Here is a 144,179-nt window from a genome sequence, read left to right as displayed (position 1 = left end):
AGGCTGTCAGTATTGCACGCTTTGAAAACATTTGCGCAAGCTCCACGTAAAGCATGCTCACCGAAAGCCCGCATGGAAGCCCAAGTTTTCTATTCAAACTGTTTACTTCTCCTTGCTCACCTAATAAGTGACCGATACTTCGGCTAAACAAAGAAGAGTGTAGAAGCAAAATCAGGTCTGTTAACATCTGCCATTCAAAGCATAGATGCATTTTTGCATTAATTTTTTGCATGCACGCGCTCTCTGAGTATAATTAGACCTTTAGTATAGCGCATGGACGCTTTCGTAAGATAAACGCCAGCAAATTATGGGACGCTACACCGTGTGTTGCATCGGCGCTTTTAGTTGGCCGTACGAAAGCGCGAACGCAAACTACGGTGACATCTAGATTTAAAATAAAAACACACACATTCAGGCTTTTTTTTTTACTCCTAAGCCAAAACTAGCCAAGTCGCACCGGAATTTTAGCCAGTTTCTTTGCTGCGGCAGTTTCATTGTACTCCCCAACGTTGGTATTCCCGTGTTGAATATTTTTACCTTGTATTGCCGTCATGGTGAGTACCAGCCTCCTTTCAGCCCCGTACTGCCAAGCGTATTTTTACGGATACACGCGTGTAAGCAGTCAAGCTAAGGAGGTCCACTTCATGGCGTTGCCATGCCAACAAAGCAACGCTACTCGTCAGGCTTAGGGACTGCGCTGCCGCCATTCAAAATAAGAAACAAAGCAAATTATTCACTAATTATTTGAGCTGAATTCTAAACGTGGCAAAATGAAGACCCCGTATGCCATTTATAGGCAGCAGCACGCCCTGTAACACAGTAACGAAGACAAATTCACTCTGAAGCGGGCAGCCTGGACGCCGCCATCTTATCAACGCTAATCTCCCATCGTACGTGAGGGCCAGGCACGATAAACTTAAGTTTCGGCATACGCTGGCCAATCGTACGAAAGAGCTCGGTCTCGGGTATCGTATAGCGCATGCGCAGTGCGCGTCACAATATTTTTGGCTATTCCTCTGTGTGTGTTCGTGTACGCTATACTAAGTCTCTATTATCTTGTCCAGGGATGAAATATTGTCATCAAGAAGGCATGTATATGCGCAGAATGCCCCATGTAATGGAAACCAGCAGGTGTATTTTTCACATTGCGTTAATTCATTTAGTGAAAAATTTATAAGGAATTTGTGTACTCTCAATGCACAAGACGGGAAAAAGTGATGCACTGATCTGATATTGTTAAATATTTCTATGCGGTCATTACATCATAGGCCTAGCAAAAGTACAAGCAGTTCATGGCTTTACTCAAGTTCCTCATATGAATGTACACTCCACCCATGGCATCTTGCTTGTGACCCGACCGTCAGGAATTTTCCCCTGAATTGATTGAACTGAAATTAGGCAAGAAGTCTCAATTTCCATTGGGGGAGGGGGGCAGAGGGAGCATAGAGGGCAAACAGTAGTCAATTTCAGTAGTCATGAGTGTAAAAAAAAAAAAAATCAGCATGAATTAAAGCCATGCCTTCAAAAAGTAAGGTGGAGGTTATATGCCACCTTAGGGGGTGTGCAGAGAAATCACTGCTAACCAGATTGTACTGGCCACACAACTGCTGCAATGTCACCAGCATGTCAATGTAACAATAAAATAAAGAAAAAAGAAACAGAGGTACAGCTGTTAATCGAGTCAAACTGAAATTCCTTGTTTCTTTCTTAGAAGTTGAAACATTATCATTTTAATACTTCGCTATCATTTAGGTTAGCACGAAGTCTACTCCAGCTAGCTCTAAGTGACTACCCCGACATATAGCATCAGTTTCAAACTCATGTTTTCAAGTGCTTCACTTATGAGATACCCGGCCCAAAGAAAGCAGACTGACAACTGTGGACAAAACAAAGTCAGCATGCTAGTAGTATGTCTGACTCTAGTAGCACTGCTCTGCTTTTCACGTTATTGGATTAGGCTTGGTAAACTTTCATGACTGCGCCACACGGACATGAGCGAGTTCCCCTGAAATCAAATTTCACTAGGTAGCCAGCATTACGTACGTGCCCCGCAATATTTACACCTTGTTTACCACTGTTCCATCGTTCTTTAGCATGCATCAGACAGCAGAAGGGGCATTACAGCATTTCTTTACAAATGGTGATGGCTATGCCACAGCATGTGCAACAAGAACTGCACAAATTGGCGCCCATGAATGAAAGCTTGTAAACTAAAAAAAAAAAAAAAAAAAAAAAAAAAAAAAAAAAAAAAACAACTCATGACACAAACTCGTTAACCACTGCCATCAGCTTGGGTTTCACATAGCCTCCAGCTCAAATCAAAGTTTTCCAATGATCCGACAATGCAAAGCCAAATGAAACAGCTTACCCGCACATACATAAACACACGTTCTCAGTCTATGGTTGCCTGTTTAAAAGGACACTGAGGACAAAATGAAGCTGGCCTGTATCAACAGATTGCAGCACTCTAAACACAAAGGGGCTACTTAAAATCTATGAAAGGTAACAAAAAAAAAAAAAACACCCTGTGGTGACACCATGAGAGTTCTTTGGGCGCCAATCATGAGCCTAGGTTGCTTCAACATTCACTTTAATATACTGATCACAGAGCCTTTCTAGGTCTTGTCCTCATGAGTCTGAGATGAGTGGCAGAAAAAAAAATCTACTTGGCATTTAAATAGAATACACTCAGCAATAAATGCACCTTTTTTGGAAAAAAAAAAAAAGTCTATTTGACTTTTAAATAGAATACACTCAACAATAAATGCATATTTTGCAGCGAAACAAACGTCAACACATCCACAAAGAGCCACAGACCTTATTTCTTGAGGAGATCGAAAACTGGATCAAGTTGTCCGTAGTGCACTGTTAATGGAACAAATCTTTGTGCTGAATAATTGCAGTATAGTTTCCTTGTAGCTGTCCTGCATAGCACACAGTTGACCTGCCCAATAGCACACAGCATGCGATTCTGTTTCAAGCACAACTCTTTGACCATGCCAGTTGGGAAATCCAAATTCAGAAAGTCACTAAGTCCCAGGGGTCATTTTTGAGGACGCTTACAGATGGCAGCAGTATCTGGAAGTAGTCGATAAAAGCTGTTGCCATTCTGTCATCATTATTTTCTCAAGAGCATATTTTTACTTGCTTTAAATTTTTATTTACCTCTCAGGCATAATGTTATGTCTATGCATTTTATTACTGAACCTGTTCACTGATTTTGCTTCCAGACAACAGTGCACTTATTAGCAATTTGAAAGCTTGATTTGGATGCTATTTACGTTAATGACCAAGGCATCATGGCAATCCGTAAGCACCTCAATCCTGGCCCAATCCGGCCGATGGACCCATGGAAACCTTTGCAACTGGTAAGATCAAAGAGCTGAAAAAGATCAGAGCTACATTCAGTCAACAATTTGGATGACAGTGAAACGAGTGACGATCTCGTCACTGCAGGGGGCATCGGCAGAAGTTTGTAACTAGTGGAAGCCAATGCAGGGCATCCGAATATATAATGAGTATCTTTACAAGTGCTGTCGACTAAACACTTCAAACCTCTAGAGTATAGGAATGGAGAGCGCCTCTCTCTCTCTCTCTCTTACAATGTGTTTTTTTTTTTTTTATTATTATGGTTTGCTCCGCTTTTTTTGCGGCATGAAAGCTCATTCTTTAACAGTGTGTAGAAACTTAAAATTCAACATATTTGCAGTACTCGAAAAAAACTGAAAAGCAGTCAGCATGTGCCCAGATCACCTACATCTACACAACGATGCAGGGCACATCAGACTTGCTGCTGACCCGAGTGGTGACACCGGCAATGCTGGTTTTCTTTCTTTTTTTTTTTTTGCATTAATTAAAATATCAAGTGTCCTAACACAGGAGTTGAAACAAATACCAACAGTGTCACTATATCCCACCTGACATACTCAATGTTCAATCCATGTGCGATCGGTTTGTATTACAGGACCCCTTCTAATTTACCCTCCAAGCCCTCACAGACACGGATACAATGACGCTTCCACCTGCAGCAAAACAAAAAAAAAAACGCTGACCAACTCAACAGACCCCTTGGCATCCTTACAAAGCACAGCTGATTTTCTCCAAGCAAAATGGGACCTCACAAAAAATAGGAGGGTCTTCACACTACCCAGCTTGCAGTCATATATTAACAAAGTAGGGATGAAAAACTAAAGCAACAATTGACTTGGCATGCCATCAAGAGAGCAATAAAGATTTCAAGTGGCAGCTTCTAATCCCCCACCTCACATATCGACCCGAGAACACACAAAAAATTCTTACCCTCAATTTTAAGTCTCCCTGCATCATTCATAATAACGGAATGAATTGCCACACAGCTAATCTACTCATAGGTGAATTAATGTATATATTTTCACAGCACTACTCGCAGAACAAGAGCACTCCACTGGAGCCTGTCTGCCAATAATCGATGCTGGATGCCCGTGAAAATATTTCAGAGTTTCCTTTCCCACAAGGTCCCAGGTATGGGAAGCAGGAGCACGAATTACATGGACCAGCTGTTCCCCATGCCTCAGTGCGATGACGATCATTGGACAGACTGAAATTACAGTCGATCCTGGATATATAGAACATGAAGAGCGAAACAGTTTGATATACTCCGACTCGTAAAATAAGGTAGATTTGATTAACCGCGGAGCATGGTGCTATGAATGCATAAAAGAAGACGCATCTTACCGCTCCAGTCAAAAGCCCAAACAGGCTGTGCCAGTTGTGCCAGCAACAAAAACTGGCCACCTCCAGCAAGACTTGAGCAGGCTCAGTGAGCTGTTCTGCTGAATCGAAGTTCAATATACACGTGAACAACAGTTCTATACATTAGCATGCGATCTTCGCGGGAATGCTTTCAACGCTAGGTGTAGACTGTAATTTGGTACATCTGCGTTACATATCCGGACTTGACTGCAATGAAAAAACAAAATAGAACTGACACATTACAGAGGAGGCATGCTTCCTTCCAACCTTCCCAACATTAAGAATATCATTTTTACTTGTGATACGCTACCACCGCCTTCTTTACAAAACAGCAGCTAACCCCTGGCACAAGACCTTGAGAGCGAGGTTTGGGATCGGGGAGGAAGACACTTCCCTATTGTGACTAGCACCAAAGGACCGGCCACAGCGCAATGAACACAATGCTGGCTGCCCTGTCCTGCCAGTTTTCATAACTTTTGCGTGCGCAGAGCTACCCTGTGCGCACACACAGCTTAGTGACACCAAACGCCTCGCGACTCGCAGCCTTCTCGTGAAGTTCTGACTGGGGCACTTGTGCCGTATTGCTGTGACAAGAAGACTCTGCTGTCAACACCCTCAAAGTCTTGCTGTTCTATTTCCCAACAGGAACCTGCTAGATTTATGCATACCTTGCAGGTGCTGCTTAATGTGAGCCCATGTGCAGCGCGACTCGCGAGTTGCCAGCAGTGACTTTGGATTCACAAGAGCTGGCCGCAGCACGCGCACAGCATGTCACAGTGCTTTGCCCCTGCACTTGACGGCATGTAACAGCTTGCCATGCAGACTACATTCCTGCCCCGGTCACCTCACAAAAAAAATTGGTTGTAGAGATCCTTCACGTTAACCTTTCATAAACATGTGAGACCATAGGAGCTGCTGATAATGCAGTGTAGGCTTCAAACACAGGGCCGTTTCCCATTCAGTCCCACAATAGATTCATCATGCAGGACCCACCATGGGCTCGCACCTGTCACTTATATGGAGGTCACACCCGTGCCCAAATTGTATGCAGTGCCTCATGAGTTGCTTCATGTGCCTTCCTTAAAATACCGGCAGTTTCCTTGCAATGCAAGGAATTTCCCTTACACTACCTGCCATGTCAAATAATGGCTTCTCTCTTTAACGAGTTGCATTAAAATAACCCACATCTGGCTCACTCTTGTGGTAGCTAACAGGAAAAACAATTTGGGCCCTGATTTATTACTTTCAGTAATTTCTGCTAGCCAATGTAGACAAAAAGAAATTATACTCTGAAAGGGAGGAGTTTGCATTAGCTACCTATATATGCCCACTCAGTTTCTCCTATGTCCCTTCTTTTTTTTTTTCCCGTATTAAAGACAAAGCCTCTCCACAAAGCTTCTACTTACCATTGTTTTAGAGAACAGTGTGTTTTCTCAGAATTACACTACTGTGACCGTAATGAAACATAGTCAACCCAGCAAAAACATATACCTGAGGAACCCTTCGCACTCCACTCACTTGTTTGTAGCTGCAATAAGTTCGAGGCACATGTATGTGGAGCACAGAGAGGAATAAACAGGAGTGCCAGCTCAGACACGCTGCAATGTATTAGACACAAGTAATACCAAGCAGGTGTGTCATGTTTTCGGTGTTTCCCTCTGCTCTGCCTTCACCCACCGACATGCCTTTGCGCATGGCTTCTCCCTTTCCCTACTCTTCTCGCAGATGCAATTCTGTCAGCGCACCATGCGACATTCTGCTGAAACAAAATGGAGCAAAGAAAGAGGGAGCCAGGGAGGCGGCAGAGTTCCACCAGGACCCCCGATTACCTAGTAACTCCTTCTATTGAGTGCTCCACCCTGATAAAGCACTAGCTGCACATTTTTATCATCACAGTTGACTCTCCTGTATAATTTCCTCCACAATGTGCACCCTCTACTGCCGAAGCTCATATTCATTACTATTATGTAAAACAACGCGAGTTAGCCAAAGGCAGCTGCTCTTTCATTTTCCCTGCCCTCAGCCCACACGCTGAACTTTATGCGAGCTCCCGCGTCTGCGTTGCAACCTGCACGTACTGCAACTGGGCCCGTCACCTCAGAGGCCGTCACATCCGTCTGCACGTGGTGGCCCCCACTCTTCATCTTCAGGCAAGGGACCCTGATCACCCAAGCGACGTACAAGCTGCGCGATGTCGTCATGCGCTTCGCCCGAGGCTCCGAAGCTGAGCGACCGTGCATTGCGTTCATCAGCTGCCTCGAGCCGGTCCAGTCGATGGCGCAGTGCTGCGTTGCTGTGCAGCAGTGCGTCACGCTCGTCTTCCAGCTGCCGGATGCGGCCTTCCAGGTGTTGCACCGTGCCTTGGTAGGAACTCACTGTGGCCTCGAGCCGGCTCACATTGTTGTTGGCCACCTGGAGACAAAATAATGCGCATGGTCATAATGAGGTCTCGCAATACTGTGGCAGTAGTATCCAGTCCCTGGAGGCCAGTGGAGCTGCTCTGTCCTCAGCACTTGACCACGTCCTGCAACCTCTGACAACTTGTCTGCAGTTCATTCCAGCGCCATAGGCAGTGTGCCAAAGACATGGGAACCACAGAAGTGGCCCATTTTTCATAGTTGAGTCGATGAACCAATTGGTTCATCTCTTTGTGCCGTAAGGCAACGCTGCGCAGAACGTCACAAATTTTAACAGAAGGTGCTACAGCATGGCTTTCCGCACTGTCCACCATTGCTTTTTTTTATAAAGAACACTCTCAAGTGTTCAATGTGTTTCTCGAGCATTACGTGAGTAATGCTTGTTCTGAGGCCACTTGAAATTTATCCCTCATGGATGATGATAATGATACATGTATACTACTCGTCTCACAAGCTATGCTGTTATAAGGGAGCAATTGGGGAGCTACTTCACAGCCGACTGTGAACAATGGGCCGTGATGATGAAACATCACTGACTTGCATTCTGCATCTACCTCTGGCCTCATTCAGGATAGAAAAAAATGCATGGGGAGTACTTTTAGTCATCTGCGTTAACCCACACCCAGTGTTGCCACATTGGTCAGTTGGGTTTTCCCAGGTGTCAACACAAAATTTCCTTTTTTTTTTTTTCTCACGAAATATTTTTTCGTCAAAGAATAATTTCAGAGCCAGCACCTCCAATCAAACTTATTAGAAAAGTAGCACAATTATCAATAAGATAAAATATAAATCCCACACGTAATGTTTATCAAGGATGCAGTTCTTCATGGTGCCGTCTTGAAGCTATCTGTGCAGGCTGACACTAGCCACAGAGTTTCCAAATAGTATATGCTGTTTAGAAACACTATGATGCTAGCAGCCTGCGCTAACTCTTCCCCCTAGCAATCCCGCACCTGTTCTCATACTTAATTACCCCCTTCTACCCTCCACAGCCCTGTACCGAGGCCTGATCGTGTCCGCGGCATAAGGACAAAAATCCACTCCTTCCTGGCCTTGGCTGCAGAGCCAATTAAAGTTGTTCGGAATATATCTGAATACATTCTGGGAATCATTGTGTACGTGTAAAGATATCACACACTTGACTGTGAGAAAATGAAGCTGTCCCCTTCCGTACTTTTTAAAAAGTGAATCCGGAATGTCACACTCTGGGCGCTTGTGCGGTGTGCAACGCGCGAAATTCATTGGCTCTGCAGCCGAGGCTAGGCAGGAAAGTGAAGACGGGCCAAAATTCTGCTCCCCAAAAAAGGTCACCTCGGCATTTTCACTGTGTCTTTACACATTTCCGCGAAGAAACATATATGTAACACCAGTTGCCAGCAACAACAGAAATTTCCCACATTTTCAATGTGATAAAAATAAACTTCCCTTTTGCCTTAGTAGCTTGTATTTCCTACAAAATGGGAACTTTTCCATGATTTGGCAACGCCGCCTAAACCCTGTCTGCTTGTAACGATGGAATGACACAAAAAAGTCAAGGTGACAGCTTCCTGTGCAAGCAGCTAACACCACTGAACACGTTTCACTTGTGTGAGTAGTGCACATCTTACGGAATTTTATGGTTTCCTTTTTCCTTGTGAGGGTTTGCTCTTCATCCTTTTTTCTTTCTTTTACATCTAAGGCCCCTAGTTTCAGCAAATCCATGAAAAACTACATATTTTATAATTTTTCACGAAAATGTGCACAAGCAGTCCGAGTATCTTTCAATTTCATGAAAAATACTCAAATCTGTAATATTGCTAGAGCACCATCATGTCAGAAAATACTTTCAGGTTTACGGTCGCTCAAGCTGCGCTGCCACATAGCCAGTCTATCTCTCTCCCTCTGGCACACTGCTGTGCATGACCTTGAATGTGTACTGCCTGAATACACGCTACTGTTAAGAAGGAAGTGGATATATCATCCACCGTAAGCTTAAGAAGAAGACTGCATTCTTAGCTAGCCACGTCACCATCTCTCAGGGCGGGAGCCTGGTTGGTCTGGCTGAGCACAGGCTATTTTTGGCTCACTGCTCCTTTTGAACTGAACGCTGCCATGTAAACTTAAACCTCATGTTACATTTGGTGGAGGTGCTGAGTGATGATCTCAGTACCACTCGTTACATTGATCTTGATATTGATGGGACAGAGCATTGAAATTTAGGCATGAAACTTTTTTTCGGAAAAATGAAAAGATTCTTATCTAAATTGTTCTAATCCATAGTGGTTTCCATAAAAAAGCTAGACAACAATTTGTACCAACAATTTTTCTACTAGTGCATGCACCCGCTTTTATGTAGTAGCCCGATGCTTTCCACGGAAACCATGAGCAGCGACTGCGATGACAACTGGTAGTCGACAAAAGAGACACATCGAATGCAAATTTGAATTTCATTAGCCAGACAGTAATTAGGCATTTTTAGCACGCAGTAGCGTCTATTTCAGTTTCCACACTCAAGGCTGTTACGTCACAGGAATGTACTCGTGCGCCTTGTCGAGAGAAAAGATTTAGTGGGCCTTAATCCCCGCTTCATCCAAGGAATTCAAAACACTGTTGCGCCATCTAGTGACAAAAGCTGAAAGCCTGCCATTAGCGATGCGAAAAGAGGGGTGGTTTTTACCATGGAGTTAATACATGTTTTTACTGAAGGGACCACTGAAGAGAGAGCAAAATATAATAAACGTAACAAGCACTCCTGAAGAAAAACAGTGTGCACTTCTGGAAATCAGTGACATTTCCCTCAGATGTGGTCACGTAGTAGTGATGCAAAACTATCAATAGTACTACTGATACTATCAACATTTTGGCCACTATCAAACTATCGATGGTAAAAAAAATCTATTGATAGTACTACTGAAAGCCATTTTATAGTGCTATCGACAGTATAAAATCAACCGTGCGAACTCGTTGCAGCATTATAATTGGTTCCTAGCGTGCATGGTGGCGGTAACTATGACAGGACTCTCCATTATCGCAATCATTTTGAAAAAGATTAGTAGTAGTGATGTATTTCCGGAGTTGCCGACAACAATACTTGGCGCAGCGGTTACGAATTCACTGATAAAATAAGTGGCAATCCTATTCGAAAAGCATAACACCGCACCAGTTGCCTGGTGAAATTTTCGCCATTCTGGTGACGTCATTGTGTTCATCTTTTTTCAACACAACTGCACCCTAGGTAGAGTTGCTTGGTAAAGTGTTAAATGTTGCAAATGTCCTATTTGTGCTGGCAACAGCGACCCAAGCCGCACCGTTTGGTGTGCCTACTTCTGAGCCAAAATCAGCTGGAATTAACACATCAGCGGGTATGCTTTACTAGATCGGTGTTTTCTGTAGACAAGCTGTTGCTTTCAAAACAGTAGCAATGGCCGGTTGTGCCAGCCAAGCCTGTGCAGAACGTTCAGCATAAGAAAGCTGACGATGTAGGTTACGGTAGTTTAATAATTGCCAACACTTCAGGATTTCAGCAGCAATGTTCAAAACGAGTTTTAGTTTCTGAGCTGACATTTTAGCCTGTTTTGCTCTGGGGCGTTTCAACCTAACGAGATTTCTCAAAAAAGAAAAAAAGAAAAGTAATCAATATTCTGAATGCAGTTTTGAGTAATTTTTTTCACTGGATATGGCTGGCGGCAAGCTAATGCATGTTACTTCGACTTGGGAGAAGTGAAAAAAAAAAACCTAAATATATGTATATTGATAGAAAAATGTTGCTACAATACAGTAGTGGTGCGTGATAGGCTGCTTCTCTCCTTATTTATTCTTGGAGCCCCAGTGCACTGTAAAGGCATTATTATGTCCATCGATACATGGGTGGTGCGGATGAGAATTCTCTTTCTCATTCTACTTTGCCTATGCGTAAAAAACATCATAAGAAGCATATGCAGATTAAAAGTCACACCGCGGTCACCTTCCAAGAGCTTGATTACTGGTACAATCAAGAATTTCATTGTGGAATTAAAAAGTTAATATCATTCACCAACAAACTGTTCATAAATTACACGAACTGAGCATTGCTGACAGTAGGTTATCGCAAATGTTTTGGCACTATCCCTGGTCAAAAACTGCTTAATTATTCATAGCACTATCAGTAGTAATACTACTGATTATACCATCAATTGCACTATCGATAGTACTATCGATAGGTTGATAGTAGTGCTATTGATAGTTTTTTACATTATCAATAGTTTAAAGAAACTATCGATACTGTCGATAGGCAATTCACCTATATTTTGCATCACTATCATGTGGGGTACTACTACAGTAGTATAGTAACAGCGTTAATATTTAAATGGTAAAGCCTCATTTCTTTGATATTGTAGTGTTCAATCTGTACAATGTGAGAAAAGATTTTTTTTCATTTCCACCATAATTTTATGGCATATTTTAGCCAGTTTTGTGTCGTTAAGTAAATGATGTTAAGAAAGCATCTTTTAATGGGCATTTGCTATTAACAGACTCACCACTCCGGCTTTGGTATGGTTTGGTGTTTAACTTCCCAAAGTTAATCAGGCTATGAGACACCGTAGTGGAGGATCGACTCCATAAATTTCAACCACCTGGGGTTCTTTAACATGCACTGACATCGCACAGCACGAGGGAGCCTTGCTTTATGCATTCAAAGCAGTCATTGCGGGTAGGATTCGATCCCGCATCCTTGGGTACAGCATTTGCGCAACCTAATCACTGCGCCGCCGTGGCGAGGCTACTAGCTTTTACCATTCAATATGGCCCATTTTCTGACTGGGAATGCAACATTTTCATGCAAGCAGATACGCTCCATTTTGTGTGGTGCACCACTTGTTGTATGTGCCTTCCATGCCATGCAAACCTATGGCTCTGCTTTCTCTGAACCCACCAAGGTGGCAGCATGTGGGAAATGCAGGAAAGTAAAAAGAAAAATGGTGGGGAGTTCGGCATGGCTAGGCCAAATGTAAATCAGGTTTACTAGCATTTCGGTATTCACTTTGGGTTTATTTTCCAGCCGTGCACACTCATTAGCATAAAGTCGAAATCTACTACATCCTGTGAAAGATGATCTAACATAGATATGACGCCCCATTTTAACCAACCTGTACGGACGTGTCAGCATGGCCTAGGTGCAGGGTGTATGATTCGAGATCTAAGGGTCCCGGTGGGTACGATTTTTATCTCACAAGTGCTACCCAAGTTGGCAGCTCCCTACCAATTTGACTATGGCATGTGGTCTCATGACGTCACACAAACTGCTGACACACACACGAGCTCTTATGAGTGTCACCGCTGCACCTAGAGGCTTCTCAGAGGCACCTAGAGAGAGGTGCTCAAGATTAGATTCAGAGGTCACACAACGGTTAAATGGCAGAGTGAACAACATAGCGCTAACGCACTTAAAAATTCTGGACTACAGACACCTTCTCTGAAAAGCATACAGCAACAACAAACACAGCAAAATATACCTGAAGCTGCTCAAGAAGTTCCATGTTCTGACGTCGCAGTGTGCGGTTTTCTTCGAGGTCAGCAGAAGATACACCCGGCCGCTTGGGTGTGTAGACCATCTCCTCTTGCAGAAGGTGGTACTCAACCTGGTAAGCTACCAGCTCTTGGCCCAGATCCAGGGAGAAAATTCCAGACACCACATGCTCCATAGCAGTTACATCCAGGGCAGGCAAGGAACTCTTAAAACACTCCATGATGGACTCAAAGCTGCTGCAGGCCAGCAACGTCTCGCTGAAGTGCGACAGCAGAGAGAGGGCAGCCTTGAACACTGCCTCGAGACCCTGCAGAAACACCGCATCTGCCCAACCCCAACAGGTGAGAACATTGACCCACTGGAAAAAATGCAGGTGATGCTGACAATGGTTTGCTTCGGTTTATGGGGCTTAACGTCCCAAAACAACAAAGCTATGATAGACGTTGTAGTAGAGGGCTCCAGAAATTTCAACCCCCTGGGGTCCTTTAACATGAACTGACACCGTGCAGCACACGGGCGCCTTGCTTTTCGCCTTCATCAAAAATCGGCCACCACGGCCGGGATTCGATCCCGCATCCTTGGGCAGAGCAGTCGAGCGCTCTAACCACTGCACCACCACGCCGCGGGCGATGTTGACAATGCTTTAGGCAAAACACCACAAACGCGAAGAAGCAATGGCGCCCCCAGTGGTGGAAGGGCTAGGCGCAAGGAAGAGCGAGAGCCCACAGCGAGTGCTCGCTAAGCACTGCGCCAGGTGTGAGCATTTACTTTTAACCACTTCTGCTGGGGGTGGGGGTAGCCATGAACAGTGAGAGCACACTATGCAAGTGGGATAACATTAGAAAGATTTAGCTTACCGTGATCCGCTACCGCGCGTTCCACTGCGCATGCCCAGATCCCCTTGACGCCGATAGATGGCGCCACATACTGGATGTCGGCACATAGACCTGCCGTGTCGGTACCAATCAACTTATGCGCACCGCCCACGCGCGGTTGAGGGTCATGATGGTGGATCGCGGTTCACGGTAAGCTAAATCTCCCTATTGCGGCAATAGTTTTCTGTTTTTAATTGAGGCGTCACGACAGGTCTTTATGTGAACAAAATCAACCGTAAGATTTTAACGTGACCCACACATCAGTGAGGCAATAAGTCTGGATAATAATTTGCTGCAACACTGCGGGGAACAAACTAGAGCCACCCGAGTGATGCCCAACGTACCACGTTCATATATTTAAAGCATGAGCAAAAGTGAGGAGGCCATGTGCTAAGATACTTAACATTACTCACGTGCGAAAATGCGAAAGCATTACATTACCTGACATTGCGTTACTTTGTAAAGGGCTGTCACGGTGCGTTGAATGATGATTAGAAGTCGTGAGCATGACTGTGAGTCATGACTATGCATAATGTATGTACAAACTCTACACCTTACATTATGCTACTTTGCAAAGTAATGAGTGATGCTACAGCCAATTAATCCGTACCTGGCCACATCATCTGCTAACTCCTACATGCCAGAGGCAGGCTTGTGAGTAGAACCATGATGTATGCAGCCCAAGTTGGCAGCAGCGACAGATATAAAACCCTGCCTTAACCAAGCCATACGAATGAGCCTTGCATGGCCTGGATGGAGGTCAGCTATCAGTACCCACCAAAGAGACGAGAGACGAAGCCCAAGGGAAACTGGGAGGCGAAGAGCGTGAGGAACCAAGGTGCAGCGTACAGTGCGGGAGCAATGTCGAACCGGTCCAAGTGTTCGTACAGCCTCGGCTGCCGACTGTACAACAGGCGGCACAGCTGGTACAGCTGCACCTGCAGCAGAACACCACACGAGGGAGCTAAAGAAGGGGGCCAGTCAGCAGGCAAGCGATAGAGATTTGATTTGCAATTGGGTGGTTGGTTTGCACTGAAAACTTTCAAGTGGCACAATGTCCAGCCAGGTATAATGATAAATTTATACAACGTGCTCCGGAAACCATTGCGGTACTCCCCTCCTGTTTTCGGTGCACGGCATGCGATTCTGCGCAGGTTTCAGCAGATAGCCATGGCATAGTTTGAGAGCAGACCAGACTCTTGTTGTTCAGAAAAAAAGCAACAGAAAAGATGCAGCCACTCACCTGCAGTGCACCCATGTCTTGCTTGTACTGTCTCCTCAGTCCCAAGTGGAATAGCAAGTGCCTCATCAGGCCAAAGGCTTGCTCCTCACTCATCTGAAACATGGATATGGACACAATGCACGCACACATCCAGAGGCAGCAACACCACTGTCTTCCACAATTCAATTCAATCTCGACCTTGCTTAGACGAGGTAAATAAAGTGCAGCAGCATAGGTTTGACTTGAAACTCGTCCATCAGGGAAAAGTGCTGCAAAGACTGCAAGCCAAGCATGCCTTCAAAGGCTATGAAAATGGAGAAATTCGAGATTTTACACAATTACTGAAAACAGCCAAAGCAGGAGACAATTGAGCACACCGTGTGGAAAGAAAGGCTGTGATCACGCTAGACCAAAGAACTCTTTCAAGCTGACAAGCCTTTTGCAATGTACAGTGACAAAGGTAAAGCGAGAGCGGAGGAATATGCAGACAGAGGACAATAGTTAAAAGGGTAATGACAGCTAAAATTTAAACATAAACTGATTATTGCATTCCCTCCACATACGTGAAATTATAATTCCTTAAAATTTGAGCTCATTCGGTGCAGTAGATACTTTTGAAATAAATTTTCTCGATTATTTCGAAACCAGCTTGCTGCTGTGGCAACCACTGATCGCTGACGACACAGCAGTCTGCTATTTGCTGTTGCATTGGGGTGCTTGCATGCACGCCATGGACGGTGGCCGCTAAGAAAATTGTTTTCTTTAGCAAAAGTAACTCTTTCATTTAGAAGCATTCCCCATAATATGCAAGCTTAGTGACTCTTGGAAAACTGCGCTTGTTCCAGGCTTCCGCTTAGAGATTGTCGAGGAGGCTGAAATCAATGGGCTCGTGCTGTATTATTTAAGCGTACAATCAGGAGTAAATTTTTCGTACGTTATGAGGGTTGCCGTGTTTTAGCAACCGAGCGCTGCCGCACATGAAAGCGACACGTCCAATGTTTGCTTGTTGTTGCCTGGTGCTCTTTCAGTCCAAAAACTAAGAAGAAATTCCAAATAAGCATAAGCTGTCGCGAGAGCCCACCTTGTGACATTAGCGGAGCGTGGAAAACCTCTGAATGAAGCGGTTTACACGCTTATACTTGAGATGCTGTTATGTGTGAGCGCAAGTGTTAGTCAAGCATGAATATTTTCGGCAGGTAAGGCCTTTTCGCAAAGCTATATTCTGTCTGGCTATGGCCAACACACGAAAGCATGCGTGGCCGCTGCTCCAGTCCAGTCATCGCAAAACCCAAAATGCGATTCGAATGCTTCGCTGCCCGCACCGACCGACAATCGCCGTCATCTCCGTCTCGCCGCCGCCGCAGCCGCGCGCACGGACTGCAACCGGTTTTTGAGCCTACACTAGCTTTTTTCTGGTGATCGTTAGAAAATGACTCGAGTACGCACTTATTAAACATACACCAACACTTAGTAAACATACACCATTTAGTATATAATGTGTGAGGTCGAAGCTCCCTCAAAAATGCCCGGATTTGCAGACAACGACTGCTCAGTGTGTTTGTTTACATAGCTTTTACATAAATGGCTGTATGCTGCTCATTCGCATGGCGTAAAATGCAAGTTGAGCTAGCATTATCAAAAATATTCTCTTCTCTTTCACACCAGTTGCAGCTTTATTTGTTTACAAACTACAACAGTGCTGCAAGAAGCACCAAGGATGTACATCTCGTGCCTGCGCAGGGTAACATAAGCGGCGCCGACCGCTGCCAGCTGCCTTCACCATTGCTCGCCATAACATTGCCACTTCCCGCTCAATGTGCATGCGTTCCGCGATGTATGCAGTCATCAGTTTGTGAGTACTATTGCGGAAGAAAACATACCTTACTCTTTATCAGTTTTGTGCAGTAACACGTTCATCAAGCGCTGTTGTATGAGGGACAACCACTACTTCAATCGTCCATGAAAGAAAAGAGACATGTCTTTTTATATTGCAGCCTGCATTGCAGATGACGCTCTACCGTCTATGCTCTTGTGACATCACACGAGCATTTCAAAATGGCGGTTGCTCAAGGTGGGAGGAGTTTCCAGATTCCGATTTGTATCGCATTTTTTTTTTTTTCTTTTAATATGCGCTGTGCACCGGCCACTACAGCTTTGCGAGTAGGATCACAGACTTGTATATTATTCACAGAATTAGACAACTGCGAGACATAGAGCGACCCTGTAATCACCCCTTTAAGTCCGTCACATTTCACAGAAACAATTATTATCATTACAGTAGTAGCAGAAGACTGCAGACTATAACTACACATATGTGCATGCTGCTCTGGAACTCTCCACCCCATACCATTGTGAAATGAAAATTCCTCAACGGTTATCGCTGGTTCTTGAGCTACACACTATTAACTGTCCTGTGAGCTTTATCGCTTGCTGGTTCAGTACCGAATGTGGACAGCTGAAAGTTTCCGTACTCACATGCAGCAGCAGCACGCCAGATACGAAGCTGAGTCCCTGGCAGTAGCCCACTTGTGGGTCGAGCAGCGAGTAGGCCTTCAGCAGGTTGTACAGTGAGAGCTGGCCAGCCCCAAGGCTATCTCGGTAGAAAGGGTGGCTGGGGAATGTTCTCCCTGGGCACACACAGACCACAGGCATCAGTTCTATTCCGCAGATCACGCTTTGCAGCCTGTTTTTTTAGAACACCGAACAGGCAAGGACACTAGCAATGGTTTTCAGCAGAGATGAGATTCCTTCGTAAACTTCACGCCCATCCCATGCATTACGGCCAATTGTGTCTACCAACACCACCATTTTCGGGTAAATAGTATAGACCTTTTCAAAATTGGCCAAAGGGCGCTGCCATATTGGAGACTGGGCTATGCTCATAGCACAGGAAAAAGCTGCGAATTCTCCCCCCAAGCCTGCTTCACAGCCCAGTCAAACCGGTTTCTCCCAGGGTCATGAAAAGATCTATAAGCAGCCATAAGACCAACTCTCTCTGTTACAGTGGCTTTTCCAGTTTATGGCACTGTTTCTCAAATCGGGGTCTGCGTCCGCGAACAGATTTCTGGGGTCCGCAAAACCCATGTGCGCAAAAAAAGGAAGGCCGCGCGATAGCTCCGGCCTGGCTAGACACAGTTTTGCAAGCTTACAAAACTGACTTTATTTTCTCAAAGCGAAACAAACGTGAGACTACTGAAGCGCAGAAATAGAGAGCGCATGCGAAATAAAGAAAAAGAGGGTCTACGACGTTTTTTGATGCCGAAATAGGTTGAATTCGAGATCTGGCTGCACTGCTGGATGAGGCTGTATTGCAAAGTGTCGCGGGGGTCGGACGAGCAAGCAGCGCAGCATTGGGAGGTGTCAAGTTCACTCAATCAAACTGCACAATAATGTCTTTTATGGTCCTGTACGTTAAGGTACACGCAGAACAAACTGAAGTTGGCCCATACACAGATCGCCAACATCTACCAATTTCACTACTACCTTACAAAGCTTTTATAAACTAGAAAACACTGACAAATAGAACACAAGTAGTATACAAAAAATATTTGGGCCTTTAAAAATCAATTGTTGGTCCATTTAATTTCTCTAGCCTGTGCGTACAAAGATGTGGTGGCTCTAAATGGTCATTGATGGATGTATCTCCTTCATGCGAGGTGTAGCTGTAACCGTATCAAGCATATGTTTTTTGTCACATGCTTTCAGTCAACTGAAAGAGGAAAGTAGACATTCATTTATACAAGCGTAATTTTATTGCGAGTATATCAAACTACCAAGCCTAATTCAGAAATTTCTCAAGTTTACCACGATCTCAATGCAGCAGGAAAATCTGCAATTTTCACCAGCAAGAATAGCTCAAAAATCCATAATATTAAAGGAGCTGTTCAAGTATTTCAGACAGCAAAAGCAGAGAGATTTGAACTGAGGATCTAATAATATTTGCAAACTATTACAAATTTCAAGCACTCATGCACCTCTAGCAGCACTTGAGGTAGAGTGACAGGATACAAAAATAAAGCGTAGCACAGTATAGCATTCGCTGGCTGGGTCAAAATCTACCAATGCAGGGAATTACCAAGATCGATGAGAATGGCATGTTGGTGGGTCGTCAGCTGGTTCAAAAGTTGCTCGTACGTCACTGACGAATCCACCTCCGCAGTGGGCGTCGACCGCAGCTGGTACTGTTCAGCCAGAAGGAGCCAGACTTCACCGCGTCGATGCCTTGGGACACCTGCAAGGCAGAGAGTGCCACTCTTGCCACTCCAAAGCTTCAAACAATGGCACCAGCCTAACGCTGGCGGTAGCCACTGACAGCGAGCAGATAAGTAGACCCCTGAAATCAGCCAGCTGTTTATTGCATGCTCGAGATTTGTACATGCTTCCAGCATCGGGTCGTATGCTTCTGAATTAATGCATAAATACAGCGAAACCTCGTTCAAGCATACCTTGCCAGGACTAAGGCTACACACCTTGAATAAAGACAGCACATCTATACCTGAGATAATTCACGATGGGAGGTGCAAGCACGTTTTAGTCGCATAGGACCACAAAAATTCATTATTTATGTTACTAGTGCTGCCTTGAAGTTAACAGGTCCCAACTGCACTAATTAGGCCTCGTATTTTAGTGAAGAGGCAAAGCACCTGGATAGTCTCAGCTTCCTCATCAGCTTTACTTGCATTGGACGATATTTTGCCAGTGACAGAAGCAACATGCTGCCATCAGACCACACTGAGAACTCTCAAATGCATCATCAATGTCTGGTTTGGTTTGGTTTACGGGGTTTGACGTCCCAAAGCGACCCAGGCTATGAGTGATGCCACAGTGGAGGGCTCCGGAAATTTCAACCACCTGGGGTTCTTTAACGTGCACTCGTATACTGGATTGCATGTCCCTTTGCCAAGCATAAAGTCAGCTTGCAGCCATTTTTTTTCTAGACCAGAACTTAGGAAAAATTTCCTCACCCTTGTAGCTTTGTGCGACATGAAAAAATTTTCAACGATTTTCTTTGAGCAATCGCAGCAGCTTCATCGCTCAAGCAGTCTGCATCGGTTTTTGGAGCCACTTATGTGAGTAACACGAAGCTTGGATAGATGCAAGTACATTAGTGCTGAGCAGTTACTGTATAGGTTCCCAGAGTTGCACATGTCTTGCTTTAGATACAAGCTATGGGGAAAAGGCTTGAATTCAGGAAGCATGCTTAGTGCAGTGGTTAATAGTGGGAGCTGGCTCAATTGACATTTGGCAGCCAAACTTGCTTTAGTGTGACCAAGATTGTGTCGCAGTGAAAGCTAGTTAGTAGCATGCTAGCTGCACCGAGGCCAGTACCAATGAGTGACAAACAAGATCACTAAGCCTGTTTATGGCTGGCGCCACCTGTTGTGAAAGCCACAAGTCACAATCACTTTCCTTTTAAAAACTGGAGAAAAGTTGCCTTAAGAATAAGCGTTTATGGTACATAAATGCCATTTCACTGAAACGCAAGTACTGAGAGAAAATACATGCTGCGAAGTCAAAAAGAGTAGGTGAATTTTCAGCAGCAGTACATTGTGAAACGATGCGGAGGTGTCGGTGTCTCCACAATTCGTGGTTGCTTTTGAAACCTTGTGAACCTATGAACGTGTGAACCTATGAGTCATGTGAACAGTTCACATGCATGTGCACATGAACAATGCGACATTTGAGAACCGATCACTTGGGCGACAAAATTGCCGCCATCTTTCCCGACGGCTCTTCCCCGCCTAAGCTCAGCGGGCTCTAATCTTTTGACGCAGGCTGCAGCTTGAGAAAGGTTGGCGCATGAAAAATATCCTGGATGTCCTAGTATGAGGCCAGGTAAGACGACCGACCTGACTGGACCAGGTCGTGCAGAGTGTCTGGGTTGATGCGGCCCCCTGGGGGTCGTGCCAGGAGCTCGTCCCAGCGCTCAGCTGCAACAGCATCGCATGAGCCAGCCTCCTCATAGTCAAGCCGCAAGCGTTTGCTGCTCGCCTCATCCTGGCTCGCTGCAAGGCAAAGTGAGCACGGCGGAAGTTCGCTTACATAACAACCCAATAACAACGACAGTCAGTGGCAAATCATAGTGAACCAACACCACCGTCCACCACAAAGAACTTCGAGCCTTCTGAAAAGCTCATTTTCTGTTGATTTTTCCGCTAAATAATTGGTGTCCCAAGTTGTGTGATGCCAGAAGCCCGCGAGGCATGACCAAGTTGGCAGTGCCCGTCAACTTGCCTTCCCCTCTAGACGGGAGGGTGAAATCGCAATCCAGCCCTCCAGGACGTTTGGGTCCAAAGTTAAACGTGCTCCCCAAGGCCACGCGGGCATGTTCATCCAGCTTTGTGAATGCTGAACTTTATCTATGTTGGGTGGTCTTTCATGTAATGTTGCAGCTTACGACCGTATGCTAATGAGTACGTTTGATGCTAATGAATATGTTTGGTGCTAATGAGTACGTTTGGGATAATAGAGGCACAAATTAAAAGATAGTTGTTAGAAGAGCAGCAAAAGGCTCGTATGCAAAAGATGATACGCCAGGCAAACCAGCAAATACCAGCTTTTACTGCTCGCATCATATCCTTAAAGGCGCAGCTCAAGTGTCCCCCAAACCTTTCAAATTGTTTTACTAGGTCCTTGTTTGACAGTTCAACCATACAAACAGACCTCCATCAAGTTTCACAGCAATGTACCCTTAAATGACATATTTCTCTAAGGGCTTAGAGAATTCAATGCGCTAGATGTCAATCACACCGTCATTGTTTTAATTTAACCCTTAATAATAATAAATAATAATTGGTTCACTGGAAGGGAAAGGCGCAGTAACTGTCACACTTGCTCTGTGGACACCCGAACCGCGCCTTAGAATCCAAGTTCCAGCTGGTGTGTAAAGTTGTCATCAGTGTGCATGGACTTGTACAAAACGTGTGGACAAGGTTTCTCAAGTTGCAGCTTGTCACAGACTTCAAGGGAGAGGTAGAAAAATTATGGACAATGGAATGCCTCAAGGCTTCATTTCACAGGCTTCAGTCTGTCACAGACTTCCAGGAACAGGTACAAAACTTGTGGACAAAGGAATGTCTCAAGGTGTCTCAAGCTGCAGTTCGTCACAAACTTCCAGGGAGAGGCAGAGGTAGTCACCTAGCACTCCTGTTACTATTGAATTAGGCCTGACGGCACCCACGAGGCATTCTGCCCCTAGAAGTGGTAAAAATATTTTTGATGACTCCATGTGTTACTTTGCTCATAATCGCACAGTACAGTGGCCTGAACAAACATTCTTTTAGCGACATCAACACATCCCCTTTGTGTGGCGTTCACAAGGAGAGCCCGGCGTGGAGCAATATGCCCAATATCGTCGATTACTATAACCATATGAATTAACGACTAAAGCCAGAAGTGCCATTGTGGGCACCCCACTAAGCCCTCACTAGAAATGCGAAGAGAGCGCTCTTCCTCACAACCCCCCTCGAAGCTTTGTCAAGAGTTCTCACCTTGCAGCTGCCTGTTCTGCTTCTCCATGCGAATGAGCAGCACCTGCTCCTGGATGGCCTTGCGCCACAGGCACCGCAGCTCCTCTCGCGTGCGGCGAACAGGTGTCGGCTCCTCTTCCTCCTCCGCTGCTGAGAAGAAGGAGGAGTACACTTGCCACATGCCGGTTGTGAACGACCCCCCCGAGGGCGAGCAGACTTGAGCAAGAATGAGAAACCCGCACTCACCGGCCTTGCCTGGCGAGTGCACCCGCTGGAAGATGGCCTGCCTGCAGGAGGTCTCCTCAGTGGCTGCCTCACTTGCTTCTTCATCGCTTGACGAGTGGCGCCGTGGGTGGCCCACCTTCATGAATCTGCATGTGCAGGGTATGAGAGCATGAAACTAAAACTGAGTCCCTCGCGCTTTTATGCAGGAGTACTTTGCCCCACTGAAGCAAAAAAAAAAAAAAGAAGCACCTTTGAGCGGAACTGTGTTGTAGGCGCCTAGCTCATGAATTCTTTGAGAGAAGAAAAGGCTGTGGGAATCGCACCAACATTTTCAATGTCCTGCCTTGCGTTCCACGTCACTGACACAGCCTTGCCATGTTTCAAACAAAGGAATCCTTGCCTTCCTGCCTATTGCCTAATGAACAACTTACACCCTACTAGTCGTAACTCTGATGAGAAGAGAGGAGTCGCTGGAGAAAGATTTGATGTTGGGAAAGGTTGAGGGTCGCCGGAGAAGGGGTAGGCAGCGAACGCGATGGTTAGATGGCATCCTCGAGGCGCTGCAGATGAAGTTATGTGATGTTAGGAAGATAGTGAGAGACCGGAAAGCGTGGCGTGACACGGTCCATAGGGTCACGAAGAGTCGGACACGACTGAACGACTGAACTGAACTGAACTGAGTAGTACCAACAAACTGAGCCAGTCGAACTGCGACCAAAACTCATTTCAGCGTTGCTACACACAGCTGCACCCTGACTTACAGAACGATGCACGCAACAGACAACAGTGACCTCTAGTCAACCACTGCAATGAATGTGTACAAATTGGCTAATTCCTGCGCAGCCATATGTGAAACAGGGCCAGTGGCATTCCGCCTTCATCACTTGGCCAGAACAGCATCAGAGTCATGAGGGCTGGCTCTACAGTTGCCTTCCACAACTAGTGCTGGAGGTTGCCGAAATGGGTGAGAAGAAGGCACTATGGCGAGAGTATGAAGCAGGTGTGTGGCTCACATGTTCACCAGTGGACTGCGCTTGGGTGTCTCTGGAGTGCCCACGGTGCTGCTGCGTGGCCGCTGTGGTGACGAACTCCTTAAGGGGGTGACTGAGTCACAGCTGCCTTCCCGGGAGCCCGTGGGCGACGCATCACTCAGGGTAAGCTGCACAGGCCCACCACCACAGCCTCTTCTTAGGTGAATGCCACAGTGTCTCTCTTATTGCACATGTCATCATTTCAAAACATGAAGTGGATCACAGAAGCAAAAATAAAGCAGCCCGAGTAATGCGTCTCAGCTGCACGCAATAATTCTGTACTTAGTGCACATGCCAGAAAAGAGAATGGGCAGACATCCGCACACGAGGTAGCAAAGGCTGAAGGGCACAGGAGTAGCTGAAGGGCATCAAAGTGCTCCTTTTTGATGAATTAAGATGGCTCACATACATCATGGCACCAGAAGCGCTGGCCCCTCGCTTCACAGACACACTGAGGACCAATCAAATGACAAGAGGGGATGACGCTCTATTGCAAAAAGAACATTTACAAGGAAGAAAGAATGAAATGTAGGCACTGCCATCAATACTGGCCATTTTATAAATAAGACTGCAGTGCATGTAACGGGATGCTGTTTGCACATCCGTAGGGATAGGAGCCACTTTTGGCCCTGACGTCACAAGTCTTAACTGAATGGTAGGTAAAAAAAAAATTATCCTATTTGTTGAAACCCGCTTTTCCCAGCAACAGATGCACATTTTATGCCAAACAAACATATACGAAGCCAGAAAAAGCCATACAATCGGAGAATGATCAATGGTTGGGGTTATCTGCAGTGTCTCTTGATGGCTGTCAGTTTTCTTTTAAACTTTCTCGCTTTCTACTTATACTTAGCACAAGGAGCATGGGCGGACGTCGAGACTTAAGATACAAAACGCTCGTGCAAACGCAAGAAAGAATCTTCAAACTCAGAGAAAACAAAATCATCACAGGTGCAATAAACAAGCTTTGCCACATAGCCAGCATGCTGCAAGGACTTAGCACTGGACAAAATATGAAATGGCAAGGGAGAAAAGCCTTGTGCTGCTGCTGCTGCTGCTTGGTGGCCTGCACTGCACACAGAGGTACACAAGCGAGAGGCGGGCAGCCCACACGAACTGCGCGCACAAACACACTCACAACTGCCAACTCCCCGAATAAACTGCGTCCCAATCCCCTCAGTCGCATGCATGCCTGCTTACTTAGGGCCCACTGGTTTTGTCCTGCGGGGAAGAAAAAAAATGCAGGCTTCAATGGCAACGAACGATTCCCGACCAATAACGCCCATCCCTGCCAAGTGCGCAATACCTAGGCAAAGCTCAAAGGTGGGATGGCAAACCTCGAAGTCACCTGTACTCCCTTCTACGAGCCACGAAAAAAAAAAGAAAAAAAAAAGAAGCCTTCTTTCTCTTACTTTAAAGGCTTCTTCAGACGGAAGCGTGGCCGATCTTCCACGCCCCTCTCTGCCTTTTCTCTGAAAGCATGTAGGTGAAACAATGCCATCATAAGAGTGCTACCCTCCTGCCGAGAAATGGTGAGCCTGCACAGAGAGAAACAAAAGCACCTTCCCACCACCGGCAATGGTCACTGCGGAGAACCTGCCAACAAGCGCGCGGTGGTGCACCACCAATTTGGCAGTGCTAGAGATGGGAAAGAAAAAGTAAATTCTTGACTGCACAGGCTTCATTAAAAAAAAAAAAGAAAAAGAACATTACAAACCTGCACGCAGCTGGTTATTCTGCACCAAGGTGAACAACTTTCCCTGCCACAGTCCCTGTGTTTAGACTCAGTAGCAAAGAATGCAGACTTAAAGAAAGGGCAAGGCTCAGTTTCTTTAGAGTAAAAAAGAAGTCTCGGTAAGACAATACGTGGAAGCTACATACTTCCCCTGACACGAACTAATTGTTTAATAAGCCGCTGGCAATTTCATGGTGGCATTTCCATTCAGGGTGATGATGACAACTGTGTTTCCAAAGAAAATTAAATGGGAGGGGAAGATTTAAATTTCTAGAAGGGCAGGAGGTTGTTGAGGGTAGAGAAGCAGTAGCCATTTTCAGTATTCAGTGAAATAGAATATGAAGGAACTCCAGCTCCTAAATGGGCTATGCTACCCTTCCATGTAGCCAGTGGGTTGAGGGAAAGAGAGCAAGAGCAGAACTTCTTTCCCTCTCTACATAACACACTGCTCACAATGGAGGGGAGATCACAACACATCCATGAACAGTGAACGCCACTTTTTCTCGAAACACTGCTTTAACATCTAAGCTGTAAGAATGCGACATATTGCTGGAATAACACTGAGATAGCAATGCTGGTAGCAGCCGATAGCCTTTTGTTATTTCTCCTTCGCACCAATTATCTGCATAGCGTAATGAAGATGGGAAAGCCACTCAATTCAAAATTTCTAAAGACGATTGCAATATATTATATATTGATAAAAATTAAAAGCCGTTATAAGATGCTCATTTACTCCAAGCAGGCCTTAGCTGCGTAGCTCTCTGGTACACGATTTGGAAAGTGGCCCTAAACACATCCAAATGCAACTGAATGTGCTTTTGTCGTGGCATTTCACTACGAGCCCCCCCCCCCCCCCCCATACAGAACCAAAACACTTCATCAGTGTCACTCGCATGGTACAAATAGCCTGGCATTTTTCCAATATCAAACTCATTTGGAGCAAGCACAGTAACTAGGTATTAGTCGAAATAGTAACTGCATGCTCGGCCACATTGAAGTGAACTCCCCTGGGGCAACCACATCATTCGGTATTTTTGCAAACCAGCAGGTTCACTGAAAACTATGCAGGAACTGCATTTATAGGAAACCCTCAAACAGGACTACTCATACCTATTTCAGAAATTTTTTAAGCTCCCTTTATTAGCACTGGAGATATGGGTGATCGAAAATGATGCACCTCTTCTCCCCTCTCAACTCGGCCCACTCCGGAGCGCAAGAAGAAAAGTAAGCAAGTCGTGACGTAGCCCCATCACACCCTGTCCTGCCCGCGTAACGTGGGAGCGTCCGATGAGCATAGGTGCTCAAGAAGCCCGCGTGGCGTCGCATACGAGGTTTGCACGTGGTGTGCGCGGGGATGTGTCGCCCCAAGTGGTTGCTAGCAGTCACCAGGAACACTTTAGCTAAGAGGCATAAGAATGCCTTTTGCTTCATACTATAAACCAAAGTACTGATACTGATATAACAAGACTTTAGTTTAACTGATCCTCAGGATAGCTATAGCGAGCTTCACCATCAGACTCGACAAAAATGAGCAGAAGCCACCTTTTCAGTGACCTTGGGGCTGCACTGCATGCATGGGCAAAGGAGAAGTTGGTTAAAAATGTAGAGAATAATGTCGGCATGAATTGTTAAGAAACAGTTGGCTCTCGAAGTGTTGAATGAAGTTGGGGAAAAAAAAGGAAAGTGAATGTGCCCGTGAAATATCGTACTAGTACAGTAAAAGCTCGTTAATTCGAACTTCACGGGACCGGGAAAAAAGTTTGAATTATCCAATGTTCGAATTATCGAATGGCCTCGAAAAAACTGACAAGAACTATCTGTATTACAATAAATGTACTGCATTTAGTCGTGTAACGAACTAGCTCGCATAATGAACCCACCCAACCCACCCAGCCCCGATTTGTGCCTACGAATCTGAAAAAATAAAACAAAATAAAGGCGTCAGTCGTTAGCGCGTCCCTCCATTTCACAACAAATTTCTTGGCAGTGCGCCAAGATGCTAAAAGAGATAAACAGCGATAACCGCGTGTTTATTTTTTTGAATTTAGCTCCAGCAGAAGAGGGGGGGGGGGGGGGGGAAGCGAACTTGGCAACGTGCCAGCGCTTGTCTGGTCGTGCAAGCCTCCTTTTCAGTACGTTTGCTTTATCATGCTATGAGCGACTGGGGCAGGCGCCCTCTACTGCCACTCCAAAAAAGCCGGCGTCATGATCGCAACTGACTCGCTCGCTTCCGTTGATGACTAATGGATGGAAGGATGGATGGCTATCGCAAAAAAAAAAAAAAAAATAGTTTAACCCATAGTGCCCGTCCCAGATCATAGCCTTTCATGGGCGTTGGCTGGGACCGCGCCGACAGTACTTATCCCTGTTTCCAAATTAACAGGGTTGGAATTAACGAGTATTTAGTTGCGAGCTACGGAGGTTGCACAGGAGAGAGCAGGCAGCCGCTGCCGCGGCCATGCTGGCCATGCACTGATCTTGCCGCGGCTGCCGTCCTCTCCCTCCAATGCCGCCGGCCGCCGCGCCGGTCATGGCGCCTTTGAGTTTTACCAAGTTTTATCAAAGTTGCCATCGTAGATGTGCACCAGCCCTAGGGAACCTTCCTGCCTCACCACTTTTTCATCTCTCTCTCTCTCTCTCTCTCTCTGTCTCTCTCACAGCCCTGGAGCAGGACACTGCAGTGTGGATAGCACATGTACAGTGTTGCAGCAAGATGCTAGGACAGTGCCTCAGGCCAATGCTCTCACTTCTAAACCATACCTTCAGAACTTACCTTCAGATTATGCCAAGCCAAAGATAACAAGTGTTGCAAGAAGCTAAAAATAATAATTAAGTAAGAACACTTGCAAGTACAAGACCTCCATCGGTTCTTGTATGGCACCTTGAACTCCGTGCTTTGAAAATTTTGATTTTCCTGCGGGAACATTTTCTGGCAGAAATCTGCTCATGGTGCAAGAATCAGGTGAGACTAGGTTTTACCCAAAAATGATCGATGGATGCTGCATGCGAACCATTCGAGGAGCTGCTGTGGCAACGTGTATTAGTGCCAATTTCGTAGGCTAGGCTGGCACAGGAACTGTGCCAGTGCTGATAAAAGCTACACCGCTAAAAGGCCACTCACATTCGGCTCTCAGGTCTGCTTCCTCATGATAGTACCTTCAAGACATTCCTGCATCAGCATAAAGACCACGAATGGCCATAACCTGTCAATTTGGTGATGAGTTGCTCTGGAGAGGGAGGGGGCGCTTTCATGGAATGATGTGGGAATGTGAAATTAACAGTGAAGTTAGGGGAGGCGCCTGCTTGGAATTTTATGGTAGTCACCAAAACATACTGTCCTTCTTGCCGAGAACACTAGCTAAAAGCACAGAGCTGACAAGGTCGGCACTCAATGGCGAAAGACAATTTGCAAGGAAGCAAATGGTTTAAATAAGCTCTATGCTCTCCAGTCAGTACAGGTCTTCCACGTTTGACACTTTACAAACGCAGTAAGCCAGATAGACAAGACTCTCTCCTGTGAGTCTGAAACACAAAAGAGGCACCCTGATTACTAAAAGGTAACCGAAAAGCAGAACAGCATGGAGACCTAATGAGAAGAAAAAAAGGCAACAGGAGGTCACTCAGATGAACTCCCGCCACCTGTAATTTCGTGCAAAGCAGCAGTTAACTGCAGCAACCCTTCCTATGAACATGGCTCATACTACGCACCCATGCCAATGTCCCACCAGCAGGACTCTGACAGGAACCATACCACCACCAGTGCATGCAACCTCTTGCACCACAGAATCCCAAGTACCCGCTCCCATCGCTTAGAATGACAACCTTCTCAGCAATCACAGCATTGTTTTGTACACTATCAAACTAGTGGCGCTGTCATTTTGCACTTGTTAGGTGCCGGCAATTTTTCTCGCAGTTTTTTTCTGAAAGAGACCTGCCGGTAAAATTTTGGACAGCGTGAATACTCCATAACCATTCCAGACTTGACCAAGTGCAAAGCCATGCTTAAAGCCTTGCGTGCAGCTGTGCATCATGACTCTCGGGTTACTGCTGTCACTCTTGGGTTATGCATTAACTATCTCAAGGTGTGCACGTGTGTCAAAAAGAAACATGGCTCTTAGACCAGGCTAAAAGGTGAGTTCGAGAAAGCGTCACTAAAGGCTGCACAAATACAGGATGGGACTTGAAAATGACCATAACTTGTGAAGTGCATGGCAAACCGCAGGATCCAATTCCCAATACACGATTTCAAAGGCAACGTCACATGGGAATCTAGCATGGTTGGCCAATGCAAACAGCCAGCGGTCTATTCATGGGCTATGGTCACACTGAGTAGCCGCTGAATGCAGACCACTGTCGTCAAACACCTTGTCTAACTGCCATAGAAACTTGCATTTTTTTTTTCGCTCCCCCAATGACCAAGCAGCAACAGCAGTTTGTTGCTGCACCTTGTACGGTGTGTGCATTTTCCTTGGCGGGCATAAGGAAAACGCCTTACACATGTAGAGCACTTGAAAGGGCTTTGCTTGGGGCCCCAGAACCCTGAACTACGACCACCCCACCCCACCCTGCCCAGAACGAAAAAAGCAACAGCACTATGAAAAATCAGATCACCACAAAAAAGAAAGAGCTGCTGGAAAATATGCAGAAACATGCAGAGCATGCAGGGCCAGTCAGAAGCTGTTTCAGTGTAAGCAGTACAAAGAAACAATGACAAGTTGACTTCTGCGCAGAAAAGACAAAAACATCACCGTTTTTGTCGTGCAATGCTCACAATGAACGTACCACATGCGCCATTAACACTGACACACAGCCAACCAAGCTCTAACAGCAGGGCCAGCATGCAGCCCACCTTCAGGATGGTGTCAAATGAGCTGGAGAAGGACTTCTTGGCTTTTTCTTTGATGCTGTCAAACACGACAGAAGGTGCCTTCAAGTCCAGGAGCCCCTGCAAAGCAAGCGAAAGGTTACAAAAAGCTCACGCCAAGTTTTGACATGAGCTTGCGGGGACTGTGCTCCCGGAGCGACACAAACATGCGACCACTGCTGCTGCTTTGCTATCTAGAGACCCCCTGAGGGGTCACAGTGAGAGGGAGGGGACAGCAGTCATACTACTGACCCCCTCCGAAGGGAGCTTCTCTCAGAACTACTGTCATTCACATCTCCCTTCTGTTCTTCCCGCGTAGGCCTGGCGTCCCCATTCGACCAACCCCCCAGTGATGGGTTGGGGTGTTGCGACGTGAGGCACGTGCGGGAAGTGAACAAAGAGACTGCCATTGATTCGGGCAGCTGCAGATGTGTATGTTTTCCCCTCCGAGTTCCCTGGCCTAGACCGGGGGACCGCGAGTTCTGAATGTGCGTGCACCAAGTATGCTACCTTGAGTCCAGACCCGAAAGAAGCCCAGCGCTCATCTTTTTGCCGCCAACACTTCTGAGTCGGTAGGGCCTGATATGACACGGTTTTTCGTCACCGCCAGCCAGTGGCAGTGGCGGCATGCGTCGATGGCTCAATGTGAGACCCAAGTCGTCGAGATGAGCTCCGCTTATCCCTCCCCTCCTTCACGATGTGTCGCATGCTTTAATCCTTTGGTTGGCCGTGCGGTCTGCGAGCACCTCTAGCTCCGCCATGAACGCATGAGTATCTTTTGCATCAGGCACGCAGTGCCGCAGCCCCGCTTTCAGGTGCTGTGGATAGGCTATGGGTTGTAATGAGGTCTGGAGTTAGTGCAGTTTGTAATGCAGCGTTCTGTATAAGCTCCATGCACCGTTATAGGGGCACCACTGAAAGCCGCCTAGTGGTTGTTTTCAAAAGTGCTTCTGAGATATGAGTTGCCGCTGCTCATGTGTCGCTGCGAGAACTGCCTACGTTCACGGCGGGGATTTTTGTTCGTTTTTTCAGCTCCTACAGATTTTTTTCTGTAGTGGCCTGAAGCATAAAATTAAGGTACCCCTTTGTATAAAGCGAAAACATTAATGATGATGCCGCCATCTGGAATAAACTAGCGCGTACACGCGCCAGGTGCCTCCTATAAGGAAGCGCTAAATCACTAGCTGCAATGTTGAGCCCCGATTTATTATGCATATATGCTGAATCAACTCATCAATTACTAGAACAGAATATTCGCCGTTTTTTTTTTTTTCTCATTTACCCTGCCTTGGCTTAGCAAGCTCTTTTCATAAGTGCTCACAGTAACGCGCCTCGACCCACTGTATAAGACATCCTGCGCCTCCCGCCATTACAAACACCACTCTCTTATAAGTATATCCCTTCGTCAACCAAATTCACAAGACTTTAACGCGATGTCGCTAAGGGTCCTGTGTTGCAGAAAATTCGGCGTCATCGTCACTGTCGCTGGCCATGAACGACAAATCCAGGTGGAAAATTCCGTAGCAGTTTGAAGTCTTCAGATTGTTGCTAAATTTCTGAAGAAAGTTCCTTAACGAAAAGAAAATAATAAGGCAAAAATGAAAACTGAGTCAAGAAAGTCGAGCCCAGGACTTTCGTGTTGCGAGACAGATGCATGCTCATAGGTCGTGAAGGCTTGCTGGTTCAAACTGAATAAAGGTGGACCTATTGAATTGACTATACTAACGGGGTCCAACAACGCAATCGTGTTCTGATCTTAATGGGCGATGCTTAATTAAACGCCCCATGTTTAAAGCATTCCCCATGGGATTAGCCAGGATGATAGACCTGATCGTGGCGATGACACATTTCATAGCTTGTACAGCTGGAAATGGGTGAAACATGGTAGAACGAGCACTTACAACCTTTGATAAATTCCATGCTTTGTAAATCTTATGCGCTTAGGTAAAATAATAAAATATTTAGACATGTGGCTTTTAACAAGCGACTTTTATAGGCCATTAAATGCATGTACAGTCGTGCCTCGCTAATATGGACACTTTGGTTTCCGACCAAAACTGTCCATAAAGCGAGTCATCCATAATAACGAGTCATGAATAAAAACAAAAAGAATTTTATTGAAAAAAAAGAATTGTAATTGACTGCTTTTGTACATAACAGTGTGCACTGGACTCAAAATTTCACAGAACACCGGCAATTTTGAGTGCATTATCCTTGTCATTGTTGTCTTCGAAAAATTGTAGTGCAGTCTGAAGCGACTCGCTTACCATGACACCCGTGATGTTGGGCTTTGTGTAGGTCGAACTTTTGAGCACGAACTTCTCACTCGCCGATGAATCAGCGTCTGATTCTCTACTTACCGCCACTTCCAAAATGGCCTCTTCACTGAGCGAAGTAGCCGCTAAGTAGCTGCTTGAGATTCTCCTGAGGCGAGGAAACAGCTGAGCTGTCGATACTAGTCCCTCGCAGCCTGGATTGACTGAGATAGCTTTTGCCGCTCGTATTCACAGATTTCTTCGCGCCTACGTTCAGCTCTGTTCTTTTGCGTTTAACTCCCGCCATGCCAAAAGCCAGACTCAAGTTGAGGGTTACAGGCTCTTGATGCTTTGCACTTTTTTGCCTAGTTAACCTTTCTGCCTTTCCGTTCTTCTGATTCTTTCTTTTTTTGCCTTGTACTGTTTCTGTAAGGAAGCAAGGGAGTCAAGTTGGCAAGCTGCTATGCAGAGGGCTATCGAACATCCCATCTTCTTGGCGCCGTTTTTATGTGTTCCCATAAAACAAACACTGCAAGCTGAAGTACAGTTTAGAATGACGGCTAGCCGACTCGAAGAGCTCGAACCTTGTCAAGGCCACATCGTTGACTCAAAGCGAAGCAGACATGCGGACCGCCTAGTGTGCAAAGTTTGGCAGTTTTGGCAGCGCAACAGGGACGAAAACCAGGAGTATGAGAGGGAAGCGCGTCCAGGACGGGACGCCCGGTCCCGGTTGCGTGTTTGTACGTTGCCTTTCTTTTGTCGCTCTACTTTGTGAGTGTGTCTTAACTCTCACCGAAAAGCGTTAACGGCTTCATGGAACACACATTGCGCTTTGGGAAAGAAAACTTCAGTTCCCACTGCTACTGTAGGCACTTGTCTCTCTTCCTGTCATTTCTTTCTTATGCTTTCACCGGCCTCTCTGTTCACGTTCAGCAGAATGTATTGCAACCACATGTTGCTGTTTTCCCGACTGCGGCGGCACTTCCGCTGCACCCAGAAATCTCCTGGTTCCCCCTTTCGGGGTCTATCTTATGGTGACCCTTGGTTTGCTGTGTACGTTCCTCTCCACTCTTGTGCTCCCCCCCCCTAGAACGGCGACACGCCCGCTTTGGATCTTTTCAACCCCACAGGACTCGTTCAGGCATCCCGCCGTATTGGCTGTCGCGTAGGTTCGCGGGTGGCGCGCCGTTCTTTTTTAACTTGTGTTCGGACTCCTCTGCTTTTTTTCAAGCACTGTCCATATTAACGAGACAAAAATACATGGGCCCAAGTGGGGCGCGTGCATTCTTCCCCTGTCCATTGTCCGGACAGCGAGTTTCCATATTAACGAGGCATAAATACATTGAAAAGGTTTCGTCCCCAGAAAAACTGTCCATAATTCGGGTCGTCCATATTAACGGGGGTCATATTAATGGGGCACGACTGTAGTACCATGCGCTTGCAGCAGTTTTTGATTCATTAAATCCTGAACCTGAAGCTCATCATATCCACCATTACTCTGCACACAGGACCTATGGAATCACTTGAAAGATTAAGCATCACAAAAAAATGCAGCACTGCACTAAATAGTTGAACTATTACAGGTTTACGCAGTAATTAACATATTTTGTTTCCTGTACTCAAAAGCGAATGGTAGAGCTCATCATAAAATTAACAATAACTCACTGATATTATTTCAAGTGCTTTCATATCGAAATATGAGACAGGAATGACAAGCGGCTTGTTAACGCGAAGTGAACTCAAACAGTGCAGTACGCTCTCGATCGTATTGCTTGCTGAGCTGGGATGAGCAAATAGAATGCCCAGCACGTTTCTTACAGCTTTCGAACATTTACTTAAAGAAAAACTAATGCTGGATGGATGCCCGTAGTTTGTGTCACAGTGCATTGACAGCGGATGCTGTTCATGCAACGACGCAAACACCGTGAAAAAACGAATTCATGATGCGACAACTGTATAGAAACATACGGCTAGCAAATGAGGCAGTCGGCTCCGCCGCCTGATTTACTTATCAACTCTGCCACCAGCAGCGTCACTGTCGCTTTGCACTGGGAGCGTAATAAATATGTGTGCTTAAAATTATGCCCTTGCTCCCTTCGGCGCGGAAGTGCCGGAGCTCAGTGCATTCTGGCTGTGTCCTAGGCTTGCTCTGGCCCGAATCCCAGTATAAGGGTGAGGTGACACCGTTAACAAAGCACACCTGGCAAAAGTAATCCCAGATCTACAAAACCATCTAACTGCTTGCCTGCATTAGGACGATAGAAGAGGCACCAAGTGACAGTAGAAGCATCTAGCAGAAGGATGAAATTTAACTATGGCCATATTTATTGATGCCCTTTTAGAATGCCTGGTTTGATTTACAGGGTTTAACATACAAAAACGATCCAGGCTATGACGCACACCGTGCTGGAGGGTTCCAGAAATATCGACCGCATGACTGACGTCACACAATACATGGGCGCCTTGATTTTTCTCTCCATTGAAAACCAGCTGACCGGGGCTGGCTTCAAGCCCAGCCTGCCTGTGCATTTCAGGAGGCTACCGACTGTGACACTGATGTGACACACAATGGCGTCACAGTCACCTGAGCCACAATGCACACACAAAACAAGCGGCATCCAAAAGCTGCACCATGTGAGGCCAAGTTTGAGGGACACTTAAGCTTTGCCTTTAAGGACATGATGCAAAAGCGTTAACGGCTTTTGTCTGTGGCTCCTCTTGCACACCCTTGTTTGCGCACAAATGTTTTGCTACTCTCTCAACCACTAATCCCATAATTGGTGCTTCGTTATCTCACACACCTTCTCAGCGTACAGACATAAGCTACCACATTGTGTAAAAGGCCGCCTCACGTAGATGTGAAGCCCCGCTTCAACCAAGCTGGGCAAACAGGCTTCCGTGATCTAAAAGCAGCATGTCTGTTTCGAGCTTAAAGGCCCATTAACCAATTAGTGCCCGGCCATGTCGCCTGAAAACTACTACCTGCCAGAGCTATGTTTGCGATTTTTTGCTCACAACACTGACAACTGCAGATTTTCTGGAGGATATGGGGGCTTTTATGCCACCAAATTAAAGAGAAGTAACATAAACCGCAACACGTCACTGTCAAGATGAAGGTGGCCATGGCAATGATCAATCCAAAGCACCACGCAACATACAAACACACATGCACACACACACCAGACTCTATGCTATGCATTCACCTACCTCCGATTTTTGCACGTGGCAATGCCTCGCCTGCTTCTGCTCGTACAGGTTCCGCAGCAACATCATGTAAAGCTCATTCTTGTCCTGCACCGTCTTGCAGTCGCCCAGCTGCACACGCAATGACACCACCCATCTCAGAATGATAATGTTTCCTTTCTCTCAGCTCCCTTTCAATGATGTAGTGTCGGGACAAAAGTTTTCGGGATGCGAGAAAAGAAACTTTTGCATACAAGTGCCACATTCCTTGGCTCTCACTTCCTTAGCTCCAACTTTCACCCCCAACAAGCCTGATGTTTAGACACCAGCTGATGGTAGAGCCATGGGCTTCGATTCTTAATGACGCATCCTGGACACTTTTGGCCTCGACAGTACTGCGGGTTCAGTGCTACAGGTGTCGTCAGACTGGTCATCAACTGCATGCGTATCAAACCACCCACCTGGTACCTGGCTGCAATTATCTGCTTGTCCGAGTCGGACAGGCCCTGGATGTACCTCTGGATAGTGGTACAGCAGTCCTCGGGTGTCAACCCTGGCAAAGGCAATAGGTGAGAGCTATGAATGAGACACCGAAAGTGTCAGCACTAAGTAACAAATTTGCACTGACTGATTATAGGCCTTCGTTTTCCAAGAATCACGGCAAACTCACCAACGTCTATGGCAATACAACTACTCATGCTTATTCAGCCAGACAAAGAGCCATCTGGCATCACCTCGTATGAACTGAAATACATGATGTGTGCCAAGGCCACAAGGCCCAAGAGACGGATTTACCATGAATACAATACTAAAGCATAATTACTTCGTGCCAAATTAGAGACGACGTGCTCAAGCATACCGAAATGGTGCAGAAACTATGACAATACCACATTTCTCTTGCAAAACAACTTGCTAAACCACAACAGGTACTTGCACCAAAAAGGCCACTTTCAGAGATCAACACAGAATTTTAAATCGTAAAAAGCATTCATAGGCACAGGAATTAATGGTAGTGTAAAGAAGAACATGACACTGCTCTGACAGAAACGACAATGAAGGCTTCCAAGTTCTTCACCGATCGACTGTCGCGTGCACTCGAAGCTCGAGCTGCCTTGGTTGTACCAGATATTGTGCTTCGCAACACGGTTGCCTTGCGCCCCTGGTCGCTGTCTCTAGTCCTCTAGACAACCCAATAAACCTCTCTTCAGCAGTGCTATCAAATGCCCCAGTTTAGTGCTCTCATGCCTGTTTAGCAGTCCAATTCAGTATGATCCTCTAAAAAAAAAAGGAAGAAAGCCGCAAGAAGCTGTAGCCTACCCCAATTTTCAAATCTGCCTACTTCAGCCTTCTGTGAGAGCTAGTTAACTGCAGAATTTTGAGCTGAAGGTATAGAGGCTGTTCCAACAGTTTCATCACGTCATTTTTCTTTCTACCTCGCTGACATGCAAGCAGCATTACGAGAATGCCAGGATGAGCCAGCTGTACTAAGACAGCAATGAGAACCACCAGCCATTTGCAAGCTGCCTTTTTTATTGCCCTCCTCACATTTAGTCAAACAAGGTAGCACTAAGCGCAGCCTGTACCTTAAAAAGCCACTTGAGAGTGCTTCCAGGGGCCTTTGTGCCTTGTCTATAAACTCCCCATTGGTGGTGCGATCTCATTCACTTAACTGTCCATAGTGCAGCGCCAAATTACACAAGCTGCCAGGGCATCATGCTGAGGTTCCCACACAGCTGGTCCTTATTTGCACTCATGGGTACATGCTACACAGATAACTGTTTATGGGTTCTAGTGGCGGTATCAATAACCATTACTTGTGTACGCCACAGCTAGCCACCATTTCTTCTACTTTCTGAATTCCAAGCAGCATTCCGAGATAAAAAAAGCCAGCTGGCAACAATAAACTAAACAATTGATATATACAGTCGAACCCGGATATATCGAATTCGAAGGATCGCGAAATAGTTCGATATATCGATAATTCGATATACAGAAATCGGCTTGTGACGGCACTTACGATGTGAAAAAACGATACCATATTTGTCGCGTAATCAACCCACTCGCATAATGAACCCACCCTCCACTTTGGCACCCGAGAATTTGAAAAAAAAAAAAAAATGCGTTAAGGTTAGCTCGCTCACATGCAAGCGACTGAGTGATCTCGGAGACGAGCGGCAGCGACAGAGCGAAAATTTTCAAACTTGTTGGAACTGCGTCCCTCTCGCCGCTCGAGCCACCGCGGCAGCTCAAAACAAGGTTTCTGTGTCGCCGCGGATTTTCGCTTGCATGTCGATGGCGCGTGTCAGTCCGTTTCGGTTGTCTCATCCACAGCTCATTGGCAGCGTGCCAAGATGCTGCGCAGCGATAACGTCGGGGTGCGTTTATCTTTTTATAACTCCTGCGGTGGCGGGGAGCGAACTTGGCAGAGTGCCCGTGATGGCTTGATTGCACAAGCCTGGTTCGATTTATCACGCGTCATGATCGCAGCAGCTGACCGCGTGCTTTCGCTGATTCATACATGCAAGGACAAATGATAAAAAAAAATAAATAAAATAAACATCCGCGCAAAAAGAAAAAAAAATCCCTGACGCTTCGTAACGTCCGCAGCGCCATATCTTATGCTACGTCGAGCGTACAGCCCAACAATAAGAAAGAATGACTCTCGCAAAAAAAAAATAGAGCGAGCCTTTTTAACATCCGCAGGCGCCATAGCCACGTCCGCCGCCGCGCCGCCGCACGCAGAGGGTTTGCAACACACGCTGGAGAAAGCCTCCGACGTCGGTCTGAAAACGGGCTGAGCTGGCTTGGCGCATGCGTTGTTGCACATGCTGAAGGAGAGAGATAGCTCAGCAAAAGAATGGGCACACCCATGCACATGGCTTGCAAACGTCATGTGTTGGCGCGCGGGAAACAACAACTGCAGATGCGCGCGCCTTTGGGAAATGGGCGCGACGCTGCCCAGACCAGCCGTCGCCGAACTGTCCCCTCTCATTCCTTCCGCGCGTGGCTTGAAAACGTCACGCGGCAAACGGCCGAGGGTGATGCGATCGTCTTTGGGGAAGGCACACTTTCCAGTGCGTGGCGCGGAGTTCGATATATCGAACGACCGGTGAAATTGAGTTCAATATATGACGCGGCTTTCCTATACTTTTACATGGGATTTTCAAGGGGATATTTCGTGAGTTCGATATAACCAAAATTCGATATATCCGAGTTCGATATAACCGGGTTCGACTGTAGTACCAAGCCTTTAATATGGAAGCATAACCACAGCACTGGTGCACTTATATTTTGCTGAAGTGCTTAGCTCTTGTGTGCCCATAATTCCCAGATTGCCAGCATCATAACAATATTGGCGATGATTATGGACAAAGGCTATCGCTGTTACTGTGACACAGCAGAAGGAACACAACGGAACAGTGACAGCATCTGCCGTGGATAAGGCATTGCCACCAACATTGCTATCTGTAGAGGAACTAGACTGCACTGAATGGGAGTAGGGGGAGGACTGTTACAAGTTTCCTTCCTCTCTTTCCCTTTGTTCTGCTGACTTTTCAAATAATTAACAGCATGTTTCCTTCAGTGATCAGTGTTTCCATAAATTTACAGTCGACCCTGGCATTAACCTAGGTTCTGTTCTCAAACCACTTTCTTTTTCTCACTGAAACTGTGAGTAATGTTCATGTAATGATTGAGTTATATGCCAAGGTCAAGCGTTATTTAATCCCAAGGTAATAATCGACACTAGTAATCAGCTGCTATCACTTGAGGCCTTTCAAAATGTTCTCTTTTATTTATTTTTTTTATTTTTATACAATACTGCAGACCAAAATGTTTGGCCCAAGCAGGTGAGAAAGTAAATGATACATACAAATCTCACCATATAAGTTCATTGTTAGAGAAATGGAGGGTATGTTTCACATGACAAGAGCAAGGCTGACAGAAAGATTCATGATTTGCACCAATAAAATGGTGGTAGATATAAAAAAAAACTGCATCTGTCAAACTTACAAAAGAATACCCTTCATTTTGAGTACTCGGATGCTTCGCTCAATTCTTTCAGGGCTACCCCAAAGGCCATCATTTAGGTATATATGAACTATGGTTTTCGATATGCCGCCAAATGAAAATTTCCCAGTGTTGGAACATGTAGTCCTACATATCTAGACAGATGGTAGCAAAGCTGTAGTTAAGGTTTCCATGTGGTTAACTTTTTTGGTAGGCAACACAGACGAAGAAAAAATAATAAGAAGAATTATTCAGAGCAGGGTGGTCTCAAATATCAACGAAAACAACGTCGAGCTCACGTCAGGGCATGCTATGAATTCAGTGCCATTCCTGTGATTCCTCAGCTTCTAATGCAGACCTTTTATGACAGCAACAGTGAAGTCTGAAGGCTATTTCGCGAGCTCCGACTTCAGTTCGAATGACGAATGAGTCAAATATCAGCCTGGAACTTCAACTAGTGGCCAATGGAAAGCATATTTTCAGATGCAGCTCGCTCTTGCGCAGTTACATATGCTCACTGTGTGCTCTCAGCATTTATCTGCATTCATTAGGGTTTATGTAACAAGGAAGGCTCTGCAAAATGACATGGCTCCTACAGAATAAAAAACAACTCCGAAGCACTTTCAGCCACACCGACTGGATTTTGAGCACTTATATTTTAGAAAGCAGCTCGTAAAGCGAATTTTGAATTTTCATGGCAAACTAGAGCAGACTCCACCATCCTCTGCAAAATATGCCGCAAAAAATGCCTCATGCACACAAAAAAAAAGTTCATAAAACTTTTAAAGGGGGCATGAAAAGCTATTTATTAAAACTAGTCAACATGCACAAGCAATAGATATTTCATCACTCTCTTCCGCAACACAAAATTTTTTAAGCTAGCTTCACTTACACCGAACTTCACCTATTGGCAATTGAAAACGACGCTCCTCCACTCCCCCCTCAACTCAAAAGCTGAAACCGAAAAGATGAAACCATCTTCATTTTGCTCTTTTAACATTAAGCCAACAACCTAATGTTAGCAGAATCAACAGTCGTACATTTAACTACAGTAATTTGTGATGCCAGTTTTTTCGAGCCAGCCAATTGGCCCTCTTCAAATTTCCTGAAAATTAAAAAAAAAAATTTCTTTTAGGCTCAATTTTCTGTAGCAGCGTTATCGCCATCATCAGCATTGGCTGCCTAAATGTCATGTTTCGTATAATTTATAGGAAGTAAGCCTCCACCTCCCTACAGAATGAAAGTGGTATGAACGGAACATCACTATTATTTAGATCCTTTTCAAGCCCCATCAAGTGCAGTAAATCAGTCCTAATGCATTTTTGCACATCTTTGCTTTTTGGGATTATAAAACTGTCTGCGCCCTGCCGATCCTTCCTTTGCTACTGCAAAGGCAAATGGAGAGATTCCCCTAGTGATACAAAACTACCCGTAAATTGGCTATCAACAGTATCAATGTTTTTTGTTATACTATCAACAGTGCAAAACGACTACCAAGAGTACTTCTATCAAAATGCAATCAACATTATTACTATTGGTACTGCCGCTGATAGCATTACTACCGATGCTGTGAATGTGCAGTTGCTGGCCAGCGATACTTGTACAAAATTTGCAATAACTGACTATAAGCAACACTCATTTCACACAGTTTATGAGCGATTTCGGGTGTGAATGAAATAAATTATTTAAGTTGGCAGTTAACGACTCCAAATATATCTAGCGATACATTCATACCCAAAAGCAATTAGCTGCACCCTACCAATAAATTTACCACAGCCCCGACGCACCTTCCAGGTCGACACACAGTTTGTGGAAGCGATGCATGGGACAGGAATCGCACAGTGACTGCACTGCGGAGCCACCTTCTTTCTGCACCTGGCTTTGGTGAGCACTGCGGAAGGCTTGCTTCAGCGTCTGCATGATCTCGTTCGCCTGCGGCCAGAGGGGACACACATCGACAAGCTGGGCTACAAGACCAACACAGAGAACCTCAAACTGAATACATGCAAAACCTTACCGCAGCAGTGTGTCAGGGAAGCTTTGAGAAATGTGTTTCCTCACGAAGTGCACAAATAAGGTAAAAATCCCAGCAAACGGTGAAAAATTAGACTGTTTGCTGACAAATGTATTCTGCATTTGTCAGCAAATGCTGACAAATGCAGAATTTGCTGACCCCTGGCTGATATGTGCCCAGGAACCAATACATATACAGGTGCGTCGATTGTAGTAAATGACGGTAGAACAGAAGCTCCTAGCCCGACACGCAGAGAGCTCAATGTGCATCATGAGTACATACCAGACTACCCGGACCGCCGCTTGTGATAAAATTTTATGTATTCCGCGATGCTATGTTGCACATAAATAAAACAAAGTCTATATATAACAAAAGCCCATATTTATACAGACTCCCAAGCTACAATAAAGCAATTCAAAAGAGTGACAAACACACTAAGTGCAACTCAGGAGATCATGCACTCAATAAGAAAACAAAGATATGCATCCAGATATACTGCACACAAGAAAATGCTCGGAACACTGAACAAAGAAAAGCAGACAACATTACACACCAAGTTCCAACAACCCCCGGTTCCCTTTTGATACCTGCTCCGCTCTCTCCATCTTAGTAGCCTCTTTAAAAGAAAAATCCTCATGCCCTCATTCCCCCATGAACTCTCCTCTTCCCTCATAACTTAATAAGATTGGAGGAGGTATTCTTTAAAAAGAATAAGGGCTGGAGTGGCCCTTACCCCATTCGTCACATGCCAATGAGGCTGTCAAGAGGACAGGGGACCCATCACTTGCCCGAAGTGTTCCACACCGGCTGCAGGGGTGCACGTTCGACAACTGCTGAGGACTTGTGAAGGGACAAGGTCATCAAGGACACTGATTTTACAGGAAGTGGGACTAACAGTGACAAGGAAGAAATATTTCTCCAAATGGCTGATCGAGAATAAGAAGAGCAAGAACCTTCTCAAGTTCCTGCATGAAAGTTCCTTACATGATTCCTTATAATATACAGCAAACAGAAATTACGCCTTGTGGCAAATCTGTAAAATAAAAATTCCAGGTGCGCACTTAAGTCTGCTTAAATGGAGTAATGCGAAAGCATTTCTCTCAATGATGCCAAGTCAGGGACTCAAACCCATGACTATCTTTGGGAAACGAACCCACGACCTTGACTGGCAATCAAAAACCGTTGACAACATTTGAACCCATGACTTTGGGACTCGAGCGCACGACCTTGACTGAACTCAAACTTTTTATCATTCTTGAAACGCATGACCCCTTTTGGAACTCAAACTTTTGACCTTCCTTGGGACTCGAGCTTACGACCTTCTTTAGGACTTGAACGTACGACCTTTAATGAAACTCTAACCCTTGACCATAGTTGAATCCGCATCTTTCTTGGGGGGCAAGAACCTACGGCCTTCATTGGTCGTGCAAACAGTCTCATCACAAGCTCTGGTCACACACTCTGCCGACACCCCACTCTGGTGATGCCACTCATAAAATAAGAAATGCTTTTGCATTCAAGGAAAAAAAAAGAAAGAAAACAGCAACGTTCTTAATCATCAGTGGCTCAGCTAGCATTGGCGGGGCTTGAAAGAGTTCAGCTCTTCAAAATGGCCATCACCATGTAGTATATGCAAGTGGGACTCCTTGTCGACTGCGTTGCAGTGCCAGAAAGCGGTTCAATATGAACGGTCACAAGCGCCTGATTGGGTGCTTCGGGGATGGAAGCGGGTGCATTGAAATAAAATTTTTGCAACCTCTCAAGAGCGGTAAATCTTGCCCTGCTATCTTAAGTCCCTGTATGCTGGATTTAGCAGAATACGGAAGCACCAAGGACAAGAAACCTGGAGGAAGTCTGCAGCAACCTACATCAGTGGTATCTAAACAAGTGCGATCGAAACATAATTTTTCCTACACAGCTAGCGCTCATCATCTGGATTATCATGCATGTATAATCGTCTTTATTTATTTTTTTTTTTTGCCTGGTAATAGAGGCCTTCCAACTGTCATCATGCAAGCTGTTATATGCACACCAGAGGTGCATGGGCTACAAAGCACCATGCAATAGGAGGAATTTTTATGCAATCTCGTGCCTTGCCAGAGAGAACTGTGACTCAGCCTCCTTCAGGAGCCTCGTGCGAAATTACGAAAGTAGGCTTCCTCATATATCTATTGTAGCTGACCAAAATGACATATTATGCTGAGGCATGCAAAAGGAAAGAAAAATAAAGAGCCTCTGCCCGTGCCACAAAATGATCAAAATGACAATGATAAATCTAGAAGATTTGTACCAAGGTGAGTGTCATGGACAATAATGAGATAGGCAGTAGTGAACAGCAGTCCAGACGTTCCGCCAGTGACAAAGGACGAAGTTAAGAAAGCTTTAGAAACTAAGAAAAGGGGTTAAACAGTCTCTGTGTGGTCACATCAAACTTCATATATAGTACTAACATTTGTTGCTCATGGAACGAAAAATGGTAGGGGTAACACAAAAAGATAGGTAGCGTGCAGAGTGGGTCAGAGAAATAATTCAAGTTAATGACATTCTAGTGAAAATCAAGAAGAAATGGGCATGGGCAGGACATGTAGAGCATAGAAAGGACAACCGATGGTCGCTTAGGGTAACAAATTGGATTCCAAGGGAAGGAAAGCATAGCAGGTCATGGACATGTGCATTAAGCAGGCAAAATATTATGAATCAACCAAAAGCCACCCGCATTTGTGATTGTTTGAAGCAGGCGGTCAGCCATGTTGTTTCCATGATTCGTGATATACAGGAAAGCCCACTTACGATTGACCCATACGATTAAAAATGGATCCAATAGCGTAGAAGACACCCTTTCACTACTTTTTTTTGGTAGTTTTAATTCACTCTTTGAATAGTTTACCTAGGTGCAGCAGTTTCACCAAGTCTGTGAAGTATTCAATCAACGCCACATATGAGGAAATTTCAGGCATTAGAAAATTCTCGCATAAAAGCTGGACTAAAACATGTGAATAAATATTACAATATTTCATTTTTAAAACTTTGCGATAACACAGCTGAAGAACACATATTTAATGGTTCGCAGATTTTTTTGCAGCAATAATATTGCGTGTTTCGTCATCCCAGTGTAAATCGACAATCGTTCGGTCTACTTTCTCGACAAAGGCTTCTCGATAAAATCAAGGGTCCAGCAACTGTCATCGTCAAATTAAAATGCGACCATGTAAACAGACCATTAGCAACAAACTTAGCGTTTTCCTCTTGTGCGATACAAGAGCCTGGAGTGCTATGAATCTCACGCCCATGAAGGCAGCTGAATTAGCCTCTAGCTAGCATACGCACTGGCATAACAACTCACATTTCAAAGATCGTGCATATGCCTACTTCGGCGCTCGCAAAGAGCCCGACTTGCTCAGCGTGATCCGCGCACTGTCTGCCATGTTTGTACAGCAAAGTAGCCTGCATCGATGTCGACTTTGGCGAAGCTGTCTTCTGAGATGGCTTCGTGAGAACTGGAACGCGTCCCAAAATGGCTGCTGTCCGGCTAGTTGTCTAAGTAGGCATCTCCTAGGGAGTATTCAAATGTACCCCGAGTCAGTTTTATTAGTATACTCTCTCTTTATGTGTAGAGCTAGCTTCTGAGCCTGCAATATGACAAGTACAGTTCTTTCACTGCTTTATTCAGTGTGGTAAATGTGGCACACTTATTCAGCACAGAGTGTTCCTTATTACACGTGCTCTTTTCATTTTCCTCATTTGTTTCCTTTAGCGTACTGTCCACTCCCACCAAACCCTGTTTTTGGAGAAATGCAGTATTGATATATAAACACATAACCGAATTCATTTAATCCTCACATTAACTATGCCTCATGGTGCACGAACACCATGCATGTCACTTTCAGGTAACCCCATGGGCTCCAATCTCATTGAAGGCTGACTCCTGGGAAAGCGGACTCACCACTTGAACAGAGGAGCACTTGAAGATGTATGCAATGTACTTGTCAGTGGCAGACAGCGATGCGTCGCGGCAGTTGAAGCCAAAGTGGTCCGCATACTTGATGCCCTGATAGCAGCGCGAGATGTCGGTGAAGGGCCTGCTGACCAGAATCTGCTTGCGGTCGGTGCTGAGCAGCCGCAGCTCCCGCTGCAGCACCAGCAGCAGCATGGTGCGGTTGCTGCGCCGCTCTGGCTGCAGCAGCCGCCGCAAGTCCACGGCTCCCCCGCTGCTCACGCGTGGCCGGAACGTAGGCAGTGATGCCTGCTTTGTAGGCCGCGGCTGGTCCCCGCTGACTGAGCGCACGCGGGCCGTGGATCCCCCTGTGGCACGACCACTTCCTCCCGCTGTGGCTGCTGGGTAGACAGCGCGAGCTTTTTACTACCCAGGAGACTGCATAAGCATGCACAGCCGACCAAGCCTGTACATCATTCATTGTTGCAGCAAACGTGCAGCAGGCCCATAGTGAAAAAAAAAAATATGGCCGATTTGAATAGTTAATCGAATACGAAGTAGGTGTGTAGCACCACTTATCCCCGCTATACCTTTCATGCATACACTTCAGCGATTTACACTCTCTCCAAAATCTTCCCTCAGCTCACGCAAGAGGTGGCCAGCAGTCACAAAGACAAACAGCGGAGGCGGTTGCGCTTCCAAAACACACAACACACAAACCTAAGGCCCAAACATTGTTGTGCTTCAGCACGTCGAGCCCGGCGAACCTGCGCCACAATGCCAGATGGACCAGCTTCGTCCATTGCGACGCGAAGCAAACGCACATACGCTTGTGCAACGCTGCCCTGGGACGGCCGCCACGTCCGCAACTGACACGCCCCTCTCTCACTGTCTTACTCTCTAACTGGGTGCATCATGCTGTCGCTCCGCCCCCTCAGTGTTAGATCGTGGGATGTAAGCGTTGCCACTTTCCCTTCCTCTTCTCACGTTCACGGAGAGATGGATGGACAGAGAAAGAGAGAAGCTTCTACTACAGCTCCACGGCTGCTCCACCTCCTCAATGCTGAGACGCGCGTAGCCACCTTCTCTTTCTCCGCTTCAAGTTCACGAAGAGAGAGAGTGAGCGGCTTCAGATAGATGCCGGCGAAATCCGTGATTGCGGCTAGTAGTGCTATGCACTAAAAAAAGTAAGAAGGGGAACAAACACACATCTGCACCTGCAAGCTCAGCACAGTCCATTGTCATGCAAAAGGCTCTATGTGTTACACATGAAGGACCACATGTCAATATTCAATAAAATGAGCACAACAGTTCTATGAGAATAGCGACTGTCTGAACATGAAGCCCCATGCGTATGTGAATCACTGTTCTGTCACTGCATGGTGCCATTAAACAATGTGGATGAATTGATCCACAAAATATTTGTAAAAGAGATGCCACTCACATCTCTTTTAGAAGCAAAGATTATGTTAATGAGTGTGCTTTCGAACTTAACCTTGGTACAACATGACAGATGATGCACGACCTTCACAAAGGCACCAGAAGAAAAGAAGAAGAAAATAACAGGGTAATCCTTATAGTATGCGATGAAATGTATCTGCTTCAGCAGTTATTAGTCGTACATCTTACACAGATCACCTTCGCAATGCGTCTTTGAATTTGATTTCGCTGTAGACTTCTGGTGGGAGGAGGCTTCTAGAGGATGCAGGTGCGTGAGTAGGTGAGTGAATGGAGCTCTTCTTGAAGGTGGAGGTTGCAAGCTCACAAATGGGAGAGACATTTTAAGCATGAAATGCTTTTAGATCTTGTTGCTGGCTACCTTGAATTGATGTTGAGCCAAAACCGAGAGCTATCATTTGGGCACCGATCGAGGTTGAAAAAACCTTAATGAGACGAGTTCTCTACCCTCGTACGAGACCGGAATACAAACCCTAGGTGTTGCTCAAATGAATTACAAAAATCATTTTTAATTTCTTCTCAATGTATGTAGAGATATAACTCAAGCTGTGCATTTAAAATAGACCGAGTTCTAATTTTTTAATTTGCCATTTCTAGAAACGCTGTGCAGGTACATGCAACCACACCCTTCATTATCCTCCGTTGGCTGTCAGGGACTCTTGGGAGAGGGCCGCACCATGGGACGGCTCTCTCGCGCTGTCCCCAAGAATGGCAACACGGTCGCATGTCCGTAACCATTTCACGCTTACACCTACTCTTGATTACGGGAGAGGCAGTCATTTTTTCCACTAAGGGCATGCATATAAAGCCGGACATCAAACCAGGCTTGTTGGTGCACTATCCCAGGATGCTCAGTAGGAGGCACCTTCAAAGCCAAGATGGTAAGCCAGTTTGCTCTGATCCGCTAGCAGCGCTGGGGGTGATCCCTCCCTGACACACACAGATTATGGGTTTCTTGGCAAAAGAAAACTATACACCAATAACAGAGTAGAAGACCAGAAACACAATGTTTCTGTAACCATTTCATTACGTAATATACTGAAAGCTACAATATTACATAATAAAGTGATATTTATGGAGGTGACCAGTTTCTACCTGTGAGAGCACAACCGAATGCTGGCTGATGTGTGCGGTATGTGAACCTGAATAAAATACATCCATCATCTATCTAGCATGCTTGGCAAAGAGAAGGCAGAAGAATGAGATTCTTGACAGCACAAGATAAAATTGAATATGGGTTTGGGAAAGGAGAGGGGAAAAGTCTCAGCCCATTAGGCAACAATTTAACAAGGCGATTTGTCTTGATCTGCACAACTAGTTATGATTTTTGCATGTTAAATAAGGCCCTACATATCCCTTGCCAATGATGACGACATCTGCTCAGATGAAGACAAGCCTTCTCGTCGATATGCTGTCGACAAAAGGGACGAAAACTCCCATTTCCCAGCCCTTGTGCTTCCCGGTGTGCTGTTGTCAATGGCCAAAAAGGGCCCCTGGTTCGTTAGAAACGGCTCAGACACCACATGCATGGGTACGGCACAGAAGAGGCAAAGCGGAGCAAGAGTTGTTTCTGAGGTATTATTTTTGTGCCCTCTGAACCGCATCTGGCATTAGTAGACATAAACAGCACATCTGTAGATGAAAAGAATTCTGTATATACCCAACACCTCTGTGGCAGCACGACTTAACACTGTGTCAATTTCTCTGCCTTAAAATTTACCGTGAGTCATCATGTGCCAATCCTGATTTCGAAACTGGATGCAGTGGGCAGCTCCAAATACTCGTGAAGAAGATCACGCTTGCCCCATTGAATTTGGGTCAGTTTTCGAATCCACCTCTGCAGTTCCAGAACCAGAACTACACCTCTGAGATCCACCCTGCTTTCCATGGCATGCAGAAGCTTTGTTGCATCACTACTGAGTTGGCGTTACGTTCACGAACCAATACTCCTCCGTTATTTACATGAATGGCAGTCTTGCCTGTGCAAGCTGCCGCGGGTTTGACTATACAAAAGCACACATCCACTGTGCGTGTAGAGCTAAAACATAAATGCTATGCCATGCACTAGACTGTCTTGATCCTCGCCTGCTGATGGAGATTCTCTGATGGTGGCCGCAGCATTTGTCGGCCTGCCAGGCACCGCTCCATTTCTTGAGGACATCGGGCCTGCGCGACAGGCTCTGACTGAGCCAAGTCCTCACCAGCTTCGTTTCAATCTTAGCTACCCTTAAGGGGCGACTTTTTGAAAATGAGATTTCGGAAACCTGCCACCCATCCACTACATTGTAATTTATTCACTCCCTGTGTCATTCATTCCACTAGGTGCAAACGAGCTGAATAATTCCCACCTCCGTATGTTTCTTCTCGGGTTTTTTTTTTTTTTTTTGAGTGTCAGTTTACAAGAAGGGTATCTTCGTATCTAGAACAGATAAAGGGATCATTTTTATTGTAGCATGTTCTTCAGTGAATAAATTGTACAATGTTGGCAGCAGATTTCTCATTTTGTAATTGTTAATATTTTTTTTCACATTAAATTAAATGGCTTATAAATCACTTTTCCCTAAACTGAACTTCAACAAGTTATTGCCTTAATTAAAAAGTAGTTCTTATGTTGCATTTCTTATACTGTATACTAGCTAGCCACTGGTTAATAATAGTTTTCTGATTAGTGGTTTTTTCCCTGTTTCTGGAAACAAAGAAGTGAAAATGTTGAATATTTTGAAACCTAATAATAAACATATCAGAAACTGATTATATTTTGATATCAGCGTAAAAAGCTGGTTAATACTCTGCATTGCCATTGCATTTGGTCTAAAAGTAAAGTAAATTTTCTAAGAGCCCTGTCTGCTCTTAACAAAGCGTAGGCTTCGCAAACTGGTTATCCTTTGCGCCTCCTCACCTTTCTTTTTGAACCGCTGGACACAGTAATCTGACAAGACTCGAGGAACAACAGGGCTACTACACTCACCCCTTGTCTTTTTACAAGAAAGGCTCCCTAAACAAGGTCATAAACTGTGTACACACGGCCCACTGCTACACACAGCATCTGCAACCAGTGCATACCAGGGAGCTTATGGAAACCTTGTGTGCCCACACACATGCGAGGCAGACAATTCCTCTGAAGATGAATGTAGATGGCACGACCAATGGACAACTGTCACTCATCAGGCATTGCTGTGTCCCAGACGTCGAAATTTCCCTAACTATACATATTCCGTTCTTCTGGCCACGAAATACCTTGATAAAGCATGTACAAAATGAAAGGCCACGCTTATTTCAGCCAAAGATTTCCCGATATTTCTGCAATGCCAGCAATTGAGTTTTCAAAGCTGCCCTCAAGAGCTCCCACTGACCGTTCTGCAAGTCCTGGCACAGTGCCTGGCGCGACTGGGCGTCCAGGCTGTGCGTGTGTGTGATTAGCGTGTGTGGAGGTGGAGCCAGAAGTGATGCACCCCCCGAACCACCACCGCCACCACCGCAGCTGCGCAGGTCCTCGAGCAGTGCTTCCCGCGCATCTGCCGGGTTCCCCTCGGAAATGTTCTCCAGTGAGCTGCTCACGCTTTCGGCACTGGACACAACCTGCAATGACCGCCAGACATCAGCACCTTCTTAAAGACAGTGCAAGGTCCACAAGAGGTAGCCAGATGACAGCATTTGCTCTGGTGCACACTCAGTGCAGGTCCGAAATGAGTCATCCAAAGCTACTCCCAAGAGAAAAATGCACTAGTGCGTCTGCCCAGAGTTAGCTCTCTCTGACAACAGTGCTCCTGTATACAGCCACTTCACAGAATGTCATTTCTAATGAACAGATCAGCAGTTTTTCAATCATGGGGCCAAGTGACCTTCACTGTAATGTAAAATAAAGTGCGTGATTTACTGTTCTTGAACTGGCCAGCTAGAAGTCCACAGCCCCTAAATCCGCGCATCTATCTATTTGGCACTCAATGGACTGTAAGTGTGCCATTTAATACTAACATACTGTCTCTCTTGTCGCTACACAGCTCGCATCTAGAACCTCTTATCGCATGAACTCAGCATTTCAAGATGCTCTTACAGCTAACAATGTTTATTGTGGGCTTCGTTCCTTCATTACAGTGTTGGTCAACACTTGGTGCTGAGGGCTGGTGTAGGCATCATCTGTGGTTTTCCACTACAGCCTGATAAATAGCACGCACTTAGGAGCAAAGCTGTATTAAGTGTCCCAGGATATTCCATAAAAGGCCACAACGTACACTGTCCATCCTAGAATACAGCGTCCCTTAGGCACTAGGAAACAGAATCAAATCGTCCTTTCGGAGAAGCTTTTCGTTGCTGCATTGCACACACCATGGGATCCCAGGTTAGGCATGCTCAGCAGACATGAACGAGACAAGACCACGAGAAAACAATGAAAGAGCAAGCGCTGCTCAGTCTTAAGAAAATATTGCTACTTGGTCTCCATCTCGGTCACACACCAGTGCGAATCAATATACAGGCCACAAAATTCAGGAAACTATATCAAACAAACAATCACTACGGACTTGTGTGGCCTCATCTAACTGTGCCAGGCTTCTGAAAAATACCCTCAACTCTTATTGACTGTATGCGTTATGTTACATTTAAGTTCCCTTTAAGCGTATGCATTCTGAATCAGATATTTTTGGAACTGTGGTGCTTTTCACATACACCCTGACAGGCTTTGTACCAAGTGTCTTTCCCGTTAAAATCCCCAATGGAATGACAGTATGTACAAATAAATAAGACAAATAAATAGCAAATCAGCCAGCATCAACCATTATGAACTGTCAGGTCAGTCAACTGTTTTTTCTTTTTGGGAGGGAAAAATGAGCATAGTAATCAACAATTGGGACAAAGCAGTATGTTTCACCTCATCTTGAGAGCCCTTGCAGTTAAGAGTGATCTCATAGGTGGACGTCACCTATGAGAACACTTGTAACGGCAAGGGTTCTTACAGAACCTCACAAGCTCTTGATGAGAGATAACGACGAGGTTGAAGCTAAGGTCCTGCCCTTTGAGGCTCTTTCCTTTTCTCTGGAAGCAAGATAAGCCCTCTATATTTCGAGATGTGCTCTTGCGAGGAGAAAAATTCATGGTACCACCTTCAATTATATATTGCCTTCTTGAGGTTGCACGTCAAGCTCATTCGATAGTAACTAATTCTAAGAACGATCTCTGAGGGGTCGACTACTGGCCAGAAATGAGCACATTAGTGAAACAGCTTGCCAAGACACATACAGTTTACCAATCAATAGTCAAATTGCCTGATCAAGGAAATCCATCTACTTCTGTAGAATTAAAAAACTTCTTCAAAGTTATGGAATCAAACATTGGCCAACTGCCATTTATCATCAGCAAGCTGCTAGACAAGTGGAAAGGTCTAACTGGGCAGTGAAATACACATGTAAGCATGTAACCATGAAGGCTGCCCTTTCTGTATCACAGAATATTTGGGAGCGCATCACTCCATACCACATGCAATTAATGGTAAAGAACCAGATGCTTTCCTGCGCAGTCGGCATTCCAGAACCAAATTAAATTTTGTGGGCACTCTTCATGAAACTTCTATTACCATCCTGCAGAAGAACTGACAGCACTGTGACAGAGAGAGAGCCGAGACGAAACAATGAGAAAATAAGTGTGAGGTGGACCTTCGAAGAGTAGCTGGTCCCCTTGCTTTCAACCCAGGTGAAAAAGAGCAAGTCATAATACCTACAGTATCCATAAGTGTAAAGGGGGTTTCAGCATACGTTCCTTCTCTTACGACGGTGAATCACTGTCATGCCGAAACCTGTGAGTTGTCCAACGGCGAGGTTCAGAACTATGGGAATCTGATAGCTTTCATCGCACCGAGAAGTCATACACCCTTACTCTCTTGTGAAAATTTACTGAGTATGCCGTCTCCTTCAAGTGGTGCAGGCAAATTACCTGGACCAGCTATAACCACCAGCTACAGCAGTCAGGACATCCAGACTAGCCCAGTTATGCATGTGTTTGATGACTCTCAGAACGTTCAGAACATAACCACCTCCACATCACCGCCCCTAACAAAGTTCTCTGACATTGAGAACATCAAGTTGACCAAGAAAGAAACTTCAAAGGCCGTGCAAACTGTGAATTGAAAGAGTTCAGCTAAGTCTCGGTTTAATGTATTAATGTCCATTGTGCTTATTCTATGTGATTAAGGGCAGTTAAGTGATATTTGCTCCAAGGAGAGGAAAGATATACAAATCTTGTGCAGGGATGCCAACTTATTAGATGGCACTACAAATCATCATACTGTCTTTATCATGGAGCACAGCATAGCATCATAGACGAAAATAAAGTGCAGCTTATAACTCTCCAAAAGACTTTCCACAGAAAAGTCACCCAGTTTGGCTCATTGTAGCAAGGTTGATAAGCAACATGGGTGCGCAGGTATTTTGTGACAAGCATCGAGAATGAACTGTGTCCAAAATACTCCCTTGTTCTGTGCCCCATTACAATGAAAGAACATCTTAGCGTCTAGCTTCAAAACAACTTCAGTGAGAATTTCAAGCTATTCACAGGTGCAGCAGTTATTAAAGCCAGAAAAGGACCCGAGACACCTCAGTTTAGGCTTTTTTTTCTCCAAATAAATAGCATTTCTGTGAGGATTAATGACACACTGTTTTTGAGCAATTTGAACTTTTTCAGGTCTGAACCAAGACGACACTATTCTCAAAGGCTAAAATACAAACATGTTATCACTACTGTCAGCAGGACTGAGACCACTGACAGAAGGAAGGCCTCACCGTGGGGCCCTCGGTGGCTGCCGGGTGCAGCAAAGCGGCGTCGGCCGCCTGGCGCACACGTGCTCGCTCCACTGCATCATCGAGGAAGTTGTGCGTACTCTGCTTCGCCGAGCCCTTGATCTTGCCCACGTAAAGCACCTCAAACTGGTGCACTCCGCTGGCACCACCCACGTCAGTACAGCTCCCTGCTCGCACCAGCGGCGTGCTGGCACCGTGATGCAGCGACAACTCTTTGCTCACCTCCCGCACCGTCATGAACAGTTCCACTACCTGCAATACAATAGCGAATGTAAGACATAACATAGCACGGAGCACATACCTCGGTGAAGGTCATCATTGCACAGAATACGTCCCCCGGCCAAAGTAATCTCGTCCAACCCTAGCTACATTTGCTCTATCGGCCAACTTTGGCAACATTTTCTCTCTTGACATCCACATCCCCTGAATGTTCTTCACATTATATGCCCCATCTCCAAGTCTGTTTTCCTCCTCTTAATTTCTTTTATAATATTCCTGTTGTGTGCCTCTACATTACCCCTAAAAATGTTCCTTTCTTGTTATTCTGTGCTATCATCAACACAATTTCAAGCTTTTCTGCATTGGGCTCCAAACTCTAACCCCATAGATAAGCGCGGGCAGCTTTTTTTTTTCCCGGTATATATTAGCAACTTGTAAGAGATGAATTGCGAATGCGTGAAAGAAAGACCATTTCAATGGCACTTCCTTCTCACTCTACAGACCTGCAGTCACTACTGTGCCCAAGTAGATACACACCTTACAACTTCCAGTAATTCACCACCAGTTGCTCCCTTACATTATTTCAGTTATATTCATGCCAATTTTTAAGTCTACTCTTGCGCTCCATCTCCTTTGATCCTCAAGCATGCAGTCCAATTTCATTCCCAAAATTATTTGGCACTCTATGTCATCATCAAATTGGAGGCAATGAGAGCATATTTATAGCCGTAATTCACAAAATATTTATTTCTCTCTACACTTCCCAACTGCTTTGCTGGCAAAGCAATTAAAGACTAGCTTGATTGTTAATTATTTTCTCAAAGTTAGCACGGCATCTTTGTTAAATGTGATCATGTTATGAAAAGTAAAAATAAGAGACCACCACTTGCCACAAAAACATTGTCATCAAGTATTGGAGAACCAGAATACCATAGCTACCTAATATATATATATGAAAGAGTTAAATGGCATACAACTTCCCTTTTAAGAGGAGTCTTCTAAAAATACCAGTACGTTTTCCAGCATTGCATTAAAGAGGCCTGTGACAAGAGTAATACCATCATGCTCCTTACTAGAAGGACTGCTTCATCAACAAACACCAAATGCCACCCCATAGGTGGCATAGCTTTGGTCTTCAGACAGCTGCTGGCACGATGATACTGGAGGCAATTTTTCAGCACTCATAGTAAATGACAGGCCAGCACAAAAGTTTTATGCCAATGAGCAGAGGGTGATCAGTGCTGCAAGTAACTACCTAAATGACTTGTCTCCATCTGATTAGTCCAAACAGACTAGACAGCCTGTACCATACTTGATGCTTTCTCATTTTACTCGTTGATGCTTGAAGTCAAAGAACAGAAATTGTTAAGTAATAAGTTTAAGTGCACGAAGGAGCCTAAAAATCTGCCGTGCAAGGCTCAGAACTTTGCTGGCAAAGTGTAATGTAAGAAAACTTACTATGAATGTGGTTTGGTTTGGTTTGGTTTGGTTTGGTTTGGTTTGGTTTACACGGTTTAACCTCCCAATGAGACTCGGGCTATGGGAGGCACTGTAGTCGAGGGCTCTGGAAACCTAAAGCAACTCATGCTATGAGAAACGCCGTAGTGGAAGGCTCCAGAGATTTTGACCACCTGGGATTCTTTAACGTGCACTGACATCACACAGCTTGTGGGCGTCTTGCTCTTTACCTCAATCGAAAAGCGGCCCCCATGGCCGGGATTGATTCAAATGCATATCCAAGAGAAATACTATGACCAACCGGTCAGACTGCCATGTCGACGTGTAGACTGTTTAGTTCAAATGACACTTCCATCTAAAACCAAGCTGTACTTCATTCAATCTGCTTTTGGACCAATTTTACAATTTGACCAATGTGGAGCTCTTTCACACTACCCAGTTAGAACAATTCCAAGTGGAACCAAATGTACTCTTTAAAGAGGCACTGAGAAAAGCTTTGTCCGATTATTGTTCTCCGTAAAAAACGATTTTCTGGCTCCTTCTGGTTACGGTGATGTACGACCGCCAACAAAAGAAGTGCACTTAATATTAAGGCAACAAACTTGAATTTAAAGACCCCCCATCAAATTATTCAAACTCATGACACCTGCATCAGAAAGGACTCTGAAGTCAGTGGCAGTGCTGCGTAGCTTGCTGCGCATGAAAAATATTGCACCTTTTATGTGTACAAATAAAAACAAAAAAGGTGCCATGCCAATGTAGGCAAACCATGTGCTGTGTACTCGCTCCACAATCACAACTTACTGGGGACCATTGCATTCTGTCATTTTCCCTGGCACGGCAAATTTCTTGGCAGCATCCCTGACAATATACTGACTTCTTCCAGTTCATAGAATTTCCTTAATTCTACATTTTTCTGATTATCTTTAGCAAAAGAGGCTGGGTAAGTGATTCTTTTTTGCGCCAGCAGTGAATAGGTATTCTGGAATTATCATTCATGCAACAACCAAGGGTGGCTGTGCAACGACCACACACATATTTATTTGTCATGCCCCGATAAGAAGTTTTCAGAGCCTTATTATAAGTAGCTATCTCCTACTGCATCTTGCTGTTTAGATTTTCACCTCCTTACTGAAAACACACCATCAAGAATACCCGCATCAGTAGCAAGACTAAAAACACCAACAACCCTGGCAAGCGCAAATAACTTGCAGTCAACCTGGGAGGCTTTGTGCCATCAATAATCTGGTCTATAGTTAAAAGCGGTTCAAGGGCTCATTTACTGATTCCAAAGTAGAAGCTTGAAAGCATTAAAACAGCTTTTGGTGATGCTTCCTAAACCTCGTCCTTCCCATATATGGCGCCATACTTGCAAAAGTCTGAGGCCTCCAGCAGGTCAGTGTACACATATAAGGTACTCTGCGATGTCAGTGCACATTAAAGAACCCCAGGTGGTCAAAATTTTAGGAGTCCTCCCCTATGACGTCTCATAGCCTGAGTCGCTTTGAGACGTTAAACGCCACAAACCAAATAAAGCCTTTCTCACTGAGCTGCAAGCATTCCAAGATAAGATTATTAGTATCAAGACTAGCCACCATCTTGAGCCATCTTGAAGTTTGTGGATTGTGGGGTTTAACGTCCCAAAGCAACTCAGGCTATGAAAGACGCCGTAGTGGAGGACTCCGGAAATTTCGACCACCAGGGGTTCTTTAGCGTGCAGTGACATCGCACAGCATACAAGCGCCTTGCTTTTCACCTCCATCGAAAAGTGGCTGCCGAGGCTGGGATTCGACCCCGCATCCTTGGGCACAGTAGTCGAGCGCCCTAACCACTGCGCCACCCCGGCGGGGCGAGAGCCATCTTGAATCCTTTTGGTTTGCTTGAAGAACAGTTTAATACCATGTCAAACTGGTCATTCATTTTTGGTCTGGTGCAGTCCTCTTTTCACATGTGAATCAAGCCCAGCGAAAGGGCACAGTGACCTACAATATGCTACTGACTACACTACAGCTATGCACACACAGAAAATGCACTTAACACACATGCTGCAGATGCTAATAAAGGTGTTTCGTTTCTTCTCTTTTTCCTCTGCTCATTTATTCTCATTGGTAATGGGGCAAGCACATGACCAGCTATGCCTACCCTGTTATCAGAAGTGTGCTCCTAACCCAATAAAGATACAAAATTTGGGGACAAAGCTTTACCTTCAAGGGTATGAGGTGACGACATTAATGGGCTTCCCACGTGGGTCCTAGTTGGCGGACATGCACTTTGCTACTTACTTAATTACTAACCTCTTAATATGTGTACCTATTGTCTCGCAGATATTCATCAACATAGTCATCAGCTACCACAACACTGACAACACCAATGCAGGGCTTTTCACTGAATGAAAGCTTCAACACGAATGCCTTAAAAACTTGGGTTCACATAAATATGTGGTGCCAGGTACTCGTGCCTCCTTGCCACATTTTCTTTTGAGTCATCAAAAAAAATATATGCTATCCAATACACTCACGCTTACATGTTAATTGCATTTATGCATTCTTGTAGCCAGACAGCTAGTATCAAGCGGTGCGCACACAATGTGCTCAGGTGTAGCAAGAGCTTGTTGAACAAGAAGACCTATATGCACCATTCTTGTGTCATGTCCCACTCTAATTTGACCTGATGCATGTAAACTAAAGGCGCATGAATATTATAGTTCCTTCTTCGGTAATCAATGCAGAACAGCAAAGCAAAACACTGCTTTCAGGCAGCATTTGCGACCTTCACAGCTACTGTGTCCTATAAAATTGTGTTCAATGGAACTAAGAGAAAACAATAGGTCACAGTACGCACGAGTTGGCACTTAGCCAACATGTCCTTCATACAACGCAGAGCCCACTGCCACTGCACACTGGAACAACCCATTATGAAATACGCACTTTTAAACGCTTGGTCAAAACGCACGTAATGCAACAATGCACGGTTTTGACCATGACAAACACATATGAACCTTTAGTGTAAATATTGAGTGTACTACAAGGCACACGCAAGCATGTTGTATTATGTCAGTAAGGTGTCTACTGAATCACCAGGATTTCCAAACTTTTCTATCGCACGCAGTCATCATCGGCCATGTGGCAAAGCTGGTAACGAGACGGCAGCTCGACCACGGGCCTGCAAGAACCACTAACCGTGTCCTTGTCGCTGGCCTGGAAGACGTGACAGCGGGGAGGCTCGTCGGGTGCGTTTCTTTGTAGGTACGTGAAACAGGCTCGATCCGCATTCGCCTGCGAGAACTTGGAGATGGACTGAAGCGGATGGTCAAACACCAGACGGTCATCGCTGTACGAGCGCGCCTTGAGCGACGAGTCGCGCACTTCGAGAAGCACATCTAGGGGCTGCCGGAGGCCTTCTCGCCGCAGGTCGGCCACGATCCACGGCAGCATAGGCTGCGTGTACCTCCGGTCCAAGCACATGGAGCCCAAGTACTTGACACAGAAGTTGCGAGCCAAGGGTCCAAGGGTGGCAGGCCGCTCACACTCTTCGGCGGCCGCCGTCGGGGCGCGTCCCTCCATGCCCGGGATGTTGAGCTTCTTGTAGAAGCGTTTGCGCAACACAGTCGAGTCCAGCATCAAGGAGACCGGCTTAACAGCCGCTAACCCTTCCAGACACACACACGGACAAGCATCGCGCACCGCCGAAAAGTCGCCGGTCACCGATGTGGCGCGGCGCGTGCTCGGAGCCCCATCGGCGGCGACTTCCCACGGCGATGACGCCGGCCCCAGTCGGATGCTAAGTCAGCCTCGGGCAGCAGCACACAGCTGTTTCACGGTCGAAAATAGAAGTGCGAAGGATCGGCAGCTCGCACTGATCAACCGCGTACGAAAGCCAAGAGAAGGAACGTGACTGTTGCTATGTAGGTCTGCAAATTTGTGCCACACTTTAATTGATGAGCTAAGGTGTGTCGACTGCTCACTGTCAAATCAACAACATAAACGCACGCGCTGCACTGCGCGGCGACACCGCACCGACCTTACCGTTCCTTCGGAAAAAGGACGACGGTCGCATGAACTGCGCCTGCGCGAGCGAAGAGCGCGCGTTGACCGACCGCGGACCAACGAGCATCGTCGTGTTTCTTTTCCCACATATTGTTCACACGTAGCAACCATGTGGTACCTAGGTTCGCGAGTCGTTCCCTAGCTCAGCGTGGAGCCCGGTGCCGTGGAGTGTGGTGCTCTAGCTCTAGCAACCTAGCAATTTTGACGCCTCGCGTACGGTTTGGCGATTCACATACGAGCCCTTGAGGCGTTTTATGGCGTTGTGCGGCTTTCGCACATACGATTAGTGCGCGGTTTTTTGGGGAAAATACATCACCCCGGCGTGAAGGGTGGAATTGTTCCTGGCTCTACGGGGCTGGGACGGTAGGTCAATGCCGCTTTTGGCGGGGGCTATCCAGCCACCGAATTTTTATCCGTTGTAGGCCGTCATTGCACCCGCCATCGCTTGGATGGCGGACGACGGCTGTTGTTGCGGCGCGCGTCTTCCTTTTCTTTTTTTCTTCTCTGTTTTCTCTTCTGTCCGCACGAGGAGGTCTCAGCTACAGAGCCGTAGCAGGCCAGGCTCGTGCATTTTCTTTTCCTTCCTACACAGCCACAACAACCTCACATCGCGCAGCGATACATAGGCAACTCGGGGGGTGTATGGGCTATGGCTGCATGCCTGCACCTAAACCTGCACCAGCCTGCGCGCACCACGTACGTACGGGGAGGGAGGAAATTTTTACATTTATTTATTATGGCTATATTTATTATTTATTACATTTTTTTTCTCGGCGTGTTTGGAATTACGCATAAACAACACATTGGTCGCAGCGTGAAATTTTTGAACGCTTGTTAAATATAATAATTGTTGATCATAAGAACTGTCACACTTTTTATTTATAGAAATGGAAAGGCGCGGTAACTGTCTCACTTGTTTTTCTGTGGACACCACAACCGCGCCGTAAGGGAAGGGAGGAAGGTGGGAGTGAAAGCGGAAACAGAGAAAGATGAGCCGTAGTGGAGGGCTACGGAGTAATTTCGACCACCTGGGGATCTTTAACGTGCGCTGACATCGCACAGCACACGACGCCTCTTCGTTTCGCCTCCATCGAAACGCAGCCGCCGAGGTCGGGTTCGATCACACGCGGCCCAGTGTCACACTTGTTTTGTGGACACTGGGCCGCGCCGTAGAGGGAAAGTTGGAGTGAAAGTGGAAAGAGAGATCGAAACATCTATGTGCGTGGAGGGCTACTGAGTAATTCCGACCACCTATAGGGATCTAATGTGCACTGACATCGCACAACACACGGACGCCTCTTCGTTTCGCCTCCATCGAGACGCAGCCGCCGGCGCCGGGGGTGACATACGCCTGGAGGCTGGAGGACGGGTATAATCTGGAGCCGATTCTCCATGTTGACCTGCGCCTAAATATATAATTTTAATTAGCTATAGATTGCGTGATACACACAAAAATAAATTATAATTGATTCACAGGAAAAGAATGCGCAGTATCTTTCACACAACTGATTGATTTATAGGAATTGGGAAAGGCGCGGTAACTGTCTCACCTGTTTTCTGTAGACACCTCAGCCGCGCTGTAAGGGAAGGGAGAAGATGGGAGTGAAAGCAGAAAGAGAGAAAGGGCCGGGTGCCAGCTAGTGGAGGCCTTCGGGGTAATTTCGACCACCTGGGGATCTTTAACGTGCACTGACATCGCACGTGCAGTACACGGACAGCACGAATTCGTTTCCGTCTCTATTAAAACCCGACCTCGGCGGCTGCGTTTAGATGGAGGCGAAACGAAGAGGCGGGACGTCCGTGTGCTGTGCGATGTCAGCGCACGTTAAATATCCCCAGGTGGTCGAAATTACTCCGCAGCCCTCCACTACGGCTCCTCTTTCTCTCTTTCCACTCACTCCCACCTTCCTCCCTTCCCTTACGGCGCGGTTGAGGTATCCACAGAAAACAAGTGAGACAGTTACCGAGCCTTTTCTTTCCTATAAATCAATCGGTTTAATGCCCCGCCCGGGTGGTGCAGTAGTAAGACGCCCGACTACAGTGCCGGAGCACCCGGGTTCGAACCCGCGTCCTCGGCGGCTGCGCGCGTTTCGATGGAGGCGAAACGAAGAGGCGTCCGTGTGCGATGTCAGCGCACGTTAAAGATCCCCAGGTGGTCGAAATTACTCCCCAGCCCTCCACTACGGCTCCTCTTTCTCTCTATCCATTATCACTCCCCCCTTCCTTCCCTTACGGCGCGGTTGAGGTGTCCACAGAAAACAAGTGAGACAGTTACCGCGCCTTTCCCTTCCTATAAATCAATCAACAAAAAAAAATCAGGAAAAGAAAATGGACGGGCCTGCTACTGGCTCTGTAGCTGAGCCACCTCCGCTGCCTCCAGCGGACAGAAGAGAAAATAGAGAAGAAAAAAAAAGAAGAGGGAGAGAAAGACGCCCGCCGCAACAACAGCCGTCGTCCACTACCGAAGCAGCGGCGGGTGCAATGACAGCCTACAATATATAACGTTCTGGAAAACAAGTGAGACAGTTACCGCGCCTTTCCCTTTCTATAAATCAATCAACAACAAAAAAATCAGGAAAAGAAAATGGACGGGCCTGCTACTGGCTCTGTAGCTGAGTCACCTCCGCTGCCTCGTGCGGACAGAAGAGAAAATAGAGAAGAAAAAAAAAGAAGAGGGAGAGGCCGCAGCCGTGTCTCCACCACTGAAGCAGCGGCGGGTGCAATGACAGCCTACAACATATAAAGTTGCGGCGGTCAGGCTGTCCCAGAGAGAGCGACTCGCAGGAACGGCGGCGGGTAGGCAAATCCTCGATTGGGTAAACCTACTAGCGCCCGGGGAAGGCGAAAGTGTCAGAGAAAGCATAGATCGAGAAATCAGAAAGCATCTATACGTCTCGCCCATACCGAAGAACATGCACCCCGTACACGACGAGGGGAGGAGAAAAAGCAGAGCTAAGCACCTCGCTAACAAATTGGACAAACTCCCGCCGGGATCGGTCGCCTACACCGATGCAGCGATCGGGAAAGAAGGCGACGTAACCTCGGTCGCCCTATTGGACACTGGGATCGCCATAGGAATAGAAAGAAATCGAGATCTACCGCCGGTAGAGGCGGAGGAGATTGCAATAGCCATTGCCATTGCACGACCAGGCGTGAAACACGTCATCAGCGATAGCAAAGCGGCGGTTAGAAATTTTAGCAAGGGTAGAGTCAGCAATCGTGCTGCAAAACTTCTGAACGAGTCGTCTCTCGCCGAAAGCGTGACCATAATCTGGACCCCAGCACACGCCGGTCTCGCCGGCAACGAGGCTGCCCACATGCTCGCCCGCTCCTCGCTACCTCGGGGTGCTGCGGACGCCTCCACAACATCTAAAACCAAAGAATGTATAGGTACCTTTAGGGATGTAACGGACAACTTGAAGAAAGACCGGAGGATATATCCGCCACCGGTTAGATCCCTGAGTAAAAAGGAATCGTATGACTGGAGAAGACTCCAAGCTCGAAATTTCTTTTCGCCCCTGTGGAGGAGTTGGACGGGTGCCAGAGGGCGGAAGAGGGACGGTGCAGAAACCGAAATTTGTAAATTTTGCGGCCACGTGGCAACATTAGATCATATAATATGGAGATGCGTTCGTGCCCCAGGGCGCAACGCGATTAAAACTAGCGATGAATGGGAGACCACGCTAAGAAGCTCCGACGAAAAAACACAGCGATTCGCCGTCCGCCTGGCGGCCGAGGCTGAAGACCTCTTCTCCTAGACGAGGCCGGGTGTCCTCTGGCCGCGGTGTGACAGACTGCCTCCCCGGACGCCTGCGTGCGGACTCGTAGGTGGCTGCTGCACCATATTCGGCGGAAATAAATGTTCTTCCTCCTCCTCCTCTGTGGCTGCTAGCCCCCGTCCTGCCGTCCCAGCCCCATAGGGCCAGGAACTGCCACCCTTCACCACCTCCTCAACAATATGACAAGCAATGATCGACACAAAATGACATAAAAAAAGAAACACAAATCCAGAAAAAGTCAGAAACAACACAGCGTATATACAAAGCTACACGATGAGAAAACAAAGATCGAAACTATATATATCCCCTTCTAGTTATGTTTCATCCTATTCATATTCCAAATTTCATTCTAGCCAAAAAAAAAAAAGATCAATATCAAGGACATACTGCAACTCAGGGCACCTGTGATATACTAAAAAGTCGTTCTAGTTCTTTAAATCATTGGATTCAAAGACAATTTGAGGTATGTTGCATTCTTTCACTGTTTTGGGGAAAAAACTGTTCTGATAGGAGTTTATAGGAGTTAGTTCTACTAATGCTCTTTTGTTGCACCAACATATACATTATGTAAGATTTAAGCAATTTACGTAACATTTTTATAACATCTATTATTCCAATATTCGGGGCTATGTGGGATATATGCATATGAAATAAAGTTTAAAGCAAGCATGCACAGCAAATGTAATTCATCATTATTAGCAGCAGCTGGACTATACCCATTATACAAAGCGAAGGCCTCTCCCATATACTCCTCCAATTAACCCTGCTCTGCACTATCGCTGCATCCACTTAACTTCTCCCTGCATACTTCTTAACGTCATCCACCCACATAACTTTCTGCCACCCCCTGCTGCACTCTCCTTCCCTTGGAACCAAGTTTATTACCCATATAGTGACCATCGGTTATCCTCCCTTCACACTATATAGGTCCTGTCTATGCCCATTTCTTCTTTTTTTTCTACTAATATGTCATTAACTCGAGCTTTTTCTCTGACCCACCACTGCATGCATGCTTCATCTCTAACATTACAGCTACCATTCGTTCCATAGATCTCTGCATTGTTCTCAACTTGAGTAGAACCCTTTTTCTAAGCCTCCGTGTCTAACCATGCTTAACGGAGCTTCTGCTCTGCATAACTAGGTTCAGCTGAGTTGGACCACAGCTATATTTTTTCTGAAACTTTTTTCCTGAAGGCTGCTGCTATTCTCATGGAAGTGACAGCATACGCAACTGTACTAGATGTTTTAATTGAAAAAGACGAGAAAGACGAATTGACAAACTGCAAAGCGGCGAATGAAAACTGCAGTCAAAATACCGTAGTCCTATTTTGTGCACTGTCAAAACTTGTCCTTCGGGACAATACTGCTTACTAATTCCGATGGTGCCATTTTTAGGTATGCATGCCAGTCCATGAAAGATTGAAGGACATGATCCAGCTAGATCAGGGCTCGCACTATGCAATGATCAAATCTAAAACCTGTCATGTCAAATATGTCACAAACTGATCATTCAACCCCCTATTGGTCAATTCTGACTAATGGACTTATGTCGGCCAAAAGGAGTGGGGCTAATTGACAGATTTCCGGCAGTTTTTGTAATATGATCATATGCAATCGTTCAAAGTTCAATCACATCACAAAAACTGTCACATCTGTCAATCCCCGTTCCAATTGGTCTGTCCCTCGACGAGTAGAAGCGGGGCTAATTGATGGGATAATTATAATAATTGGTTCACAGGAAGGGGGCGCAGTATATCTACCCACTTGTTTCTGTGGACATCTGAACCGCTCCATAAGGGAAAGGGAGGAAGGTGGACCACGGCCGGTCTCGAGGGAGAGGGCGCGCGCTCAGAAGCGCTCTCTCTCTCTCGAGACCGGCCGTGGGTGGACATGAAAGTGGAGTGAGAGAAAGAGGAGCCATAGTGGAGGGCTACGAAGTAATTTGGACCAGCTGGGGATCTTAGCATCGCACAGCACATATATAGGCCTTTTCGTTTCGCCTCCAATTGTGACAGCTTTTAATGCACCAATTATGCACCTTTCGCACTATCAGAAGTTATCTGATGGTGTTGAACAAAAGAACCAAGTTATCTGGCACTGTCGCCGATATGTCATATATGTTGCCATCTGAAAAATTGTTTATTTTTTTTTGCGGTTACCTCTTATAATTAGCTCTCTACGGCATTACGTGTAATAATTTTTGGTCTTGCATCACTTCAAATGAATTTTTAGCCAGAATGTGCACATTTTGCTCAAAGCCACAAACCATATATAGCCCCGGTCAGATTTCTGACCCTTTTTGTGATGTGATCATTCCGTAATTCGGCCCAGAATAGCGTTTTCGACGGTTCAAGGGACAAAATATTCACAAAAGACAGTGTCAATTATTTTCGCCCTATCGCTCACTTTGTATAAGCAGCATATATGAGTTTTAACCATATGCGTCATCAAGAGTCCAGGTATACATGCCACATGCACCTTCATGGAGGACATGAGGGTACAATCATGATAGCGCGGCGCGTGTTTACACCACAGATATATAACCCCGGTCAGATTTCTGACCATTTTTGTGATGTGATCATTCCGTAATTCGGCCCAGAATAGCGTTTTCGACGGTTTAAGGGACAAAATATTCACAAAAGACAGTGTCAATTATTTTCGCCCTATCGCTCACTTTGTATAAGCGGCATATATGAGTTTTAACCATATGCGTCATCAAGACAGTCCAGGTATGGTATCATGGTATACATGCCACACCTTCATGGAGGACATGAGGGTATACAATCAGATATAGCGCGGTGCGTGTTTACACCACAGATAAACTTTTGACACTCGTTTCTCCCTTTTTATTCCGCCCCCCCCCCCCCCCCCCCCCCGCCCTCCCATCATATATGTGGAGCACACTTCCCTCGGTCCACTCTCCTTCTAAACTGCTCAAGCCAAAGTCAAGTAACGTTATGAATGAAACGAACTTTACTTGGATATTGTAAATAATATCGAAACATCGCCGTCGGTGAAAACCAATACGGCGCATAAAGGAGGTGCGCAACAGCTCCGATGACACCATTTCCAAAGTTCCCTCAATGTGCCCAAATTATAATGCAGTTGGCACCTAGAAACTACGCCCGTAGCACAATAAAGAATCCAAGGTGGCACTAGCGACCGATATTTGTGAAAATGGCATGACGGGAAAGGGAATGACGGCACATCCAAAATCTAGTTTCAGGCATCCATGCACCTAAAGGAGGTGTTAATGCATTAATGCTTACGGGTATGCCTCATCTTGAGGCTAGGGGGCACTTGCATCGAGATTCCCCTTGGCGCTCTTGGCGCTGCCTTGGCGCTGCCATCTGTCGGTCTTCATCGACCGCATTGAAAGGCAACCATGGTTCCAGGAGCTTTGGCGCCATTGCGATTTAAAGAGTGTTTATGCGTGATTTATCCTTGGTGACGGAATGAAGTTGTTTTTGTAAGCATATGCGGGTGAATAGTGACAGACGTTATAAAAGAAATTATTGACCAGCAAGCATTGGAAGGACAACCAAGACCCTGTAAGTAGCGGGATGCAGGATCGCCGGCATCTATCGCGGCCATTGGCCTACTTGGTGAACGGTGGTTTAAGCCTAATGAGACAACTGCGAGCAACAACAAACAACACAGGCTTGTCGTCAGTGGTGGGGCAGAAAGAAGCGAGCTGGTCGGAAGCATGCTATTTCTGCAGTCCGTGTGTGCCCCACTTTAGAGTTGTTTGCCACGGTTAGAATCGGTTTCTTCCGGTTTTCGAAGTGGTGATCTCCGACATTTGATTTCGTGTATCCGAATTTTTTGCATAATGGACTTGGATTTCTTGGACATGGACTGCTTTTATTCCCGTCCCGAATGGCCCGGCGCATGGGAGCGCATTAGTGAGGTGCACAGTATGTCGAGTACTTGCGTCATCGAGTCACGGTTCTCTCGCCGCTGGCGATCGGAAGCCCTTGTAGCGCCCGCTCGAAGCGGCAGCTGCGGCATAACTGAACATGATCGAGATTCTTGCGCGGCACTAGTTTGCTTGCTAGAGAGCTTTCTATGTCACCGCTTCAGCTGGATATTGTCTCGACGTTTTCGCCGAATCTCGCTAGTTACAGGCTTTAGTTGTGGTCTTTGGCAGGATGGAGGGAGAGCGATTAGCAGGACTCCGCTCTAATGTGGCCACTACATGGTCAGTGATCACCTAAGTGCTTATATGAAGCATGTCACGTCAAACCGCTGAGCTCTTTAATGTGCTGAAAAGGCTAAGAGGTGACTTTTGGAGGCATCACCATTGTAGCCAATTTTAAGAATAAGTATTTTTATTTCAGAGGCCTACAACTTCCACAAGTAAGGTGACATATGTGTCGGTGGTTTTGGCTCTACTTTCCTGTAATTGTCATTCCTTAATCAGTGAGGAGTGGGAAGATTGGTGGTGTATCACTCACATGTTTTGTTTGTTTTTGTGATTGCGTTTTTCATTCTGTATGCTGCCAAGCCTGTAAGCAATAAATCATATGGTTGTTAGCGCTGCCATCTCCTCTGTTGTCCTGCTTCTGAGCACTCTTCGCCACTGTTATATATGAGAAAGCCTCGGTGTGTGCACCTCCGAGGGCTGTCCAGAAGCAATGTGTCTCATTATCTTTTTTCCTTTAATTCACATTGAGGATGGCAGCATGCCGTGTGCACAAATGCAGTTTTGTGATGCAGTACTTATCAGCTTCCCACAATTTTTGTTGACACTAAGTAAAAGCCACTTTCAATGCAATACAGGTGCACGTAGTCATCTCCGTATCTTTTTTTTGCCCCGTCGGGATGGCGCAGTGGTTATGGCGCTCGTCTGCTGTTCCCAAGGATGCGGGATCGAATCCCGGCCTCGGCAGCCGCTTTTCGATGGAGGCGAAAAGCAAGGCGCCCGTGTGCTGTGTGATGTCAGTGCACGTTAAAGAACCCCAAGTGGTCGAAATTTCCGTAGTCCTCCACTACTGCATCTCTCGTAGCCTGAGTCGTTTTGGGACGATAAAGCCACAAACCAAACCAAATTTCCACATTTATTACAGAATCTTGCTTTCATAACCTTAAAGCCTTGTTCATTGCAGTGTACTGCAGACAGGTTAGGGAAGCACTCCCCGCAAACTTACCGCCTCCCAAGTTTTCAAGTTTGTAGAAGTACAGGCACTGTGTTAAAACAAATGAGGCCTTTGAAGTTTCCCTTAAGGCACCAGAAGGTTATTTTTTGTGTGCCCACTATATGCTGTTCCCTGCATCATGTATACTACTGCCTTTTTACTCAAAGGTTACATACTGGGTACAGACAGAAACGTGATACGGTATGCCTCTACAAAAGCAAAAGCTGGTAAATTATGCATTACTTTCATAAGACTATATTGGAAAGTACCTTGCCAGCCTCCAGCTCTTGAGAGAGGCTGTTCGACAGCTGTTCAGGGCATGGATTAAGGGTTGCTTTGTAAATGCCCGCTATTAATCTGTCTTCAATCAGAACTTTTTGATTCGTCCTGAAATCTGGGATGTCTGTTAAGGGATTGCAGGGGTGGAATTGCTGCTCCCTTTGCTCCATTCTACTCCAAACTGCTTTTCCTGCTCTATCCTGCTCCAAACTGGCTGTCTCGAGGTTCTGTCATCAAATTTATCACAACACTGGAACAATGCCACAGCACCGGGGGCAAAGATATAATGCATCTTCCACTGGGCTTAATACAAATCAAATTTTTGTAAGGGAGGGAAGCATGGAGCATATAATAAATATTCGTTCTCAAGAAAATTTAGTATGAGCCACAGGCGATTGGAGGGAATTAATCGTGAAAAAAATGCACTCACTGTGCATGTGACATGGTACCTCCTCCCAGCCTTTTGAATCGCTGGTGCAGAAAGAAGCGACATCAGCAAGCGAAGCAGATAGCGCAAACTACTGTGAGCCGTTAGGAAACTTAGCGGACTGCAAAAAACTGGATGTGTTATTCTAATGGTTCTGCTGTCAAAAAAAGACTTCACCGTCGAGGCTCTTTATTAATGACAATCTTGTCAGGCCTGCAGCAGACAAAATCATGCTTGAAGCATTCTGCATTGGTATGCCAAAGGTGTCAGTCACTAGGAAGCCTCTCAGGAGTGTTGGAAAGATATACAGGGCCTAAAAATTAATATAAAGGGCGTTAAAAATTAGCCCGAACATTGCTCAAGCAAAGAATGATGACCTATTGGCAGGAGGCAGTGAAGTAAAAAAGCTGAAGGAGCACCTCATCAAGCTCTTGTGGCATTTAATGCAATAGCGTTAATGACCCCGTTGTGCATTGGGAGCAAAAATCACGTGCATGGCAGGTAGGAGTTGGCTAATGACAAGGCCATGCTCTGACTCGTTGTTAGGTTGCAGTACATGACTTGATTTAGTTGGCAGACGCTGCCCTTCGTCTCAGAGATGGGAGGGTTTGTTCGGAATCCACCCTTTTAGGGCCTTTTAGTCCCAAGGTGGACGCACTACCCATTGACTTGGTTACAGTGGGGCTTTATACCTATATCGACAGGTCTGTCATATAATATCGTAGTGTACAACTTTACACTGATGAATATGTGTGGTTTAATAGGGGCACAAATTAAAAGAGCAAAGTTAATTGGCAAAATATGGGAGAGGCCTTCGCCCAGCAGTGGGTATAGTCAGGCTGATGATGATGAGAAAAGTGCATGTACACAAGCTAGGGTCACAAAGGGAGTGGGTAAGCGGGAGTTATTAAATTGTCGCGTCATGCTCTTAAAGCTTTAACCGAAGTTTCCTGCTCCCCCCACCCTATCTTGTTGGGTGTAGGTGCCCACGAATCTGTTGAATGGGGAAGTTGTTGCACAAAACCAGCCACACGTTCAAGCTAGGGCTCGCATACTCAAGTGGCCACATGTTGTTGCATTTCAGCCAACTTGAGCACGGAGGAAAATTTACAAAGGTGACAATATTTAAAGCACAGGACGAGAGGCTGGCAGTTTTACATGTGGGGAAAAATGCTGTGGTGATGGCCAAGTGGTTTAATGCGGCAGCTAGTGAAGCATATCTGATTGCGCCGCCAGAAGTTCAAGTCCCATGCGAGGCTGTAGGTGCAGTAAGTTTCTATTTTCTGCACTGCTCCATCTGGTGGGTCCATGACGCCAACAGCACTGATGGACAGGATTTCACGACATAGGGGTTCTAATGCCCATGCATTAAAACTGTTGAACAGGTTATAAACTCATGCAACACAGGCGTGCATCAATGCTAGGTACATGAAATGGACTAATGTTGTTATACATTTTGCTTTTTACAATGGAGGTTTAGCACATCCAGGCTACCCTTAGTGTATTTTGTGCAGGTTCTAAAACCATGCATATTTTTTCCCCTTTGTTTTGAGAAAGGCTTTTTAATGACCCATTTTTATTTTCTTCTCTATTGGAGTGGTTGGTGATGTCGTCTAACATGTCACAGCTGTTTGAGCCGAGGGATGCCACAACTTTTTTTTTTTTTACACCAAAAACAAACTTTTAAGTAATTTTGGATGTGAATAGCATAATAACAATTTTGCCAAAATATAAGGAAAAACAGGTAATGTTCACGGGAGTCATTACATGGGATTAGATCACATGCTACCCATGTTTAGTTGCAAGGAGTTTTTGCTTTTTCTGCTAACAAATACGTGGGAGCAGGGATGGTCAGCCAGCAGTCAACGGTCTTTGCTCTATAGAAGGTGAAGGTCATTACAATGCACCTTTAGATGACTGTCTTGAAACATTATACACAAGTAATGTGTAGTTTATGTTGTTATTATCTTTGTGGAATATTAGTCGCTCCTGCCATGACTATAAAGGCTTGCTTGCACTTCCTTATGTAGCGTGGCTTTTGTTTTCTTGTTTGTTTCTTAATATTGAAACTGTTGTAGCCATGCTAAGTAAAAGGCCCCTGAGAATTTAATTTGTTGGCCATTTTAACTAGAAAGTATGATGTTTCCCTGGTGTTTGGTTGCCTGCGTTGTTTGTTCTTGGGAGGGCTCAACCAAGCATTCCAGCTTGGCTTCTTAAAAGCTCCTTGGCATTCCCGTAAGGCACTTTCGAAATTTTGTGGGAAAGGTTTTGTCTCTTCCAGCCCGTGAACCTTTTCTTCAGAAAGCAGCATGAAGCTCCACAGATATATAGAGACATGAAGGCTAGTTTGGGGCCTCTTAACAGTTTTGTTCAAGAACAAGCCAATATGCTGTAGATGTAAAAGCAGAGCGAGATGTATATTAGTTTTCGAGAAAGAGCTTCTCACACTGAGGAGCTCGTTAGAGCCTAAAAAGTGAAAAAAAAAAAAAAAAAAAGTAGCCTGGGAGAGACTGTCAAAAGGCCAGAGAGAGCAGTGGTACTTGAAAGGAGGAAAAATTGACATATTTTATCGGGTGAGAATTTCCTAATGACAATATAACTATGCAACTGAAGAAGCTGATTTATAGGCTGTTTAATAAGAGGTTAAAAAATTAAGCATGGTTATTGGTGCAGCAAGTTGCTTTCACATAGAGGGCTTACATTTCCTAGGCCATCTATTCGCAACCACTGGTCATGGAGTCGGCAATTCTTCACACTTTTGTTGTGGGTGTAATTGAGCGATGGGAAAACAAATATTCTATCTTCAATGCCAAATTTTTCTGTGATTAATGTCTTGCTGCGAACGAAGTCAGCAGAGCCACAAGAAAGGAAGCACAGCACTATGGGCCGATAGAAAGCAGGATCATAATGAATGAATATGTTAAGATCTAAGATGATAGAACCAGAAAAAATGAAAGGCATGCATGTACTCTACATCACACAGTGCACAGTCTCTAGTGCCTCAATTGTCTTGTTTCTTTTTGTAAGTGGCTATGCATATCCACTTTCACAATGTGCAAGCAGCTGTAGCTGGATACTAAATTTCCTCCTTTTGCATTACTGCATTGCATTTCATCATTGGGTTAATTTAGCATTACATGAGGTGTCTGTGATCTGCCTCATGCAGGCAGTGGGTGTTGTCGAAGACAGCATGTGGCATAGAGAGAAGCACGGTAAAACTGCGTGCAGGTTTTGAAACATTAAAATCCACATACCAAGCAAAGCCTGCTGGCAGAGCACATGCCTCTTTGCTTGAGAAGGAAAGAAGAATTTGCCAGCATGGTGATCTGGCTTTTTCAGGAAAGTGAGCAGGTTGTGGTGCCTTCCGGAAGATGGGCAAACCGCAGCATTAACGGAGGACGATGACATCCAATCCACCTAAAGTGACATACCCTCCGGGCATCAAGGCCATCTCGGATGACCTAAGCACAGATGACCTCGTTCGCCGGCTCAAGGCAAGTGGCTTTACACCTTTCGGCAGCAACAGCTTATATGCGTGCTTGTGTGCAGGAGTGTGCCCAGACATTCCAGAACTTGAGCCAGGACGAGGACAACAATGCGTACGTGCAGCTGGCTCTGCACTTGGCAAGTGAGGGCTTTCTCGGCCACAGCTCTAAGGATGTACGTCTTCTGGTGGCCTGCTGCATTGCTGATGTGTTCCGCGTCTTTGCCCCAGAGGCGCCGTACAAGGACCCCGAGCAACTCAAGGTGAGTGCCGCGCACTGTGCTATCGGGCCCTTGAAAGACAGGCCGCCAACACTGCTCGTACCTTCTTTCTCGCAGACCATCTTCCTATTCTTCATTGAGCAGCTGCGGGGATTGGAAGACCCCAAGGACCCAACATTTAAGCGCTACTTCTACCTTCTGGAGAACCTGGCCTGGGTCAAGTCCTTCAACATCTGCATAGAGCTGGAGGAGAACCAGACCATCTTTTGTCAGCTCTTCTCGCTCATCTTCACCATTGTCAAGTGGGTGGCACACTCCCACTGGGCTCTCACTGGGTAGTGGCCGTAGTGGACGCATGTGGAGATTGAGGCGTGTCTCCTCCTGCGCATTCTTTTTACGCTTGCTGTTTGCACTTCTTGCGTCGGGAACTTCATGGAGCCCTGAGATTTACTCAGAATTCTGAACATTTTCCTTGCTTTTTGCTAATTTTCATAAGCTCGAACGGGTTCCTCACTTGATCCAACATGGTGGTATATTTTAAGATTACTGGGTAGAGTCACACCTGCTTAAAATTTCACTCTGAACTCGTGCTTGTTTGTTGATTGTGGTAAACTCTAATAAGCTAGGCTCTCTTCTTACTGGCACGAAAAAATAAGCAAGAGACAGAAATAAATTGCTGTGGAAAAAATAAAATTGTGGAAAAAAACCTCATATTGTATGTGGGTTTCGCAGATGATGACAGTATGTTATCTCTCCCAGATACACATTATCTTCTGCTATAAAGCAAAATCTGAAAAATTTGTGTGTACTTAAACCTCATTTGCACGAAAACGACATACCTAAGTGGCTAGAAAACATAAGAAAATTGTGCACTCTGCACACTTCTATGCTTACGGAATTTTAGCCTAAATTAAAAGAAATTTTGCCAGATATGTTTTTCTTTCATCCAAAGTTGTTTATACCATGGAAAAAATGAGCTGCAGTGTTATTAAGTGGAATATTCTTTCTTGAGAGAGGAGAAAGAAGTGATAGCACTGGGCAGCACTTCCTAGGTGCATTGTGCAACTTGGTGATGTCTATCTCTATTTCTTACTTTGGAAAAGCACTCCTTACATAAAGATGCAAAATGTCTCTGTCGTTCTGTCCCGCAAGGGCTTAAAATGTAGTTGGTCTCAAGGACATCCTAAGAACAATGTTAGATGCTTTGAAAACAAGTGTAGATGCCATGCTACTAAGGCATATGCTTCTGCCACGATGGCTTATTGGTGTCTCAACCCCAGATATGTGCAACAGAACCCAATGTAAGCTCGGATTTTAATCTGGAAGGTGGAAAGCTGTGAGATTCATGATTATTTATCTCGAGAGTGGTCAGAAAAGCGAAATCACGCCGCTTTGTGCGCAGCAATCATTTCAGGGAGCAAGACCTATTTCATGGAGCGGCTGCTAAACTCCTCAAGTAACAGTTCAGTGCTGTTCAGATGCTGAATGAGCTAGCTGAAGCATGCCTTTACTAAAACCTCAGGTTTAAGTGTTCAGTGACCTGTGCCTTCAGTGACCTGGTGCCATCCTAACTAGCCACCTACAAGCCTACTCCAAAATAGCTCGAGGGATCAGTCGAACGATGCTGAAAACTGAATGGCCCACACAGTTGTGGGTCAGCGCTGTGCTCGTCCCTAGTCTTCCTTCTTCTTTTCTTTGGCTGCGTGCCTTTGCGCTGAGAACTATGTCCCTAAATTTGTCAACTAGTTTGCTGCACCACCTCAGTGTGGTAACGATTTTGGGAAAAAACCAGTACTTTTTTTCTGGATCGAACACACACTCGGTGGTACATTGAGCAATTACAGATGCCTGTTGAGTTTTTATACAATTTAGTATTATGGTAAAGGGCAGAGATGGGCTTGAACCAATAAAGTAGGGCACTTCAGGCGTGGTATCTAATAGTTTTTTCGATTGTAAATATCGAAGGAGGTGTTTGAAGCGGCATTAGAGTGGTTAAACTCTTATCAGGATGAACTTGAGGGCACCATGAAAATATATATTTGTCTTTTCAGAAGCTCGTCCTAAATGACAGCAGATAATATTAGTCTGTTTTCTGCTCTCTAATTTTGCATAAGATAATAAAACATGTAAATCACCTCATAGAGTTCGCTTACGACTGCTAAGTCATTTATGATTTAACTTCTTCTTGGTGTTGCTTTGGTTTCCGCAACCAATTAATGGCTTTGACATGTAAGAAGTTTGTACGTCATTTGAAGCGCGCGCACACACAAAAAAAGGGGCAACTCCATCACTGATACGTCTTTTGATCTTGTTCCGACTCTTGAAGCAGGCTGACTTAAGTGTTTTAATGAATTAAAACTGCACATCTGTGACAATATTGCGTTTCTTTTTTTTTTTTTTTTTTCATGTCTTCTTTGGTGTCACAGCCATTGTGCAGCTGTTGAAATAGAAATTGGGCAAAAACAAACAAAAAAGAACGGTTATAGTTATTTACCAATTGTTAAAAAATTCCGCAAGGTGATCCATGTAATGTCTAGCGCATTACTTGAAAGCAGAAAGCATGCAGTAAAGGTTGGAGTCGAGTATAGTCACCAACTATGCTGTCTAACTTCTTAAAGGAGTATAGACAGTGGAAATTTTGATTCTCGTTTTTTTTTTTGTTAGTGGTGCGTGAGACATTACAGTATATGGATCACCACGTTGTTTTCCTTTACGATGGTTACACAATTTATAATTAATTTTTTTATTCACCTTTTTCGGTTTTGGTTTCGACAGACGAGCAATGGCTGTGTCTAGGTCACGTGATAGATGAAAAAAGAGTGATCCAATTTCTGCTTCTCCATTTGTTGCGATTCATGCTATTGAAGCAGGCTGGCTTTAGTATTGCAATGAATTAAAACGACAAAAGAACGGTTCTGTCACCTTTCTTTCTTCCCTGTGTGACCTTGACTTAATTATTTAGCAGTCACAAGCAAATGTGATGAGTAATACATCCACAATAATTTCTTATGCAGCATTATAAAAAATGAGACGCGAATTCAAAATTTAGGTCTCGTAAGCAAAATTTCCTGAAAGCAATGTGTGAGAATATTGGGCATGTCCAAATATATATTATACACAAAATAACTATAGAATTGGCTTTCAGTGAGGGAATAATGTATATAGAGCATTTATTACACTGCACATGATTGAGCTCAAGAGTGAACAGTTGAAACAAGCTCACGTTATGCTGCTTGAAAACAATTATCTTAATTTTTTTATTTTTTTTCTCACATACTCTTACCAATGCCTAATTTGTTTTTGTCCAATTTTTGCTTTTATGTCTGGCTGAAAGCACATTAAAGGTGCCCCATTTTGGTAGCTCTGTGTGTCTCTTGCATTTTTTGCAGTGTAGCTTTCAACTATGGCTGTCAAGCACAGTGCGTGGAGCACCAACATCTGGCTGTCCCTTTGCTGTGCTAATGCACGTTGCAATTTGGTGGCAAAATTTTTGGAGCTTCCAGGTCAATGAGCAGATGCACACCACTCCTGTGCACCTCTTCGTCTGCCAAGTGCATTGCACCGGATGTGCGTGGAATTGTGAAAACTGGCCATGTCAGATCGCTTTGCAGTTGTAGCAAAAGTTGCGTGGTCAGATCAGGAACGAGGAACCAGAAGAAGGATTTAAGGTAATGGTAATGAGAAAACTTTATCTACAGTAATTGCAGGACAGTGAGAGTTAAAGATGAGATGATACTGACAAGCGAAGCAAATTCTTTTGACGAGAGCTTGGAACGCACTCTCCGAGCACCACTTTATTCACCTTGCAGGCAGGCTATCTGGGCCTTCGTCCTCTTATGGCATTTCAGCTGGGCTGCCGACAACATCCGCAGGTCGCCCACGCACCACAGCCCGAACACAGCAACTGAGCAACACCACAGGGTTCCTCGCTGCATGTGTCACAAATTTATGACGGCACTTGCACGGTGTATGAGGACAGGTCAGGCCACAATCCTAAGGCTGCAGTTTTTAAAGCGAAAGCCTTTAATGCCTCATCGTTGTTGACAGAAGGCTGTCAGCAGAGGTGTCACGCTTTCGAGAGCGAGTAAAAAATAAATTAATAAACCTTGTCTTCGCCGGGAATCAAACCTCCAAAGTGCCCTCTAGAATTTTTGTGTATGGTGTTGTATGACAGGCAAGCTTAGAATGGGTACTGCTTGAGGAGTGGAATAACTTCTTCCCTTTTTTTTTGTTGGCCATGCAGTGACAACCACTCTAGCAAAGTGAAGAACTTCATGCTGGACATGATGTGCCCACTCATCACAGAAGCTGACACGGTCTCCCAGGGACTGCTGGACATTGTTCTCAAGCAGATCATCGAGCCGTGCAAAGTGAGCCCATTTGCTTGCAAATACTTATTCATGATCAGCTGCTGCACACTTGCTCCTGAAGCCATTAGCCACAGCAGTGGTTGGGGTCAAACTGCGGAAGTACATGTCGTACCAGAATTAAGTATTGAAAACTCGCTTTCTGGACAATGGTCAGGGTTAAACTATACACAGCCCATGGGGGTACGTGTATTCTTTTTTTTTTTTTGCCTATGTCAATAAGGACATCAGTGCAAAAGTGCAAATGCACTAGGTGATTTTTTCCCCGGCTTCCTTCTTTACTGTGCCAAGATGCCTAGTCGACACACCTTACCATTTGCTCTATCTCACAGATCACTGTTAAGAAACTGTCTCTGCAGCTTGTGCTATGCTGAAAACTACATTAGACAGCTACCACCTGACAAAATACATATACTATGTACTAACAGTGCCATTACGACATGGTGTGATGCCGCATGTTTCAAAAACTGCTAGGCGCTTCAAGTAGCACTGCAAGAGTTTTTTTTTACATTTGGCAACCAATATTGGATTCGGCAGGACCCATCCATAAACTTGTCTGATTATAATTGAACAGTCCGAAAAATTTGCAAACTTCAAGAATATAACTCCGCTGCAAAAAAATGGACTTCGGTAGTTGTGAACTTTGCTGTTCTTTGAGCTCTGCTTCGCAAAAGTATTCAATTGTATTTCAGCCAGAGTTAGGCTTTTGGCATGTCTTGGTGTACCGATGTGACAGTGGTTGCTACATTGCAGCCACTGCTGAGAAGATTTTCATTCGAGGACCAGGTGCTAGAATTTCACCTGATATGCTGTTGCTGATACAGTCAAATCTCGTTACTACGAACACCACATTAATGAATCTAATTAATGAATTTTTTAAGAATCGCCAGCAGATTTTTAGTGTTTTCAATGTAAAACTATTTCAGAATTACGAATTTCAATATAGCGGATATTTTATTTAACGTACATATATTTTTTCTATAATCTAGCAACATCAGCATTTTGAATTTGGCTAAAATTGATAACGCCGCAGCTCGCAACTCTCGCGTTAAACAGAAACCGCCGATTCTGCGTGTATAGTCTGGGCTGCAGCTATCATCATCAGCATATCAGCCAGCCGGCCTAGCCACTTGCCTTTTTTATTCCTGTGTTGTGTGTTGTTCGGCAGTCGGTCGTTCGTGCCAGTCGCGTGTGCACGACGTTTCTAGTTTTTTTTTTTTTTTTTTTTTTTGTCGCGGATTATCTTGTTGTGAAGTTTGTGCAAGATCTGACGATGGTTGCTGCCAGTGAAGTGCCAAGAAGATAGGAAAGCAGCTTTCACTACAAGAAATCGACGTAGGGAGAAAGCGAATCGGTCTCTGCTAGCATTGTGCCACCGATCGTCGCGATTATTTTGAAAGATCGAGACAAGGTTTTCAAACTTCAGGAGCACTGAAGATGAGGTCATATAGAAGTGTGATGTTTTTTGCACATGGGCAAAGTCCGTACCTTCATCGCTTGGTGCAGTGACGCACCCGATGAGGTGTTGTGCAAAGTGGAAAATGTATGTGCTGTAGTGGTTTAATGTAGTGTGTGGTCGTGTTTGCTGCACATGGCAGAAGAATATAACTGATTTCTTCAAATAAATCAGCTTTGAAGTTAGTGCAACATTTTCATTTGAGGTTTTGCTTGTCTGCACACTCGTGCCTACTTCCAAGGTACGTCATTTTAATATCTAGGCTTAACCACTGGCTTATAATCGCAGATTTTTTATCAAACAATATTTCAAGGTAACTAATTATTTTTTGCGTGATTCATATATCGAGATTTAACTGTGTGCAGGTCTTTGTTTACCCTTTGGAAGTACAGTCCACTGCAAAGTCTAAATATATGTTTCATGTGGTTAGGACGTTACTTGCTATCTTTACGAGCCCAAACGTATGCCTGCAGCCAGTGCTTGCGAACCCTTTGCAGACGCAGAACAAGAATGCGTACAACCTGGCAAAGGATGTCCTGAAGCGGACTCTTAACACCATTGAGCCGTACATCCAGTCGGTAGGTGTTCGAAAGCTTTGTTGTGTGGAGGCTGGCTGAGCTTGAGTGTGCGTCTCATTCACCGTTGATGCCTGCAGTTCTTCAACAACGCGCTGGTCCTGGGCCGGACGTCCAACAGCTGCGTGGCCCCGCAGCTGTATGAGCTCATTTACGAGCTCAACATCCTCTGTCCCAGCATGCTCATCGCAGTGTTACCTCAGCTTGAATTCAAGCTCAAGGCAAGTGTGCTTCAGCAGGGACCCTATCAGCTTTTTACGGATACACCTTTTTGTACAGCTTTCTTTTTCCTTTTGAGTCTGAGCTACCTTTGTGGTGCCAGTCACAACATTGTTACGGAAAGACTGATTGACATGCGCCAAGAAGTGGTTGTGTCACGTAGGGTTGGGTTGACTGGTGTGCCCCAGCCTATCGTACACTGAAACGCAAGGCTAAGTCTCCTTTTTTTTTGTGTCAGAACATCCAAATCTTTTGTAACATCTGAGTTCGCTAAATTTTGCTTTCTTAAAAATGTAAAATACGCTGAGTATTGATAAATTTTCTCCTAAAGTGATCGGTAACTGACAGCTGACTGCAATATTGGAGGAGCAGGTATTTTTAATTTTAATTTGACTGAAAATTGTATAAAACGAGCGAGAGTGCCACCTTGTATGGAAACCTTTCTGTCATTGGTGTCTTACTCACATACCAGATCTCATTCAAATATTATTGATTCTATATTGTTAAAGAATCCTTGGAAGGAGGTTTAGAAAGTGGCTGTCGAATGCATGTAGACCAAATGCCAATGAGCATGCGTGCATGTGGCATACAAGCCCTTAGAAACTAGCCAATAATTTGCAAGCAATTTTTAAAATTCCCATTCCTGCACCTCGCGGCGTTCATTGGTGGCATTAGTTCACACACATTCCGCCTTTGAACATTTTAAGCACGCGATGCCAGAAGTGAGGGGCTGTCACTGAAAACAACGAAGAAAGCCATGCATCCTAACTGCCGTGCTGTGTGTGCCTTTGTCGTCCTGTGCGCAGTGTAACGATGAGCAGGAGCGGCTGAATGTGACCAAGCTGTTGGCGCGCATGTTCTCCGACAAGAACTCGGACCTGGCCTCGCACAACCCTCCCCTGTGGAACTGCTTTCTTGGCAGGTAGGCCTAGCGTTGCTTTACACGTGCCGCCCTCTTCTGCCGCTGACTCATTGCGATGCCGCAAATTAACAGTGCAATCCACCTACAACGTAATTGAGAAAACAGGAAAATCCAATCTTTATAACTGATTATCCTTATATCTGGAACGGCAAAAAAAGAAACACCCACCTATTTTAGCATGCATGCAGTCACATTTGCCGGCGATGATTGAGTTGGGTCGAACAAAGCGGGCCATCGCGTGGATTTGGCGTGGGCTGGAAAATGTTTACTTGCTGTTAGTCCAGGAGAAACTTTGAAAGTAAACTTTGCCACACATTGCAAGCTTAGACTGTTCTCATCAGCATGTGCATAACAGTATCGTGTAACATAATATTTTATAGTTGACTCGTAATTTAATGTGTCACAAAATCCTGGACGATGTTAAGTAACATTTTGCTATCAATCAATCAGGCCAACTGCAGCTAAATTTTACTTTGGCTGCAATGCCTGTAATGGGATTGGTCAATCCTAAAACTAGTCGTAACAAGGTTTTAGGCTCCTTGCGAAAGTAGCTTTGCAGTTACTACATTTTAACGCTGTGTAGAAGAGAACTGTCCTCAAGTCAGGCCCATTGTAGGCATACGGACTGGATGGCAGGTATAGAGGCTGAAACACGGCTTGGAGAATCTTATTTTGTTACTATGGTGAAGTTTTTCCGCCACGGTTGCCAAGCTAAAACTGTGCGTAGGTGTCAGGGTCACGAACATGCTCAAGAACGCTCTCGTCGTATGCTTTTCAGTAGTACGAAAACATAGAGGAATACTACCGTATTTAGAGGATTGTAAATCATCCCCTTTTTTTAAAATTCGAAAATCCGAAGTTGGAGGGTTGACACATTCGAAACCAAAGATGGCATTGTTAACAAGCAAGACAAAAGCCATATTATGGAGGCTACGGCGAATTTGTGTGTGCTTGTCGGGAAGAATTTCAGTTTAACTTTTACTGCGCAGCACAAACTGCAGCTGCGGGAGTGTCGATAGTTTATGGAAGAGCGGCTGTTACAACCGCTGCGACGCTTCCTTTTTTCACGTCAGTCGCGTCGGGTCTTGCGACACGGTGGCACTTCCAGGGAGTGTCGATGGTTGATGGAAGCGCCGACACCGATCATTCGTTGAATTCGCTCTCATTGCGTGTTCGCATTTTTGACTTTACGGCTGGCTACATGCTTCTCATGAGCTCTCCAGTCCATAAAGCATTCGGTACTTGTTTCGTGCAGCGTTCAAGGAGGCAACTATGATTTATTCCGAAGTAACAACTGCGCTGTGGGCTGTTAAGTTCGAAGCTTCTAAACGGGTTATGCGGAAGTGGCAGTGGCAGCGAGACAAAATTCTCAACTGTGATGCCAAGAAAAGAAGAGGCTTCCAAGGGATATAATTGATATGCTAACCAGAGCTGGAGGCCAAGCTTGCCGCGTATATCGCTTGCCGCGTATATTTGAATGGATACGTGTTGTACAGCCAGGCAACAAATTTTTGCTGTCGAGAGCATCCACTGCGGTCTTTTTTTTTTTTTCTTCGGTATATGCGATTTGGGAGGGTCGGCTTATATTTGAGTCGACTTACAATCGTGTAAATATGGTAATTGCAGTCTACGCTGGTGGCTGGCCTGGCATTTGTTTGTATTGCTGTAAACTCATATGAGTGGCTTTCACATCCCTCGCACACCTGACTATAATGCATGGTAACTTGCTGTGGTTTCTGCGAGCAGCAGCAAGCCACCAAAATGCCACAACTACAGTGCTGGAGTCTTCGATTTTGCCCCTTTCTTTGTCATTTCTAGCTCTTAGCAGTGTTCTGAAAAAAAAAAAAAAAAAATAAAAAAAACCCACCCAGCGCACCCTAAAAGCGGTACTATTCACATGGGGGAATCTGGCGAGGATGGATAAGGAAAGGGGGTACACGACGTCACAGGCTGAACAAACTTGCCCCTGCTCCCAAACTCGCACATTCACACAGGCGACGAACAGTGCTGAGAGCGACGCCGCTGTTTCCAAGCCCACGCAACATGACAAGAATGGAGAAGTACACATCAATGTTGTACACTGGGACAGCTGACTCACTAGCCTTTTTTTGCCACTTGGGGAAACAGTGAAGACAGCAAGTTCAGCGCAAAAAGAAAAAAAAAAACCCATGCAAAATAATATAAACAAGCTTGACCGAAATGGAAGGGACCTGCAGAAAAAGGGTCGAATATACAAAATACTGGGGAGGGGTAGACATTATCTGCTCGGACCCTGTCACACATTTTTTCTCCCTCTCCGGGACTGGGATCATTCGTGCTGGCCAGCTGAGATGTCCTTCCACCCGGAGACAGCAGCCATCGGTGCAAAACCGGGAGCTGCGATGCCCAGCAGCCTTTCAAAGGAGTGACGTGAGCACAGTGGCCCTCGCTTAGAGAGGGATTCTAGCGTCTGTGTGAATACCGCTTAAGACAAGGACAGAGAAAGGTAGGGTTACACAGCTCAGTAAGCACAGTTCAGTTAACTTCTGGTTGTTTTATTGCAGAGTGGCACAGTATATTTAGGAAAAGTGGACAGCAAAACATGAGAACAGCAGCTGGGTTTGTATGTGATAGAAAGATAAATAAGGCGAAAAAGACATGAGAGAACAGTGCTGTACCTGGGAACATACAAAAATGGAATGGCGAATAAAAGGACGATGCTGTTTTTTTGTTTTTTTTCGAATATGAATTACCAACTGGCCCGTTATACCACTCTTTGTAAGTTACCTTTCTCAGCAGTGGTCACTCTTTTTTTCCATTTTTGGCTCGGGAAAAAAACGGTTTTTGAGAGCGATTCTTGGAACACTTGCTTCAGTTGCAGTTGTAGTATTTTGGTCTTGATATTTTATTTCAATTTCCTTTTAATGAAGACCATCCTTTGCCGCAATCTTGGTTCTCATGTGATGTGGCTCAATGCCCCTCTGATGAAGCCCACAGAGAATTTCCGCAGATCAAGTGCACTTGAATCTTGCTGCAACAACAAAAGGGAGCGCACAAAACCTTTTTTTGTTGTGCGAATTTGTTGTCACGAAATTCTGAAAAAAAATAAAAAGAAGGTATAGCAGCGGTGTTCATTTGTTCATTGATGCTGATCTCTTAGCACAATGCTTTGCTGCCATAAATATGTGTGTCAGTGAGTTTTTCTTTTTTTGTCTTGAGAGCCGATGTGGAAACAATGCCACGCTGGGTGCTCAATGTACAATACTGCTTGCCTGGAATGTGAGCACCATGCTAGGGGTGGCGTAAATGAAATTCAGCCATTCTCGTCTTTAACAGATCCTGTAAATTGTTTACTGGGCTGTGATAACTCCACGTTGTACTGGTTGTCAACTTATGTCTCAAGCATCATCCTTAGAAGAGAAAGAATACAAAACTCCTTCTTAGCAGGTGGTCCATCCGGGAACAGGGTTGTCCTTGGAGTAGGGGCTGCCTTTTATTGGCAGGTGAAAGCTCGAGCCAATGCTGCTTTTTTTTTTTTTTTATCAGGTTCAACGACATCAGCGTGCAAGTCCGGATGAGGTGTGTGCAGTACTCCATGCATTTCCTCTTGAATCATCCCAAGCTGCGTAATGACATCACCGGTGAGTGTCATACTCGACACGGATTTGAGGGATCTTGTTCGGCATGCACAGTCAAATCACCGATCTCAAAAGGGAGTCCGAAATGGCTTAATATGTCAGTAATTTGATATACAGTATAATCTCGGTGATACGAATTATGGGAAAATACGAGTTATTAAAATTTTCTGGCCAGAGTGCTTTATGTACAATGTACAGCAGAATTTTGGACTTTCCAGCACTCGTGCCATTACGGATAATATAAACACGTGAACCGCAGCCTTGAGCAGTACGTACTGGTCGCACAACGTCGACTCCGTGATAGCCAGCCATGCTGTACGCACTGCAAGCAGTTTTTCGGTGCCGTGCAGCATTGCTAAGCTTAGCATACCTTTTATGGAAGCTGGATGGTGCTCTGGAACCGTCTGCCGCCTAAAATGCGATCTCTAATCTCATGCATTACTTTCTGGGAGTTTGAAGCAGCGGAATGGCTCTTTGGGAGTTAAAGCATAGGCCTATCAGCCTGCTGCATTAGCTAGGTGGTCGGTGATGCTATGCTTTTACGCATCACAAGCTCGAAAATTGGTCAGATGTGCACCTCTCACAGTCGTATGTGCTTTTATACAGTTTTTCTTTTTCTTTTATAAATTCCTGATTATTTCTGGCACAGGCTTTTTCATATGTGAAAGGGGAACAATCAGATTACTCAAAGAGTAAAAAACCAAACATTTTTTAAAGAAGATTGCCCCTTTTTCAACACGCATGTTTGTTTAAAGAAATGCCATTTAGAGGCGTTCCGCACACCATTTAATGTGTAGAATGTTCAATAAATGCAAATGGTTGGGCTATACTTGCCTGGTATTATTAATAGGCTGTTCTGGCTGTTTGATGTAAACAATAATTTGATGTACAGTAGAACCTCATTGGTACGCTCCCGGTTTATGCAATTTCCCGTTTCGTGCTCTCAAAATCGCGGGCAGTTAAAGATAACCCATAGAGTTGTAGCATTTTTCTCCTGGCTAATGTGTTCGTGGATAACACGATCTTCCGGTTACTGCGTTTGAAATTTCGACAAATTGTGGTCGTATAATGTGTTTTGCGATCAACTGGACATGTTCTAATGTATGCTCACGATACGAAAAGCTGAACTAAACTGAGGCGTCCGTTGCCACGTAAACATGACTCCATGAGGAGAAATGTGGTGGCTTTGTGGTGCTTTAGGGGCATAGGGGAGAACCATTTGATAACTACAACTCTGCTATTAATATGATCAGGTCGGGTCTGGAAGATGCAGCATGAGCAAAAACACAGCGAATGTAATCCATCGCGATGGCTTCTCCACATGTGACTGGTGTAAGGGGGCGTAGCAATCAAGGAAGCGATCCCACCTCTCCGTTGCCATCTGTGAACCGTATTTGTTACTAAATCGCTTTCGTGCTTAGGACAGTGCAAGTACTGACTGAATTCTGCAAGAGCTAAAAAATGGAGCTGTTTATATGTGATATAATAAATGCTAATCTACACTTTTGAGCAGTGAAAGTGTCAGTTTAAATGCCTTTGTCTCCCATTCAGCAGATAAAATTTTCAAAATTAGGCAGTTCGAATCATACATTTTCTTGGATAGTACGTTTTCCCACATTTAAAAATTTTCTTTAATGTCTCGCTAAGGTTTTAATGTATCTGGGCTTAAAACTCTACCAAAATATGTGTTCCCCAAATGCACTCCTATTAATAAACTGCATGGGCCATCTGTTTTCGGGATTTGCTTCGTTTTTCGGACTTTTACGCAGGACCGTCAGCAGCATAATTCTTACAAAGTATCTTTGGTACAGGGGACACTGAAAATTGTCAGAAAAATAAGTTAAAGAAAAGTCATGCAATGGTACCTCTGAATAGTCGGGGGCAAAATGGTACTTTGCGAAATCTCCAGACTTTCTCTGCAACCAATTCTAAGTTGGAGCCAGTCCGAATGCGATATCACGTGATGATTTTTTGGTTCTTCCAGTAGTTAGCCGTAGTATATGCTAGAATGGCGTACTCTTCTTTCTCTTTTTGCCTTAACTCGCAGCAAGTACCCAGGGAGAAGAGTGTCTGTCACTGATGATTGCTGTGTATCGTGTGCAGAGTCGCTGCGTCAGCGGCAGCATGACCCCGAGGAGTCTGTGCGCTACGAGGTGGTGATGGCCATCATCAGTGCGGCCAAGAAGGACTTCAGCTCGGTCACGGAGGAGTTGCTCACCTTCGTCAAGGAGCGCACACTGGACAAGAAGTTCAAGATCCGCAAGGAGGCCCTGATGGGGCTGGCCCACCTCTACAAGCAGCACATGAGCAGCCCCGACTTGCCACCCTCCACGCTCGAGTGCATCTCCTGGATCAAGAACAAGGTGCTGCACGTGTATTACCAGACGGCCCTGGAGGACCGCCTGCTGGTGGAGCGCATCCTGCACACGTGCCTGGTGCCTTACCAGCTGCCCGTCGAGGAACGCATGCACAAGCTGTACCAGCTGTTTGCCACGGTGGACGACCACGCAGTGCGCGCCTTCAGCGAGCTGCTCAAGTGCCAGTGCGCGGTGCGGCAGCAGATGCGCGCCGTAGTTGAGGCACTGATGCTGCCTGCGGGCGAGGAGCGCGAGCGGCAGTTGCTGGCGCGGGTGGCTCTGCTGTCGCGCAACCTGCCTGATTCGGTCAAGGCCCAGGAGTACCTCATGAAGTTTTGCAGCCTCCTCGAGGGCAACCAACGTCTGCGCATCCACATGAACAACGTCCTGCATGGGGGCGCCTCCTGCGTCGAGGCCGAGCGCAGCGTGGTACGTGATCTGGTCCAAACTGCAAATGTCTGTTGCATACATCAAACCGGTTTGACCTAGATTGCCCGTTAAATCTTCCAAAATAGATTCTGAAGAGAAGCAGTAATGGGACAAGCAGCTGTACTGTACTTCGCGGCATTTTTATGTCTCGCCCTCAAAATGTGTCTCCATTATTGCTGAGAGAATTCTGATGTGCCCAGCTTCGTTCCCATTTACACCCGCCAAACACTGTGTTGTCAGGGAGGTGTACTTAATATGCTTAATTCCCAACTCAGGGATGTTGGCAACTAGGCGGCATTTTTTTTTTTTTTTTTCATAGATTTTGGTGCGGGCACTGTATGTCCGTTTGTTTGGCCCTGGAACAGCTGCTTGTGCACCTAATATTGCACCTAAGTTGAAAGCCCACAGTTCATTGTGTTGGGTGAAATTCATGTCATGAACAAACATGTGCAGCAGTTTGCCCTTGAGGCTAGGTACTCTGCAGAGTATGATTTGATAATACTCTCATGATGTATACAATTACCTGAGGAGTACTTTGTGCACAATTGACAGAATTGCTGCGGGTGTTACACTCTCTTATGCTACTGCTGATGATACAAACCTGCGAGACGTGACTGCATCCTAAAGCACTAAGCACTACGTGCCTGTTGTCGACTCGGGATTGCCTATTGCACAGAATGCACTACGAGGAGCGAGCAGCGAATAGTGGCACTTGGCCAAAAATAGTAGATCTCGTCAGTGGTAAGCATTTATATTAGTGTAATGAATTTCCCATACCTTTTATTTATTTATCTGGTTATTATCAGGGCCGTTTAGGCGTTACAGATAGGAGTGGTATAACTAGTACTTATACAAAATTTAAAATAACGAGAATCTATTTAACATAGGTGATGAAGAAGCGCAGATTTGAAAGCTTTGGGTTCATTTTGAAAGAAATTATTTGGATGTTGTGATATAACCCAAGCCAAAGCTCGTTCACACTGAAGTACAATTTAATTGCTTAAAATTTGAGAAGTAAACATCTCAGTTTAAGGCAAAAACTGTGCGACAGTTTTTCACTGTTCATCAGAAGCTTTAATTTGGGCATTCTATTAGTTAGTTCGTTCAGTCGTGTCCGACTCTTCGTGACCCTATGGACCATGTCACGCCACGCTTTCTGGTCTCTCACTATCTTCCTAACATCACATAACTTCATCTGCAGTGCCTCGAGGATGCCATCTAACCATCGCGTTCGCTGCCTACCCCTTCTCCGGTGACCCTCAACCTTTCCCAACATCAAATCTTTCTCCAGCGACTCCTCTCATCTCATCAGATGACCAAAGTAGCTGAGCTTTAACTTTAGAATTTGACCCTCCAATGAGCAGTCAGGGTTTATGGTCGACAATATCGACTGATTTGATCTTTTGGCAGTCCAAGGAACTCTCAAGAGTCTCTGCCAGCACCACAATTCAAACACGTCAATTCTTCGGCGGTCAGCCTTCTTTACAGTACAACTCTCGCATCCATACATCACAACTGGAAAGACCATAGCACGAGTTATGCGGATCATGGTTGGCAGACTAATTTCTCTGCTCTTTACTAGGCGGTCAAGGCTAACCATGGCTCTCTTTCCCAGAAGCAGGCGTCTCCTAATTTTATGGCTGCAGTCTCCTTCCGGGGTAATCTTGGAGCCCAAGAAGAGAAAATCTGTCACAGCTTCCACTTCTTGTCCCTTGATTCTCCAGGACTTGATAGGGCAAGCCGCCATGATCTTTGTCTTTTTAATGCTCAGTTTAAGCCCAAACTTCTCACTCTCTTCTTGTACTGCATCAGAAGTCTCTTGAGTTCCACTTCACTTTCTGCCATTAAAGTGGTATCATCCGCATATCTAAGGTTGTTGATACGTTTTCCAGCAATCTTCACTCCAGCTGAAGACTCGTCCAGACCGGCCTTCCTCATGATGCACTCTGCATATAGGTTAAATAGGCAGGGTGACAGTATGCAGCCTTGTCTCACTCCTTTCTCAATCGGAAACCAATCAGTAAGACCATGCCCAGTTCTGACTATGGCCTCTTGCCTTTCATACAGGTTCCTGAGGAGACAGATCAAGTGAATTGGAACTCCCATCTTTTGGAGAGCTTGCCAGAATCTGCTGTGATCTACGCAGTCAAACGTTTTCGCATAATCAATAAAGCAGAAGTAGATGGGTTTCTGGAACTCTCTTGCTTTTTCCATGATCCAGCGAAGGTTGGCAATCTGGTCTCTAGTTCCTCTGGCCTTGCGAAACCGAGCTTGCATGTCTGGAAGCTCCCGATCCACATACTGCTGCAGCCTACCTTGGAGGATTTTCAACATCACCTTGATAGCATGCGAAACAAGGGCGATCGTGCGGTAGTTGGAACAATTTTCGGCACTGCCTTTCTTTGGAATGGGGATGTAAACTGACCTCCTCCAATCCTGTGGCCACTGCAGGGTTGTCCAAATCTTCTGACATAATGTATGCAGAATGTTAACAGCGAAATGGTTGAAGTTTTGAAGCAACTCAGCTGGAATGCCATCAATTCCGCTAGCTTTGTTCTTAGCAAGGCTGGCTAAGGCCCATTCAGCTTCACTCTTCAGGATGCTCGGCTCGAGATCAGTAATCACAACCGTCTTATGTTGGGTTTGCACATCCGGGTCCTTCTTGTACAGTTCTTCTGTATATTCCTGCCACCTCTTCTTTATCTTTGAGGTTTCAGTGAGGTCCTTGCCTCGTTTGTCCTTTATCACGCCCAGCTTAGCACAGCAGCTTCCTTTAATATCTTTGTCTTATACAGAGCTCTTGTGTTCCTTAATTGGCTGTTGTCCTCAACTGCTTGGCACTGTACGTTCAGGAAGGCATTCTTATCTCTCCTTGCTATTTTCTGAAAATCCGCATTGAGAACCTTGTATCTTTCTCTTTCCCCCGTAACTTTTGCCATCCTTTTTTCCTCAGCTATTTGCAAAGCCTCTTCAGATAACCAGTTTGCTTTCTTGCATTTCTTTTGCTTTGGAACTACCTTAGTAGCAACTTCTTGTATTATATCACGAACATCAGTCCACATCTCTTCGGGCTCTCTCTTCTAGATCTAATTCTTGAAATGATTCCTCACTTCCACAGCATATTCTAATGGAATTTGATCCAGGTCATACCTGAAAGGCCTTCTACTTTTCTGCGTTTTCCTCAATCGAAGCTTAATTTTGGCAACAAGAAGCTGATGATCGGTGCCACAATCGGCCCCAGGCCTTGTTTTTACTGCTTGTATAGCGCTTCTCCATCTCTGCCGGCAAAGAATATAATCGATCTGATTCCTGTACAGACCGTCTGGTGTAGTTCATGTGTACAGGCGCCTCTTGTGCTGTTGAAAATGAGTATTCGCTATGGTCAGGTTCTTTTCTTGACAGAACTCTACTAGCTCTGCCCAGCTTCATTTGGCTCACCAAGACCGAACTTGCCTGTAATTCCGGATATTTCTTCACTCCCGACCTTAGCATTCCAGTCTCCTATGAGAAAAACGACGTCTGATGATGGGGTGCGGTCTAAAAGGCATTGCAGGTCAGCATAAAATCTCTCAACATCAGCTTCTTCAGCAGTAGTGGTTGGTGCATAGACTTGGATAACTGTTATGTTGAAAGGGTGACCTTGGATCCGAAGTGAAATTATTCGGTCGTTTTTGGGGTTGTACCCTAGCACTGCTTTGCCCATTCTTCTGTTTACTATGAGAGCGACCCCATTCCTTCTCTTGTATTCGTGCCCACAATAAAAGACATAATGGTCGCCGGAATTAAATTTTCCCATTCCGGTCCACTTGAACGCGCCGATACCCAAGATATAGTGCTCTAGAAGATTGGGCAGTGTGTCGACCGCGCCGCGAAATACATGGGAGCGAGGGGCCGCTTTTGCGATGACGGAGGCGCCGCAGCGCAGAGGGCGCCACCAGCAACTGGTGTGTCAGCCGTCCGGGCGCCCGCGTATGCGCGCTGTGCGGCGGGGCGGATACCGCGCGGACTGTACGTTCTTGCTTGCTTGTGCGTCGTCTCGAGCTGTTCGCGACAAGATTTTTAAATATGCCGATTAACGGTGCTCAGTACTGTTAGCAACCACCTAACTTATTTTCCATTTTGGCCGTCGGTAACACCTCGGGGAAGTAACATGACAGCAGTTGGCTCCGAAGAAAACAGCTTGGAGAGGGCCGGCGTACGACTCGCACAGCACACTTCACTCGCCGTACAGCTTGCTTTAGCATTCCTAAAGCACCTAATTCACGTCCAGAAATGTAGTCGTTTTGAAAAGAGGGCTGTGTGGAGGCAGGTTGTATGAAGAAGTGAAACATACAACACGTGCGTTCGAGCGCTGACTAAAACTGGTCACAGTATTCCCATTATCAAAACAGTACAAAATGGTATATTCCGTTGTTTTCCACGCCAACTATGCCAACTACAGTACGTCACTGAAGCCACAAGAGAAGTCGGCATTCAGTTGGAATGAAATAAATGTGGACTACCCCGCATGGAGGTAGAGATATAGTAAAGTAAGGACATGAAAAACGAACGCAACCACGCCAACTGGCTACTGAATAACGGAACACAGTGGGTCAGGAAAGGTGGAAGAACTGGTAGGTAAAAGTTTCACGGGAAAATAAAAAGAAACGTGTCACCGACCAGGGAAGCAGAAAGGGGTTGGTTGAAGGCACGCAGCGCCGTGAAAAGAGCGACCGCGAATGTGAATAAAGGTTCAGAATTTTCGCGCGGCACGGCAAACGCATGACGAAGAAAGCAGGCAGCTAAAGACGAATAAAAATGGAGATATAATAAAAACAATAAAAAATGAGGAAACAACCGAGCATAAGAACCAAATGAAGGCCCGGGAAGAAGAAAGCAGTGCACAAACAGGCTGCAATCAAACGCGTATAAAGATATAAGCGTCGAAATTTAAGAGACAACAATTTGTGAAACTGTACACTAACCTAAGAACGCACCATTTTCTTTTCACTCCATAGTCTGAAACATTGTTGTAACGGGTAGCTTTATAAATACCCAGAGATGTGCGCTATACTTAAAACATTTAATCTCAATGCGTTATAGTTTAACAATGACCTAATTGTTCCAGAAAATGTTTCCATTCTAGGGTGCGCAAGCCACCGATAATATGCAAGTCATTGCCTCCAGAAGATCGCTCTAGTCCTGTTTTATCTACATACAAAATAAAAAAAAATGAATAGCTTTGAAAAAGAAATAACGACGGAAAATAGAGGACGCAGAGGCTATAGGGTACGCTGAATTCGCTTCCGCTAGATCATCCTTCTGCGAAAGAGAAGTTGTCAGGCCGGCACGGTTTCTCACCACGAACAAAAATAGCGCCATAGGTTCGAAGCTAGGTCGCAATTTACTCAAAAATTTGGCTCAGATGCACGGTCCTTTTCGACTGCTTTGCACTTCAGATTTTGCAAACTTCCTGTAAAATGTGAAGGTTCAAAAAGTTTACCTACTTGGAGCACCAGAAAAGCTCCCACTTGAAGCAATGAAATTTAATGTGTTTTTGCGGCTTCGCTCTTTGCGAAGTAAGTGAATCACGACAAGAGTTCCCAAAGGGAAAATAATTAAATTCCCTTGAAAGTATTTCACGTGTAATATCAACCTTGTTAACAATTATAGTCTGGTTATTACTGCAAAGAGCACCCGCGGCAAGTAGCCCGATTATATATAGTGCGGTAAGCAGTAGTTGCAAGTATATCCAGTTGATTACTCATATTTCCATACCACACACTCAAAGAATAAACACGCATTATGTCCGCATTTGATTTTCGCATTATATTAATTGCTTGCGTATTAGGTGCTCGTCATCTTTTTCGCATTTTTCCGCTTTCTCTCGGTGCGCGCCAAGAACTGCATCATGCCTGCCAATTCGTCGCGCAATTATCAGTGCTTTTATTTTTGTTTTTTGTTTGTTTGCTCTGGTACCATTTAATGCCAGTAAAGCGTCCGCACTCAAGTGCCCACTATGAACGTATTAAGTATGTGACGGTTTTAATTTTTCATATTTTATTTGAAGTAATGCCCTAGCAGTACTTGACTTTTTTTTTGGTTCGCCCTTTAGTTAGCGGCACGCAAACAAATGTTCGCGATATACGTAATTGTTAATCACGAACAAAGAATAAATGCTTGAGTCATGTATACCTTGTTTATTTTATTTGTTTTGCCGGTAAATACCACAGTGCTTTAAATTAGTGCGGTAGTGAATAAATGTGTTTTGCTCGCACGTAGTATTTGTAATTTCTATAAGCGGTGATTAGGGCACATAAAGAACACCGATTAAAGAGATATATTACAGACTACTGACGATTTAAGATAAACATTGTTATGCATTAATAAGCGCAGGCTGCAAAATGTAAGCAGGTGTTCGCAAATAAAGTTTGTAAAAAATAGGTGTTCCTATAGAGGCCTTACGAAGCACAAGCTTTGATTCGCATGTACACTGTTTTTCTCCGCGTGTCAATAGCGCTCCTGGGCAGCAGCCTATATTCCCTTAAGGGAAGAACGAGTGCAAAACACCAGGCTTCATTGCAAACTTTAAGTACAAATTGCTCATCTGGACGATTTGTAACTGTCCGCAGGAAGAAATGTTGAGTTTCAGATAGCGATTAAAAAATCGCGCTCTGCTCCGAAGGACTACCCAAGCGTGCACGATGTCTCCCGATAGACGTAAAAGAATGGCAGGGATCCGTTTAAGCACCTGGAATAAGTAGCCTCTTTAATAATTATCACACTAATTGCGTAGCGTTTGAAAATCGCTCCAAAGAGAACCGCAACCCTCCTCTGTACCCCCGCTATCCCGCGGCCGCTACGCACCGAGCAGCGAACGTGGCACCCCTGTTGCATGTCGCGCCCTCTCGTGGGAGTCGGTTCTTGTCATCGCAAAAGCGGCCCGCTCTCCGCTGCCGGTCGTCACACTGCCCAATATTCTAGAGCACTATACCCAAGATATCAATGTTCAATCTGTCCATTTCTCGCTACTCAGTGATGGCCTACTCAGTGATGGCCTACTCAGTGATGCTTTTCAAATTTAGGAGGGTCACTAAAAAGATTTGCAGCGCTAAAAGACTACACAGAGAAAAAAGATGCACAGGACCTGCCGTAGCGCCGTCCTGTGCATCTTTTTTCTCTGTGTCGTCTTTTAGCGCTGCAAATCTTTTAGTAACTATGAACCAACAAGCCCAGCTTGGAGTCTTGCTAGGAGGGTCACCCTCAGAATTCGGCCCACCGGACCCCCTAAATTCGACTTTGTCCAAATTTGACCAAAATTGGTGTCCAGCGTAATTTGACTGTGTTCAACTCAGTGTCTTCCAAATTTAGGTGGGCCACCTCAGAATTTGGCCTATCAGACTCCCGAATCGATTTGTACAGCAGTATGCTTATTTAATAACTAGTGATGCTAATTAGTGGTAGTTAATTGGTAACACTGCTCAGTGATGCTAGTCAGTGATAGTTAAGGGTAAATTGGTCCTTACGTAGTGCACCCTTGGAATTTAATTCCAACAACTTGTGCCTTTTTTTTCGACCCTTTACTGGAGAGGATTTTGTGTGTGAAAGGAGATAACCGAGATCACAATGAGGACTTGGTGATTAAATGCTAGTATAGTGCTGAAACTTGAGTTTTATCTTAAGACATGGTCACTGTGGTCAACGTTGCGGCCTCTGGGTTAAAGTCCATTGAAGCAGGTGAACTTAGGAGCCTGACAACGATAACAAAGACGTTTATGGGTATGACCAGCTGCTTTCAATGGCAGAAATGCCTAACGCTGTTTGTTCACAAACTGTTAGTAGTGTTATTGACGAAACCAGTGCAATATTGCATACATTTCAGGATGTGCTCTAGCGGTTACGTCAAGGGCAAAAAAGTGCCCGATAAAGTTTTTATTCATTTTCAGGTTCAAGTTGGCGTTTATTAAATCATCAATGAAATGTTGGTTCATAGTATGGTTATGTATGGTCATTGTTGTCATTGACCATCGATTTACAATGGCAGCAGTCTGTCATCATGGTAGTGTGGGCTGAGAGATCGCTCAACTGTAACGCTTTGCTCAGTGAAAAAAAAAAATTCCTTACTCAAGCTGGCAATGAATGGCAGTGGCAAGACTATGGTGAGGGCTGTCATTGCTCTTGTTGGATGAGGCAACTGATTGCAGGAAGGTTGAGAAGAAGAAGAAGAAGAAAAAAAAAAACAAAAAAAAAAAAAAACAGACTTCTCAACCCATGTCATTGACATGAGTTGAGCAGTCCTCATGTTTTTGATTAGCTTTGTTTTGGAGAACTCACGGCTGCCATGAGAGGCTCATGTGTGCCTGATTTTGTTTTTCTTTTTGTAGAAAGAAGTTCTCAAGAGCCTTGGTTACCCAGTGCAGACCAACAGCTTCTACGTAATCATCAAGCAGATGCTGGAACGGGTGGCGCCGGTCATGGTGGACAATGCTGGTGTTAAGCAGATCCTAACTTATGTGCGAGACTCACTGCTTGGCCAGGGCGACATTGACATCAACATTGGTGTCAACAGCTCAGCACTGCGAGGGCTGCAGCTGCTTCATGTATGTCCTCGGTGTTGTTTAGCTGAATGCTGGTCCATTATTTGGACTTTGCATGGAGCTCTCAGAATGGAATGTGATCCATTGTTGAAGAGCGTGACCACCCGGTTTCAAGCACCAGACGTTTTTTTTTTTTTTTCTTTTTTTCACCACAGTGGAGAATGTGTGCCTGAATTCACGAATGTGCCTCGACTTTGGGCTTCAGATCCACTCCATTGAGGGTAGTAGCAGTTGGTCTGCCCTTAGGGCCGATTGGAGCTCAACAATGCCCCTTGACATTTCCTTTTGACAAGGTGTTCCTTGACAAACCTCCCTCCTCTATACCTTCCTCAAGGAGGTGTGAATGGCGTATGCAGACTAGAATGAAGTAGAAGGTTGCTCTAGAAATGGCACGTCACTCTCTTCACTCTGTTAGTGTATGAATATTTGATATCTCCTGCCTTGTAGAACCCTGTTATAGTAAACGTGAATATAGAAAAACTCCAATGTAGTAAAGTGAAACTTTTTTGAGATTTCATTCTGCATATATGACTGTACATATTTTAATCCAGTAGGCAGTAATTGGACATTCTTTAGTGCAGAGTAGCATACATTTAAACTTCCACACCGAAGGCTATTTCAGCAGAGAAAAGTACACCCCATCGACAAAAGCTTTAGTGGACTGTGGTTGCCACTTCATCCTGGGAATTCAAGATATACTGTGGCACTGTATAGTGACAAAAGCTAAAAGCACATCATGGGTGATGCGAAAGGGAGGTAGTTTTTGTTGACGGGTGCGCTGGAGAGGGCTCAAAATATTGTAATGGGTCGCAAAGACGGCGAGCCGCTATGGAAGAAGGCAAAGTGTTGTGTGCGCACGCCGAGCATGAAACGACTGACAGGTGGCACGGGGCCTCTGACATCCCGTTTTTTGTGAAGGCCTTCACTGTAACAATAAATAAAACAAGGTGCGCACTCTTCGAAGAATAGTGAACACTGTGCACTTGAGAATATCGGTGACTTCCCGGCGGTGTGGTCGCGGGGGGGTACTACAGTAATAATGACGGCATTTTGCCACAAGAGGTGACTTCGGCCTCGTTTCTCGGATATCGTAGCGCTTGCGCTACACTATACGAGACAAGAGCAATTTCACTATAATCTCAATACATATTTTTGTTGGCGCATGAACACGATCACAAAGGCAACAGGAGCCTTTTCACATTTCACCCTACAGCGTCGGCACGGCTGCCATTGCTGTGTCTATGCAAGCGCTCACATACTGGAATCTTTTAAGAAGCACACGATTCTTCAGAACATCACATATGTCGACCCGACGTTGCAGTAGTAGGGTACGCGCCATCGCACGCGAAAGATGTGCCACAGCCTGTCGTTCGACTCCTCCCGTTTGACTCCTCCTCTATAGTAGGACTTAAAGGGACAGAACACTGGAATTTAGGTCTCGATTTTTTTTCGCCACAGTGGAAAGATTGATGTCTAAAATGTTCGATTCCATAACGGTTTTGTTAGAAACGCTGTAGAAAATTTTTACCGGGAATTTTTCGATCAATGCGTGCGCCCGTTTTTATGTAGTCGGATGCTGGAAACCATGAGCAGCGACCGCGATGACGACTGGTGGTCGACAAAAAAGACACACCGAAAACAAATCTTCAAACTTTCACTCGCCAGACAGTAATCGGACATTTTTTGCGTAGAGTAACGTCATTTTAAGCTTCACACTCAATGCTGTTACAGAACAATAACGCACGCCCTCGTCGACGAAAGTTTTAGTGGGCACTGTCATTACTTCATTCACGAAATTGCAAACACTGTGGCGCCATCTAGTGGCGAAACCTGAAAGCATACCTCTCGCGGTGAGAAAGCAAGGGTGGTTTTTATTTAAGGACGCACTGGAGAGAGCGCAAAATATAATAAATTATGGCAAGCACTCCTAGAAAAAAAGAACAATGTGCAGTTACGAAAATCAGCGATATTTTGCTGACTTGGTGTGCTACACTGAAAGTACTAGGGTTTCTCCGCTAGATAGCGCCTCGGTGGTTTTTATGCGATTTTCAATGGCAAATTACAATTGTAAAGCCTCTTTTCTTTGATATTGTAGTGCCCGATCTGTACTATATGAGGCAAGATCTTTTCATCTCCACCGTAATCTCATTACATATTTTGGCCAGTGTTTTGTCCCTTTAACTAAAAGAAACAGCAGTTGCTGACTTGGCAACATCAAACAAGCCAAAGGCATCGAAATTCTTGAACTTTGCTTTGTTTGTCTCTTCGGTTCCTTCTCCTGTTGTCTGCGCTGCTTAGATTACTTCTCAAAATTTTTGAGTGCTTAATTTGATGTGCTTAGCTTTTTATTTAAATAACAACAAAAGGTTTAACATGGGACTACTTTCTGTCATGAAGGAATTGTGTGTGGCGTCTACTGTAGGACAACATACTTAAGCTTAACTGCCGCGGTCGTGCGGGGGTCAAGGCACTCGGCTTCTGTGCCCAAGGATGTGGGATTGAATCCTGGCTGCGGCGGCACTTTTTGTTGGGGACGAAAAGCAAGGTGCCCATGTATAGTGCAATGTCAGTGCACGTTAAAGAACCACAAGTGGTCGAAATTTACGGAGTCCTCCACTACGGCTTGTCTCATAGCCTGAGTCTCTTTGGAACGTTAAACCCCATAAATCAAACCAAACAAGATTTTCTCATGCTTTGAAGTAATTTTTGGAGGCTAGAAAGTCCGTCATTTGCAGTCGGCAGGCATTGCCATACCTGAAATTTAAGTGAATCGAATGTGTCGACCAGCCATCCCTTATGGGATTCTCATCGGAATTCACCTTGTATCAAGGCAGCTTGACTCGGCATTTCTCTTTAAGTCGGCTGATTGCAAATTGCACTGTTGTGTGTCCTTCACAGTGATGTCATCTGGTGCCATGTCCATTAGCATGCCATTGATTGACCTTGTGTGTGAGTGTGTTGCGAAAAGTGTGTCGTGTGCAGGTGCTGGCGTCTGCATTTCCTGCAGCCTTTGTTGGAGAGGAAGTGTGCAACCAGCTACTATCATTCCTTAGTTCCGAGGACAACGCCGCCTCTGAGCTGACTCTTCAGATCTTCACCTTTGTGGGAGCGGACATCGATCAGCGCTGCCCCAATGTGGCCCAGTGAGTGCCAGCTTGAACAGGGCTACTGTCTTCGTTCACATAAACAAGAGCAATGTGCACTAAGGCGGATCTGGCATGTCACCGTGCCAGATCCTGGCGTGTACTTGGGGCCGACCTGTTGGCCGGGTCGCGCCTCATGCCAGAGTGCACATTTTGAGCTTGATGAATGGATCTCTAGCTGTCAGAAATTGAATTACAGTAAACTCCTGTTAGGATGGGCTTAGATACATGAATTCTCACGTAAGATGAACAGTGTGGGACCAGTGGTTGGTTCCCCATAGCACTCACTGCAAAATAAAGAGAAAAAAAGTATATTTAAGACTGTTTCGCATGTGCTTTGGTAAGGTAACTTCCGCAGTGACAATGAACCACTGTCACAGCGCTTGTGGAACATCCATGTGGCACCGTGGAGAAAAGAAAAAAAAATGTACAGTAGACAGTTATTTAGGCAAACTCTGTTAAGATGAATTCTTGAACAAGGTGAATAATGTGATACTGTTGGTTGATTTTACCATAGGACTCAGCATATTGGTTGATTTCTCATAGGGCTGAGGGAGAAACAAATAAAAAAAAGAAGTAAAAAGGACACCGAGAAGAAAATGAAGTGCTTACTTGCCTGTGTGGTTTTCTTTGATGTGCCTCAGTTTGTAAGTTTGGAGCAGCAGAGGACATTTTCCTTGGTTGAGAGAGAGAGAGTATTTTAATGAGAAGAAAGATGGAGAGGTCGGCCGGCGGTAAAGAGACCTTGGCTTGCTACTACACACTGGGGAAGGGCCCTGTTGAAAAATCGATGTGAAATTTATACAGGATTGAGTTTACTGGTTGTTTGTACACAAAGGACCTGTATGAATCTGGATGGAGCTTTCATATAGGCTGTCCCTGTACCACTTAAAAATTCTGGTTGGTTTCGGAGGAAAAAAAAAAAGAAAAGGCTGGAAAATGAAAATATTAAGCTGTAAAATACCACAGCTTGTTGGAAAGAGGTAGCGACGACATCGGCTCCTCCATCAAGATATCGTGCCTGATAAAGCAAGAGGTTCCATTGTCAGAAGAGGCACTATATGCACAGAAGGTTACATATTTTGGCTTTTTATACGAAAAGAAAATGTTCCGCATGCCCCCACACGGTTCGAACGCCACGTAACGTAGCCACAGGAGCGATACAGAAAAACCACCCGGGGTCATAGGGCGGGGCTGAACTACGAAACTCGCTCTAAAATTTTAGAGAGTGGCGTCAAAATGACAACACCATGATGGTTCGGCGATACATCAACGTGCGACGAAATGCACGGCAAAAGGTTTATTCACACGTCAAGGAGCCGTTTGCTAACTTCTTTAGAGGTACATATAGCATGTGAATAAATTAACTAATGCTTTGCATTTTCAAGAAGCCATATTTCAAGTTCAACATTATCAAAAAAAATCCAGAAGCAGCTACAGTTTTCCAAATAAATGGTTTCATGGATAACTTCTGGCGCGCTGACAGAGGTAAACAAGCCGTACAAATGGTGGCCTTCAGTAAAACAGCTGATTTCACGGCTAGTTCCTGCTTTTTACTATTGTCTAAAGTCAAGGTACGATGTGGTGGTGCTAATCTGCCTTTTGCGGGAGGATGTGGCGCCATCATGCGGGAGCGGGCGAGAAACACATTGGACGGCAGTGTAGTAGACGACGTGAAAGCGCACCATACGAAATGGCCACGCCAACGCAGGTAGAAAGCGAAAGCTTCCCCCCTTTTTTGGCCTCGGGGCAGAAAGTATTGACAGTGATTGCAGCATATCATGTTCACGCAGTATGGGGGAATGCAGAGTGTTTTCAAAATCCACTCATACCGCACGTACGCATATACTATCTTCGCATTGTAAGAGCGTGTAGCGCGGGCCGTGTTCGACGTGACAGAATATTTGGCATTCCGTAATTCCGGGCCGTAATATTTAGCATGTTTTATCGTGACTGCCGCCTCACTAACAAGAAAAAAAATACGGCGTTTTAATGCACTGCCGTTCTCGAGCCTCATGACCAGCTCAACCACTCGGCTCGCGAATGGCGGTGCATCACAACAAACGCCCAATTTTTTTTTCGTTTAAGTCAGGCGGCAGTCGCAATAAAACATGCTAAATATTACGGTCTAGCGCACACAGCCACCTGTGATATCTGTGCTACCCGGCCCCTTCGCACATAAAGAAAACAAACTACAAAATACATCGCCATCAGACGCGCCGAACAAATGCTCATTGCGGCTATCACTGGTAGGTTACAGGCTTGGTGCAAACTCCAATAGATACATTTCAGCACGCACACTTCCTTTAGATGCATACATACCTGTAACGAAGTGTTTTTCGCACAGTCGAGAGTATGCAGTCGGTATGCTTCGTGGCCCTAATTCAAGCTTCATGTCGTTGTTGGCCGCGGCTCGCCGAAGGAAACCTGAAAAACCGCGTTTTGCATCTTGGCACGCTTAAAGAGTGGCAACCGTACGCGGCAGATGTGGTTGGCATCGCTTTACCAAGCCTGTGACGGCCACCGTGCCGCCCGGTGCCGCCAGCCCCCGTGCACTGGCGGCGCCGAGAAACGCCGTTGACGCCGAGAAACGCCGTCGACGCCGTCCAATGTGTTTCCATCGGTCGCCGCTACGACTTCGCGCATGCGCAGAAAACTCGCGCAAAAGGCAGATTGCGCGGAGAAATCTGATCGAAAGCAATGTGATCGGGGTTCTGTTTATTTTTCTTTAGGAAACAGAAAAAAGATCGACCACGAAGCACGGTCCATTAGGCAAAATAAACTTTTACCTCTGCATGAAAGTCGCACACTAATACTTCACTTAGGACGAGCACAGGTCGAAGTGCACCCGCCCCCCAGTGTGCCAAGTTTGCAGCAGATGATTTCAGCCATTTAATGCACACACCTCACCACCGGTTATGAGAGGCCAATGATCTGCTCTTTGCCTACGGAGACTTGAAATCCTCCGGAGGGGAAAAAAAAAAAGAAATCTGAGCGCGCATGGCACTTACTGCCGCACCGACAGAGCGGTCCACCGCAGGCTTCATCACAGTTCATCGGCGAGTTCCGCTTTCACATTTTCAAATCGAAATAGATGTCGGAACAACTTGTTGGACAAGTAGAATGCATTCTCGCACACCACCCTTCGTCGTTGCCACTTCATGCTTCAGCACCGCAGTCACCACTATGCCACAAACGCCGGCGCCATTTTGGCTCTACATCGCGCTCTACCGAAATAGTCTAAAACCGCAGGCATAATTAGGTGTGCAATGTCATCTGTATTTTTTTTCATCTCCTCGACGCAGTAGCAGCATAGATGGTGGCGGTGACCGATAGGAGCGGCCGTTTTAGAGCGCTTTCAATTGTAGAGCGGTCCATAATTCCGCCCCAGCTTAATGTGGGTTTCAATCGATTTTCAAAGCCGTGGCAGATGAAGCCTACCGTAGTGGTGCTGCGGCAGTGATGGTCTTAAAATGGTGTCTTGCGACATCTGGAATTGCAAAGCTTTGTCGACTAAAATGAAAGCTACGACTCTATGTGGCTCAGACGCCCATGTAGCATGCGCTTTGTGACTTAGGTTAGTTGAGTGGGACTGCACGGCGACTGGCACCTTGTCAAAAATCTCAGCATGCAGGTGCAGGGCACTGGACACACATAGTTGGGGGAGGAGTGGGAAAGGTGCTGACCGAGTCTAGGCGGAGCGATACTATGTGGATTGCTGCCTCTGCTTCGAGAGTAGTCCCGGAACTTGGAATAAGTCGAGGCGAAGCTGGCCGCCGGGCTTCAAAAAAACATGCTTTTTTTTTTTGCAGGCATGGATTTTTTGGACCCTCTAAAATGGCCTCGCAGACCCCATTTGAGAACAAATTTGTCTGTAATTCATTACTTGTAGTTTTGTAATTGATTACTTTTTTTTTTCATACAGTGACATTTTGAGTAAGTCAATCATTTTTTTCTTAATTGATTACTGGTAATCAATTACTTATCAAAAAGGGGCTGGAGATGCGAAGCATCCTGGACAATGGATGTACAACTCTGAGCGGGTGTGCCCCCTAGAAAGTGTTTAGTGTAGCGGCTGTTGTCTTTACAAGGAAACATTTCAAAACCAGCGATAGCGACTTTGAAAAATTCCCGTTTAACGTATATGTAAAAAATATAAGCAAGCTGCAGTAATTTGTTATGGCAATAAGCCTCCAAGAAAAGTAACCCGGTGGTAATTGGTTATGTTCTGTAATTATTCTATTACATTTCCTGGGCTGTAATTGACACGTGTAATCAGTCATATTTCACGGGGCGCATACTGCCATTCATCGGCCTTGCTGCGAACCGCGCAACGCAACACCGCTTTGAAGAGTTGAGCAAGTCATAATAGCAGTTGGCTAGTTATTTTCTGTAATGTGCACAAAACTTTTTGAGAACCGCTGAGTGATTAACAAAGCCACACTTTAAGCGGTATGGTTTGGGATTGTCCTCAGCATTGTTGATCCACTCTGGTGCAGGCGCCTGCTCCCTGTGGTGCAGAACTTTGTGGAGAACGGCACCGTTAAGCAGGCCAAGTATGCAGTGGCTTGCCTCAATGTCATCGTGGGAAACAAGGAGCGTGTCTTCGGCCAGGTCATCGATGTGAGCTCTTTGGCATTGCCATATTTCTTCGTTTCTTTTATTTTTGAGCAACCGGCAGCTCATCATTGATGTTTTCAATATTGCTGGCTAGGTACTATGATGGAAAAGCACTCATCTCCAGGATAAGCTTTAGCTGTTTTTATTTTATTTTTCCCTTGCCACATGGCCTGTCGTAGCATCCCTGATACCTTGTCGGTGATGCCTTTAATAGGGATGGCATGCTTTGGTTTCGACTGTGAGACTAAGTGCTCTGTTCAGATTTTTAAATTAAAAAAAAAAATAATAATAATAAAAAAGAAAGAAAAGAAAGAAAGGAAAAACAAAACAAAACTGGTGCTGGTCTCGAATTTGAAACCCAGACCAGGATGAAGTTTTTTTTCAACTACGGAGTTTCTGAGAAAGTTAGTTGTACAGCTTTTCTCTGTAGCCGAATCACTACTCTTGGTACGTGGATAAGGATGAGAAATTACTCCCTTATTATATGTCAGGTGTTTCAGCGAAGGTGAGCCAAAATTCTAAAAAATAGGCTCTCTGAGATATGAAGGCTTTTCCAGCATAATTGTATCAGGGGTCGCAGACAGAAAGATGGACAATTGAAATTTTTAAGGTAATTAACTAATTTCTGATAATTACCTTTTTAAATGTGTTACATTAGGCGCCTGGCTTCACCTCGTAGTAGCATTGCCTCTTATCATTGAGCGGTCCGCTCACTCACTATTTTAAATGCTACTTTAGTTTACTGTCAGGTATGGTCGACCAGAACAGGTTCATATTGCATTATAATCTGTGATCGTAGTAATATATTCTAAATTTCTCCCTAGTCCTCAAGCTTCCCTCGCATTTTATTAGTGCAGTTAAGGTAAAATGGGCATTTCTTTTTCAATTATACTTTCTTTCCTATTTACGTCCGTAGCAACAGTAGCACCAAGAAAGAGGATACGGTTGCCGATGCATAATTTCGTGAAAAATATTGAAACCCGCTATTTTTCGCGGAATCACAAGAAACTAGGGCCTTGGACATTTTTCCTGCTATACAGGTGTGGAAATGCTTGGAGACTTGACGAAGACTTCTCATTAATTCGTTCTTGCTAATAGAAAACAGATGCACCTTAGAATGGGACAGTTACGACGCGTAAACATGCGCAAGAAGGTTTAATAATAGGCGACTCAACTGCAAAGGTGCTGGCCCATAATGGAGCACACAAGTACTATTACACCACAGCTAGCCACTGGTGTACAGATTCAGTTACACGGTGAAATGTGTCTTATAGCACCTGAAGCAACACTTCACGCTGGATTCGGCATACTTCCGGACGGCACTGGTGTCCATGGGCCACATCGCACTGCTGTGTCCAGAGATGTTTGGCAGCCAGGTTAAAAGCATAGTCTCCAAGGTGGTGGTCAAGGACCTCATCATGGCAGACCGGGTGAGTTGTACTGGTTTTTTTCCCACAAACTTGGCATGGACCATATGTGTGACGAGGGAACTGCGCAGGAGGAACCGCGCATGTCGGAGTCAACGTGGTGCGAGTTTGAGGCTCTACCTGAGGAGACCAAGGTTAAGGTGAGTATCCTTGCTTCTTGATGTCCCTAGATCAAAGCAGCACCTAGGAAATAGTCCTACATGAGGACGTTAGCAACATTGGTGCTGCGTGCTTCCAAAATCCTTCACTAATTTTTTGACACAGTTTTATGTGTAGTAGATACTTCGGTGTGCAAGTGGCACACATAATTAAACAACATAGACATTTAGTATAGCGTATGGACGTTTCCGTACTATAAAATGCCAGCAAATTGCCGAATGTTACTCCGTGTATCGCATCCATGGATGTATCAGCTCATTTAGTTGAGCATACGAAAATGCGAGCATACTAAAGCTGCAGTGGCGGCATCTAGAGGCTTAGGAAGAAAACATGCATTTTTTTCCTTTTTTTACTCAAAAGCCAAAACTAACCAAGTCGCACTGGGTAATACTTTAGCCAGTTTCTTTGCTCCCGTGTTGAACGCTGCGCCCGACTAACACATTAGAAACTACTGATTTTACTTTGCGCTAAGTTTTGTATTGCCGTCACGGTGTGTATACCGTTCCCAACTTCTGTTTACGAAGACAAGCGTGTAAGCAGTCAAGTCAAGGCTATCCATTTCATGGCGTTGCCATGCCACAAAATAACACCAATTGACTGCTCATCTGCTGGGCAAAGTAGAAAACCAGAACATATGAATGCCTAACTATTTGTACTGAAGGTTACACGAAGCAGAGCGAAAGCTTCGTGTACCATTAATAGGCATGATCGCGGCCAAAAACGTAATAACGAAGATAAATTCACACTGAAGCAGGCGACCTGGACGCCACCATCATGTCAACGCTATTCCGCCATTGTACGTGAGCGCCGAGCACGATAAACTGAAATTTCGCCATACGCTAGCCGATCGTACGCCAGAGCTTGGTCTCGTCTATCGTATAGTGCATGCGCAGTGCGCATCTCGCAATATTTTTAGTGTGCGCTATTTCTCTGCATGTGTTTGTGTACGCTATACTAAATGTCTTCAGTATTGCAAGTAAAACAGCAACCAAACACTACGAAGTGTGCACACTTGGTTTTAGTATTATTGACCGCAAATATTTAAAATTTTGAAAATTTGGATGTGTGTGTTGTTTGGCTCATGTTTGATTTGGTCAATTGATATGTGAGAATATTTGATTATCCAAAAATTTCACATGTTTCAGGCTAGTCAAATACCACATTGGCTTATATGAGTCTGACGTTAGGAGAACTACAATACCCAGGCAAGTTATCCAAAGATGTAGTTTCGGAGCATGAGAGAAACGGCTCAGAAACATCCTTTTCACTTTCTTCTCTGTTTATCATGTGGACCAGTCATATTCTGACGCCGATAGGTTCGGACCTCATGCAAAATTCTTGACATGGATGAAACAAGATACCCGACCACCTGCTTTGACCAGTAACAACATGAAAGTGCATGGTGCTTGTGTTTGATCCATCTGTCTTAATTTCTGCCTCAATTCCTGCTGTATGAACTGCTCCGCATTGTTTAAATCGACTGAAATGTGGGAAAGGCCACTTGCAGGCTTCTTCACGGGCTTCCTCAAGGGGGCTCTAGTCAAGGTACTTGTGACCAGCCCAGTGATTGAAAATCATGCCTATTGCATGGTGCATGATAACTCATGCACCTTTAATGTGCATATGATGGCAGGCATGATGACAGTAGGAAGGCCCTTATCGCTTGACCAAAAAAATTGCCTGTTCACTTAATAATTATTGTTTCTGAGCTTTAGAATAGTGTACCACAATAGGTGTGCCTTTGAGCTGGCTAAATGTTGGCTGCCCACTGCTTTCCTTCTGACAATTCTACTCTCTCAATCTGACTCCACGTAGGTTTCAGTTATATGTGGAACATTTAAAAATGTTCCGCTCACAGAAGTTCCACTTATAAACGGAATGTATGCACAACCAGATTAAGAGTGTAGCATAAGCGTGTCTTGTAGCTCGAGTTGATTCGGGACGTTAAACCCCATTGCCTAAACCGACAATTCTTGTTGATAGTCACATAAAGCACCTTTATTTGCAGATTGAAGGCATGAAGATGATGGTTCGCTGGCTACTGGGACTACGTACAGCTTCAGCTTCAGCTAGCTCCACGCTACGGTTGCTGGTTACAGTCATCAGCCATGGTGGAGACCTTATGGAGAAGGAGCACGTCTCGTACGTTCCCTGCCTGCCTCCCCCACTTCATTGGAAATATGGCTTAGCTATTATTGGGCTTACTTATTCGTGGTACCTGACATGCTTCTAGACACAATATTGTGCAGTGGTGATGAGATTAAAAAGTAATGAAACAGATGAATTAATGCACTGAAACATCAAAAACACAGAGGAAAGGAATGTCAGGAATACCACAGATCAAGATGCAGAGGAAAGAAACTAGCTACAGCTTTAGCAAAAAAATAGAAACATATGCAGTAGTACAACAATGCAACACTTAAGTTGCCAGTTAGTACTACAGTGAAAGCTCATTAACTTGAATCTTAATAATTGTAATTTCTGTATAATTTGAACTGTACTACTTTGTCCGGCTAAGCTCCATAGAAGTCTGTATATAAAAGCTTGTTGATTCATATGTGAATTGCTTCTGCCAATGGTAGATCGATCTGCACGCCGTCACGCTTGGGCAGCCTGGCACGCTGTACATGGCCTACAGAACACCTCTGCAATAGGATGGCATAGTCAAGAGACTCTGTCTCCTCGAAAACAGGGAGAGGAGATCAAACCATGAAAAACAATTACCAAACCAAACCGGTGCCATGACCAGTGACAGGAGGTGCCATAGGATAGGAGTTGGTGGCCATGGCAGCCTACTCTCTGTTCTGAGCGACCAGGCATCATTTCCGAGACTTCCAATTAAAGCTCTCTAATTCAACCCACATTAATTTGGAGAGTGCCCACGTAAAGGTATGGTGTTGGAAAGATGCTAAAGGTTTATCGCCAATTAAATTAGGCAGCTGCATTGTGCATTTCTGATGTATGTGACATATAAGTGGTGACTTTGTCTCCATGAATAAATTTTACTTTTGCAAGCTTTGAAAAATGCTGAAGAATGTCTGTGAAGTGCCGCAGAAAGGCAGTGTCACCTATTATTTGATTCATTAAAGAAAAAACAGCTTCCCAGGCACACATGCAGTACGTGAAGTATTGGTGAGCAAGACCAGATTTCAGCTCCTTTCATTTATGTGCTTTTCTCTGAGATGAAGCCGTAGCGTGCAGATGCGATATGCAGCTAAATTCGCATTAACAGTTCACCCCCAAGAAAAGCATTCAACCAGGCTATGTGTTTTCGTTGAGATCATGCATGCAAAAATTGCAATGACCGCAGTGGAGTTGATGACAAGGGTCATCTGCCATCATACCTGCTCTATGGTTAGTCAACAAATGTGATATATGATAACTAACAATACAGTGTGCTTGCAGATTTTCGCTGCGATGTGGTTCCGAATGAAATATGTTTGAGTGCAACTACTGCTTGCGTGCTCGACAGTGCCTTGAAGTTTACAATTCGTGACTACTAATGCCAAACGTTCACATCATTGTTGCAGACGTTTTAGGGGTTTAGCACAATAAGCAGCTTGCTCTAGTCTGCGGCTGCCCTTGATAACTCATGTAATTGCTCTCGCACCTCTGGAGCCTCTTCCTATGTAATGCATGTGCTGCAACTAGACGCAGGCACATTTGATGCAGGGGAGAGCTTCTGCCATTTGGCAGGAGGTGAGGCATTGTGGCGGGCTTACGGGGAAAGTGTTGCACCCTGCCTTGCGATGACTCGCTCGATTGGCGGGCTAGTTTTGGTGTCTGGTTGCATCTCTGGTCTCTGGAAGTGGTGCCTTTTATTTCTCGGAGAACCGCATTGCAAATGCATGGTAGAAATAATGTAGAAGCAAATGGATGTGGATTGCGGGACACCATGTTTTTTTTTTTTTTTTCTTGCTGATGTGGAGAAAAGAGAGTGGGTTGAGCCGCCGTCGCCTGACTGGGATTGCTCCTACCACTGCCCACCTTCCCCTTGCCTCCCTTCGTTCGTTTCCCTGCTTGCTCTTCTTGAGGCCGCTGCAAAACGTTGCGGAACACGTCATTTTACCAGCGGTGCTGTGCCTTCTCACAACGGTGACAGTAGTGGCAAAATTGTAACTCAAGGCAGGAGTGTCTGGCACCTGGGCGATGCTTTGCACAACTGACATGCTGAGGTGGCTCACAAGCTTGCAATGTTGTCCTGGTCGGCACACGAATGATGCATAATGCTGTTTTTGATGGTTATGAAAGGGCAGACATAATGGGCCACTTTCCCTTTCTTTTTTCAAAAGCTTGCTTTCATTAGTCAGCTGCTACGCTTTTTTTTTTGTATTTTAGCACGCAAGGAGATTAATATTTCTATGTAGCGAAAATTCTATGTTCTGAAATAAGCTGACTTTTACAGGCTTTCTTAAATCTGTGTTTAACTGTATATTCAAAACAATCATCATAAGAGCTATGCAGCGGCAGTTGTCTAGTGCGAGATGTAGTTACGTCTAGTTGTATTTTGGTGGAGGTGAAACGGGAGGAGCAAGGGTACTGTGTTCAAGCCGTCCTGCTACGTTGTCCCTCGTAGCCCAAGTCATATTTGAAAATTAAACACCTGAGGCGTATTGATGAAGTTGATGAACCATCAGCAGTCGATGTCATAACGGCATGGTGTCTTGGATGCCTTTGCACGTGTGCCAACCAGAGTGTGTGATTGCAGGGCAATGGAACGTTCCTGGTTGCGGTACATGGCAGCAGCGTGCGTGCTCAAGATCTGCTGCTGCCCAGCCTATGCTGACGTGCTATCCCACGAGCAGTTCCAGAAGGTTGCTCATATGCTCCAGGTAAGTGTTTCTTCACACGCTTGCTGGTGGGATATGGAAATAAGTGGATTTCAGTCGTGGTTTTTGTGTAGTGGAATAAAGGTTTGTACAGCCTTTGTCAAAAGTGCGATGTGAGGATATTTGAAGTCTAGCTTCACAGCTCTTGAAATCTCGTCCCTTCTTTGAACATTCACCAAAGTGTGGCATTATTGTGCCAGCTATATAAAGTCTCAGTCTGCTTCTCATTGATGACTATGTTTTTAGTTTATAAGCGCCTGACTCTGGTTATATACTTCCTGAAGAATGCGTAACAAAAGAGCGAAGAGCCACTTGTGTCTGGTTATCATGCGATTTGAACCTCAAATAACGTCTAGGGTTCGAGTCCTAGAAAAGGTGGTGGGTTTAAGTCTCTCATTCGCATCGCAGTTGCCGTAGCAACTGTGCAGTAAAGTCGTCGAGCCGGCAATGCGGCAAATGGGGCAGTGACATGAACAGATGCTCCTTTGCCAGGGCTGGCTCCTTTCTTATGTATCTCATGATGAAGTTCTTCACTTCCCCTGGGTTTCTGTGGAACAACAGCCCCCAAAATGTGCAGTGCATCATTTTGGGGGCTACCATTGAAAGGGAATGAGTACCGATCATGCTAAAATGGTGCTTTTAGAGGTGGCCTAACCACCAGGTGAGACAGCTGTTAAAGACCTTGGGCCTATGAGACAGAGCATATGGCACCTGCATTGCACTTTAACTTTTTTCTCCTAAATGACAGTAAGGGCTGCATAAGATGTTTCTGTGTTCCCGCAGAGCTTTCGGTTTCATGTGCAATCAAATTTGCATTATATCCATGGCCATGTTGCCGAAAACATAAACTGTGACACAGACAATAAATAATTGTCACATAAATGGACGATAAAAACTTCCAAGGGCACTGTGGAATCTGTATGGAGAAATGTGAAAGCCTGAACGTTGCTGCTTTGAACGGTAAATTGCGTGTCCCTTGTATAGCTTTTGCTAGCAAGGCCATGGCTCATGCTGCATAGTGGAAATTTTCTTTCCTAGGCGCACATACGGTGCAGGGCTCCTGCGAGTGTGGGATTGGCGTCACGCGTTGTAGCCCCCCCCCCCCCCCCCCCCTCTCCCTCCTCTACATTGCCTTGGAGATGGCAGGAACGCTAGACAAGGAGAACATATCTACCGCCCGCGACGTTCTCACCATGAGCTGCCAAAAAAAGCTTTCGCCTTGAAAGGCGTATAGATTTCTGAGTGTTTGTTTATAAACCGATGCTACAGTCAAACCTGTTTATAAAGAACCCGGCTAGAGCGAATTATCCTTTATATCGAACACTCGAAGCTGTCTTAGAATTATTCATGACAAATGTAATTTCTATAACGAACTGTACATTGGTTATAGCGAACTTGAGTGCATGTGACTGATGAACACCCACGTGCGCGGGAGTGCCGGAAGCCAGGCTGGCCGGCTGGCCTGGCAGCGTCACCGCGATGAATTGCCGAGATCAAGAGTTGGCCCAGACCTAGTGCTTCACCTTGTCGACTCATAAATAAAGTTTGTACCACCTACCACCATGAATTGCTCTGGACAGAGAAGCGATTCTTGTTGGAAATGGGAGGAAAGGGGGATTCAGCGCGTTCAACTGTCTCCTCAGCGGCGAACTGAGAAAGGGCAAGTGCCGTACCAGCCGAGCTACGCCGAGCAGCCCCTCAGCCCTTCTCCGCTGCCTCGGCGTATCCTCCCCCGCGGCCGGTCTGGAGGGAGAGAGCGCAAGAAACGCGCTCTCCCTCGAGACCGGCCGTGCCTCCCCCGATCTCTTTCTCCTCAACGCCGAGTTTTTTGAGGGTGCGCTCCTATCGGCAACTGCTTACCACGTGATCAAGCTACGTGCTTGCTGCTCCAGGTCAATCGTGAACGAGGAGAAACCGGACAGAGCTGGTTTCAGGACGCGGGAGAGGAGAGCCTATCAACCGCACTCCTCCTTTTTTTTATCCTCCATACTTTCTTTGTCGTCGAGTCGTGTGTTGCTGTGGTGTGCATGTGCGCTCTACGATCTCTTTCATACTTTCTTTGTCGTCGCGTCGTGTGTTGCTGTGGTGTACAAGTGCGCTCAAGAATCCGAACAAGCGTAGTACCTGCGGTGTTCGTGCGTTCGGTGCTTTAGAATGACTACGAAGAAGCGGCAAGGTCTGCCGCTTTGCGACAATGTGGAGATTCTTCGCCGTGTCGAGCGTGGAGAAAAAAAATCGGATGTCGCTGTGCACTACGGGATCGCGAGGAGCACGCTGAGCACGATCCTCAAAAACAAAGCTGCCATTCAGGAAAATGCTCGCGTACGACCGAATGCTGATGGCCGACGCATCCGGAAGCCAGCCTACGACGAACTGGAGAAGTCCTTGTATGCATGGTTCGTGGATGTGCGTGCATGGAATCTTCCTGTCAGTGGCCCCATGCTGCAACAAAAGGCAAGAGATTTCGCCTGCGTTTTGAATGTTGAAGGATTTGTGGGGGGCAGTGGATGGCTGCAGAGATTTAAGGACCGCTATGCCATAACAGGAAAGGTGGTTGCTGGAGAGAGGCAGGCAGTTGACACGGACAGTGCCAACAAATGGATAGATGACGTTTGGAACGAAGTAAAAAAGAAGTACAAGCCGTGCGACATATTTAACACGGATGAGACCGCCTTGTTCTGGCAGATGCTGCCTAGTAGAACCCTGGCACTTAAAAATGAGAAGTGCCATGGCGGCAAACTTAACAAAGCACGTGTGACTGTACTTCTTACGGCGAACATGGACGGCTCATCTAAGTTGCGCCCACTTGTCATTGGGAAGTTCAAGTCGCCCATGTGCCTTCGGGGATGTGCTTCGCTGCCGGTCACGTACCTTTCCAACAGCAAAGCCTGGATGACCAGGGCATTGTTCGAGTCGTGGCTGCGTGACTGGGACGATGAGCTTGCGCTGAGCGGACGCAAGATTTGCTTGCTGCTGGACAACTGTTCGGCCCACCATTGTGGCATCTCACTCAGGAACATTGAACTCTGTTTTCTGCCGCCAAACGCGACTGCAGTGTTGCAGCCTCTAGATCAGGGGATTATATGTGCGTTCAAGCAGGGATACAGAAAGCGCATAGTTGAACGACTCCTCGCGAAACTGCGGATGAATGAAGATCTGAAGATAAACCTGTTAGGCGCAATCCAGATGATGAACCGCGCCTGGCAAGACGTCACACGCGACACAGTCAAGAACTGTTTTCGGCATGCCGGACTCTGCCAGACGGTTGCCGAAGCCACCAGCGCCGCGAGTGCAGCTGAAGACGATGAAGAGTTGGCCACTCTTTGGGAAGAACTTGCCAGCGTTCCTGACGCGGTGCCAAAAGAAGTCTGCTTGGAAGATTTTGTGGCGGTGGATAATGAGGTAGCCGTGACGGCAAGCCCGCTGGATTCAGAAATCGTTGCTGATGTGCTGGCGCCCGGAGACATGGAAGACGATGAGCCACCGCCGGAAGACGACCTCCCTCGCCCTACTTTTGCTGAAGCACTTTCCGCAACAGATGTGCTGCGCCGCTACTGTGCCGACATAAAAGGAAGCGGACTTGAGTTGGTCGACATTTTATCACGTCTTGAAAATGCAATTCAAGTTAATGTTGCTAGGCGCTCTGTGTAATCTAAAATAACCGCCTTTTGCAAGTGAATGCAGATTGCTGAATAAATTGCTTTTGGAGCAGATTATGCATGGTGAGTGCCGTGGCATTACTTTTGTTAGCACGGTTTTGCCGACTTCGCGATATCCTGTATAGCGAACTAGGTGCTGAAATTCGCTAAAAGCGGGTTCGGCTATAAAGAAATATTTGATGTATCGAACAAATCTCGGAAAGTCACGCTGTTCGTTATAACCAGGTTTGACTGTATATGTTTGGGAACTAGCCAGGCAGCATCCACAGAGTCATGCCACCGCCAGCAATTGGTACAGTAAACATTTTTTTTTTCTGATCCGAGTAGCTTCACTGTAAAGGGGTGCCATTGTTATGGTTTTTAGGATTATACGGAACACGCAAGGCAGTGTAAGTGTTGTACGTCGTTTCAGGACGAGTGTCCCGAGGTACGGGAGCAGTTTGGCCAGAAGCTGCACAAGCACCTGCTAGCCATGCGGCTGCCACTGCAGTTCCTGGCCATCTTTGCCCTGGGGGGCATTGAGAAGCGGCGGAACCTGCGCAACCAGCTGCGCCAGTGGCTGCTGTCGTGCATCAACAAGCGGCGCGACTTCCTCAAGCAGCACACCATCAACTCCATGAAACTGATCACCATCCTGCCCGACTACGTGGTGCCCTACGCCATCCACCTGCTGGCGCATGACCCCTGTCTGCAAAAGTATGATGACGTGCCGGCCCTTGTGCAGATTAAGGAGTGAGTGGATAATTTTTCTGACATCCTTTGCTAGAGCCTCCTTGCAACATCATTTGCGAGCGACATCCTTTGCAATGGAGCCTTTTTAAGAGCCGTGTCAGGTGCAACGGTGCAGGCGAACTGACTTCCTCAGCAGTACGGCACCAGACCCCTGAACCAGGCGTCCGGCAGGTGCTGTTGGGCCAGTTTTGTGAACGCCAGGCTCAAGAAGGTTGAAAACCGCCAGCTACACACTGATACGTCCGTCCTTCTGCCCTGTGTCCAATTACCGACGCGCACTGGCTCACCCCACACGCAGCCCCACTTCACTTTCTTTTTGCTGGTCATTGCGCACTCACGGTCACCGTCATCACAGAGTGAATTCAGTTAGCTTTGAAATGAATAGCGAACCTGATCCGTTGCTGCAGTTGTCGGAGGCTGAGATAAGACACGCCAAGTGGCACGGACAACAGCGGTCGAGAATACAGTGGCAATGTCATCTACCGTATAACAAGGTTAACTGTGTCAGACTTGTGCTTTCATACGTTGTAATTAGATTTCAGCCACGTTAACCCTCTGCATTTTATTTATTTTGCCTCGCAGGCATTGACCGTAGTGTGCGTGTCTTGCTGGTGTGTAGGTGCCTGTGGTTCCTGATGGAGCCGCTGATCACCAAGAACGATGGTTACAGCTTCAGCTTCTTCAAGAGGCTCATTGAGAACATCAAGCAGACTCGGGACAGCCAGTGCCCGGACGACAAGCAGGCCCAGCTGAAGCTCTATGCAGTGTGTGACCTGGCTCTGGGGTTGGTGATGACCAAGACCACTAGCTTTGTGCTCAAGGACTTTCCCCAGGAGCCAGTGCTACCTTCCAAGTGGTACACTTTACCAGACAGGGTGAGCAATATTTTTGGCAACTTGCTAAGGGAACCAGAAGGGAGGGATGCTCATCTGTGTCAGCAGATCAACAAGAGTGAGGAATTGTGGCAGAAATCCTCGCTGCATGGCTCAGTTTTGCTTCTGGTTAACACAGTACCATACAGACAACACTCCCAGAAGTGCATAGAATTTGTGTGCAAACAGCCCTGCTGTCCTGGTTTCGCCATGCCTGTTATGTTTAGGGTGGCCAACATTACGTAGATAGATCTTACAGTCATCCGCTTCGACTTGGAGCAGTGGGAGGTTGCCACCTGCCTAGTAAATTAAAGTGAGTGCTTCATTCTTTTCATACTTTTTTTTTCTTGTCTGTAGTGCTGTTGTTATTGTGAGCTTTTTTCTTTTTTTCTGATTTCTTCTACGATTATTGTTGCCCATGGCAGTAAGTGCAAAAGCGACCCACTCTGCTGCTGCTGCAGGTCGTCACACTGCTAATCTTCTAGAGCACTGCATACTCATTTTGCTGCCATAGGTAATGTGACAATTTGCAGATTTTTAAGTTTTAGACATAATAATAGGTGACATGTTTTACATTTGATGCTGGTATGAGTGTGTCCGTTTGCTAGCACTTCTTAAAGTGAGAACATCAAAGCGTACAGTTTACAGCATGTTGTGTGCTCAGGGTTCCAGGGGCTTTCAATTTTTGCATTTGTCTGTCCTGCAACTGCCTTGTGGTGAACTGGGCTCACCTGGCTCTTGTTGTGTGACATGCGCTGTGCAGGCACAAGTTCCCAACATGAAGAGTTACCTGCCCGCCGAGCTGGCTTTCTCTGCTCCCAAGGTGTGTACAAAGTAGCTAGACTTCCTTTCGTGGTATAGTTTAACAGTCTTCAGAAATTGTTCTGTTTGGAGGAGAATTCGACTTGAGCTTGGGGTAACCAGGTTCAACTGTGATACCCTGCACAATGATAGCGTGCACAACGTAACATATATTGCTTTAAAACGCTGGTGGAAAGCCAGAAACAGCTTCAAACGACTGACATGTTCAGCCGCAAACCAAGCGCGAGTAGGTGTCGTACTGTTCTGCATCCCGATCATCTTAGCCTGATGCTTGTATTTTGCGCAGCGATTTCTGTTGCTCGTAATCACATAAAAAGATAGCAGGAGCTTATTAGTACCTTGCGGCAGTCGTTTCTATTTTGGAGTCGAATTAGTATGTAATTTAAAGCCATGTCATTGCCTTCATTCGCAGCACATGGTTTGCACAGAAATTACCGTGGCAGCCTCTTGCAACTACGTGCCATCAAATGTGTGAGTTTTGTGGCTGCACAGGGCTGTCGCTTGAATGTATTTATCGCTTCCCTGAAGTGTTTTAGCGCGCTTACAGTTACGCTGTATAAGCTTCGGCATTTGACACGTACCGGGAGCATAGGGGCTGTAGTCCGAATGGTCGTCTTTCAGGGGTTGAAAGCAGCACGTTCATGCAGCTCTCGTAGAGTAAGCGCGATCGCTTGCACTGCAGAGAACTGCCTGCGTAGTATATCACATCTAGCGGAACAGTCACCACAGCAATACCTTGGCAAAACGGCGAAGCAGCAGTAGTTGCAGGCCGCCGCACCTGCGCATCTGCCCACCGTCCATAATGTAGGCTATCCTTGACAACAGCACGCCCGCACGAGACTCTCCTCTCACGCAGTGCTCTGGGAGCAAGTGTAAGTCCGCGCTGTCCTCTATTCTATCCCACCGTGTGAATGCTCGCCGCGGACGGGCGGACTGCGAATCAGAGGTCACGTGACCGATCGCTTTGCGATTCAGTCCATCTTGTGAATACACTTTAATAAGGGGCTTTAGTATTGAGTGACTCTGTTGAGTAGGGCGATGTGGGCCCAGTTGGGGCGCCAATGCACAAGTGGAGAATTCTGCGCCCCTTCTGTCTTTGAGTTAGCGGGCAGCGTTGACCCAGAATTGGCAGAATAGAATGGTCCCCAAACGCCATGTTGGACCTGGCAAGGTGGCAGTGGTGGGCAAAGCGAGGCTGCTTGCCCTGCCGCTAATTGAATGTTGCCTTTTGTGGAATGAAGGCCGACTGATCGTGGTCGGTGCGGACAGTGATGCATCGTGCTTTTCGAGGGATCAGCTGACTGACTGGCTGTCAAGGCTGCAGGTCACTGGCACAGACGCCTGCCAAGAATCAGCATCAGCATAGAGGGACAAAGCTAAATACAGTCGAGTCCACTTGTAACAATATTCAAGTGCCACGAAAATTCTATTGTTATACAGTAGAATCTCGGTGATACAAAATTCAAAGGGAGACGAAAATTTTCGTATCACCCGAAATTTTGTATCACCAAAAAACGAGCAAAATTCGTTTTCAAGCCTTCCAACAGGTACGAAATATTTATTTTCATTAAAAGAAATCTCGTATATCCTTCTGCACCTTCTTTTCCGCGAGATCTGATAGCAGAGAGTTTTGAAAACTAAAAAATTGGGCCGCTGTCTTCTCCCGCACAGACTCGGAGGTCACGGCGCGCCGCAGAACATCGATGGCGTGCATCGTTTCTGCTGCCGTCGGCGGTGGGTCATCAACGCTTTGGTCGTCGTCATCTTCGTCACTGCATGGAATGCCAGGCTGTGATGACGCTTCCTCCGCAATATCTTCAACCGTGTGGAGACCACAGGTGGCAAGGTCGTCGTCCGCGGTGATGAAATCGTCGACGCAACAGTCGACGTCAAGTTGATTCCAGACATCGATGGGAATTGGGTCTGGCACTTGCGAGGCAGTAGCCACAGCGGATTTGAAAACCCCACACTTCGCGAAACAATTGGCGATGGTCATAGGAACGACGCGATCCCAGGCAATTGCAAGAAAATGCACAGCGTCCAGAAGAGTGATCTGGAGATTCGCGTCCTTCCTTTCAATCTTCGCGAGGAGGCTGCGCACCAACAAAGCTTTGAAATGGTGCTTAACATTCCTTATAATCCCAGCATCCAGTGGTTGCAAATGACGTTGCGTTCGGGGGCAGGAACACCACCTTAACACTCTGTAGCGTCATTTGTTTTGGATGGGCGGTGCACTGGTCCAGCAGCAAAACTATTTTTCTGTTGTGGCAAGACATCTTGCGGCCGAGGACGTGACGAATTCCATAAACAAAGATGTCATCCATGCTTTTTTGTTCGCCTTGTAGACGCAGGGCAATCGACCGGCTGCCTTAAAGCATCGGGGCTTTTGATATTTGCCAATGACTGTCAGCGGCATCTTTTTCGATCCGTCGGCGTTGCAACAAAACAAAACTGTGATACGTTGTTTGCTCTTTTGTCCGCCCCGGCAGGCATCGCCTTTAAAGCACAAACTTTTTTCGGGCTGGAGATTGTAAAACAGCCCTGCTTCATCTACATTAAAAACATCACATGCCTCATATCCCGCTATGTAAGACGGCAGTGTGGTTGTCATCCAGTCTTCCACGGTGGAGGCGTCGACTTTTTTTCCTTCGCCACAGACGGTCTTGTAGGAAAGACTATGACGCACCTTGAACCGGCGAATCCATCCACCGGAGGCCTGAAAGTCACCAATTCCAAGTGTGAGTGCGATGTCCGCTACCTTCTCACGAAGCACTTTTCGTCGATGTTGACGCCGGCCGCCGTGACCTCTCTGAACCACGTTAGAAGAACCTCTTCCAACTTCACATGGTGGGCAGTTTTGGCTTCTTTAAAATTCATTGCGAAGTGCTGCACATTCTGCATAATTTGGTCGCGCTGACCAACGATCGTTGACAACGTTGACAGCGGCAGGCCTAGCTCCTTGGCCATGTCAGTGCGCCTTTTCTTGGGCTCTTTGTCCACCTTATTTAAAATTTCCAATTTGTCTTTAAAGCTCAGCGCCTTTCTCTTCCGTGACATTGCAGTATGGTGTACCTTTTCGCGTTGCCTAGATGATCACAAAACGACGCGCTATCAACGCGGTGTCAGCATCAACAAACGAGAAAACGAAGCAACGTGTAGCAACGTGTTGCCGCTGCAGCGGAGACTCCGGAAAGCGGAAGAGCGTGGCCTGCGGTGCGGCGGAGAAATGTGGAGAGGGCCGCAAGGCTGTGCGCACAACTAAAAAAAAAAACAAAATGCGGGGGGATGGGAGAGAAAGAGAGAGAGCAGAAGGGGGGGGGGGGGGGGGGGGCAAGATATCGCCGCCTTCCTTCGCCAACTTCGCTGCTGCCGCGGGTTGCCAAGCCGGTTTTTTCCCACTGTAATTTTTTTTTCTTCTTTCGCGCGCGTGTGCGTGATCCGTGCTATCAGTGCTGCGCCGCTGCGCACGCTTTTCTCGCTGTGCGTGTGTGCGTGGGCCTCGACCGGTCGTGATACCGAAGTTCGTATCACCCGTAGCGAAAAGAAAAAGTGTTCGGAACATCCGATTTTTCGCCCACTGAACGCAATGCAATTCGGCCGGGGAATTTTATGAATTCGTATCACACCGAATTTCGTATCAGGCGAGTTCGTATCACCGAGATTCTTCTGTAACTGATAATTGTTATAAACGGTTTGCACGAAAAAAGCATAACAACTGCAACAAGGGGTCACTGACAGCATGTGACATGCGAGCTTCGCTGAGACATCGTTATGGTGGTCCCGAGAGGGGCCTTGTAAAAAATATGAAAAGGTTGCCACGGCCACCTCTCAGCTTGAGAAATCCCAAAGTAATGGTGGGGAGGAAAAGAGAGAGAGACAAAAAGCCGCCACCTGGCCGGAAGTCCACATCGTTAATTAGCAGGGCAAACTGCTTCGCCTTTGTGGCCAGAATCGGCCCAGTGATAGGCAAGTTCTGGGCACGGGCGCCAAGAAACCATTCGTAGAGGGCCTCCTCCACCTCCTTATAGGCACCTTGTCGAATGCGTTTGTGCCCACTGTCAAGCAAGTACTTTTCTTTGTCAAACTTCTCAGTGGAGCGGATGATTGTCGACATTGTCGGTTGCGATAATGCGTACTTCTTAACCAAGTCACATACTTTCTTACCCTCTTTGTAGTCCTTCACAGTACTGCACTTCGTTTCCAAATCGATAGCCGTGCGCTTTCTTTTCACCGGCAACGTCGTCCGATAATCAGTGGGCGGATCAGCCATCTTCCGTTTCGGTGGCGATTCAAGTGAGACGAAGAAACCACGTGGCCAGGAGCGACTTCGATGCAATCAACTTGCACAAATAACCAAATTCGTTGGCAGAACTGTGCAGAATGAGGGGCGGGCGAGCAGATCAGCGCTGTCGGCATAGCTGTCGGCGTGTTGGCGAAGTCCATTCGTGTTTCGGAGGGTGGCACGGCATAGAGCTATGGGCGCAGCCCATTTGTGTTCGGAGGGGTGGAAGGGCGGCGGGAGAAAGGCGCGCGAGGCTGGCAATGCAGAGAAGGCCAGAAAATTGTATGAGCGCGTTGCGGGGAGGGTGCAGGAGCTGGACTTTCTTTCTTCTTTCTTTCTCTTTTCTTTTCAAGGATTTCGCATTGCACTACCTTTTGGCACGAGCACTGGGGAGCCAGACTTCATTTTTATAACCGATAATGCGGCATGGGGGCATTGTAGTAAGAGGGTTATTTTGCCATGAAAACATACAAAAAGTGGACGGTGCAGCAGCTTTTCATTGTTGTAACCGATATATTGTTAAAACCGGTATAGTTATAAGTGGACTCGACTGTACAAGGTTGGGATATCAAGGGATGGCTCACTTGGCTTTTCTCAGTGTATTGCACTTATGCACAGACTCATGCCCTTCGACGACTTTCAAAAGGCATTGGTATGCGTACCATACGTACTTGAGCAGACAACGCAACAGGCGATGTTTCATGACTTTTGGGGCCCACGTGGCCAAGGCTGCTGCTCTTCTTTGGCTCTGCTGCCAAAGCGCTGCCCAGCATTCGGAAGCTGAAACTTAAACTGCTCAGTATGACTAATGAAATAAACAAATTACCTACCGCAAATGTATGAAATCCAGAGCATGTATCTCGTGTCCTGAAGCAATACATGACATTGGAAACGAAAACGAGGCAACCAAAAATTTGATGTGTCAACTTCTTTCAGCCGGACAGGACGCAGTAGCGTTAAGGGATCCTTCGGGACTCCTTTGCTGCCATGCGCCAAACTTTCTGAGTCGTCAATGTTCCACGTGATCGTGGAAGGTTGCTCAATGCCGAGCAGAATCTTGCGCTTCAGGTTGACCTCTCGGGGCTCCCTATTCCAGTACACCTAAGCTTCACCTTAAGGTGCAAGATGCGATAGCATGAAGAGGTTTCTCGGACTCCCAACGCTGCCTTTGACCAAGTCTGTCAGAGACTGCTGTGTTTTGTATAACCACGGTGGGTTTGAGAGAGGCTGAGCAAAATCATGCGCCTAGGTTGGTCAGTGCCAACCGATAGGGTGGCCTGCCGGACTACCTGGTAGCTGTTCATCAATAATGCCCACGACATTCAAGCCAGGAATGGGTACCTGAAATCTGCGCTCTAGAAATATGTAAAGCACTTCGGTAATGATATTTTCAAAATTCATCACAAAAGCGGTTTCTTTGAGGCACTTCGGCTTGAAATAGGATTCAATTTCTTCATGGCGTAATTATCCTTTAGAGTACAGGTGTACAAGTGGTACAACAGCTTTATGGTCTGCTGCCTGAAATCTTAAGGGCTATTGTGGCGCATGTGCAGAACACCGGGGTGGACCTCGGGACATTTGGCCGGAGTCGGCCCCGGGGGGCCCTGAAAAGGGTGCCGCGGAGGCCACGGCCACCCCAGGCCAGTGGAGCGGTTGTGGCCCTGACGCCAGTTGAGGCATCCCAGGTGGAGGAGGAAGAGGTGGACGACGTCATAGCTGTTGAAGAGGAGTCAACTCTGGGGTCAGTTATCCTGCACTCACATCATCTTGGCATCCAGCAGGCACATCCATCACTGAAGTTGGCGGCCACTGCGTGCTACATTTGTGTAGTTCTTGATTGCTGCACGTCATGTGACATTGCAGACCTTCAAATTTCGGAGCTGTCAGCGCTGTGCATTATGAAACATGGTGCCTGCAGGTAGTTTTGTAGATTGTTGCCACTTGCGCTTAGTATCATTGGTGATCAAATATCACTGGAATTATAAATATTGACCCGTATTAAGGGAAGTGTCATAAGCCTTGCCAGATCCCTACATTTGTCCTGGGTTTTGAATCCCATTATTGGAAATATTATGTTTAACAAAGCGAGTCTCGCAATCACTAGCTCATTGGTTTGCAGGGAATATGCATCAGTAAGGTGTGGCAGCCAGCTGAGACTATCTGGGGGCACACACACACACTGCCCTTGCTCACTGTTGCAACCTTCTCTTACTTTTGGTTCATTAAAAGTCTGCATACCAATTTTTGTTCGTATTAACAGGAGTCACAAGGCACGACTGCATATGAGTTCGTCTAAATGCGGAAAAAAATATGAGAACCACTTGTTCTGCATTTAATACTTCATTGATGAGAGATCAGGGCTCTTCTTTACATGGGGACTAGCATGTATTTGCGAGTGCCTCGATAAGAGAGGACAACCATTGGTGCGGTGTTAATTTCAGGATGGACCCGTGCAGCCCTCCGTGCGAAGAAGCTGGCAGCCCGCTGTCGACCACGGTGGTGAACCTGCGCACCCTACGGCCGACCCGCCGAGATCGCCTGGCCGAGCAGCAGTCGGGTGCCAGCCAATCCAAACGGTCAGCTTCATCTGCTGCATACTTCTTGCAACTGCGCAGGTCTTACATTGCCTAGACTGCGTAAAAGTTCATTGTAAAAATTGCTTTTAAAGCTTGCTTTTTTTTTGGCTTCTCTGTTTTGTTTTTTTTCACGAGTGAATTGTCAGCAGTTCAGATTCCTTGGCATAGCCTGCGATGCAAGCTGATAAGTAAGAGAAGCAAAAAAAAAAATGAAGAAGTTGCTCCCTTTCTGTATGTGTCAATGGCATTTTGAATAAGCAGTTTCGCTGCATTGCTAGAGTAGAGTCTCATTAATTTGACCCCCATTAATTTGCAAATATCGGACACTTGAAGCCGCGGTTAGCAGCGCCTGCCAAATTGGGCACGCCATGTCTCGTGACGTCGAGCAATCCAACAGCCAGTCATGCTCAGTCATGTCAACTGCCAGCTACAGTCGAACCCAGGTATATCATAGTCAAAGGAGATCATGAAATAGTTTGATATGTCGATAATTCATTATATAAAGCGTGCCAACAGATGCTCTCTTCTGCGACCCGGAAGCATGAATACGATGCGCCCGCGCTAGTGGTGTGCTTCCTTTAATGAAAGGTCTAATTCTATTACTGGTGTCATGTAAATGCAGTGATATCTCAAACTGAAATTAGGGTACCGCTAATTTTTGCAGTTCTACAGCGTTAGCGCTGCCAATAGTTGCCCAGGGACGCTCAGTTAACCCTACTCATGTGTGGAAAGTGATTGTGGGAGCCATTAGGAGAACCGCCTCTTGCAGGGGCATGGTCAGCATAGTTGTCGAGTGTTCCATTGATGGGAGTTCAATAAACGAGAAAAAAAAAATGGATTTCCAAGGGGGGTATTCAGACTGTGCGATATGAGCAATAATTCGGTGCATCTGGGTTCTTTATATTATGGATTAACTGTACCACCTGCCATAAGGATGCCCATTATTTTCTGCTTGCAGTGCTAATACCAGATTGTCTGGAGAATGGGCCTTAAACGCTACTGCGTTGAAAGGCAGTGACATTCAAAGTGGAGTGTTGGTCTCCGGCAAAACGCCATCATTGGTTCATAAACGTGCTTGTTCATTGTTGCATTGCATGTCCAGGTTTTCTAAATGTAGTTGCTGGGCGCAGGTCACGCCTGGAGCCTCCACCGGAGGATGGATCAGACCAAAGTTTGGAGCAGATTAGGTGAGTACCTGGTCTTGTCTGCTCAGTACGTGCCGGGACTTCTTCACCTAGTAGAGCAGTACTGGTCATGCAAGGTAGACTGGTGTAAAAAATCGGGGACCTGCAGCTCTCTCACTACATTCCTCACTCTGTCCTTGTGACCTTTGTGAGGGGAGAAATCTACATACATCAGTATGACTCTCTCTCGTGTAGCACACCTCCTCGGTAGTTAGTGACACAGCTGTATAGTAGATAGTGACACATATTATCAGAGGCATACGAGAAGTTAAAGGGGGACATGGGTCTTTGAGAAAAGATTTCTGATAGGGGGTATGCGAATACTCAAATACAGTAAAACCTCGTTTTGTCTCTCACGGGAGTGAAAAAAATGTCTGAATTATCCTAATGTCGAATTATCAAATGAGCAACGAAAACTGCACGTGAATTTTTGTTATTGCATACCTTTACTTCATGAAGAAGTCAGTAATGCTCGTTTGTTTTCTCGTGGAAAGCTGGGCAATAAAGGACCTGTTTTACGAACCTGGGACAACCCTTCCAGGGCGAGCGTGTTGCCAGGATCATCATAACAGAAGCCCTCTAAATCCGCGACTCCTCTAGCGGTGCAATGCACCAGAGGCTCATCACACGGGCTGTGCTCATCGAGCGAGCCCTCTTCGTCGGATGCCTCATCCGCCACACCGAGATCATCACTTAACTGGCCAGCGACAACAACACCATCATCGATGGAAGTGTAGTCGGCGAGATTCACTTCGGTGGCAAGCAGGCCGACGAATGACTCATTTTCGTCGTCTTCCTCTGCTGCTGGCGCTGCAGGCTCCAAGCTTGTGGCAGACTGCACAAATCCGCAATGCCTAAAACAATTGCAGACTACTTCTGCTGGCGTGTGTGCCCACACGTGAGCCAGCTTCCGAGTGCCATGCATATGTATGGCACTCGGAAGCTTGATGACGTACACCTGCTTCTGATCCATGCGAAGAAGCATACACTCGGAAGCTTGATGGTGTACACCTGCTTCTGATCCATGCGAAGAAGCATACACTCCAGCGCTTGCTTACGAGACTTTTTTTACATATTGGATAACGCCTCGATTCATAGGTTGAAGCGCGGCGGTAGCGTTAGAAGGCAGAAACACAAGCCGATCGCCTGCAGGTTGGAGACGTTGCAGTGTGCGGTGAAGTTAACAAGTTATCAACGAACAGCACCTTGCGTTTCTTCTCGCTGAAACGTTGGTCGAGGTCCTGCGGCCATGCACGGAATATCTCTGACGACATCCAGGATTTACGATTTGCTCGGTACTCCACGGGCAGGTGTTTCACGTAAAAACATCTAGGTTTCTGCGCCTTGCCGATGACCACAAGTGGTAGGTGCTCTGTGTTTGTCATATAGCACGATAACCTGCTCTTTGCTTCTTTTTCCGCCACTGCACTCATCCCCTTTGAATGTCTTGTTGAGTTTTGAAGAAAAGTGCTGTTTGGTTTGCATTAAAAACGTCGCTCGGATTGTAGGCTGCCATGCGTTTTTTAAGCTGGATGTTCTGCCAGTCTTTAACTACGTTTTCGTCCACTTCTCCCCTTTCACCTCATACGGCGCTAAAAGCAAGGCCATGCCTGTCTTTAAAACGTGCAAACCAGTCCTCTGAGGCGTTGAATAAATCAATATTCATTCGGAGGGCATAGGTCTTGGCTTGTGTGTAGATCAATGGTCACCGGAGCAGCGGTCCACCACAACATTGCGTTTTCCAGGGGTGGGTGGGCTGCAGTTTGCAGGCGCTTCCGACTTTGAGTGGAATTTCTCATTCAAAAGCTTAAGTTTTCTGGGCTTCATTCTTGATGTACGTTGATAAAAGGCTGCTTTTGACATCGAATTGACGCATCACCTGTTCTCTGGAAGCGCCGTCCTTCAACGCTTTAAGGATCTTCACTTTCGTCGCTACTTCCTTGGCTGAGTACTTTCCACGTTTTGTCGGTACCACCATCGTGACAGAAAGCAGTAGCACCGGTAGCACTGCCAGAGTCCCCGGGCACTATTTCACACACTGACCCGGCCCAAAGCATCTCGCTCTGCCTCACTATCCAACCTTCCAGGATTTCGTCACCGGAGAAACTAGAGAAACTGCTGTAGCTAGCGGCACCTTTTGTACGTTAGCGAAATGCAGTTACAGATGGATAGACGATGGCTGTAGCGATGCACGCACCTAAAAGCCACCTTTTTATTTTTTTTGTTTATTGTAGAGAGAGCAGCGTCGCCATCTGTACGTTTTTGAAATAGCAGTTTCCGGTGATTCTGGTCCTTGGGGAATGATGGTCGTAGCGATGCATGCTCCGAAAACTAATTTCCGCGGCAACCTCGGCCTGTCTCCAGTCCGAATTAACTGGTGCGCATGCAATTTAGCGCTGAATTAACTTGAGTTTGCTGCCATAGACCCAAGTACATTTTTGAAGGGAGGGAGTGAGCAGGCCGAATTATCTGAACTTCCTGATTAACGGGGGCCAAATTAACGTGATTTTATTGTATTCAAATATGAGGCGAATAGCAAATTTTCGAATTATTCAATTCGCGAATCGAATGCCTAGTGTTTACAGGACCGAATATTCGGTATTCTGGTGAACGTGCCAATTCGAAGATCTGTCATTCCTCCATCTTCTCCCGATTTTCAGTTCGATCGCTGGTTTTCTGATCGTGCAGCACGCATTTTTAACCTACAGCAGTCGCACAGCAGGTGGAAATAAATTCTCAATAGCACAAACCTGACAGCATTGGCACTAATCTGACTGCTTGGCCCTTTAAATTAAGGTCAAATTGTGTTGAGATTTTAATCAGCCGCAGTTCGCTCACAAGTCGCTCAAAGCTGAAAAAAACAACAACTGTATACCGACTGTTGGGTAATTGTTCTCATCTGTCGTCTAGTTACAAATCTTTCTTCAAAGCATGTCGCGCAGCTTGGCCAACGGCTGATGGATGCACGGAGGCGAAGGAGAGTTGAATCGACGCCGGAAGCGTGTATGTATGGTGTAACACGTTGACAGTTGAAACCATTTTAGCGCGAAATCTCTTTCGGCATTCTGTATTAACGTTCTAGCAGCCAGTAACATTTTAACATGAACGCATTGCGACAAAATACAAGTTGAAATGCTCTGGTGAGACCCGGTGCCAGCGCCTTTATCAGCACCTGCTCTGGAGAGCGTGTGCTAGCCGTGCACCGTGTAGGTGGAGCCAGGGTCAAAACGCGAGAGGAGCGGCGGCGCTGGAGGAGGAGAGAGATGGCACTACTTTTGGTTTATTCAGGGGCTTTACTTCAAAGTGCGTGCGCCCCTGCTCCCTTTGTAGGTACATGTTTTGTGGTCCATGACCCGTAGGAATTCTGGCAGTGGACGTGACTGTAATGAGAAGCGCACTGCATAGAATTGAGCAAGCCTAGGATTTGCTAGCCAAGTAAAAATGGACATAAGGTGCTTTGACAATTGTCTTCCCAAGATATTCCGTGAAAGAGGTTCTCTTGTGGCAGTTATAGTTTAGCTGGCAGCCAACTGCCTAGTAGTGTAAATATCGGTGGGTTCCATTGGGGTCTGTGTGCAGTGTTCGTAATGCAGCTTAATGCATAGTAAACACTTGTGCTTTCGATGAACTGTGCCATTTTTTAAATTTATTTTTTTGAGAGTGAGAGCAGTGGGGCATGGTGATTTGCTAGCAGTACTTCCAGCTCGCTTTAGCCCAAACTTCAACTGAGCGCCCGTCAGCTGTGCCCCACATGCAGAAGTTGCCTGAATACCTCTCATGTCCTTGGTCTGAAGATCTGACGATGCGTAGGGGCGCGTTGTGCCTCGGAGACCAAGGGCAACTCATAACGATAGCTGCTTGTGCTTTTGGAGGGGAGAGGTATGCTGCATGGGGCCTTGGGGCGCATGCTCAGGTACAGCAGAGAGTCAGCGACTTTCCCCATGAGCATGTAGTACCTTGAGCTACCAGCTTAGCACAAAAGGTGTGGAGGGGGGTGTCTGTTACATGGTACTTTGATCATTCGGCTCCAGTTTGGACTGAAATTTGATCGGGGAGAAGTTTGAAAGACAGGCAAAGGGCTTACATGCTGCAGGTTGGACAGTGATGTCCTGAGTGTGCGTCAGCAGTCTGGGTTGGCTCAAGCGCATTGGGTGGGCAGATTAGCCGAGCTTGTGAGCAATGAAACTGGCTTTTATTGCCTTATGTGCAGTATTTTCAAATGCGGGGCATTTGCTGTAATTTGCAAGTCGAACTCTCAGAATTGTTGCTAAACCTTGTGACCGGACTGGTTGTAGGCTGCATGCAGAGAGAGCACCTACAAGACTTTGGGACATCTGTGACGTGGGCACACCGCATCCTGTCTTAGCAAGGGAGAGGGGACTCTTTCTTATGGGAATGCTGCGAAGGGCCGCTTGAACCACCTCATCTAGCACTGTCCATAAAGCAAAAAAAGCATATGTGTCGCGCAGACAATACATGCTGGGGCATGATGTCACCTGTCTAGGACGGGTGGCTAGGCCCAGCCATGTGTGAACAGAAAGTGAGTCTCGAGGGGCCCCGCCGGGGTGGCGCAGTGGTTATGGCGCTCGACTACTGTTCGCAAGGATGCGGGATCTAATTCCGGGGCCTCTGCGGCCGCTTTTCGATAGAAGCAATAAGCAAAGCGCCCGTGTGCCGTGCGATGTCAGTACACGTTAAAGAACCCCAGGTGGTCGAAATTTCCGGAGTCCTCCACTACGGCGTCTCTCATAGCCCAGTCGCTTTGGGACGTTAAACCTTACAAACCAAACCAAGTGAGTCTCGAGGGATCCCTCCGTAGTTTACGTCTAAGAAATTTATTTGTGTTGTGATTGCAGCCTGCGTTGAATGGAACCACTGAGAGTTGCGGTGTCCACATCGTACTGCCAGCAGTGGAGCTGCTGCTGAACCAACATGGAAGACACAGCATAGGATTTTTCCATTTTCAGTTACTTGATGTTGTTACAAATCTTGTAGGCGTCCTAATATTGGTTAGAAAAAAAACCTACTTAACTAAGTAACAGTTTAAGGAGGCAATGACAGTCTATGAGCAGGAGGCACTGTGCTAGCAGGTGGTACTTGGTGAGGAAGTGGAGCCTACCAGCGCGCTCCTTTGACCAAGGTCGTGGAGCAGCGCTTCACTGTCAGTGCGAATGTGGTGCGCACAGATCACCTTTACATTTCTTTTTCCACCCCACTCTTACGTATGTCAGTGGGGATGGCCCATTGTGCTGTAGGTGGTGTTGGTAGGGTGGTATCTCTTTTATTTCTTTGTTCTCTTCACCCAGTCTGAAGTATGTCAGTGCGGACATTGTCTGCTATGGTGCAGCTAGGAGCTGGCCCCTGCAGCAAAGCACTATGGCAGACCTTGGTATGCAGTCAGTTGATGTCTATGACTGACTGTAAGAGATTGCGAAGTACAACTCGGCAACTCCAGAATGCAACCTAAAGGGGCATGTTTATAAAGAGGTCATTGGGATGCGGTGGTGTAACCAGAAATATTTTTCAGGGGTGTTATGGGGGCCTCATGCACTGTTATGGTGCTGGCACTGTTTTTGAACAACTAGCGCCACCACTAGGCCAGGCCACGATCTTTCCCATCGCTACTGTCTGCCCGTACCTGTTGCTGTCTGCTGTGCGGCATAGTGGCGGGGAACAAACAATGCCGTGTCGTTTTGTGGGGTTCGGCAAATTGGAAACGATTATTTTCAAAGATGTAGTATCTTGCGCAGAAACAACCTTTGTGCCAAGAATCATGTATAGGGCGCGAGAGAGATTTCATGTGCAGCAGGAGTCTCCAACTTTGACACAATGACAGCCTGCACCACGCACACGGTCGGTTCGTTGCAAGGCTCGTAACAACAACGCCGCTAGTGCTGCTGTGTTTGTCAGTCCTGGCATCCGGTAAAGTAGGTGCAGCTTGCATCTGTGATTATTCATGGATTCGCAGACAGCTACATGTAACAAAACTGCATTACTTATGCAGCAAAGAAACGAGCCAAAAGAGAACAAAACTCGCCTCCAACCGATATCGTACAAGACACCTTTCATCTGGACAGCGCATTTCCCGAAGACGTCCGTGGATCCTAGTGCACTGTAAGCTTCTGCACGCTCTTCATACAAGTGTTCTGCCCCGTACAATTTCCGGCTGCTCACTCAGCACTTATTCTTAAAATATGCCTCGACATTATTGATTTTCCGAAAGCCACATAACGACACGCATTGAAGAGCTTGCTGAGCCTTGCCTACTTTTTATCTGTGCTGTCACAGATCTCATGCACTACTTGTTTTGATCCATTGAGTGGAAAATAAAAACGACGGAACTGCCGAGCACCAAAGAAGATCGTCTGGACCGGTGCCTCAAGGCACATCTCCAGACACAACCTGTGCTCTTACTGTTCCGTGAAAGATTAGCGATTGCTTCTGGGGAGCATGTCGTCTACACATTGCCACTGAGGGAAAGACCAACTGCTGCTTTGAGCACTTGCTTCCATTGTTTTATTTATCCTCTAACATTAAAAAAAAACAAACGAAAAACCATCAGCAGAAGCGCTCGCACATGGACGAGCCAGCGGCCGAAAAATATTCCTTCTACCAGACAACAAGAATGGGTAGCAGCTGTCTTCACTTTGCTTTTAGTTCATTTTGCTGCACACATGGTATATGTATCTGTTGTGTGTGCACATGGCACAAGGCAGACAGTGGCCAAAAAAAGTTCATTTTATGCACTTTCTGTCGAAAAGTGCGCATTTCATTATCTAATCGCCGTTTCTCTGACAAGCAGATCTCGGCTTGCTTTTCAGAGTCTTCCCAGCACCATTTCTATAGCTACTGTGGCAATGTTACACTCAACATTAAACTACCACGTCAAGCGCGACTCTGAACCACCTGAGCAAGACATTGTGCTGACGAGAAAGTTGTGCCGTGCCTACCAGGTGGCGCCACTTGCCAGCACTGGGAGCTGCAACCTACGAGGTCCTAATGCCGCCGGTAAAAAACAACATAAAGGAACACAGCCTGTGCCCAGACAATTAGTTCTATTGTTCTCCATAACATCTACATAAATATATGAGTGCACACAGGATTCCCATTTATTTTCTTGCACAAACACACTCGTACGAAAAATTATGGCTATTTAATGTTTTTGATGCAGTGCTCGGGAAATTTGGGGGGTGTTTTGACACTGGAACTCCCTGTCCACACCCCTGTTTGTACGTCATCAGCAGACGTTCTGTCGCTTGGCTGAGTTTATAATATTGTGCAAGGAGCCTGGCCATCCATAGAGAAGGATGTTGAGATTGACATTAGGCTCTGCAGCAGTGCTGACCAGTACTATGCCGGGGCCCTCCTTTCTTTGTCTGGGTCCCAGGCATTGTTGTGACAGTGGAACAAGGATAGAACTTCCAGTGTGGCATTAAGGGGTCACTTGTCTGCATGGGGCGGGCAGCGCATGTCATTTGATTAACTGCCACAAGCGCAAGAGTATGATGCCAACAGCAAGCCGAGCCTTACCAGGCACTAAGGTACCCATTCGTATTAGGCTGGTGCCACCTGCTGGCTGCAAACACATTTGGCATGTTCAGCTGAGTAGCAGCTGCTGTAGGCATGCATTATCTCAAGGTTGCGATAGTAGCACCAGGAGCACCAAAAGGCTTACCCAACTGCATTAAGGAAAAAAAAAAAGAATGATCTTCAAGTCTGCACGAAAAAATTCCTATTCCTTTCAAGAACAAAACTTTATCTTCAAGTGCCACTTGTGGTACAGCATTTACCAAGATCACATCTCATTCATATCATGGATGGAGCCAACAGCCACCCGAATTTTCCTTAAATATTCTTCATCCAGCCATTGATATCTGTGACACCATGTTAACGGCAACACCTCTCATTATGTTCCCATGTCATGGAAAAAAGTGTCATGGAACAAGCTGAAGTTAGTTATCCGACGGTGTGGAAGGTGGGCTGAAATCCACAATGGTCTAGTGTTCACATATGGCAATAGTGTTGAGTTTTTCTTGTCTCTGTTCAGCTGTAATTGGATAAGTAGCCTTCAAAACTCAGGCAGCATCATTTTTTGTGTTTTAGTGTTGTGATAACAAACCGCTGCGCTTACGACTGAAGGAAAGGAATGAGCACAAACATTGTTGCCTGTGTGCAGCTGCTCTCTGAGGGAAAAAAAAAAACGCATGGCTGGTTGGGTGGACGCAGTGCGGATGAAAACCACTTGCTCAGCAAAAGAGCTTGCACAAGGACCGTATGGGATATTTGTCGATATTGGTGCCACATTTGTGCTGTAGTGAGGAAGGCCATTTGTCCAGTTGAAACGGTCTATGGCTAGCTGGAAAGCTGCTTAGGTGGCTCAGTGGGTGCATTCTTCCCTGCAGTGTGCACTTGGTGGAAGCATCGGGGGAAGACGCCCCTGACACGTGAGTGTTGTTGCCTCTGGTGAGGCCGCATGCTGCACGGGGGGCCACCACAGGGGGGACGCTGCTCTCTTGGTGCAGGCCGGGGACTGGGCTGCTGGCCAACGGTGCACAAGAGAACACCAGCCCCAACAATGGCCAGCAGCCACCAGACACCTTGGTACGCTCCACATGGATTGAGGAGTTGCATTGCGGTTGTTAGCTTGGCCTTTTGAGAAGTGTTAGACCCCATGAATGCTGCCATAAAAACTGGCATCAGTAATGCTTTGTTTTCTAAAGCAGTCAGCAGTAGTGGCTTTGTTGTCATGGCATTCAGCTGATGAGCCCAAGGATGCGGCATTCGATTCCGGTCACAGCGGCCACATTTCGGTGGAGGTGAAATGCAAGGGGCACCTGTATGCTGTGCCATAACAGCACTCGCTAAAAAACCCAAGTTAGTTTGGAGCCCTATACTGGAATTTCTCGTAGCCTGTGCGCAGAGCTTCAAGCTTTTGAGCCATTACCCGTACCATCTGACAGCAGAAATGGAACTACTAAACCGACCAAACCATTCTTATCCAAAAAAATGTTGTGTGGTCTTGTGCAAGTGTGCATTCTATAACTAGCAATTTTTTGTATTTTGTGAGCAGCATGTCTGCCAGCCTATTAAGTCTGAATGAAGAGTATGTCCAGTGAGGGTATGTGCATGTTTGAATGACAGGGTACTCATCAATATTCAGCAGGTTTAGCAACCTAGAAAACGTGGAATCGCCAGCATTCCATTAAAAAAACATTTTGACAGCACTATTAGTGCTTATCACATGGTTAATTCACACTGGCACGACATCTTTTCGCTTCTAGCTAGGCATCATGGGCATTTTAGCAGGTTTTTTTTCCTTGTTCATGAATTACTATATATACTGGTTGTTTTTGTATTGGTTGCCGCACTTCTTCACCTTTAAAACCTTTTTCATATGAGCACAATATACTCTGTATGAGTTGTGCCCATTCTAAGTGATCCGCTTCTCTCGCTGGTCTTGAAATTAATTTTTTTATTTTTTTTTTTTATTTTGATATTTGAACTACTCCAGAATGGTCAGTTGTGTCTGCACCCAGTTTTTATTGCACTTACTTGCTTAGGAACTAAAAATATGACATCTTCATGCATTTTACTTGCAAGGATAAAGGGGAGGGTTATAAAGGGAAGGGTAGCTAGCCATATTACAGAGCTTAAGTTCAAGGTGAGGTTCTTTCAAGAGGGTGGCTCTCTTGCGAAAAAAAGGTCTGTTCATCACTACTTTTGCAGTTTCAGTGAGTTCTTTTGAGTAGATTATGTATGCTGTCCAATGCCATTGGCCACCATGTTTTTCCTTATGTTCGCTCGAGAATTTTGACTGAAGTAGTCAGAGAAAACATGAAAATGTGACATGAGTGTTGTTGCATTGTTAACCAACTTAATGTAAATGGCGCCAGTATACTCTACTGAACTGTTACAAAATCGGCGTCTTGCTTCTCGGAAAATAACCAAAACAATTCCAGGGGTGCACTTAAATCTACTTAGCTGCAGTATTGCGAAAGCATTGCAAGTTCTGTCATTCCGCTTGATGGATTCACCTAACATTACACTAGTGAAACTCAGGCTCCACTTGGCCAGATGGTGTATGTTGCGTATTTACCTAGCAGCAGTGTGGATGAAACTTATAGTGTAACATTGTTGCAGTAGGAACTTGATGAAGGCGATGCTTACTGCGTTGCAATTTTACACGAGGTGCGATTGACTGCGGTGATAATATAGTGCTCTCTAGCCTGGTTCAGGGACGCTGATTTCTTCATTCTGGCACGAGTTCAAAACCCAGTGGCTGCGGTGTATTTTTTTTTTTCCTTTATTGAAAGTCGTCCAGACACGCTCTGTCCACAGGTGCTGTCCGCACCGCTCATAAGCCAAGAAATGTTTTCATATTAAACAATGAGATCAATGAGTTGTGTAAGATAGATGCTGTCAAAAAAACAAGTGTGGCCTGTTTGGTTGCAATAAGCCATGTGTGTGTGATCGCCTTGTATTGTGTCTTGTGTGCAGGTGACGAGGAGTACACGACTGAAGCAGTGAGCAGCAGTCAATGGAAGGATGGATTGGGATGTAAAATAAAGGTTTCTTTTAACAGGCATAGCATCACCCATTTTCCCTGCCTACCATTTAGTCCCATACTATGCATTCTTCATCATTCTATTTTTTTTAGGCAGGAGCCTTTTATGGAGCACATCCATCACATGGCTACAATTCGTCTAGTCACCAATCAAAATGGCTAGGCCCTTGTAACATCACATACATTAGATCGCTGTGGATTAAAAGTGAAATAAGTTGCAGTAGTTTGATTTAGGTGGAATAAGGACAAAGTTGCTTACGGTGGACTGTGCAGGATTGTTTGATTGCAGCTGTTTAAGAGGATAGTGTGGTTGGTTAGGGTAGGTTAAAAAAAATCAACACTTTGGCGACTAAAGGGATGAAAGGCGAAATCCGGAGTGCTGCATTCTGCTACGCGACTGTTGCGCATGTAGCGATGAATGCTGCTATGAGTAAAGCGAGTGACTACATTTTCACAAATCTGCGAGTGCATTTATTCAGTGAATTCTGCTTGGCAGCGACGAGATCACGCTCCTTGTATGTTCACAGTTGTTATACGTTTACTGTTGTGTGGTTGATTTTACCGGGTGGGTGGCATTAGAAAATTATTTAAGCAACTGCTACTTATAATTTATTAATTGGGCATTAGTAATTAGTAACAGGTAATTAGTCATTAATTAGTAATTGATCATTGATTTGCATAAGGCCATATAAGACACGCATTCGCGCATACTGTGGTGGTGCTCTGTGATTGGTCGAGACCTCCATGACGTCATCTCGTCTCGACCAATCGGAGCTGCAAAAGCGTGACGCTTTTGCTTTTGCTGATGACAAGATGAGGCAATAAAGGCTTTAGCCTTAAAAATTAGCCATCACAGTGCATAGGGATAGTGTCCCCTATAAGCTGATGACAAGATGAGGCAATAAAGGCTTTAGCCTTAAAAATTAGCCATCACAGTGCATAGGGATAGTGTCCCCTATAACCTTTGCCTGCCTCGCTATCATGCTCTCAACCCTGTCGTAATCATACCATTGTCTAGGCAAACGGCTGCAGCTTGGAAGCAGAAGTGCTGTGCAAGAGGGAGTTTGGCGAAGACTTGCACTGGGGTAGTCGCGGAAACGAAACCGAATAAGAGCTCTCAGATGACGCCACATTGGTATGGGTGATGTGGAGGACGCTCGTGAGGCTCGGTGACAGTAAACAATGAATTTGTGCACGCCACCGTCTGAGGCCGATCAACAGTGTAATATAGCGCAGCGTACAGTGAAGGCGTGGTGACAGCATCCTGGCTGGGCGCGAGCGCCACCACTGAAGCGAACGGCGCTAGTGTCGACCTAGGGGAGTAAGTGGGATCATGTGACTCCTTTTACTGCTGCTGAAGCAGATGCTCGATTGAATTTGTGCGTTTTAAAAGTTAATAGTCGCGTTTATTTATGTACTTTTGGTTGATAAAAAATGACAACCTTACACTTTTCGATCTTGCATCGTTACTAAGTTTATTTAAGCTGTTGCTACGGTCCGTTACTGCTCTGTACTCGTAGGTGATGAGGTAATCCGGCGCAAGCTCCTCACCCCCCCCCCCCCCCCCCCCCCCCCCCCCCCCCCCCCCCCCCCCCCCCATTGCTACCCGAAACAAAAGCTAACAGAATCTTCCTTAAGATTTGAATGGGCAAAGAAGCGAGTGATCATATGCGCGCAGCAGACATTTCAGTGAGCAAGATTTCGTCTATGGAGTTTGCGCTAAATAGTTCGGTGAGCGGCAGAAGAAACGGCGCGCGCGTTTTAATTTGCGCTTGTCACTTGGGAAGCTAAAGATATTATTACTGGAGGGATGGGAAAGAAGGTGGCTTCATGGAGCAACACGCTTCCAAAGAAAGGAAGGATGTGAAAGCCAGAAGGTCTGAAATCATTCTAAATCAACGCGTTGACATGGAAGTTTATCTAACACGCTTCCAAAGAAAGGAAGGATGTGAAAGCCAGGTCTGAAATCATTCTAAATCAACGCGTTGACATGGAAGTTTATTTAAAGTAATCGAAGATTCTGTCGCCTCGGGTAGCGGTATGAATAGTGAGTTATCTCGGGCAACGTCTTCAGTGCTGTAGTGATTTCAAATGACAGAGTCCGTTAACAAACGAAAGATGCATTGCATGCATGTTGTGATGTGCTGATCGAGTTGAGTTGCGCGTAAAATAAAGGAAAAAAAAGCTACTGTTCGCTGGGGAAACAAATATCCGCTCTATATAAGAGTGCCAATGACGGTATTCACTGCGCAATAATTCGCTGAGTGGAATGCACGTCTTCACACTTGTTAAAAAAATTAATCTATGTCATCCCCATAGTCAAATCTGTCCGGTTGAAGGGAGCAGCTAGGCGAACGGTGCCGCTTCCGCCGGCGCTATGCGAAGACGCTCAGCCTCCGTCAGACTCCTGACAGTCCTCTGATCTTGCAGAGGAATCCTATTACCTTTTCAGTGATCATTTAAATATGTCCGGTTGTGTGGCAGCTTCGGGTTTTCTTTTTTTTTTTTTTTTATAACAGCAGCAATGTTACAGCCGGTGCGCGTCGTATGTAAAGCTCGCCAACTTCGATAACTGATTCGTTGAAGTGCTTTCTTGCCGAATGAGTTGGTCTAATACCTCAAAATAAGCTTTAAAGAAATAAATTTAATGTTAACGCGCAACTGAACTGCTTATCATCCTACAGCAGCCGTTCAACGCGCGTTATCCTCACCTGGTCACAAGAGCTCGCAAACTGGCGCACGCCAGTGGTGCCTAGGACTGGGGGCGCCAACCGCTCGTCAGCCTCGGTTGAAGAGGCGAAGAAAAAGATCCCCGAGCAGTTAGTAAAGTTCACTCACTCACTCACTCAGTTCGTCACACGGGCGCTTCCGAGAGGTGGCGCCACGCTATGTCCTCGTGCCCGGGTACCTGCAACTTACGGAACTGCCATCACGGACGAGGATCGTGCAATTACTATCTCCCTGGAGTTAGAGCGTCGGCGTGAAGAAGCCGCCGGCTAGCGCTGACTGTTTTAGAGCCATAGCTCTACTCCGGATATAAATCGGCCCGGGTGACCTTGAAGCTGAGCCACGGTGTAAGATCACACAGGCGACACAAAACGCGAGTGACCAGATAAAGGGCCTCACCCGCCTCCAACCCGAACTGATAATCGAAGCATCAGTGTAGCGGTGAAACTTCTTGGACGTAAGTGACCAGATAGAGTACCAGTCACGCACCTCGGAGCCGGTCTGCTAATCAAAGCATCAGTGTAGCGGTGAAACATCCTGGGCGCAAGTGACCAGATGAGTACCAGTCGCGCACCACGGAGCCGGACTGCTTATCCAAGTATCAGTGTAGCGGTGAAACTTCATGGACGCAAATGACCAGATAAGTACCAGTCGCGCAAATCGGAGCTGGACTGCTAATCCAAGCATCAGTAGCGGTTAAACTTCCTGGACGCAAGTGACCAGATAAAGTGCGTCGCGCACTTCGGAGCCGGACTGCTGATCAGTGTAGCGGTGAAACTTCCTGTACACAAGTGACCAGAGAAAGTACGTCACGCACCTCCGACCCAGACTGCTGTTCCAAGCATCAGTGTAGCGGTGAAACATCCTGAACGCAAGTGACCAAAGTACCAATCAAGCACCGAGCCGGACTGCTGATCCAGGCATCAGTGTAGCGGTGAAACTTCCTGGACGCAAGTGGCCAAATAAAGTAGCAGTCGCGTATCTTCGAGCCGGACTGCTGATCCAAGCATCAGTTCCTCGATCTCAGACTCAGCTTCCGGCCAAATCACACCTGCTGGTCTTATGAACCACGTAGCAACAAGCCATTGCTTCCGTTTGCGTCGTCGCACTCTAAGCTCGTAAAACGCGCCGTGGCTAAGTCGTGCTATACAAATGCCTTAAACAAATCATGCCTTCATTCAGTAAAAGAAAGTTTCAACCGTCAAACCGATCGCCTTGTGAAGGCAGGATATCCCAAGCAACTGCTCGTGTCTGTTTCTGAATCGTTGCTTGCGTGTTTAGGCAAAACCAAAAAGAAGGAAACGGCCGAATCCGCCAAAGAAAAACAAAAGACGACAGTCGTTCCCTACATCCACAAATTTTCCCACAGGCTAAAGAAGATAGGCCACCGAGCTAATGTCAGAGTTGTCTTCTCGGCTCCCGAAAAGCTTGGGAAATTGTGCAAGCTGGTTAACGCTGAATCTTTACGAGAAAAGTGCACTATAAAACATGAGAATCAATTTGTTGCATGCAAAGATGGTGTTATCTACTCCATCCCACTATCTTGCGGCAAGCTGTACGTCGGCCAGACGGGCAGATGCCTTAATGAGCGCCTAAGAGAACACAATAATAATGTTTTCAACTCCGTTAAAGGGCATCTCGGCATTCATTGCAGAGATTGCGAAAGTAACGACTGCCAACCTTATTTCCACAAAACAAAAGTGTTAAATGGGCATCGGGACAAGATAACCCGTGAAATTATTGAGGCCGCACAAATCGCATGGTCAAATGACGCCTGTGTCAGCAGCCCGTCCTTGGCGTTGTCAGCAAAGGAGCTTAGTTATCTAGCTACAGGGAAGTGACGTGGTGGCATCGCACGAGTTTTCAAGTGTTTAATCAAATGTGTATCGCTTCTCTGTTTTCTCTTGTTGTTTGGAGCCTGATATATATATTACCACGTTCCGAGCAATAAACTTCAGTTGCAAGTCAGCGCCTGTCCGTGTTGTCTTCCTTCCGTCCTTGTCGAAGTCGCGCTGTTCTTCAGAAAATGTCATACCAACTCGCCCAAGCATCAGTTCTAACAACCTTCATTTCTAGTACATCGGGCCCTATTAACTGTTTGTCTGTCCATCCTTGTGTTCTTGTCACCTACGTCGCCATCGCCCTGTGCCAAGCTCGAACCCTTGCCTTCGTCGTAAGGGAAAGGCGCTTTCCAAGACAAATTCTGCAGTTGTTTGGGGGTTTCCAGCCATCGCAAGGTCACTGCTCACGAATCTGCCAGATCCTGAAATCTGAATGGAATAGACAAGCTCGGTTTTACCGGCACTGCATTTATCTCCACCTTCACAACGTTTGGGCCCCGGCCCAAGCAAGGAGAAAATGGAAAGAATACTCTGACCTGGCCAACTCTACTGCTGACTTCCTTTGGCAGCAGACACTTCTTCAGCTCCGAGCCTCACAGCCGGAAAAGAAGCGCAAGGCGGAAAACGTCATCCACACCTCAGGGAACGTTTCACTGCCCACCGATGTGCGTCGTGTCCTTTCCCAGGGACCGAAGTTCGCCACCGCACCCAGAAGGTCACGAGCAGAACTGCTGGGCATGGTGAGACAAGTATCCAGTTTGGCACCCGTGGCCGAATCAGACAGGTGTGTGTCCGAAGGGGTCGATGCATTGCTACGGTGTAAGGCTCATGTGAATTTTGTTCCTGTCCGGAGAACTGTGTCCTACTTGAAAGAACATTCGCTGCGTTTGCTTATGGCTGACAAAGAAGGAGGTTTCCTAGTGATCCCGTCGCATCTTTATGCAACTAAGGGTCGCGAAGCCGTTCTGTCGTGCTTTAGCGTTGAAAAGAAGGTCTCCTTGGCTAAAGTCAAGGCTAAAGCCAAGAAACTATGTGAAAAGCATAACCTTTATGCCTTGAAAAATTCTATCGACAAATGTAAACGACTCAGTCTGCAGCTATTCTTCAGTGCAAAGACGCACAAACCGGAATGTCCCTTCCGGGTTATAGTATCCGAAAACGGCACATGGCAAAAAACTGTAGCTGTGTTTCTTAAGAAGATTTTAAATTCATTGACCATAGACGATCCATTTCTGGTGAAAAAGTCACAGGATGTAATCCAGGTTTTGAAAACCCAAAAGAACAAAAATCTCATGGCTTGCTCATTTGACGTCAAAGATCTTTATTATTCACTGCCGCATGACGAGCTGTTTTCGTGCATCGAAGAGTGTATTGACAAGTACGGAGTTGTCGCCTTCCAAAACGAGGCAGGCCTCTCCGTTGCTGGCTTCTTAGAATTACTACAAGTGTATATAAAATCAACTTATGCGACATGGGATGGTGAACTTTACCTGCAGAAAAAAGGAGTGTGCATTGGCTCATGTGTAGCGCCCGTGCTCAGTGATCTATTACTCGCAAAAAAAGACAGAATGCTCCAACGACTATTAGAAGGATCGAAATGTTTACAGTGTTTTCGGTTTGTTGATGACTTTCTTGTTTTGTTAAATACCGATGACAAAGAGTTTGATTCCGTCATGCACCAGGTTCAAGATATCTTTGTTCAGTGCCTTCACCCGCTCACGTTGACTCATGAAGTACCTCAAGATAACGAGATAAGATTTCTTGATCTCAGACTCAGCTTCCGGCCAAATCACACCTGCTGGTCTTATGAACCACGTAGCAACAAGCCATTGCTTCCGTTTGCGTCGTCGCACTCTAAGCTCGTAAAACGCGCCGTGGCTAAGTCGTGCTATACCAATGCCTTAAACAAATCATGCCTTCATTCAGTAAAAGAAAGTTTCAACCGTCAAACCGATCGCCTTGTGAAGGCAGGATATCCCAAGCAACTGCTCGTGTCTGTTTCTGAATCGTTGCTTGCGTGTTTAGGCAAAACCAAAAAGAAGGAAACGGCCGAATCCGCCAAAGAAAAACAAAAGACGACAGTCGTTCCCTACATCCACAAATTTTCCCACAGGCTAAAGAAGATAGGCCACCGAGCTAATGTCAGAGTTGTCTTCTCGGCTCCCGAAAAGCTTGGGAAATTGTGCAAGCTGGTTAACGCTGAATCTTTACGAGAAAAGTGCACTATAAAACATGAGAATCAATTTGTTGCATGCAAAGATGGTGTTATCTACTCCATCCCACTATCTTGCGGCAAGCTGTACGTCGGCCAGACGGGCAGATGCCTTAATGAGCGCCTAAGAGAACACAATAATAATGTTTTCAACTCCGTTAAAGGGCATCTCGGCATTCATTGCAGAGATTGCGAAAGTAACGACTGCCAACCTTATTTCCACAAAACAAAAGTGTTAAATGGGCATCGGGACAAGATAACCCGTGAAATTATTGAGGCCGCACAAATCGCATGGTCAAATGACGCCTGTGTCAGCAGCCCGTCCTTGGCGTTGTCAGCAAAGGAGCTTAGTTATCTAGCTACAGGGAAGTGACGTGGTGGCATCGCACGAGTTTTCAAGTGTTTAATCAAATGTGTATCGCTTCTCTGTTTTCTCTTGTTGTTTGGAGCCTGATATATATATTACCACGTTCCGAGCAATAAACTTCAGTTGCAAGTCAGCGCCTGTCCGTGTTGTCTTCCTTCCGTCCTTGTCGAAGTCGCGCTGTTCTTCAGAAAAGTTCCTCGACTCCAGTGACGAAATAAAGTATCAGTCACGCGCCTCCGCGCCGGACTGCTGATACAAGCGTAAATGTTGCGGTGAAACTCCTGGACGCAAGAGACCAGTAAAATACCAGTCCCGCACCTCCGGCCCGGACTGCTGACCCAAACAGCAGTGTTGCGATGAAACTTCCTGGATGCAAGTGACCAGATAAATTATCTCACGCGCCTCCGAGCCGAACTGCTGACCCAAACATCAGTGTAGCAGCGAAGCTTCCTGGAAAGTGACCAGATAAAGTACCAGTAGTGCACCTTCGAGCCGGAAGGCTGATCCAATCATCAATGTAGCGGTGAAACTTCCTGGACGTAAGTGGTCAGACAAAGTACCAGCTACGCTCCTCTGAGCCCAACAGCTGATTCAAGAAATAGTGTAGCGGTGAAACTTCCTGGTCGCAAGTGACTAAATAAAGTACGAGTCATGCATCTCCGAAATGAATTGCTGATCCAAGCATCAGTGTAGCGATGAAACTTCCTGGACGCAAGTGACCAGATAAAGTATCATACACGCACCTTCGAGCTGGGCTGCTGATGCAAACATCAGTTTAGCGGAGAAACTTCTTGGACGCCAGTGACAAGATAGGGTATCAGTCACGCGTCTTCAGCCGGACTGCTGAACCAAGCGTCACTGTTGCGGTGAATCTTCCTGGACGCAAGCGACCAGATAAAGCACCAGTCATTCAACTCTACTGCTGATCCAAGCATCAGTGTAGTGGTGAAACTTCCTGGATGCAAGTGATCAGATAAAGTATGTCACGCGTCTCCGAGCCAAACTGCTGATCCAAGCATCAGTGTAGCAGCGAAGCTTCCTGGACGCAAATGACCAGATAAAGTACCTGTAGCGTACCTTCGAGCCGGACTGCTAATCCAAGCATTAGTGTAGCGATGACTTTCTGGACGCAAGTGACCAGATAAAGTACCGGTCACGCACCTCCAAACCGGACTGGTGATCCAAGCATCAGTCCAGCAGTGAAACTGGTGACGCAAGTGACCAGATAAATGATCAGTCACGCTCCTCCGAGCCGGACTGCTGATCCAAGGATCAAAGTAATGGTGAAACTTTCTGGGTTCAAGTGACCAGATGAAGTACCAGTCACACAGCTCCCAGCCGGACGCTGATCCAAGCATCAGTGTAGTGGTGAAACATGCTGGACGCAAGTGACCAGATAAAGTACCAGTCACGCAACTCCGAGCCGTTCTGCTGATTCAAGCATCAGTGCAGCGGTGAAACTTCCTGGACGGAAGTAACCAGTTAAAGTATGTCACGCGCCTCCGAGCCAAAATGCTGACCCAAGCATAAATGTAGAAAAACTTCGTGGACGAAAGTGACCAGATGAAGTACCAGTCACGCACCTCCGAGCCGGACTGGTGATCCAAGCATCAGTCTAGCGGTGAAACTGGTGACGCAAGTGACCAGATAAATGATCAGTCACGCTCCTCCGAGCCGGACTGCTGATCCAAGGATCAAAGTAATGGTGAAACTTTCTGGGTTCAAGTGACCAGATGAAGTACCAGTCACACACCTCCCAGCCGGACGCTGATCCAAGCATCAGTGTAGTGGTGAAACATGCTGGACGCAAGTGACCAGATAAAGTACCAGTCACGTACCTCCGAGCCGTTCTGCTGATTCAAGCATCAGTGCAGCGGTGAAACTTCCTGGACGGAAGTAACCAGTTAAAGTATGTCACGCGCCTCCGAGCCAAAATGCTGACCCAAGCATAAATGTAGAAAAACTTCGTGGACGAAAGTGACCAGATGAAGTACCAGTCACGCACCTCCGAGCCGGACTGGTGATCCAAGTATCAGTCTAGCGGTGAAACTGGTGACGCAAGTGACCAGATAAATGATCAGTCACGCTCCTCCGAGCCGGACTGCTGATCCAAGGATCAAAGTAATGGTGAAACTTTCTGGGTTCAAGTGACCAGATGAAGTACCAGTCACACACCTCCCAGCCGGACGCTGATCCAAGCATCAGTGTAGTGGTGAAACATGCTGGACGCAAGTGACCAGATAAAGTACCAGTCACGCACCTCCGAGCCGTTCTGCTGATTCAAGCATCAGTGCAGCGGTGAAACTTCCTGGACGGAAATAACCAGTTAAAGTATGTCACGCGCCTCCGAGCCAAAATGCTGACCCAAGCATAAATGTAGAAAAACTTCGTGGACGAAAGTAACCAGATGAAGTACCAGTCACGCACCTCCGAGCCGGACTGGTGATCCAAGCATCAGTCTAGCGGTGAAACTGGTGACGCAAGTGACCAGATAAATGATCAGTCACGCTCCTCCGAGCCGGACTGCTGATCCAAGGATCAAAGTAATGGTGAAACTTTCTGGGTTCAAGTGACCAGATGAAGTACCAGTCACACACCTCCCAGCCGGACGCTGATCCAAGCATCAGTGTAGTGGTGAAACATGCTGGACGCAAGTGACCAGATAAAGTACCAGTCACGTACCTCCTAGCTAGACTGCTGATCTAAGCATCAGTGTAGCGGTGAAACTTCTTGGACGCAGTGACCAGATAAAGTACCAGTCACGCACCTCCGAGCCGTTCTGCTGATTCAAGCATCAGTGCAGCTGTGAAACTTCCTGGACGGAAGTAACCAGTTAAAGTATGTCACGCGCCTCCGAGCCAAAATGCTGAACCAAGCATAAATGTAGAAAAGCTTCGTGG

General features: G+C 45.9%; 2 protein-coding genes across 9 annotated transcripts; one reads left to right on the top strand and one right to left on the bottom strand.

Annotated features, from left to right (window-relative positions):
- Nucleotides 1-3,824: 3,824 nt before the first annotated feature.
- Nucleotides 3,825-59,447, bottom strand: LOC146191585 (TBC1 domain family member 1-like). Of its 4 annotated transcripts, none has more exons than XM_084602101.1 (19): nt 58,551-59,447; nt 53,677-53,946; nt 50,260-50,485; nt 45,458-45,849; nt 41,288-41,432; nt 35,954-36,045; nt 35,517-35,624; nt 30,040-30,135; nt 24,868-24,927; nt 23,438-23,583; nt 22,446-22,570; nt 22,221-22,349; nt 20,580-20,735; nt 18,806-18,961; nt 17,206-17,357; nt 14,752-14,844; nt 14,287-14,446; nt 12,620-12,957; nt 3,825-7,143 (listed from the first exon to the last, which is right to left on the bottom strand). In XM_084602101.1, exons 1-19 carry the CDS (start codon nt 58,989-58,991, stop codon nt 6,829-6,831), a joined length of 3,600 nt encoding a protein of 1,199 aa, XP_084458227.1. In that variant the 5' UTR covers nt 58,992-59,447; the 3' UTR covers nt 3,825-6,828. The 4 variants fall into 4 exon arrangements, with proteins under 4 accessions (XP_084458227.1, XP_084458228.1, XP_084458229.1 ...); XM_084602102.1 differs by having other exon boundaries at nt 22,221-22,346; XM_084602103.1 differs by having other exon boundaries at nt 45,458-45,846.
- Nucleotides 59,448-66,542: 7,095 nt separating this feature from the next.
- pds5 (cohesin associated factor B pds5) lies at nt 66,543-134,590 on the top strand. 5 transcript variants are annotated; one of them, XM_084602096.1, is made up of 26 exons: nt 66,543-66,747; nt 72,380-72,534; nt 72,590-72,787; nt 72,863-73,047; nt 76,989-77,115; nt 79,066-79,146; nt 79,224-79,364; nt 80,169-80,284; nt 83,810-83,904; nt 86,005-86,687; nt 95,051-95,266; nt 98,246-98,406; nt 102,906-103,029; nt 104,301-104,456; nt 104,525-104,593; nt 106,621-106,754; nt 109,321-109,444; nt 113,513-113,832; nt 114,452-114,707; nt 115,468-115,527; nt 121,362-121,549; nt 122,265-122,384; nt 123,515-123,571; nt 131,971-132,012; nt 132,091-132,169; nt 134,066-134,590. In XM_084602096.1, the coding sequence occupies exons 2-26, from the start codon at nt 72,442-72,444 to the stop codon at nt 134,093-134,095; spliced, it is 3,855 nt and encodes a 1,284-aa protein (XP_084458222.1). In that variant the 5' UTR covers nt 66,543-66,747; nt 72,380-72,441; the 3' UTR covers nt 134,096-134,590. The 5 variants fall into 5 exon arrangements, with proteins under 5 accessions (XP_084458222.1, XP_084458221.1, XP_084458223.1 ...); XM_084602095.1 differs by having other exon boundaries at nt 122,250-122,384; XM_084602097.1 differs by lacking the exon at nt 131,971-132,012 and having other exon boundaries at nt 122,250-122,384.
- The last annotated feature ends 9,589 nt before the right edge of the window (nt 134,591-144,179 follow it).

The sequence above is a fragment of the Amblyomma maculatum genome, chromosome 4 (genome assembly GCF_055883805.1).
Source record: "Amblyomma maculatum isolate TAMU_Amacu chromosome 4, ASM5588380v1, whole genome shotgun sequence".
Lineage (NCBI taxonomy): Eukaryota > Metazoa > Arthropoda > Arachnida > Ixodida > Ixodidae > Amblyomma > Amblyomma maculatum.
This window is presented reverse-complemented; position numbering and strand designations above follow the sequence as displayed.

Excerpts from the sequence above, each read along its gene's own strand:
- LOC146191585 (XM_084602101.1), bottom strand. The coding sequence starts at position 58,991 with ATGCTGGACTCGACTGTGTTGCGCAAACGCTTCTACAAGAAGCTCAAC. Across the intron at positions 36,046-41,287 it reads ACTGTGTGTCGACCTGGAAG|GGTTGACACCCGAGGACTGC; the intron begins GTGCGTCGGGGC and ends TGCCTTTGCCAG. Across the intron at positions 14,447-14,751 it reads AAGACATGGGTGCACTGCAG|GTGCAGCTGTACCAGCTGTG; the intron begins GTGAGTGGCTGC and ends GTTCTGCTGCAG.
- pds5 (XM_084602095.1), top strand. The coding sequence starts at position 72,442 with ATGACATCCAATCCACCTAAAGTGACATACCCTCCGGGCATCAAGGCC. Across the intron at positions 73,048-76,988 it reads CTCATCTTCACCATTGTCAA|TGACAACCACTCTAGCAAAG; the intron begins GTGGGTGGCACA and ends TTGGCCATGCAG. Across the intron at positions 115,528-121,361 it reads TGGCTTTCTCTGCTCCCAAG|AACACCGGGGTGGACCTCGG; the intron begins GTGTGTACAAAG and ends GCGCATGTGCAG.